We start from the raw sequence: 144,179 nt of genomic DNA, 5'->3' as shown, positions 1-144,179 counted from the left end.
ATTTCCCACTTCCTAACATTTACCTTACACCTACACCGTCTTCCACCCTCTGAGCAAACCGCTCCCTTCACTTCATCTCATCAATCAATTAATAAACTTGACGGTGAATAATGACCAAATTTGAGTGCCACCAGGACCCAGAGCCCCAGCCTGGACTCCTCGGGTACTGTTGTTAATGCGGCCCTGACAGTTGTTACAGCCTTGTCGTGTTAGATAAGTCGGAGGTACAGTCCATCATATCATGAAGCGTGTTGGTGACAGCGATAAGTTTTTTTTTTTTTTTTTTACGAACAAAAAGTGTAACGAGATATCAGAACTGAAAATAACTGATGTAGGATGATTTGAAACTATGAGATTTGACGTGGAGAGAAGCAATTTGTGGCAGAGTTCCATACAGTGATAGGCTCAGGTATAATGAAATTTGGAAGGCAAAGGTTCTGCAAAATCGATTTCCACCAGAGAAGTTAAAGGCCCTCCCAGATGCCCTCGTAGGCTGTTGGAGGGAGTATTCGGACTTTTGGGCCAGGGGCCTCGACCCCGAACTTTTGGGCAACGAGCTGTAAGTGGGGTGGACTTTTGGGACCAAAGACCAGTAATTTCCAGACTGTTAGATTAGGTTGGGTTGGTGCAAATACATTCGGTTAAATTAGGTTAGGACAGCTTAAGTTTAGTTAGACTAGGTTAGGTTAGGCTGGGACAACTTAGGTTAGAACGAGTTAAATTAGGTTATGTAATAAACTGATATTTCACTTATATGATTACCATGTTGTTATTTATATTCCATTAACCCGTGGCCCAAATGTCCTACGTCGGTTGGAGGGTGCGTGGTAGTGGCATTACTGAGTGGTGCTCTTCACAACACTGACTGTGAAAGTATCTATAAAAAGAAGGAAAAGTGGGGAGGTTCCCCTTTCTTATTTTATTTATGGTTTTAATATAGTTTTTGAGAAGAGCAATTACTATCTTTCAAAGGCATAATGATGAACTCGTTATCTTGTAATACGTTGATGATATGATGTATTATTGTGCTTTAACAACTGAACTTTTTCAACGTCAAAGTTTAATTGAACCAAGTCAACCCACTTCAAGTCGAAAATTCGTCCTTCGCTGTGCATGACGTCATACGGTGGGCGGCCCGGGGAGGCAGGGGCGGGAGAGAGGGGCATCAGCAACTGGCCATCGTGGTGTGAAGGTCTGTGACAATGCCTAATAAATGTGCTGTACCTGGATGCATATCAAATTAGATACTACATGATAAAAGTTTGATATTTCATCGACTTCCAAAAAAAGAAAAACAGAGTAAAAAGTGGATTTTATTGTGCATACAGCAAATAGGGTGTAACAGAAGGGCAATACTTGAGAGCCGTTGGCAGGTTTAAACTTAAATTCCCCAAAGTCTAACATTTGGCCAGCAAACCAGATGTGGAGAGACAAGTACCTAGTTGTTCCTTGAAACTGCTGTATAGCCTCGTCATCTGTAATATATCTAGTGGCCATATTGGTAAACTTAAAACCTCTACACATATATACTTGTATTCACTGATTTACTGTAATAGCTTGGGGGGGGAGAGGATGATGACAATTATAATCATTAAATTGTTTTATTATTTTCTTTAACTATTATTTAATTCTTGTATTCCTTTTGCCCTCCCCAGTAAATAGCGAGCCCATATGCCTATGAATACTTAATTGCTTTGACACTGATATTGGCAGCAAATCAAAAAAGTATAAATAATAATAGAGAGAGAAAGAAGAGGATCATTAATAATAATTATAATACTTTTTTTAATAATAAGAATATGAGTATCACAAAAATAATGATTACATGAGAAGTTTAAGTGGCTAACTGAAAGACAGTGTGCCAGGGGATAAGAAAGTTCTCCCTTACTACCGTTTTCTTCGACTACGGCCGTATGACATCACATAATTAGCTCCGCCTCCTGTGCATTGGTTGACTTGGTTTAATCTCATCCGCCTCTACCGCCGTGGACCTCCCCGTGTGTTGATGTTGTCGTCCACACCTTCCCTGGTCGTAAATCCTCCCAACTGAGGTATATGCTCAAACTTGACTGCCTTGAGCAGATTAATGATGTCGCTTCCTCTCTAAAGACCTCCCACCCTCCTATCCTCGTCTACTGTGATGGGTCTGTTACCACGCTGGGCAGCGCTGGGGCAGCTGTGTGGATTCCTGAGCGCCAGGCCTGCAGGAAAATCAGGGTCCACGACTGGGCCTCCTCCACTGATGCTGAAAGCATAGCCATCCTCGCGGGCATTCATGAGGGGGCGACCTATGCTCGCACTGAACGCCGGAACCTCCTTATAATCAGTGACAGCACTTCTGCGCTAGCGAGGCTCAAATTACCCTCCCCCTCCTCCCCTGCCGCCCAACACACCCTAGCCGCCGTTGCCGGGCTAGAACAAACTGATGACATCCGTGTCAAGTTTCTTTGGATCCCGTCACATATAGGAATAACTGCCTGTGACACTGTGGATCGGCTTGCCAAAGAAGCTACACAAGAAGAAGATACTGAAGCCACTCTCGCCCTCTCCCTGAATCATCTCAAATCTCGCATACACGCCACACAACGAGAGGCATTCAACGAAAATTGGACACACCTGAAACAACGGGGTAGCGTCACACTATGCCACTATGACGCTGTAACCGGTGACGACAACCGCCACTACAAAGAATATCAATCCCTGACTCGATCTCAACAGCTTATATACATGAGACTGCGCCTAGGGTACAGGTACCTATGGGAGTACATTGGCAACCCTGAGCCTCACCGCACTGTTTGTAAACTTTGTGGCCAACCCGACTCTCACACCCTCTCTCACTACATCCTCACTTGCCCTATGACCTCCTCCTATAGGTCCCCAGCCGTTACCAACACCTCTTCCCTCCCAGACCAGATATCCCTCCTCCTAGTCACAGGCCTGGCATTTGACATTATTAGGGACCTGCCACTCTTTGCCATACACAGATAAAATGTACCGGGAACTTTCCCCCCACACACTCATCATTCTCTCACTTTATGTAACTTGACAGAACCTATGACCCTTCAGGCTTTTACGCCCTTAATGTACGAGTCATAAAGGCAAGTATGAACTTTTCATACTTCCCTGTTGGGCGCTGTAAACGCTTCTGCGCTTCACCTTGCACAGGATGTAAGGGGGTGCCCAATAAACTAGCCCCCTCGGGAGCAAATCTGAAATCTGACTTGGTTTAATTAGACTTTGTTAAACATGATGTCTATTTCTCTTTAAACTGGACAAAGTTTATATTATAGAAGGATTAGTCAGGATGTTGCATTCTCCACACAATCATTCTCTACACCTCTACACAATCGCTCTCTACACAATCGTTCTCCACAATCATTCTCCACACAAACGTACTCCATGCACTCGTTCATCACACATTCGTTCTCTACACAATTGTTCTATACACAACCTTTATTCTTGCAATCGTTCTTCACACAATTGTTTTCTACAGAATTGTTCTATACATAATCGTTCTCCACACAATCAAACTCCACAAAATCATTCTCCACACAATCATTCTCTATGCAAGCGTTCTCCACACAATCATTCTCTATGCAATGGTTCTTCACACAATTGTTCTCTACAGAATTGTTCTATACATAATCGTTCTCCACACAATCGTTCTTCACACAATCGTTCCCCACACAATCGTTCTCCACACAATCGTTCTCCACACAATCGTTCTTCACACAATCGTTCCCCACACAATCATTCTCTACATAATCGTTCTTCACACAATTGTTCTCCATACAATCGTTCTCTACACAGTCGTTCTCCATACAATTGTTCCCACACAATCATTCTCTACACAATCGTTCTCCACGCAATCGTTCTCTTCACTTAACAAATGTTCTATATACAATCTTTCTTTGCACAATCATTCTTCACACAATCGTTCTCTACACAACTGTTCTATACACAAGCATTCTTCACACAATCGTTCTCCACACAATCGGTCTCCACACAATCGTTCTCCACACAATCGGTCTTCACACAATCGTTCTCCACACAATCGTTCTCCACACAATCGGTCTTCACACAATCGTTTTCCACTCAATCGTACTCCACGTAATCGTTCTCTAAACAATCGTTCTCAAACACAATCCTAATCCACAAAATCGGTCTTCACATAATCGTTCTCCACACAATCATTCCCACACAATCGTTCTCTACGTAAACTTCTCCACTCATTCATTCTCTAAGTTCTAAGCAATCGTTCTCTATGCAATTGCTCTTCACACAATCGTTCTCCAGACAATCGTTTTCCACACAATCGTTCTTCACACAATCGTTCTTCACACAAAATCGTTCTCCACACAATCGTTCTCCAGAGTTACCAGACAACCCGAGATGGCGCTCTTATTTACCTCTCTGCCGTGTGTGTGTGTGTGTGTGTGTGTGTCGCACAGGGTGGTGTAATGCGTCAAGTTGGCAGCATTATGTTAGTGTTAAAGTGAAAACACTGCTTGTTTCCTCTCGCTTTCAGCTACTGACGCTGGTTAGCCCTTGTGGTGAGCAGGGAAGCAACTTGCATAAGTCTTCCCCTGCCAGTACACAGCCTCTTCACCAACAAGACTACTGCTATGCCTCCTCGTGGCAACACACGGTAACTGGGTGCCTCATGGGCCCATGCTAGACCAGCAGGCAATCTCGGAGTAGCAGTGGGCCCCAGAGGGACGATGCATAGGCTCACTGGCGTGTGGATACGTCCTGACGCCTACCAGCCATTGCCCCTTGGTAGGTATAAGGCTACGGCAGTAAACCACGAACGAAAAATCTGCAGTGTGGTCCGGCTTCAGGCAGACATGCCTATAAAGCTCCAACAAGACCCAAACGGTGGTATAGGTGGAAGAGGTGCCCAATATGGGAACCCAACGACAACACCGGTGGACGAAAGTAAAATATGATGGACAGGTTACTAAGGCGAAACCCAACAAACTGGGCTATTGGCAGTCCATTGCAAATCTCCCTCTCCCCAATCGTTGCAACTACCTGCACCACTGGGTCAGGAAAAGGGAGATCCAAGATGTGTGGTTGCAGTCTGCGTTCCTGCCTCTCCACACAAATCAACTTACGCACAGCCATTATCCAGCTCATCATAATCAAACCCTTATACCCCAAAAGCCCTATGGCGACGGGGACAGGCAGAGATAAATGCTGGGAGTCTATAGTCACAACTCTGCACATGGGCGACACAGCTAAGATGGTTGTGTATGCACTGGGATCTAGGCAGCAGTGCAATCCGGTCCTGTCTGTGCGACTGAGCAGCCCTTACGAGGAGCCACTTTGCTCACCCCACATGGGGAGGGGGCTAGAAGAGGAGCCCAAAACATTGTCTGCCTAAAAAAAAACAACGAAATTGGGCAACCGCAGTCAGTAAGGTCATCCTTATGCAGTCGAAAACACAATTATAATCTCAGATCGAACAAAAACAATCGATATAACCTCTAATGGTCGCTGCATGAAATGCCAGGACCCTTCTGGATACTGGCATAAACAAGCATCCTGAAAGAAGAATCGCACTTATGGCAAAAGAGCTGGCTAGGTATAACATGGATATAGCAGCCATTAGTGAGTCTCGGCTCCCAGACAAGGGTCGACTCATGGAACAGGGGTCTGGCTATACCTTCTTCTGGAAGGTTAAGTCTGCTGCGGAGAGAAACCGCATTTATGGAGGTGGCTTTGCCATCTGCCAATGCATCCTACACAAGCTAACTGAAATGACTGTAGGGAACAAGGAGTGCTTCATGACGCTTAGAGTCCCACTAAATCACTCACGTCATGCCTTTTTCATCAGTGCATACGCCCCAACACTGGATGCAGAGGATGACATCAAGGAGGCCTTTTATGCCGACCTTGACAGAATGCTACCCTCTATCCCGGTGAAGATAAGGTTGTGCTCCTTGGTGACTTCAATGCCAGAGTTGACAGAGATGCTGACATTTTGCAGGGAACCATAGGGAGGAATGGACTAGGCAAATGTAATCCCAACAACCTACTCCTCCTTAGCAAGTGTGCTGCAAACAACCTCACTACCACCAATACCTTGTTTAGGCAGGCAGACATGTTCAAGGGTTCGTGGCAACACCCACAATCTAAACACTGGCATCTCATTGACTACATCATTGTCAGAGAAAGAGATCGCCGAGATTTCCTCATCACCTGGGCAATGCGTGGCTAAGACCACTGGGACACAGATCATTAGCTCGTCAGAGCTAAGCTCTCTCTTCACGTCACCCCAAAACGGCAAAGGTAGCAAGCCTCTAGTAGAGGTATTAACACGAAACGTCTGGAGGATCTAGCAGTGGCACATGCTTACAGAGAGCAGCTCGAACATGGACTGATAAACAACCCGACAACAAACAACCCAAATCCCAGTGCAGAATGGGATATTCTCGACACTGTCATGACAAAAACCTGCAGAGACCCTCGGCCAGATCGAAAGAATACACCAGGACTGGTTTGATGAAAATGAGCAGGAAATCAATGTACTCGTCAATGATAAACGTGCTGCTTTAACTGACTGGTAGAACAACCCTCAGTCTTGGACCAATGCTGATATCTTCAGCAAGAAGAAAGTGGCGGCCCAGTGCAACGTCGCAATCTAAAGAATGACCGGCTTAACAATAAAGCATGTGAAACACAAAAACTTGCAGATCAACACAATGGTAACTCTCTAATTAAAGATGAAGAAGGCATCCTTCAGTGCTAGAAAGAGCACTACCATTCACTGCTCAACCGAAACACCGATGTGAATGTCCTGACTACCCAGCAGGTCCCTTAGTATCCAGAGATGACCCACCTCAGCTATCCTACATCCCTGGATGAGGTAGTTACTGCCATCAAACAGATGAAAAATAACAAAGCAGGAGGACCTCTGCTTACCAGGTGTATCCATTCTCTCCTGGAGAATATATGGGAAAAGGAGGAATTCCCCCAAGCTCCTAAAAACGCCTCCATCATCAATATTTATAAGAACATGAGAGACCGGTCAGACTGTGGTAACTACTGTGGGATATTGCTGCTGTCCATAGCTAGCAATATTATCACCCGAGTCCTCCTAAACAGACTTCCACCTGAGGTGGAAAATTTCCTCCCAGAATCCCAATGTGGTTTTAAACCATCATGTGGCACCAATGACATGATCGTAGCTGCCCGCCAGATACAGGAAAAGTGCAGAGAACAGCGTTGTAACTTGTACATGGCTTTTATCGACCTAACCAAGGCTTTCGACTCGGTCAACAGAGAAGCCCAATGGCGTATCCTCAGCCATTTTGGGTGCCCACCAAAATTCCTCGCCATTGTGAGGCGACTCCAATATGGCATGAACGGCAGTGTCCTGCACAACGGCACCCAGTCTGAGTTCTCCCCCAACCAAACAGGGGTAAAACAAGGATGTGTACTGGCACCAACACTCTTTTCCATTTTATTGGCTGCCTTGCTCACTCGTGCCAGTGCCAATTTAGCCAGCGGGGTGGACATAGAGTACCGGATGAAGGATCTTTTCAACATAAGACGACTCCAGGCAGGAACAAAGGGGTCAGCAGCTTCCATTACTGAACTTCCGTACACAGACGACCTTACCCTTGTCACTCACAATGAATGCGACCTGCAAGAGATCCTGAACACCTATGCAGTTAAGTATGCGCACCTCGGCCTTGAGGTTAATGTATGTAAGGTTCAGATTCTCTTCCAGCCTGTCCCTGGTTTAGCATCATCTCCACCATCCATCCAGCTTAACGGTACTACCCTCTCTAATGTTACCCACCTTCGGTAACTCGGCTCCCACCTGTCCACCACTGTGGACATCGGATCAGATGTGCATCTCAAGCCTTTGACAGACTCTGTACACGTGGCTTCAGCTGTAGGGAGCTAAAATTATCTACAAAGTTGCACTTATATCAAGCAGTGGTCCTCCCCACCCTGCTATATGGCAGCGAGACATGGGTCACATACAGGGGGCACCTCATGGCACTTGAAAACTTTCACCAACGTAATCTACGTTCCATTCTCCGAGTTCGCTGGGAAGACAAGAGAATAAATGCCAGTATTCCCGCTGACACCAACTGTAGGAGCATTGCGGCTTCCATTATCCATGAAACTATGCTGGACTGGCCATGTTACCCACATGGACAACAGTAGACTGCCAAAGAAGCTACTTGATAGTCACCTAATGAATAGTAAAGGTAATGCTGGTGGGCAACTGAAAAGGTATAAGGATAGTCTTACAACAAACTTGAAAAGTGCCAAATCGACCCCTTAACCTGGGAGAAGATTACTCCACACCGTAACGCTTGGAGGAGCACCACACAAGAAGATGTCAATACTTTCGAGTTAGCCCGACTGCATATCGAGGTAAACAAGCGTCAAAGTTGGAAAGATGCTGCCGCCCCCAGCACTAGATGTAGCCCTCTACACGTGAAACATCTGTGGACGACCCTGACGGTCTTGTATCGGCCTATTTATTCACCTCAGAGTTCACCAACGAAGGTGAAATTCTTACTAACTCAGATCATTGTATCATAGCTGGATGATCGTCATACTCGATTCCAAATGACAGCAAAGGGACAGTAAGGGATCTCACAGCAAATATGTTGAAGGAAACCTGCCGGGACGTCATGGTAGAACCGACCCTCCTTCCACTGGATGGCGAGATCCTCCAACACAGGACTTCAAACACATCTAACGAAGCCCGTGTGGACGTCAGTGCTCGAGGATTCTGGACGCGGGGACAGCGAGCCTTCTTCGACATCAGGATTTTTGATCCCATGGCCGTTTGTCACCGTAACCTAGCTCTCGATGCTGCACATAGGAGGAACGAGAACGACAAGAGAAGGGCATATGGGGAGAGAATTCAAAATGTCGATCAAGGCAGCTTCACTCCGCTAGTGTTCACAACCTCTGGTGGGATGGGCCCAAGCGCAAGATGTTTCTACGCCAGACTCGCGGAGCTGATCTCCGAACAGAAGCAGCAGCCCAGAAGTTATGTCACAGCCTGGATGAGATGTCGACTGTCCTTCTCTCTCCTTCGGTCGGCTTTGCTCTGCCTCAGGGGAACGAGAGCTTCTGCCCCTACTCCGTCAACTGCTGCAGATATCGACTATGAGGCTACAGTCACCGAATGCCGCATCGATCTGCGGCTCAACTAATTTAACACAGATAGGATAGTTGCTTATGTATTAGGATATTTAATATTAAGGTAAATAAATGGTGGCGAAGGTGTGGCTATTGGGGGAGGCTGGAGGCCACGTCGTAGTAGTAGTAGTAGTAGTAGTAGTAGTAGTAGTAGTAGTAGTAGTAGTAGTAGTAGTAGTGGTCAAAGGAGATTGCTGACTCTGAACATCAAAATTCACTTAAGCTCACGGCAGCCCTCACTGACCACATAATAGCCCAGAATGCAACAGAAGTGGACACCAGCGAAGTTAATAAGATCCGTAGTTCCATTACAACAGATCGGCAGCACTGCCAAAATGACATGTTGCAGCAACTATTGCTGCAGGTTCCAGAAAATTTGACAAAAAAGTAGCTATAGCGCAGGAGGTGGGCGCCTCGAACTGGTTAACTACGTTACCGATAAGGGCAAATGGTTTCAGCCTTAACAAACAAGAATTTACAGATGCCATTGCTCTAAGGTACGGTTGGCCAGTAGATGGTTTGCCCTCCCAATGCGTGTGTGGCTCTTCCTATGATGGCGATCACGCCATGGTCTGCAAGAAGGGGGGCTTCATATGCATGAGGCATGACGAGGTAAGGGATCTCACAGCAAATATGTTGAAGGAAATCTGCCGGGACGTCATGGTAGAACCGACCCTCCTTCCACTGGATGGCGAGATCTTCCAACACAGGACTTCAAACACATCTAACGAAGCCCGTGTGGACGTCAGTGCTCGAGGATTCTGGACGCGGGGACAGCGAGCTTTCTTCGACATCAGGATTTTTGATCCCATGGCCGTTTGTCACCGTAACCTAGCTCTCGATGCTGCGCATAGGAGGAACGAGAACGACAAGAGAAGGGCATATGGGGAGAGAATTCAAAATGTAGATCAAGGCAGCTTCACTCCTCTAGTGTTCACAACCTCTGGTGGGATGGGCCCAAGTGCAAGATGTTTCTATGCCAGACTCGCGGAGCTGATCTCCGAACAGAAGCAGCAGCCCAGAAGTTATGTTACAGCCTGGATGAGATGTCGACTGTCCTTCTCTCTCCTTCGGTCGGCTTTGCTCTGCCTCAGGGGAACGAGAGCTTCTGCCCCTACTCCGACAACTGCTGCAGATATTGACTATGAGGCTACAGTCACTGAATGCCGCATAGATCTGCGGCTCAACTAATTTAACACAGATAGGATAGCTTCTTATGTATTAGGATATTTAATATTAAGGTAAATAAATGGTGGCGAAGGTGTGGCTATTGGGGGAGGCTGGAGGCCATATTAAAAAAAAGTAGTAGTAGTAGTAGAAGAATTTACAGATGCCATTGCTCTAAGGTACGGTTGGCCAGTAGATGGTTTGCCCTCCCAATGCGTGTGTGGCTCTTCCTATGATGGCGATCACGCCATGGTCTGCAAGAAGGGGGGCTTCATATGCATGAGGCATGACGAGGTAAGGGATCTCACAGCAAATATGTTGAAGGAAATCTGCCGGGACGTCATGGTAGAACCGACCCTCCTTCCACTGGATGGCGAGATCTTACAACACAGGACTTCAAACACATAACGAAGCCCGTGTGGACGTCAGTGCTCGAGGATTCTGGACGCGGGGACAGCGAGCTTTCTTCGACATCAGGATTTTTGATCCCATGGCCGTTTGTCACCGTAACCTAGCTCTCGATGCTGCACATAGGAGGAACGAGAACGACAAGAGAAGGGCATATGGGAGAGAATTCAAAATGTTGATCAAGGCAGCTTCACTCCTCTAGTGTTCACAACCTCTGGTGGGATGGGCCCAAGTGCAAGATGTTTCTACGCCAGACTCGCGGAGCTGATCTCCGAACAGAAGCAGCAGCCCAGAAGTTATGTTACAGCCTGGATGAGATGTCGACTGTCCTTCTCTCTCCTTCGGTCGGCTTTGCTCTGCCTCAGGGGAACGAGAGCTTCTGCCCCTACTCCGACAACTGCTGCAGATATTGACTATGAGGCTACAGTCACGGAATGCCGCATGGATCTGCGGCTCAACTAATTTAACACAGATAGGATAGCTTCTTATGTATTAGGATATTTAATATTAAGGTAAATAAATGGTGGCGAAGGTGTGGCTATTGGGGGAGGCTGGAGGCCACGTTTAAAAAAAAAAAAAAAAAAAAAGTAGTAGTAGTGTAGGTGTAGGTGTTTGGTGGAAGTGAGGTTAAAATTTCAGAGTATGGCCAAAGACACCTAAGCACAGTAATCGGCACGAGGGACTTCAAGACCGAGTACGTAACAGGAAAGGTAAATGAGTGGGTTAAGGAAATCCAAGCTCTGTCTGATATTGCTAACACAGAGCCACATGCAGCTTTTGCGGCATTAACCCATGGAGTCAAGCATTACTGGAACTACTTGATGCGCACTATCCCTGATATCGGACCCCTCCTCCACCCTCTGGAAGAAGGTATCAGTATCAATTTCATTCCCAAATTAGTGAAACATCTTCACTTAACCCCAGCAGAAAGATCACTCCTTGCTCTACCGCCGAGACTCCGAGACTGGGTGGAATGGGATTGACCAATCCAGAGGAGATTGCTGCCACCGAACATCAAAACTCAGTTAAGCTCACAGCAGCCCTCACTGACCACATAATAGCTCAGAACGCAACAGGTGAGGTGGATACCAGTGAAGTAAACAAGATTCGACGGTCCGTTACAACAGAACGACAGTACGGCCAAAGTGATAAGTTGCAGCATCTGATCCTGCAAGTACCAGAGAATTTGAAGAAAAAAAAAAGTAGTTATATCGCAGGAGGTGGGTGCCTTGAGCTGGTTAACAACATTACCGATAAGGGCAAATGGTTTCAGTCTCAATAAACAAGAATTTACAGATGCCAATGCTCTGAGGTACGGTAAGCCAGTAGAAGGTTTGCTCTCCCAATGCGTGTGTAGCTCTTCCTATGACGTCGATCACGCCATGGTGTGCAAGAAAGGGGACTTCGTATGCATGAGGCACGACGAAGTAAGGAATCTCACAGCAAATTTGTTGAAGGAAATCTGTCATGATGTCAGGGTAGAACCGACCCTCCTTCCATTGGACGGTGAGAATTTCCAACATAGGACTTCAAACACATCCAACGAGCCCGTGTTAACGTCAGTGCTCGAGGATTCTGGACGCTGGGACAGCGAGCTTTCTTCGACATAAGGATTTTTTATCCCATGGCCGCATGTCACCGTAACCTAGCTCTCGATGCTGCACACAGGAGGAACGAGAACGACAATATATGGGCATACGGGGAGGGAATTCAGAACGTTGATCAAGGCAGCTTCACTCCTCTGGTGGGATGGGACCAAGTTCAAGATGCTTCTACACCAGACTCTCGGAGGTGCTATCCGAACGGAAGTAGCATCCCAGAAGTTATGTTACAGCCTGGATGAGATGTCGACTGTCCTTCTCTCTCCTTAGGTCTGCTTTGCTCTGCCTCTGGGGAACGAGAGCATCGGCCCTAAAGCCGACAACAGTTGCAGATATTGACTATGAGGCAACGGTCACTGAATGCTGCATAGATCTGCGGCTCAACTAACTCAACACAGCTAGGATAGCTACTTATGTTTTAGGATATTTAATTTTAAGGTAATAAAATGGCAGCGAAGGTGTGGCTATTGGGGGAGGCTGGAGGCCATTTAATAATAATAACAAAATAAGTAGTAGTATTAGTAGAAGTAGTAGTAGTAGGAGGAGGAGGAGGAGGAAGAATGGGATTGACCAATCCAGAAGAGCTTACTGCCACCGAACGTCAGAACTATGTCAAGCTCAAGGCAGCCGTCACTGGGCACATAATAGCTCAGAATGCCGCAAGTTGGGTGGACACCAACGAATTAAACAAGATTCGACGGTCCATTACGACAGAATGGCAGTACACCCAAAGTGATAAACTTCAACAACTGATGGTGCAATTGTCAGAGAATTTGAAAAGTAGCTACAGTGCAGGAGGTGGGCGCTTCGAACTGGCTAATCACGTTACCGATAAGAGCAAAAGGCTTCAGCCTTAATAAACAAGAATTTACAGATGTCATTGCTCTAAGGTATATTGTTGGCCAGTAGAAGGTTTGCCCTCCCAATGCGTGTGTGGCTCATCCTATGACATCAACCAATTCATGGTGTGCAAGAAAGGGGGCTTTGTATGCATAAAGCATGACGAAGTAAGGGATCTCATAGCAAATATGTTGAAGGAAATCTACCATGATGTTACAGTAGAACTGATCCTCCTTCCACTGAACGGTGAGAATCGCCATCACGGGACTTCAAACACATCAAACGAAGTCTGTGTGGACGTCAGTGCTCAAGGATTCTGGACGAGGGGACAGCGAGTCTTTTTTGACATAAGGATTTTCGACCCCATGGCTGCAAGTCACCATAACCTAACTCTTGATGCTGCACACAAAAGGAATGAGAATGACAAAAACAGCTGATAAGGGGAGAGAATTCAAAATGTTGATCAAAGCAGTTTCACTCCTCTGCTGTTCACAATCTCTGGTGGGATGGGACCAAGTGCAAGATGTTTCTATGCAAGACTGGCTGGGGTGTTATCCGAACAGAAGCAGCAGCCCAGAAGTTACATTGCAGCTTGGTTGAGATGTCGACGGTCCTTTTCTCTGCTCAGGTCTGCATTGCTTTGCCTCAAGGGAACGAGATCTTCGGCCCCAAAGCCGACAACGGTCGCAGATGTTGAATATGAGGCAACAGTCACTGAATGCCACATAGATCTGCGGCTTAACTAGCTCAACACAGCTAGGGTAGCTACTTATGTATTAGGATATTTAATTTTAAGGCAATAAAATGGCGGCGAAGGTGTGGCTATTGGGGGAGGTTGGAGGCCACATTTAAACAAAAATAGTAGTAGTAGTATTGTGTGCTCCAAAAGGCTTTAACCACCTCGGATATATTGTATAAGTAACCACAGTTTTAGTCGCTACAAGTACTGCCCTTTATTCATGCATCTGTTATATGAATGAGAAGAGATTATAGGGACCAGTACTAATGTACGCAGTACACAAGGGCTAAGGAGAGTACTATGAATTTACCCACCTCGGAAATAACCATTAAATCAGTGAGTAAATAATTACAAGGTTAAACCATAGGACTCACTCGCCATAAAACCTATATGTATTTAGTCCTTCGCCTGTAGTCACAGAAAAACGTAAAAGATAAGAAATATAACACAATAAACACTGTAAAATATGTTCTCCCTACTCCTCCATTATCTTCATCTTCTTTATCAAATACTTCGTTTATTACTTTCTCCTCCTCTTGTCACCTCCCTCTCACTCCTTTTCCTCTCTTCCTCTCTAACATTCCTTCTTCCTTCCTTCTCTTCCGCTCTACCACCCCCCCCCCTCCTATCCTCCCCACCTTACTAATACCCCCTCCTTTCTTCCTTTCCCTGTTTCCTTCCCCACCTCCCTCCCTTCGTTGCCCTCCTCCCTCGGACCTTCCTTCCCCTCCTCTCTAACGCTCCTCCTTCCTCTCTTCTCTATCACTCCTTCCCCCTTTCTACTCCCCTCCTCCTCCCTCTTCTCTCCTCCTTCCCCTTTCTACTCCCCTCCCTCCTCCTCTCTTTCTCTATCACTCCTTCCCCCTTTCTACTCCCCCTCCCTCCTCCCTCTCTTCTCTATCTACCTTCCCCCCCTCCCCTCCCCCTCCTCCTCTCTTCTCTATCACTCCTTCCCCCTTCTACTCCCCCTCCCTCCTCCTCTCTTCTCTATCCTCCTTCCCCCTTTCTACTCCCCCTCCCTCCTCCTCTCTTCTCTATCTCCTTCCCCTTTCTACTCCCTCCTCCCTCTCTTCTCTATCCTCCTTCCCCTTTCTCTCCCCCCCCCCTCCTCCTCTCTTCTCTATCACTCCTTCCCCCTTTCTACTCCCCTCCCTCCTCCCTCTCTTCTCTATCCTCTTCCCCTTTCTACTCCCCCTCCTCCTCCTCTCTTCTATCCTCCTTCCCCCTTTCTCTCCCCTCCTTCCTCCTCTCTTCTCTATCCTCCTTCCCCCTTTCTACTCCCCCTCCCTCCTCCTCTCTTCTCTATCACTCCTTCCCCCTTTCTACTCCCCCTCCCTCCTCCTCCCTTCTTCCACTTAATCAACCATGGCTGTGACCAGAATTTCAGCATTAATCCCTCTTCCATTTCATTGACCTCCAACCCACACTAAAACAATTACCAAATGAGTTTATAATTAATTGTACTAATTTAACCACACGACATATTAACTCCCCCCCCCCCTCTCCCTTACAAGGTCACCATCGACTACACCATTAAGGGACAATTATCAAATTATCGTCTGAGTGTTAGATTAGGTCAAGTTAGGTTAAGTTTGGATAGGTTAGGTTAGGTCAGAGTTAGTTTTGGTTATGGTGAGATTTGATCAAGGTTAGGTTATGTTAAAATTTAAGTTAGGTCATTGTTAGTTAGGTTAAGTTATTGGATTATGGTTAGGTTAAGTTACTTTATCAGGTCAAGGTGCTTCCCTCCTGGCGATGTACTTCATTACTTCTGTGACGTATCTTAAATGTCAATGCAATAACGATTTGTTGTGACCGCGTAGCTCTCTCTCTCTCTCTCTCTCTCTCCATGTTGTCTATCTATTTACCAATTTGTTAACATATTATATTTATATTTGGACAAACGTTATTTATCTAATTTCTGTTTATATCAATCAATCGCTTGTTTTCCTGTCAGTGTAGCTTATTCTTAGCATTCGCCTATAACATCACATTTTAAAGGCATCTCACCTCTTTCTGGTATCTGCTGAGTGTTTACGCTTCGGATACATACATCAGTCCTTGCCATATAAAGCCTTTCAGCAGCCTTTTTCTCATATTGAAATTAATATTTCTTTTCATTAAGCCTTTTAGATTACTAAATGCTGTTTTGATTTCTTCCATCACAGCTTACGTTTCTTCCCCAAAACACAAAATTTTCTGCTTGTTTAAGTTCCTGTTGCCTACCATAATTTTTATTTTTAGATTTATTTCTAATTTGGAAACAACCATTACTTAAGTCCTTACAGCATGAACTCATAAAGCATATTTTTCACCTTTTTCCACTGATCGGTTAAAGATGTTTGTAATGCCTCTTCACTATCTGTGATAAGAGCAGCAGCATCTGCATAGCAGTTATTTGATATTACTTTACCATTAACTTTAGTCCTTCATTATCACGTATACCTTCTCCCATTAAGAATTCTGAATATATATTATACAATGTTGGAGATAGAACACAGCCTTGTCTTACTCCCTGTCTAACTGTGAACCAATTAGTAAGTTCATTATTTACCAACACTGCAGCCTCCTGCTGTCAATAAAGATTCTTTAAAACTTTAATATCTCTTTAATTAATGCCTTATTTTCCAAGACCTCTGTAAGTTCAGTGTACTTTACCATATCAAAAGCTTTCTTCAAAATCAATAAAGCAGATATACAAATTTATTTAGACTTCTAAATCCCTTTCACTCAAAATTCTCAAATCAAATATACTGTAGCTTCTTTAGTTCCTTCTCCATTCTTAAATCCATTTTGGTCTTCAGATAACTCAATTTCGATTCTAAACTTTATTCTACTTAAAATTATGTTTAATAGTTTTTCATGCATGACTTATTAAGCCTATTGTCCTAAACTGGGTGCACTCTAAAGCTCCTGGCTATTTAGATAATAATACAAATACAGATTTTTTATCCCATTCTTGCCCATTTGTTTTATAAATTCTGCTGGAAGCTGATCAACCCCACAAGCTTTATCATTTTTCAATTTGCTCGCTCTATCCTTAACATTGTATCGTTCTTCTACGTACTCTGCCCATCTCAAGAAGGCATGACGTGAGTGATTCAGTAGGACTCTGAGCGTCATGAGGCGCTCGTTGATCCCAATAGGCATTTCAGTTAGCTTGTGTAGTATGGATTGGCGAATGGCAAAGCCAATTCCGTAAATGCAGTTCCTCTTCACAGCAGGCTTACCCTTCCAGAAGAATGTATACCCGGATCCCCGTTCTGTGAGTCGACCCTCGTCTGGGAGTCGGGACTCACTAATGGCCACAAGGGTGGTTTTTCTTTCAGGACGCCTATTTGTGCCAGTATCCAGAAGGGTCCTGACATTCCATAAGAGGTTGTTTAGTATGTTTTTGCTTTGGTCTGTGATTATTATTATGTTTTTGACCGCATTAAGATGACCTTACTGGGTGCAGTTGCCCAGCCAGGTTAGTTCTTTAGGCAGGCTATGTTTAGGGCACCTTTTCTAACCCCCTCCCCATGTGGGGTGAGCAGAGTGGCTCCTCGAAAGGACTGCTCAGTCGCACAGACAGGACCGGATTGCACTACTGACTAGATCCCAGTGCATAAACGACCATCTTATCTATGCTGCCCATGTGCAGAGTTGTGACTAGAGACTCCCGGTAGTCATCTCTGCCTGTCCCCGTCGCCACTCGTCCGTCACCATAGGGCTTTTGAGGGTATAGGAGCTTTGATGACGATGATGATGATAAGTATGATGCGCTGGATGATGGCTGCACATGGTGAGGCGGGAGTGCAGGATGCAACCACACATCTTGGTTCTCTGATCTAGTGGTGCAGGTAGTTGCAATGACTGGGGAGAGGGAGAGTTGCAACGGACTGCCGATATCCCAGTTTGTTGGGTTTCACCTTAGTAGCCTGTCCATCTTGCACTGCCTTCATCCGCCCGTGTAGTCGTTGGATTCCCATGTTGGTCACCTCTTCCGCCTATTCTGCTGTTGGGGTCTTGTTGGAGCTCTGTAATCATGTCTGCCTGAAGCGAGGCTCCACCGCAGATTTTTCGATCGGGGCTTATTCCTGTAGCCTTATACCTACCAAAGTTAATCCAAAAGGCAGCGGGACAGTGGTTGGTAGGCGCCAGGGCGTGTCCACATGTCAGTGGGACTATGCACCGTCCTTCTGGGGCCCACTGTTGTTCCGAGGTCCCCTGCTGGTCTAGCCTGTGGCCGCGAGACCCCCAGTTACAGTGTTTTGCTACGAGGAGGCATAGCCAGATTCTTGATGGTGAAGAGGCTGTGTACTGGCAGGGGAAGACTTACACAAGGTTGCTTCCCTGTTCACCACGAGGGCTAGCCAGCGGCGGTAGCTGAAAGCGAGAGAAGCAAGCAGTGCTTGCATCTTAACACTAACATAATGCTGCCACACTAGAGGCACACACCCTGTGTGTGGACACACACACTTTGAGTTACCACAGCGAATATTTCTTAGATTATTATGACACATACTTGAATAAATGAGACCAGACACTTGCACGGTAGACATTGCAACACATGTGACTGTATACAACATGTCAACATAATTATGTGACTATGCACCATGGCAACTTATGACTACTATAGCAACACACGACTATGCGACATGGCAATACACTCGTATATGGATGTATACAACGTGACAACGCATAATTGCAACATTTAATCATATAATACTGGATTCAACATTATAATATATGAGTATTTGCAACTTTTTGTCGATTGAATATTTAAATTTTCTGTCAGACAATACCTAGTTAGGGGCGGATCCAAGGGGGGGTCCTGGGGGTCCGGACCCCCCCTTTTCATCAGGAAATACCAATGCTTTTTCTTTAAAGTAGTATTGTACTCAGGCATATTTGTATAGTAAAGAGTAATTACTATCGACATCAGATTATCTCCTAATATCAAGCGTACATGACTTCAAAATGGCCTCAAAATGCCCATGATATTGGTCAGATGTAAAAAAAAAATTCTGAGGGGAGGGGCTTACAGCACCCACCCACCCCACCCCCCCCACCCCCAACCCCCAAGTTGGGTGGGCTCGCTGTGCTCGTCATGTTCCCCCACCCACACCTTATTGGACCTCCCTTTTTGATATTCCTGGATTCGCCCTTGCTAATTTGTGTGTGTGGGGGGGGAGGGGGGAGGCTCTGTATACGTATATTTTTCTCTTGTGTGTGTGTGTGTGTGTGTGTGTGTGTGTGTGTGTGCGTGTGGTTCGTGATTATAAACATTATTCTCCTCTGTACGCCCTCAACCTTTATATACTATTCACAAAATCACACATGGTCGGGGATATATCACACATATCCCTAGCCCTCAACCTTCAATAAACCTTTAATCCCTCTAAAATGTGAATGATTACACCCCACCACTCACCCCTCAACAACCTACGGTATATGAGTCCTCTAAAATATAAATGGTTTAACCCATCAACGCCCCCATTGTACCCCTCCCCCCGAGTTACAGGAAGTCAAGGTCCATTTTCTCTTTCCAAGAACCGAGTCCTGCCTGTAGCCTCGTCACTCTGACACCACGCAATGGAAGACAACACTCGCCTTCCGCTCGTGTACCAGGGTAAAATTCTGCTGGAAATTTTAAACTGGAGAAAAAAATCCTACAAAACAATTTCCCATTAAACAAAATCCTTCCAAAAAAAAAGTATGGGCAGTAATCCACCAGTTCAAAGTTTTTGAAATCTTAAACAAATTGTAAACGCTTACTCCTACCATCTGAACAAACTATAAATGCAGGGAACTTTACAAAACAAATGCATTTATTTCAAGAAACCGTAAAATACTAACAAATACAAATAAGTGTGAATAACTTAATAATAACCAACGTAACTGCACTCTAACCGACTCGCAATAGACGCTATAAACAAATAATCACGTTTACTAAATGAAGACAAACTAAAAATAACTGACATTGACGCTAAAATGTCATTACTACAGTTTAACAGCTAGGATCTTTAAGCAATGTTATTGATTACGCTAGTTCATAAACAATCTAAAAATTATTTTAACACACGGAAGAGAAGTAAAGCTAGTGTCAAATACAGTCCAGAGAACGTGCCATATGACATCACGTTCCGAATTTTTTAAGCCATTCTTAGATCGCGCTATATTAGTCATGAGCAGGAAATGGGGTGTGTGGGCGTGAGTCATAAAGTTTGTGTGTGTGGGAGGGTGCCAAGAGACTGCCTAGCCTATACTGTGATAATGTTTTTTTTTTTTACTGGGATTAGGCCACCCGGGCACAGGTCACTGACCCACATCGGGGCCTGGGGGGCGATAATGTATTACAGTAATAATAATAATAATTAATAATAAATAAAAAAATAATAATAATAATAATTATAATAATAAAAATAATAATAATAATAATAATAATAATAATAATAATAATAATAATAATAATAATAATAATAATAATAATAATAATAATAATAATAATAAAGACATACAGTACAACACTGAAAAAAATTAAACAAGATCAAGAGTGAGAAACAATATATGTATGTTGTGTTGTCAAAATAAGAGAAACAATTGAGACCCTGCAATTGTGTGTAAATGAGGCAGAAATTCAGATCAGCAACCTGGGACTTGGTCACAATTTTTGTGATGCCATATGGCAGCAGGGTCTACCATTAGACAATACATTATGCTTCCAATATCTTCCCAGGCGGTAGTACCTCCCTGTTTGGTAGCTGCCTACTACCTACTACCTGCGAGATAGGTACCTGTATGAGAGAGGTAGTGTGTGTGTGTGTGTGTGTGTGTATGTGTGTGTGTGTGTGTGTGTGTGTGCGTGTGTGTGCGTGTGAGATGTACTGTATATTAGTTTTGTTTTATATATAATTTGAAATATTAAATTTATAATACAATAATTCATTCTAGACATTAGGTTGACTGAAAAATATCCTAAGATTAATCAACTGATAATATACTATAATATAAAACAAACTAATACTTAATAAAACTCTCTCTCTCTCTCTCACACACACACACTCCTGCAGAGCTGCCCCCAGCCAATGTCGGCCCATTCCCCAAATCCGTCTCCTCGACCCATCCTCATCACCGGGATATCAACATAATCCCACCAAAAGTGACAAATTCGTTCAGAAAGAAGTGGATCAGTGTTGAACAATGGTGAGCAGTGTTTATGCCAGTGTATTCAGCACTAGACAGTACCAGTGAGAGCCGTGACCCACCACTGAGATAAGCACCCCTGGGAACCGATCACCATCTTCTGACCAGGAGGTGTTAACCAGTCCACTCTGGGAACAACCTTGGGTCGGCTTTACACCTGACTACGAGATAACACAACACCACTGAGGGGGAACCAGCCACTGTCGCTATCACCTGAGGAGTTTCGCCCCCTGCCGGTCAACTCAAGTACTGCAGGTATACCCTCTGTGGTGGAAACCAGCATCCCTCAAAACCGAGTGACAGGCGCGCCTCCCACTCCATCTGGGAATCACCCTCAACAGCACCGGTCATCCTAACTCTGTTGGTTATAGCACTGCTGAGTACAATACCCCCCCCCCCACCACTATTATAATTCTTAGATCTTCCTTTTTCACACCTCAGTGACCCTGAGTTTTTACTGTTCCTTAATCAGTATCAATGTTCCACAATGATGATGCTAGTGTCATTCCCTTAGATGTGCTAGCTCGTATGTGTTACAACCCCTTTACCCATGGTGTCGACACAATACTCCCTCATATCGATCCTGATGCCTTTCTACAAAATTCATTGGGTTACACCAACCCAAACTGTAACTATTACTTTCCTGACTCTCCCGAGTTTAGTTCTAGTCTCCTACTACCCCATTCCTTCTCCTTGATTAGCCATAACATCAGCAGTATTCCCCTTCATCTATATGCCTTTTTAGATCAGTGTTTATCTTCTATTGCCCACAAATTTGATGTACTTGGGTTCTGTGAGACCAACCTCACTAACGATACTGACCATTTGTATAACATTCCTAATTATAATAGACACTGCGTCAACACGTCACGACACAGTGGTGGTGTCGCCTTAAATGTTGATATCAAGTATAACACTTCAGCAAGAGATGATTTAAAGGTTCAGGAGGAGTACATGGAGAGTGTTTTCATTGAATTACGTAATGACACACGAAATATCCTAGTAGGAGTAATCTACAGAAGACCCCACACTAATGTAAGGAACTTTCTTGATAAATTTTCGGGGCTTATCTCTATCATAAGTTCAGAGAGGAAAGACTGCTACATTACAGGAGATTTCAACCTTAATCTATTCATATCAGAAACTGACACCTCAGTATTAGACCTTCTTGCTACCTGTCATTCTAAACTCTTCTTCAACACTATAACCAAACCCACTAGAGTAACTGCCACCTCTGCCACTGTGATAGATCAGATCTGGACTAACAACACTCCTAACAATCTTGCAAGTGGAATTATTTATAACAATATCTCAGATCACTTCCAAGTTTTTGCCATGTATAAAACAACCACAAAACCTGAGAGGTCTAGTAGAGTCTCAATCCAATACAGAGACTACTGCACCGACAACATGCCCCTTTTTGAAAACAACCTAATGAATGCTAACTGGGATCTTGTCTATGCCTCCGACAACCCTAACGTGAAAAGCTGCAACTTCTCTTGCATCTTCAATGCTTGCTTTGATAAATGCTTCCCGCTCAAGACTAAGTCAGTGAAAACTGTGTCCATTTCCAAACTGTATATCACAAGCGAAATTAAGATAATGATAAAAGAAAAACACAAACTCCAAAGGGAATTTGCAAAAAGACCCATAACTTTCGGTGATGCTTACGGAAGTATCAGAAATAGAGTAACTCAAGCAGTTAGAAACGCCAGACGTAACTATTATACAAATAAGCTCCAGTCAGCATCAGGCGACAGTAAGAAAACCTGGAATGTCATAAATTCTATTCAGAATAGGAACACTCAGCCTTCGGCCCCCCACTCAGCTTTTATGATAAACGATTCAGTTGTAACGGAACCCTCCCCCATTGCCAACCACTTCAATGAATATTTTATTAATGTAGGCAAAAATCTTGCAGAGAGCATCCCAGATCACCATGAGGAATTTAGAGCCTACCTGCAAAACAGACAGCAAAATGAGCCGTTCTTATCCCCTGTCACAGCAGATGAATTACTGCCCATCATAAAAATGTCCAAAGATACAGCAGCAAGCGAAGACAATATTACTACCTGCTCTACACATTTGTAACTCCTCCTTCACTAGTGGTGTCTTTCCTGATAACCTGATAATTGCTAAAGTTCACCCAGCATATAAAAAATCTGGGGACAAAGGTCTCTTCAAGAATTACCGCCCCATATCAGTCCTCCCAGCCTTGAGTAAGATACTGGAAAAGCTAGCATGTAATAGACTAAATTCATTCTGCAATGCCAATAACATCTTTACAGACTCCCAGTTTGGATTTAGATCTAGAAGGTTGACTGAGAGTGCTCTGCTATCCTTTACTAATGACATCTTAAATTCCTTTGATGACAGTCAGTTCACAGTCGGTATATTCTTGGACCTCTCTAAAGCCTTCGATACTGTCGACCATACCATCCTCCTTTCAAGGCTTGAACATTACGGCATTAGGGGCCGGTGCCACAATTGGTTTACCTCATATCTGTCCAGCAGGATGCAGTATGTCTGCTATAATAATCACCAATCTGACTCCTCGACAATCTTGTATGGAGTCCCCCAAGGTTCCATTCTCGGTCCAGTACTGTTTTTGTTGTACATAAACGACATATCCACGCCAGCTCACTCATAAAATACAACTTATTTGCAGACGATAGTAATCTCTATGCCAGCAACTCAAACCTCCATTCCTTGATGAGAACTATGAACACTGAATTAACTAAAGTCAGGAGCTGGGTAATACATAATAAACTGACCTTAAACCTTGAGAAAACCCACTACACGATCTTTCACAGAAGGAAAAACTTACCCCCAGACTTGGACCCCCTGTACCTTGGTAATATAGTCCTCAAACGCGAACAAAATACTAAATTCCTCGGAAATATTGTTGATGAGAAACTTAACTGGAGAAACCACATACAAGCCATTCACAGTAAAGTCAATAAACAGTGCGGTATCATGTATCACACTCGACAGTCACTCACTCTCACAGCAATGAAAGAAATCTATCATGATCTTATCTACCAACACCTGAAACACTGTCACACACTATGGGGCCTCAGGCTCTTCAAAAACACAATCTCTGGTTACTGCACAAAAGAGAGTTGAACGGACAATGACCTACTTGAAAAAAACAGATCACACAAACGAGAAATTTGCTATATTGAAAATTTTAAAATTCGAAGAAATTAACACTTGCGTGACAATAATTATTTCCAGTTCCGGAATAATATGAGATACAACTTAAGGCACCCAGAGCTACTAAGACCACCCCCCATGCGCTCCTCTCAGTCCCAGACCTCCATAAAATATCAAGGTGTGAAGGTGTGGAACAACTTACCCCCACCCATAGGTGTGAAGGTGTGGAACAACTTACACCCACCCATCCGAGCAAAGACTACACTCCCTTCCTTTAAATCATCTCTTAAAAAATATCTATAGTCTAAGTATCAATATTTCTTGTAACACCTATTATATTTGCAGTACCTGTTTTTTTTTTTTGTACCATCAAAACCGTTTTATCGGAAATTATCGTGTAAATAGATAAATAATTACCATTGCAATAAACATATTTGCCGACTAGTCATAATCCTGAAGCTCTGTCCTCTTGTAACCTTATTACTATACAACCCATGTTGTACTGCTCCCCCATTATACTTATGTTTTTCAATTCCACTGTAATTTATGCATAAAAAAATAAAATATATATATATATATATATATATATATATATATATATATATATATATATATATATATATATATATATATATATATATATATATATATATATATATATATAAATATTGAAGTGATAACCGTGGTAACATTATGAGATGTTCTTATTACCACCATGCTATTGTACTATTCCAGATGATACTAAATGTTACATAATACTTCCTTGAGTTAAAGGTATAGTATATATCAGGTACCTAAAAGAGAGCTCAGGTTCTCAACTGGCTCAGCCATGTTAATATTGTTATTATTATCCTCTCTGTATCTGTGTTTTTCTGGCTAAATAAACTGTTTCAATTCAATTCAAAAAATTCAAAACCTAGCAGAGAGTGAGGTACTGTGACACCATCCCATACCACACAGTGTCTCCATGACCATGTGAATTCCTTCATATCACCTACGGACGCATTATTGCACCTCGTGAACACCACATCACCTGGTGTCTCCATGACCATGTGAGGTCCTTCATGTCAACACCATGGACGAGTTACTGCACCTCGTGAACACTGCACCACCCCATGTCTCCATGACCGTGTGAGGTCCTTCATGTCAGCATCTACGGACGAGTTACTGCACCGTGTGGCCTACGTGACCTTACATAGTAGGGCAAGAGATCAGCCCGGGCCATCAACTGTAAACTATAATTTGTATGTTCAACTGATGTTCCTTCTCCTTTCAGTAATGAAAGCTTTTGTTAAACGACACACCCACCCCATGTCTTTGTATGTAATAAGTCAGGCTGAGGCACTCTCTTTTTCCTTACTTAATGATCTGGAACAAATAATTAAACACCTTACACGCGTTCTTAATCGACACGATCAACTTACTAACATTTTTGATCTTTGTTTTACCTCTAACCCCTCACACTATTCATACTCAATTTCTGCCCCCTTAGGGTCTTCTGATCACAATCTTATTTCTATTAAATCAAACTGGGCACGACCACCTCCCCCACCCTCCTCTAAACGTCAACTATGGAGGGCAAACTGGCAATGCTTGCGAGAATTTTTCTCCGACTTTCCTTGTGATGAATGTTGCTTTTCCACTCTGGACGCCTCGGTATGTGCTGACAGCATTGCTGGGGTTATACAGGGTGGTATGAGTGCATTTATCCCATCTTCTACCAAAATTTTCACTTTACAATTATGGTTTGATCGCTCCTGTTCTCTTGCATATAGAGAGAGAGAGAGAGAGATGGGGCATATCAAGTTATGAAACTATCTCCTCCTCCTGTTACTCACTCCTCTTTCATTACTTATAGGAATCGTTGTAACGCTATTCTTCATAGGGCCAAGCGGAATTTTATCAAAAGAAAGACCGCTGTCTTGACTAATTCTTCTTCTAGTTATACCTTCTGGTCCTTAACCAAAAACATCTCTAATAACTTCTGCACTCCCTCTTTTCCTCCTCTCTTCCGACTGATAACTCTCCCCCTGACAAAGCCAATCTCTCCGGTACCTTATTCTCCTCTAACTCCATCTTAGACGATTCCAACTCTATCCCTCCTACTCCTGCTACTCCTACTGAACCTATGCAGTTTCCTATAATCTCCACTCGTAAAGTTGCTGGTGTTATCCAGGTTGGATGTGAGTAAGGCGCATGGACCGGACGGAATAACCCCTTGTGTTCTGAGGTAGTGTGCTGAGGTTCTGGCCCCTGTGCTTGCCTCTTCACCACTGATCGGCTCGTTAGCCGCTTGGGCGATCGGTCACGTCTCTGTTACTTTTCCTTTTCTTTTATCCTCTTCACCGAATGATCGACTCGTTAGGTAAACTACTTATTCTTAAGACTTAATTCGTTACTGTAATAAAATTTGCGTTTAAATTTTGCGGCCACACTTCCTAGTTCAATCTCAAACTTCAACAAGATAATTACCAGAAGATGTAATATCCACACGCATCAAGAATGCCGAGGTCATACAACTGTACCCTATTGAGCAACTCTGGCGGCGCAACTTTGATAATACTGAGTCATATGACGTGATGCACTCCGATAACATTTCATCATTGAACCGTCGCTGCCCTCACCCACTCCCCTCCATCCATTGCCGCATTGGTTTGACCTCCTTTCTTTTTTGTCTACATGGCGACACTCAACACAAACATACATAAACACACATATGCACACACCACTTGCGAGTAGCCCGATATTGAAATTTTTGGGGCTACTAATCCTCAAGTGACCGCACGATGAATATTCTCGGTATAACTGATGATGAGAGAATTCATCTTATGGTTGAAACGCTTAAAAATGGCATCAAAATTATCCTGAAACTGTACCTTAACTAGATACATTCAATTAGTACCCAGTTAAGGAACAATTAACGTAGCGAATCTTTGAAAAATATTTTTTCGGATATTTTGTCTGATGCTAAATGAAAGTACCTAGATTAGAAACACGTATCATCATTGGGTATGACTTTGCTTGGGAGATTGGTGTCCCCGCATCCCCTGAGCAACGCTCTTGTGCATTATGCAGAAGACCCGACAGCAGCACCCTTATCCACTACCTCCTAAGATGTCCCCACACACAAAGCTTCCGTGACGCCTGCTGGACCACCACTCCACGACCCCCTGACGGAGACACGATGATCCTCCCCATACTGGCCAGATATTTTGTAAATAACATTGATTATGTGTTAAAGGAATATCCTTCCTTCCCTAGGCTTTAGTAAGCCCCTTTATAATATTTATACTGTATATACTTGTCACACTTGCCAGATGCTTCTGGTGTCATTGTACAGGGGTACCTAGTGACAGCACTAGGATCCCGCTTCCTCTATCAAGGAATAAACAAATGAAATTGAAATTGAATTGATTAGAAACATCGACTCACTAAAAGAGTTTTTCCTGTCCAATAGAGTGTTTTCAGATGCTGCCAGGCGTACGACGTATCCTGAACTTTTAAAGCTATGACCGATTCTGTAAATACAGTACCCTTGTCTGATTACGTATTTAGTGTAGCATTGGCATAATCTTAATTTCCACACAAGGCAACAGACAGCTGAACATCGAGAAAAATTATTCTTTCTATGGGTTTGTTTGATCATTGTTAGTTTTTTTAGTTTAGCAATTTTATTGACAAAGCTTGGAGTACAGTTTGCCTATTGTGAGTAATTCAGTCAGGTCTTGACACTGAGGGTGGTATCACTTCTCACTGCCACGCAGGACAGAGGTTCATACACAAAGAAATACATCATATTCATTAACAGTATATATATATATATATATATATATATATATATATATATATATATATATATATATATATATATATATATATATATATATATATATATATATTTATGTAGATCCACAATGAAAACGTGGATAAGATAAATCTTGATAAAATCACACGGGAAAAAGGGGAAACAACGGAGCACCTGTTGCCTCTGAAGATGTCTTGAATACAGACGAAAGCTAAGGTGCTCCGTTGTTTCCCCTTTTTCCCGTGTGATTTTATCAAGATATATATATATATATATATATATATATATATATATATATATATATATATATATATATATATATATATATTCTTTAAAATTAAAGACACCATACCCACACACCTGCAATCCTCAGTTGTTTATCAATTTACGTATGCTAGCTGTAGGGCAGCATATATAGGTAAAACTAAAAGACAAATGACAACTCGCATCCATGAACACTTGGGCCGTTCCGTTCGTATAGGCCAGTTAATAGCACAACCACCACATTCAGCTATTCGTAACCACGCCCACCAATATGACCACCCGTTTTCGCCGTCTGATTTCTCAGTTCTTGGCAGGAGCGACTGTGATACAGACCTCCTCATTATAGAGGCATTACACCAGTATAAAACAAAGCCATCCCTTTGTAATATGGCCTCTAGTGAATTGTTGTGTTTTTCTCACTAAGGCTCGTCTGAATTAAGGTAATACCCCCCTGTACATTTTATTTCATACTTTTTATTCCTGATTTTAGCTTTGTATGTAGGTCTCTCGTCATTTTTGTCGGTTTTGAATTGGAGTGTTCTTTTTTAATTTTTTAAAGTTTATCGAAGGTAAATTTTCGTATAATATTATGTTTTTATTGTATATCACCTGTATTTTTTTTAACTTTTTCAAAACTTTTGTGTTTTCAGGCTCTGATGATGGAAAACGATTATTTCCGAAACGTTAGCGATTAAAAGAAGCCCACATGGTCAAGATGTTTGTGTTTACCTTGGTTCTCCTCTTCGTTTTATGTATATACATATATATATATATATATATATATATATATATATATATATATATATATATATATATATATATATATATATATATATATATATATATATATATATATATATACGCACATGATGACCAGGATAAAGCTGAGGCATTGAACAGCTTCTTTTCCTCGGTGTTCACAAGAGAGGATGCGATTAACCTTCCTGCGTTTGAGGACAGACGGTTCGACACAGCACTGACCCACATTGTGTTCACAGAAGAGGGTATTAGAAATAAACTGTCCAGGCTAAAGGTCCATAAGAGTCCCGGCCCTGACATGGTGCATCCTAGAGTGCTAAGAGAGTTGAGCAACGAGCTTGCCGAGCCCCTGAAGATCCTGTTTTGTAAATGCCAGAAGGAACGAAAGGTCCCCAGTGAATGGAAAGTGGCTTATGTGAGTCCTATCTTCAAGAAGGGCGATCGTCACTCCACGAACAACTATAGACTGGTGAGCCTGACCAGCATAATATGTAAAGTACTTGAGAGTATTATCAGAGAAGCACCGATGGAACATCCACTACGAAAATACCTTGCAAAGGATTGCCAACACGGTTTTATGCCGGGCGCTCCTGCTTAACACAATTGCTCCAGGTATTGGATATTTGGACCCATATTCTGGAACGGGGTGGTAATATCAACAATATTTACCTAGATTTTGGCAAGGTTTTCGACAGTGTACCCTACGAAAGGCTGAAAATCAAACTGGAAGGGTACGGAATTCGGGGAAATGTCCTAGCGTGGATAGAAGACTCTCTACATGACCGCAAGCAGTGTGTTGTGATTAATGGCACGAAATAATCATCCGTACCTGTCACAAGCGAGGTACCACAGGGCAGTGTATTGGGCCAGCTGTTGTTTGTTTGTTTCATAAATGACATGCCTGACGTTGTACACTCCTCCATACAATTGTTTGCCGATGACGCCAAGTTATTTCGGGAAATCGAGAACCAAGCGGACTGTGAAGAGCTGCTAAAGGACCTCTGAGGGCTCCAGGAATGGTCGAAGAAATGGCTGCTGAGATTCAATGTCACGAAGTGTAAGAGGATGCACCTGGGGCGTACCAACGGTAAGGAGGCGTATCATACGTCCCAACGGGATGAAGAAACTGCACTAGTTGAGACTGAATGTGAGAAGGACCTTGGTGTGTATGTTGACAATGAGCTGAAGTTCTCGGGACATTGCGAGAAGAAAGTAAATCAGGCAAATAAATTATTGGATCTTATAAGAAGGTCGTTCACATATCTAGACGGTCCGTCCCTCGTAACGATCTTCAAGAGTGAAGTGCTTCCCCATCTGGAGTACTGTCACCCCGTCTGGTCCGCGAGATATGCTAGGGTCTGTCAGGGGGTTGAAAATGTTCAAAGGTGGGCCACCAGACTGATGCCTGCCCTTCGGCACCTCAGCTACCCTGAGAGATTGGAGCGCCTGAACTTACCTAGCTTATACTACAGACGGGCAAGGGGTGACCTAATAGAGGTGTATAAGCATCTCAAGGGGCACTACTCAGTCGAGTGTCCTTACTTGGAGCTGGCGGACGCTCGCCCCACAAGGGATCACAGCTCAAGATTGAAGAAGCCGCAAGTCCAGAAAACTGTGAGGGCAAACCTTTTCGGAGTGAGAGTTGTGAACTCTTGGAACAATCTACCAGAAAGTGTTGTGACGGCACCGAGTGTGAGCTCTTTCAAGACAAGACTTGACCAACACTGGAGCGGCTTCAGGTACATTCAGGAGCCGGTGCATGCCCAGTACTTGCCAACAGTACGTAACAGAGACGTGACCGATCGCCCAAGCGGCTAACGAGCCGATCAGTAGTGAAGAGGATAAAAGTAAAGTATGTGGGTAATGTCACTGTTCACTGCCATGCAGGACAGAGGTTCGTACACAAAGAAATGCCTCATATTCATTAGCAGTATATATAGGTCAGAGTCATGTGGGTGACGTCACTGTTTGCTGCCATGCAAGACAGTGGTTCATATACATTGGAAGTCATATTCTAATTGGAGACTAATCATTGTGGGCTAACAAATTTGGGATAAACAGCAAGAATGTCCCCAAGCGCCCCCGATTCAATGTAGTAATTACAAAGTTCATGATACAATAAGCCAGGTGGCCTGAAGTCTTTGACAGTGTCACATTCAATAATATAGTGTTCAAGTGTATGCTTTAAAGGTTTGTCACAAAGTTTACATGCTGAGTGTTCCGGTATGGGTACAGCGTTACTAACTTGCCAGATGTGTCTGTATCCTAGCCTAATTCTGGCCACGACTACATCACATTGTCTGGTTCTGTCCTTATGCTGGCCATACCGGTACCTCTTGTTACAAAATTTTTCATATTCACTAATGCTACAACTGCCAGGTCTCTCTGCATTTCTCAGTTCTTCTAGATCAGAGTTCATGATTCTGACTTGAATGTTTTTAAGTACATAATTGAACAGGCCAACGTCACGGTCAACATTTTCTTTCTTACATGCCTCATTGGTCAGTCTATCAGCACGGTCATGATACCTGATTCCAACATGGGACGGAATCCACACAAATTCGATACGAGAGTTGTTCTCATTGGCAGTTCTCACATTCCTTTTAATATCACATATAACTTTAGACATAGAACCTGATGGACTGTTCATTGATTTCAAAGCACTTTGAGAGTCACAGAATATTACACCACCTCCATTTTCTTTAAGGTAGTCTGTGGCTAAGTAGAGTCCAGTTAGTTCAGTTTGTGTTGTACTGGTCCAGTTGTTCAGCCTTTGCTTATTTGACACTATCATCTCTTTTTCTTTATATATTGCAATTGCACAGCCTGTTCTACCTGTGTTTGTCTGCACAGAACCACCAGTAAAAGCATAACATTCACTTGATTTATTACTCTCTATGTATCTGTTAATAGTTTCTAGTGTGACACATCTCATCACATCGGTGTTTAACATTTGCTTACTACCAACAGGAGTGTAATTAATGGAAACTGACATATCCAGCCAAGGAGGAATGGCATTAATAGGTTCGTCTGGGGTGATTGGGACATTCAGTTTCAAGAGATCTGCAACACTTTTATGAAGGCACACCCCAAAGAGAGTCTTTTGTGGAAGGTTAGCGAGATAGTCGGGATTACTTAGATAGAACATCATCTCAGTTTGAGCTGTAGATAGCCAGGGTCTTTAAATAACGTTCAATAACTCTTTATTGTCTATACTAGACAAACATTGACTTAATTTTCATAATGTTATTTCTGTCTGACTGTGAAAGCTACTGTTGTTTACATACAGAGTTCAAGGTCGTGTTGGTGTGATGTTCCATTGCTGATGAAGAGATAACCTACATGCCATGTATTAGTTATCTCATTCATATATTTTCGTATTATTACAGTATACACATAAACAAAAGCAGTCTTGTAAACATACCCTCAGGCTTATTAATAAACATAAACTCGTAATTCACACACACACATATCTGTATATATATTTGATTTTGGACCTTCAGTTGTGATCTTGTTCTATGACATAATTTTTTTTTCTATTGTATTTCGTCTAATACCAATGGTATAGATTCAATATATCAGTACCTCTACAAGAGTTATGCTCCGGACAAAGAAATGTTTACGCTCGTTTATCCAAATAAACAAATAAAATCTTACAGCACTATTCCTGTTCTAGGGGTCACTGGATCTCACTAGCAGTTGTTCCCAATACTTTTTACGTCATTCCGCCCCTTGAGGAACCTCTAAAATCCCTGTGAACACCTTTATTTTTTCCTCAAAATCATTAAAAATAATGATGAAAAATAAACGAAGGCCAAAAGAATAGCAATCAATAACTGTGTAACTATAATACTATAACTGTGTAACGTAACCATAAATATGCTTGAAGTCATCTAGCGGGTGATTTCAAAGTCAATGTGAGAAGAAAGGAGGCAAATTATCCCCGTAAAGTCGGAATTAATAATAAAACCTTATTGATTTCAGATTCCCCATTTTTTTTCTTTTTTAATTTTCCAGCTTTTCAAAGCCCGCCGTGGACCTCATGAAATATTGTTTTTTACCCCAATTTGGAAACCAATGCACCCTTAGTTCACCCAACTGTGAATTGGTACCTGACTTTAAGGTTGGAGAAATAAAGGCGGCCGAGTTGTCAATACGTACCGTCAGGCCTATATTGTCCATGTCATCGGGCGTTTATAAATAGCAGGATCAGTATACTGTAATCAGACAAAAACCATTTGATATTTATGTCAATATTAGTTTGATGATCCACTTCTCCAGAGACTTTATATTCCAGGTAATTTATACCTCATATTATCACAAATATAAAAACGGACCCAAATATCTGTTTACTTTTACTTTTATCCTCTTCGAAAAAAATTAAGAAGAAAACCCAGAAATTCAAGACGTGGGTTGGGTCAAACGATGAGCAAGACAGGAGGATGTATGCAAGAGCCAGAAACCAAGCAAAGATAGAGTGTAGAAGGGCGGAAAAGGAGTTCCAGAGGCTGGTTGCAAGCGAGGTCAAGTCAAACCCAAAGGCGTTTTACCGCTATGCAAAGTCGAAATTCAAAACGCCAGTAGGAGTATCAGACCTGAGGCTGGTGGAAGGTAGTTACGCAGATTCTGACCAGGATAAAGCTGAGGCATTGAACAGCTTCTTTCCTTGGTGTTCACAAGAGAGGATGCAACTAACCTTCCTGCGTTTGAGGACAGACGGTTCGACACAGCACTGACCCACATTGTGTTCAGAGAAGAGGGTATTAGAAATAAACTGTCCAGGCTAAAGGTCCATAAGAGTCCCGGCCCTGACATGGTGCATCCTAGAGTGCTAAGAGAGTTGTGAAACGAGCTTGCAGAGCCCCTGAAGATCCTGTTTCGTAAATGCCTGGATGAACAAATGCCCAGTGAATGGAAAGTGGCTTATGTGAGTCCTTTCGTCAAGAAGGGTGATTGTCACTCCACGAACAACTATAGACCGGTGAGCCTGACCAGTATAATATGTAAAGTACTTGAGAGTATTATCAGAGATGCTGCAATGGAACATCTAATACGAAACAACCTTGTAAAACATTGCCAACACGGTTTTATGCCGGGGCGCTCCTGCTTAACATAATTGCTCAAGGCATTGGATATTTGTACCCATATTCTGGAACGGGGTAGTAATATCGACAATATTTACCTAGATTGTGCCAAGGCTTTCGACTGTGTACCCCACGAAACGCTGAAAATCAAACTGGAACGGTACGGAATTCGGGGAAATGTCCTAACGTGGATAGAAGACTTTCTACATGACCGCAAGCAGTGTGTGGTGATTAATGGCAAGAAATCGTCATCTGTACCTGTCACAAGTGGGGTACCACAGAGCAGTGTATTGGGCCCGCTGTTGTTTGTTTGTTTCATAAATGACATGCCTGACGTTGTACACTCCTCCATACAAATGTTTGCCGATGACGCCAAGTTATTTCGGGAAATTAAGAACCAAGCGAACTGTGAAGAGCTGCAGAAGGACCTCTGTGGGCTCCAGGAATGGTCGAAGAAATGGCTTCTGAGATTCAATGTCACGAAGTGTAAGAGGATGCACCTGGGGCGTACCACCGGTAAGGAGGCGTATCATATGTCCCAACGGGATGAAGAAACTGCACTAGTTGAGACTGTGTGTGAGAAGGACCTAGGTGTGTATGTTGACAATGAGCTGAAGTTCTCGGGCCATTGCGAGAAGAAGGTAAATCAGGTAAATAAATTATTGGTTCTTATAAGAAGGTCGTTCAGATATCTAGACGGTCCGCCCTTAGTAACGATCTTCAAGAGTCAAGTGCTTCCCCATCTGGAGTACTGCCACCCCGTCTGATCCCCGAGATATGCTAGGGAATGTCAGTTGGTTGAAAATGTTCAAAGGAGGGCCGCCAGACTGATGCCTGCACTTCGGCACCTCAGCTACCCTGAGAGATTGGAGCGCCTGAACTTGCCTAGCTTATACTACAGACGGGCAAGGGGGAACCAAGTTGAGGTGTATAAGCATCTCAGGGGGCACTACTCAGCTGAGTGTCCTTACTTGGAGCTGGCGGACGCTCGCCCCACAAGGGGTCACAGCTCAAGATTGAAGAAACCGCAAGTCCAGAAAACTGTAAGGGCAAACTTTTTCGGAGTGAGGGCTGTAAACTCTTGGAACAATATACCAGAGAGTTTTGTGACGGCACCGAGTGTGAGCTCTTTCAAGACAAGACTTGACCAACACTGGAGCGGGTTCAGGTACATTCAGGAGCCGGTGCATGCCCAGTATATTCCAACAGTGCGTGACAGAGACGTGACCGATCGCCCGGGCGGCTAGCGAGCCGATGTTTTGGTGAAGAAGATAAATGAAAAGGAAAAGTAATGAGAGACGTGACCGATCGCCCAAGCGGCTAACAAGCCGATCAGTGGCGAAGAGGATAGAAGTAAAAGTAAAAGTAATGATAGGCTTGTTAGCCTCTTGGGCGGTCGGTCACGTCTCCGTTACGCACTGTTGGCAAGTACTGGGCATGCACCGGCTCCTGAATGTACCTGAACCTGTCCAGTGTTGGTCAAGTCTGGACTTGAAAGAGCATACGCTCGGTGCCGTCACAACACTTTCTGGTAGATTGTTCCAAGAGTTCACAACTCTCACTCTGAAAAAGTTTGCCCTCACAGTTTTCTGGACTTTATATATATATATATATATATATATATATATATATATATATATATATATATATATATATATATATATATATATATATATATATATATATATATATATATATATATATATAAACGCCTTGGTTAAGGACGTTCAGGTGACGGGCAAGTCGAAGGGAATGATTGAAACCCGCCTTTTGACGCATTCAATATTTAGTGATGTGGTCAAAACCTGCAGAGAACAAGGCGTTCATTAGTATTACATGGTGATCTATCTGATACATAATTAGTTAGTCTCACACGATTTCATCTTAATTACAATCGATTATTTAGCATAGTGACATGATGACATGATACAAAGTTCATAACTCTATTAATCTTAGTTACACTTCATTCTGCATTGTCTTATTGCTCCAGATAAGGCTTGGGGGTTTAGGGGAAAGTTTCGTCGCGGCCCTCGACATCTCCAAAGCATTTGACAGGGCATGGTACAATTCTTTGCTTTTTGAACTTCTCTCTTATGGTTTCTCTCCTCCACTTTACTCTCTAATTTCTAGCTTCCTTGAGAACCGATCCATGGCAGTTGTTGTCGAGGGATCGATCTCTAGCTCTTTCTCTACCAATAGTGGTGTCCCTCGGGGTTTTGTTCTTTCACCTACTCTCTTTCTTCTTTTAATCCGTGATTTACTTCACACTATGATCAGTTCTACCCATCTTACGCTGACGATTCTACTCTTCACTGTTCTTCACGTTTTTCCTTTTCCCCTTAATTCTCAAACTAGATTTGTTTTTAAAGCTGATATCATTTCATCTATCAATGCGGATCTGTGTGCAGCATCTCCGAATGGGCAGGTAAAAACTTGGTTTAATTCAATAGTAATAAAACACAGTATTTACCATTTACACTTTCCAAAATAGATCTCCCACCAGTCACATTTCAAGACGCAATCATTCTGCCAAATTCTAAAATAGATAGTAAGCTAGGCCTCACCATTTCTTCTAATATGTCACGGGAGCCACTCATCCACAACACTGCTAAAGCTGCCTCCCGAAAGCTGGGAAATGCTGTACAGATGCCGTAGCTACTTCACTCCTGAACAGTTGCTTCAAGTTTCCTAACTTGGAGTACTGCTCTTCTATCTGGGTGACTCTTCTGTCCAACTGTTAGATACGGTGGAATGAAAGGCATTTCGTCTTATTAACTTTCCTTTTTCAGTTGATAATCTCTTCTCTTTCTCTTCGCCGCAATGTTACTTCACTCTCTCTCTTTTACAGGTACTTTAACGGGCAACGTTCGGTGGATTTGGCATCCTGCGTACCGCCGGCAAGGCCGTGGGCTTGTAACACTCGTCTTGCCCGTGGTGCCCATCATCTGTGTGTGGATGTCGGTGGAATGCTTTGCCTTCTGTGTTTGCATACCCTTACAATCTGTCTCACTTCAAAAAGATGGTTTTCCGGCATCTTCGTGATGTAGCTTAATATTGTTTTTGTTTCTGTTCTTTTTAATTTATTTTTACTCTTATTTTTTCGCTCCTAGGCCCAGCTGTGGGTCGATGACCTGTGCCCGGGTGGGCTATTCCCCGTAAAAAAATAAAAATGTAAATGAATCAATAACCTCTGCAAACAACAAGTGTGTAAAGTACATAAATTAAAGTTTGAGGATGTAGCCTTTTGGCCGAAAAAGAAAGGAAGGACAATCATAACAATCACTATAGAGTCCCTCTCTTTCCGCCAAGTATCACTTTGAAGCATAAAAAGGAATGATTGGTGAATAGATAGATGGATTTTCAGTAAAAATCTATATGCTCTTTGGTTCAGCATATACAAAGAATACTGTATATACACAACTTTGTAAACAGTAAGTCGATTTGTTCTGCCCCCTGCTCTTCCGCTATGGCTATTAGTTAAGACAGTGCTGGAGTGGCTGCCAAGTGCGGGGAGGGAATCAATACAGACACAGTGACCTGTTGCGCTCCGTTTGCCGCCTCCTTACAACAGGTAATCACACCCCGGAGCGTGCCATGTTACTTATTTAAACACCAATATGTATCGCTCGCTGATGCAAATTTCGGTTATATAAAAATGGTGTTTTGATAAAATGTACCTTTAATGAATACGAAGATTTTTTTTAACTAGATTAGCTTCGTTGAGGAACGAAAACAGGTGTCTTTAATCTGCCGTTATATTCCGTAAACTCAATCGTTTCGTTGCCCCTGGTAACTGAACTGTCAGACACGGATACACATTGCTCCATGTTGTTGTTTTTTTATTATATAATCTGTATCGTTGATTGTTCAGTTTCTACGACAAACAACATTATTTCCCTTCAATACTGAAAGGATTTAAAATGATATTATCAGTAAGTTTACTGCATCGCTTTACAAAGTTTCCAACAGTTTCTACCTTCTTCGGTAGGTTTAGTTTGATGCAATAGAACTTAGGTAGGAACGCTAGGAATGTGAGGTTAGTGAACGGTACCACACGCTTATACATTATGTAAAATCAATATCCGTCATCGACCTGCCATCAGCAACAAAAATAAAAATCTAAACTCACCTCAACTGTGGAGAACGAAGTGTTATCAGATGAGTGCACTGGACTGGTGAAGGTTTATCTAGCTAAGATAAACATTGTTGACAGGTCACACAGCCAATATTGGTAGTATTTAAGATTGGGGTTGAGGTTGATAAGCGTGGATGTTAGTGGGTGGGAAAGGCGATTGGACTGTCGACAGCACAGTAATCCTTGCATGCAACAGGGCTGTGCTAGTCTTGCTGCCACTCATAAACCTCCACTACTTCACCAAGATTTTGACACATTGTTGTCCCTACTTTATTCTTCTTTCTCGAAAATACAACGTCTAACTCATCGAATTAAATTGGAAATTTACAAAAGTTAGCAAGAAAATATTGGAAGTGAGAGCGAAAACCTTTGGTTGATTCTAAGGGAGGTTTAGGTCGGTGGATGTCGATAGGTTGAGTCAGTTTGGGGCGAGTCCCGGGGAAGATGGCGACGTCTGTGTTGACTCCCGTCAAGACCGAGGACCAGATCCTCTATAACTCCATGCTGGAAGATGACCCCAACGACAACTCCGCCACAAATGAAGAGGAGAAGACTAAACCTCGGTGGGGGCCATACCATAAGGGCGCCAAGGAGCTTGCTGGATTATACAGTAGAGGTGAGAGGAAGGAAGTTTACCAGGCTGGTTTACGGTATTGTTTGTGGGTGTAGCCGTCACTAGTCCTTCACAAACACCAACATTAACCTAACCACAATTCTTAGTTATTCTGTAAACTAAGGCATCGGGAACACATTTATTATTATTTATTAAAACAAACATAGAGACTCGCAAGGGAGCCGATCGGGGAACTACAGTGACACGCTTAGTTTTAATCGTAAATATCATTGTAAGTAGAATAATGCAGCATATAATGACGACGTGGATTTAATACTCGGTGAATACTTTGTGTATCGGAAGTGTTGTAGAAACATTACTTCATGCAGAAACAAGTGAATGGTGTCTGCCCTTGACAGACATAACTTGTACTTTCTCCTAAAAGTCAAAGGGTAAAATATGAATTCTTCCTTGATCAGTATTTGAATCCATGCCATGAGTAATATGTGAAAAGTAGAGGAGGCGGGGGTTATTTACGAAATAAATAACCCATTGCAGTTGAATGTATAGTGTACTGTATTCTTAAAGTTGGCAAATAGTGCAGTCAGACATGGAAATTACTTTTAAAGATTCAATTCTGATACACTATATCAAGACTTGTATTTTCCTGATACACTGTACCTCTATTTAATGCCCAAATTCTGTTCAGAGAGTGTTTGAAGTTGGTGTAATTTTGTACTTTGGGGGTAAAGTTCAGGCTTAGCTGTGCACATATATTATAAATATTTTGATTGACTCATACTGTAGAGAAGTGGAGTGCCTTATTATGAAGAATTGATAACATATCTATATGTTGAGTTTTATTTTTGTGAGTTGAAATCATTAGTGAAGCAGCAAGTACACCACTGCCTCAGTTGCTATGTGACTCAGGTGAATGAAAAAATCATCACTTCATGTTGATGAAAAACAAAACAAAAACATATTGATTATTCGGTAAATATGTAGTAGTTGCCAACACCTAATTGACTTTTGAACTTGGATTTTTATAGTGTAAATCATGTTAAATACAAATATGACCTTCATTGCCGTCGGAAATGAACCATTGTTGAGATATTGAAAAAAAAAGTGGCAGTTCAAAAATGCAAAAACCTAACCTAATCCCAAGTGTGTAAGAAACTTACCTTAAGAGATATATACAGGAGGATAGAGTGATGCGACTTGAATGAGGAAGTGGTCTTCGTCAGTGTCCGTCTCTTACCACAGTACCATGCATGGTGATCTACATGGTGTTGACACTGAATTACATCATGGACACTTTACAGATGAAACAAAAACACCATGAGCCCTAAAAATGTCAATGTCTGTTGCTTCATTGCCCAAAATGAGCACAATACGCGCCAGTCTTTTACTTACTTTTATGCTCTTCACCAAATGATCGGCTCGTTAGCCGCTTGGGCGGTCAGTCACGTCTCTGTTACGCACTGTTGGCAAGTACTGGACTTGCACCGGCTCCTGAATGTACCTGAACCTGCTCCAGTGTTGGTCAAGTCTTGTCTTGAAAGAGCTCACACTCGGTGCCAATGTACATCCTTCTCACACAGACTCCATCTTCCAACTCCCAGCGAATCGAGACTTGCACTGATTGGCACACAGGTATTACGTCACATCGGCACTCCCGCTGATTGGCGCGCACGACTATGATTTTACAGCAACACTCGCGCCGATTGGCCGAATATTATAAAATAAAAGTTAAAATAACTTAAAAACTATAAATTTCTGACAAACTTTTAGACTAAATTAATTTAATTTTTTCCCTTTCTCCCCATATATGATTCAATATTCAGTTGGGTATTGGCAACTACTAAATGTTAACTGATTAGTTAGTCCATACAGTAGTACTTTTCTGGTAAAATTAGAAACATATATGAACCGGCTGGTTAATTCCAAGTTAACCAGGTTGGTACATTTATATTATATTGGGCTTTAGTAACAAAACCCAATTGAAGTTTCTTCTTTTATTGAAAAGTATTATTTGTATAATTCCTGAGTGTAGATCAACCGTAACTTCCACTATTAATGAGCGTGAAGAGAAAGGATGGCGGCTATGTAAATAGGCCGGATAATCAACGTCCGTTCGATGTAAGTTTGTGAGTGAGACTAGCAGTGAACGCTGGCTTATGCGCGTTGACATACAGTCAAATGAGCCGCGCCCCTTAAGGAAGCTACCGCTCACGTGATCTGGTCATGACAACTCATAGCCAGTGGAAAGTTACAGGGGGTGAATTTGAATATAAATCAAATGTAAAGAACCCATTTATATAATACTTCTGTTGATGAGACAGGGGCCATTACACCTACTGTAGTAGTCCAGTGTTGGCATGCTTTTATTTGGAGTAAATGCTTCACAGTACAGCTAGTCCTCGACTTACGACATACTCGACCTTCGACCACCCAGACACACGACCGCCTCAGTCGTACCAAAATTTTGTAAAATTACGTATTTTCGAGTCCCAACGTTAGTGATTGCGCTGTGTACTGACAAAAATCTTTTTTGTAATTCTCTTTAAAATGGTTGGCAAGCTTAAAAGTGAAAGTTTTGTGGTGCTGAGAAGAAAAAGAGACACCCATTTTAGATTTTCTATGTATTATTCAAGCATTTTCGACTTACGACCTGGATTTGAGTCCCTAACCCCGTCGTAAGTCGAGTCGAGGAGCAGCTGTATTGTATTGCAGACAAAGCTCCGTGATCATGCTAACAAGGCTTTAGATTCCTGAAGCCTCCAGCAGATATCCATAATGCTTGTGCTGTATAGCATACAACGTGAATCAGTCAAACCCGATCATGCTAAATACTAAAATTGGCCAAAAAGGACAATACGTGAACAAAAGGTAATTAATATTTGCTTAGAAAAAATATTGCAAGTTAGATTGGACTTTGATAATGATCTGAAAAATATATGATCTGTCATTTAAATAAAAGTTAGTTTAGGTAGAGTCCTTTAGGGGTAATTGTCTAGGACTTCACAGCTGCTTATTTTTCATTGAAAACTAATTTTTAAATGCCACAATTTCATTGTGCTTTGTAGTGGCTCTGTTATAGTTATGAAAAATGTGTTAAAAAGTGCTTATTTCTAAATTAAACCTAACCTAACCTTCGTTAAAAAAACAAGCAGCAGAAGTATTGTTAGAAGACCTCACCAACCCAACCAAAGAAACCTTCCTAGCTTTACCTCACTTCCTAGCTTTGAGGCTCAACCCTCCGGACCCCCTGGCATATTAAACAGAAAGAACTTACAGAACTATGATACGGCGTAGTTTTACCTTTTTTCCTTTTTTCTCTTTTTTTTTTTTTTTTTGTATGTGAGAGCAGCCTGTGTGGCTCATAGACATACACTGGTGACTGGTGTCGATCGGAGATGATTGGCTGCGTACCATTGCATCACACAGAGAAAGACAAAGTAGTGCGTGCCTCTTCTAATTATCTACCAATGAAAAGATTTCCATAAAAATTATCATCAGAACTCACTGATGAAATTATAGTGAAAATATATACATTATTATTTATTTGTTTGTTTGATAAATGACATGACAGAAGCTATACACTCCTCCATACAAAGTTTTGCAGATAATGCCAAGAAATTCAGGGAAATTAAGAACCAGGTGGACTGTGAAGGGCTATAGAAGTGAACACTGCTTCAGGGGTGGTCGAAAAAATTACTGTTAAGGCTCAATGTCGCAAAGGGCAAGAGGATGCACCTAGGTCCTACCAACAGTAAGGAGGCATATCACATGACCAAACGGGTCGCAGAAACAGCATTAACAGAGACTGAATGTGAAAAGGACCTGGGTGTACTGTATCATTTGTATGTTGACAATGGACTGAACTTCTCATGTGAACAAGCAAAAATCACTTCAGTCACAGAAACAGAGTACAGGTGCTCCTCTACTGAGACCATTCGACAAACAAACTTTCAGAGATACAAACATCATCATTGAGGGGGTTACCTTCCAGAGCAGGTGTTAAATTCCAGATAGAACAAACATTACCTAAGAGGAGAAGAGTAAGCCAGGATTTAAGGCTGTATTATAGGGCATAGCTGTACGGTACTAAACATCCATTTTCTTTTAAATTTTTACAATATGTTTGGTATCTACAGGAGTAAAGTTGGACTTGCAAACAATTTGACTTACGAACAAGCCTCAGGAACGAAACTCGTTCGTAAGTAGAGGAGCACCTGACCAGTGCACTGAATGATATTCTGTGTTTCAGTGATTTTGGCTGAACAATGACCTTCATTCTAACATTTTTTTTTTATCGTAGAAAGGGGGTTGGTCTTAATACATCATCGGTAAAGTGAAATATCGTAATTCCGGGAATACCTATAAACCTTATTCTCTCCTGGAGGGTTTAGGATATAATAACAGATATGAAAGTAAAAGAGATAAGAAGTTATAAACTTCCTGACCACAGGATGACAATGGGTGCTTTTTTCGCTTTAAGGGTGTACATCTTTCCAATCCTGGAGATTTTGTAGTACTACCTCATGTTTTTGCTGGCTTAGTACTGCATGCCCTTCAAATTTGCTTGGGTTAGGTTCTCAAAATGGCCGCGAATAACATTTGCTGACCGGGGAGAGGGCAGGGTACATATTTACATGTGTAAAAAGAAATGTATACTGTACAGCAACTCCCCGACTTACGACCTACTTGACCTACGACCACCCGCACTTACGACCTGCCTCAGTCCGTAACGACCATCCGCATATACGACCGCCGCAGTCAGTTCCAAAAAATTTTTCAAATGACGTGCTCATTTTCTATACCAAAACGTTTCCGTCCCGTACGAGAGCATCGCGTGGCTACAGCACCCACGCCATAGAGCGCTTAGTTGGTGTTTGGCTGTCGTTGTATCCACAACTGATCGCGCTGTGTACTGACATTATTTTCGTATCTAATTCACTTTAGAATGACTGGAAAGCGTACAAGTGAGAGTGATGGTGGTGCTCAGAAGAAAAGGAGACAGTCAATTACTTTTGAGACGAAAATGAAGATAATAGTGCAGCATGAAAATGGAAAAACAGTAGCAACCATTTCACGCGATCTAGGCTTCTCGCACTCGACCATATCTACTACTGTATTTTGAAGGACAAGGAACATATTCATGAGGTAGTGAAAGGATCAGCACCTATAGAGGGAACTACAGTATAATAATGAAGAAAAGACAATGTTCCATTCATGAGATGGAAAACCAGATAAAAAAGCATGTACACTTAAGCCTTCTAACCCTACAGGCTAAGGCAAGAAGCCTTTTCGAAAGCCTGAAGGAGCAGACAGGAGATGAGTACTGCCAAACCTTCACAGCAAGTCATGGGTGGTTAAACAGATTAAAGAACCGCTATAGTTTACATAATGTAAAGGTGAGTGGAGCGGCAGCTACTACTGATGTTGGTGCTGCCGAAGCATTTAAGGAGCTAGATCATGTCATCGTGGAGGGAAATTATTTGCCTGAGCAAATATTCAATGTGGATGAAACTGAATTATTATGGTAGCACATGCCTGAACGGACATACATCCACAAAGAGGTGAAAACAATGCCAGGATTCAAGGCATTCAAGGACCGAATTACACTTCTGTTGGGGGGGAATGTAGCTGATTTCAAGATAAAGCCCTGCATGATCTATCATTCAGAGAACCCAAGGGCTTTTAAACATGTCAGCAAGCACACACTGCCAGTGTTTTATCGAAGTAACAAGAAAGCTTGGATGACCCTAGTACTGTTTGAGGATTGGTTCATGACTTGTTTCATTCCTCGAGCCAAGGAGTATTGTCTGCAACAAGGGATTGCATTCAAGATTTTGCTAATTTTGGATAATGCTCTGCGACACCCACCACACCTGGACGACATGCACCCTGATGTTAAGGTTGTGTACATTCCACCTAACACTACCTCTGTCATCCAACCCATGGATCAAGCTGCTATTGCAGCTTTTAAAGCTAATTATTTACGTGCGACCTTCGCTCAGGCTGTTGCTGCTAATGAATGTGAGAAAACGCTCAGAGTTTTGGAAGGACTACTACTATTTGAAATGTATAAAGAACATAGCTGCAGCATGGGATGAGGTTACAGGTCAGTGCATGAATGGAATATGGAAGAAAGTCCTGAAAAGGTATGTGAACAGTTTTAAAGGATTTAATGAACATGAAGTAATTTCTGAGATTAGTAACAAGATAGTGGAGTTGGGTAAACAGCTGGAGTTAGAAATTGATAATGAAGATGTTGAACAGTTGGTTGAAAGTGTAGCAGAAGAGCTAAGTAACGAGGATCTTATCAAACTGGAAGCACAGAAAATGCAGAGGAAGAAGAGAGTCTAAATGTAGAAGAAGAACCTGCACCCCCAAAAAAATTTTCAGTGAAGCATTTGCTACAATTATTAAGGGGATGCAAATGTTTGACGGAATGGATCAAAATGTTGAGCGTTTTGCCAAAGTTGACAATGGTCCAAGAGCACTTGTTTGCTACAGAGAGATTTATAATGAAAAGAAAAAGCAAACTGTGCAGTCTAAATTGGACATCTATTTTAAGAAGTCCCCTATTGCTGTCTCCTCACACCCCACCAGTGCTGCTTCTTCACTCCCTAAAGATGATCCAATACCTTCAACCAGCAAGTTTCCCCTGTACATAAACCTGTCTGAAGAAAGCGACACTGATGACCCACCCAGCCCTGTCTCCTCTGCTTTAATTTTAGATGTGCGTGACTAATTCTGGTACTGTATACTCAGTATACGTCGACATTACCGGGAGAAAGTTCCACAAGCTGCTGTTATTATCAAGTGGAAGGGAAGGGAGTGCCCAACCACTGTGGATGCCCACCCACTCCTCCCCCCACTGTATGCAGAAGCCTATTGTTCTGGGCCTGCATTTTGTGTTTTCTGTTCTAATTGGGGTCACACCTTTACTGCCTGCTGCCGACGTGATCGTCCCAGATGTCGCTTCTGTTCACGTAACCATAACTCCGCCGCCTGTGCCCAGAAAATCAAAGACCACCTTAATAGGGGTGGTGAGGGCTATGTATTTGATTCCAGATGTTGTAACTGGTGGCCGGCATAATGCTGACTCACGGCAATGCCTCAATCGCCCGTCTGTCCCAGGGGAAAAGCCTCCCTGAAGCGTCACAACCCCCCAGTCTTCTGGGCCACACCCCTCTGTCTCCAGCAATGCCTTCTTCAACAATATCTGCCCCTGCCTGGCCTCTTCTGGCTGCAACACAGCAGTCCCGGCCGTCTCCTAACTCAACTACTACTAGGCCTCCTCCCGTCTGTACTCAGAAGACACACACATCCTTGACCACCGAAGGGTCAAGACGTACCTGGCGCTCCTCTCGGAGCAGCCAGGTCAACTGTTAAGTTGGCCCATACCAACCCCCTCCCCTGAACCCTCCTCCCCACCGGAATATCAACAAGTTCTCGCCAGAAGTTACAATTTCATTTAGGAAAGGAACAGAACCAGTGTTAAACCGAGGTGAACAGTGGTGAACAGTGCTTAAGCCATTGAGAACAACTCAACAGTAACAGTCACACCCAAGTTAACCTTCACACAGTGAGGTCCCAGGTACCCAGTGATAACGGCCCGTGAGACCCAACAACAACCACCGATGTGTTAATCCTTCTACGATAGGAAGGCCTGGGACCAAACCTCACTCATATAACACCATCTGTGAGGGAATTACTACACCACATGTCCCTCATAACACCATATGTGAGGGAATTACTACACCACGTCAAGTCCCTCATCACACCATCTGTGAGGGAATTACTACACCACGTGAGGTCCCTCATAACACCATCTGTGAGGGAATTACTACACCACGTCAGGCCCCTCATAACACCATCTGTGAGGGAATTACTACACCACGTGAGGCCCCTCATAACACCATCTGTGAGGGAATTACTACACCACGTGAGGTCCCTCATAACACCATCTGTGAGGGAATTACTACACCACGTGAGGCCCCTCATAACACCATCAGCGAGGGAATTACTACACCATGCCAGGTCCCTCATAACAACATCTGAGGGAACTACTACACCACGTGAGTTCCTCCTAACACCATCTGGGAGGGAGTTACTACACTACGAGTTTGCTGTTCAACACCTACATTTCTCTGTATGTTCCTTTGCCTTTCTCTAATGAAGGCTTTTGTTAAACCACCAATGTATGTAATAAGTCATTTATGTCCAATGTATATTTTCAGCCTTCAGGCTGCAGAATTTTTTCAATAAACCGTTAATTATTATTATTATTATTAAGCTGCCAGGCCTTGTGCTCTCACCGGTGCTCCCCCCACAACCCCCCTCTAGTGACATGACGCAGATCATATCCCTCTTCCAGGAATTTACCAACCGTATTGAAAAACTCTTCGCTGCACTCTGTACCACCATCTCCGACCTACTGCTGCCCTCTGTTGCCACCCAGTCACTCCTCTCTTCTGGTTTGACACAAGCTGGTAGTCCCCCTGTGAGCACCCCCTGCTCGCGGCCTTCACTACTGGTGTAGCACCTACCTGGCCTGCCCTTGTGTGTCCTGCTGCCCCCAAGCGAAGTTCTGCCTCATCTTTATGACAAGTGGTGCCTCAACCTGCCCACCCACCGACCGCAAGCCGCGCCCGCTACTGTGTCTGTGCTGTCTCCACCAGGGCTACCTATTGGACCTGAGGACACCACCCCTAGCTACCCGTACCCTACCGGCATGTCAACGCACACACCATCACTATCACACTAAAAGGTGTGTCCCTCAATATTGTCAATGCCTATGTGCCTCCCTCCACCCCTACTGTACCTGTCCCACCACACCATATCACCTCCACCCCCACTGTACTTCGCCACGCCTAGTACATTGGCAACCCTGAGCCTGGCCGCACTGTCTGTAAACTTTATGGTCAACCGACTCTCACACCCCCTCTCGCTACATCCTCACTTGCCCTATGACCTCCTCCTACAGGTCCCCAGCTGTTACCAACACCTCTTCCATCCCTGACCAGATATCCCTCCTCCTAGTGACAGGCCTGGCACTTGACATTATTTGGGACCTGCCACGCTTTGCCATAAACAGATAAATTGTACCAGGAATTTTCCCCCCACACACTCATCAGTCTGTCACTTTATGTAACTTGCTGACAAAACCCATGACCCTTCAGGCTTTTACGCCCTTAATGCATGAGTCATAAAGGCAAGCATGAACTCCGCAAGTTTTCCCGATGGGCACTGTAAACGCTTCTGTGCTTCACCTTGCACAAGATGTAAGGGGGTGCCCAATTAACTGGCCCCCTCGTGGGCAATCCAATCTGCTTCATCCAATTAATATAGTCTCCATGAATACCTGTAAATAGAAAATTATGGGGGCCCCGTGTGCATTCAGCTGACTACATTAAAGGTAAGTGCACAGTAACACTGTATTCATTCTTCATGTTTGATTACTTTTACTGTACTGTATTTCATTTTAGATTTTTTGCGTTTCCGACTTATGACCATTCCTACTTACAACCTGGATTTGGGTCCCTAACCCTGTAGTAAGTCGGGGAGTAGCTGTATAAATAAATAAATAAAAATATATATATATATATATATATATATATATATATATATATATATATATATATATATATATATATATATATATATATATAGTAAAAGTCCAAAAATCCGGATGCCAAAAATCCGGACCACCCGAGAATCCGGACTTTTGGAAAACTAATTATTATTATTATTTTTTTTTTTTTAGCGGGCTTTTGTGTGTATGTGCGCATGCGTGAGCGCCACAGCTGCACAGCGACAACAAGCGACCACGTGGTCTCCACTTTAAAACGAGCAATCAAACTGTGACAACATACCGTAATACCGTATATACTCATCTATAAACCCCCCCTCGTTTATCTGTCGCCCTGATTTTTTGACCAAGAAATCGTTAATTTATGATATTCCTCGTTTATAGTTCGACCCACGTTTCTGAGGGTAAGCCAACAACAAAACCTTCAGTAAAAACGCTCTACGTCCTATAAACTGAAACACGAGTGCCGAAGGCAAATTGTTTACCATATATTATTACGACACTTTACACTGAAACGCGGGTAGTTTCAACAAAAATATTGTATATTTCCATTCAAGTATTTATTCAAGTCAATTAGGAGGGAATATTATTGCAATACAACAGTTTTTAACTAAACCATTCGAAAAGTGATTAGGGTAACATCTTTTGAACGAAAGAAAGCGAAAGTCATTGTTTTCGTCACGATTTTATCCCACTTTCCACTGTAATACGTACGTCATTTCAGCAAAAATATTACATTTCCGTGAATGTATTATATCAAGCACAGTATGAATAGAATATCATTGTAATATAACAGAATTTTAACCGAAAACTATTAAAAAAACGAGTAACATCTCAAGAACATCGGAAGCTTAGGTAAAGTCTTTTGTTTTCGACATGTATTTTATCCTATTTTACATTGAAATACATCACGTTTCAGCAAAATTACTATTTATTTCCGAGAATATATTCATTCAGGCGCAGTTTAGGTAAAATATACGTGTGATGTAATAGTTTTTTAACTGAAAACGATTCGAAAAACACGTACCCTCTAGCCCTGTTCAAGGAGAGGACTGGGAGAAGCTGTTTGGTGCTGCAGATGATGACAAAGAAAATGATTTTGATGGATTTTAATGAAAATATTCAGAAATATGGTATCGTAGTATTTATTCAAGTCAATTAGGATAGAATATTATTGTAATACATACAACAGTTTTTTAACTAAACCATTCGAAAAGTGATTACGGTAACATCTTTTGAACGAAAGAAAGCGAAAGTCATTGTTTTCGTCACGATTTGATCCCACTTTCCACTGTAATACGTACGTCATTTTAGCAAAAATATTACATTTCCGTGAATGCATTATATCAAGCACAGTATGAATAGTAATATAACAATATTTTGAGTCCTACTCTTTCCATTTACAGATTACTGTACAAGCCCATAATAATGGCTCCTAAAGTAGATAAACTTCGTTGTGTGAAGAGAAAGAAGAACACGTTGAAATTGAGTGACAAACTTGAAATAATTAAGAAACTAGTACGTGGTGTGAGCAATACTGTTCTAATGGAAAATACAACATTGGAAAGTCTACAATTTATGATATCAAAAAGGCAAAGAATAAAATTCTAGAATTCACAGCTTTTTCATTAAAACTGCTCGTTTTGATAAATGAAGCATGCTATATTTGCTAATGAATAAACTATCAAAATGTACCTGTTCATCTCTTCTTTATTCCTCCTTAAATTTTAATTTTAAAAGTACTGCCTGAGAATCCGGAAAATCCGAAAATCCGGACCGACCCAATCCCCAAGCAGTCCGGATTTTTTACTTCTGTATATATATATATATATATATATATATATATATATATATATATATATATATATATATATATATATATATATATATATATATATATATATATATATATATATATATATATATATATATATATATATATATATACACACACACACAGTATTACCCTACTTAACGCGTTTCACTCTAACGCGTTATCATATACGCCAGCCTGCCAGAGCTGAACTTTCACTTAACACGGATTTTTCCACATATACGCGGTGAGTGTCCTGCTCGAGACGCTATTTTAGATTCCAATTCCCACCAAGCCTGACTGCCTGTTTTAGCTCATAAAATTCATACAAATTACCCGCCAGAATATAATATACATTGCTGGAATTTTATACAGGTAGTTCTGCTATAACGATAATTGTGTTCTTGTAAAATATCGTTATAGAAAAATCCATAATAGAAATAACAGGGCTTATGGAGAAAATAGGGTTAGGTGCAGATTACCCAAATCGAAAAAATTTAGTAGTTAGCCTAACACAAAAGATAGCACAGTCTAAATAAATGTTACATTAATATCTAATAATGAATCATACAGAAATGTAACACTTTCTTGAATAAATATGAATGTAACTTGATGGGGAGAAGGGTGATTTTGAGGTTGATAACATCGAGCTTTCTTCAAGTGTTATATCCTTTTTACGATAATCACCGAATTCTATCATCAGAACGCTTTTGGAGATATTTTCTTTACCGTAATCACAGTTAATACCACAAAATTGGAGAAATAGTAAGCAAAATCAAGAGAAGAAACAGGCGTTCGATGTTATACAAATATTGTTCGAATTCATAAATCGCTAAGTAGAGCAAATTACAAGACAACACGTTATAGCAGAACTCACTGTAATTCAGGATAAACATCATTTCAATATAGATACAAATTTTAGAATATGATTTTTGTGCAAAATATATGACATTTATATTCAAAATATTCCTGGTCTTACAGGAATCCAGCATGTCAATTATATTATCCTAACTTTAGTTTGAGGTATTATTTATTACAAAAAAGTATAAGTATTCTGGTTTCCCACACATCTCCTTGGGACGTTGGTGGGGGGTGGGGGAGGGAGGACCCACCGACCATCTGTTACCTCGGAAGAATATTTATATTTTTTATTATTAACTGAAGATATTTGTTTTAGCTCATAAAATTCATACAAATTACCGGTCAGAATATAATTTACATTGCTGGAATTCTTATAATTTGATGATCATTTTGAATATAAATATTATATATTTTGCATTAGACATAAAAATTTTTAGATAAAATGTTTAATCTGAGTAAGTATGTTATCTTTTGTGCAAAATATATGACATTTATATTCAAAAATATTCCTGGTCTTACAGGAATCCAGCAATGTCAATTATATTATCCTAACTTTAATCTGAGGTATTATTTAATACAAGATGTTAAAATTTATTTTTTCACCCACTTTCTCTTGGTGGGGGTGGGTTGGGACTGACTGCCAACGGTTGGAAGAGGGGAGCAAGGTGGGGTACTTTGATTGACAGATAGTGTCGTGAAGAATATTTTTTTTATTAACTGAAGATATTTGTTTTAGCTCATAAAATTCATACAAATTACCGCCAGAATATAATTTACATTGCTGGAATTCTTATAATTTAGATCATTTTGAATATAAACATCATATATTTTGCATTAGACATACAAATTTTAGATAAAATTTTCTGAGTAACTATGTTATCTTTTGTGCAAAATATATGACATTTATATTCAAAATATTCCTGGTCTTACAAGAATCTAGCAATGTAATTATATTATCCTAACTTTAGTTTGAGGTATTATTTATTACAAAAAGTTAAGTATTCTGGTTTTCCACACATCTCCTTGGGACGGTTGTGGGGGTGGGGGGAGGGAGGGACCGACCGACCATCTGTTACCCCGTGAAGAATTTTTTTTTTTTATTAACTGAAGAAATTTGTTTTAGCTCATAAAATTCATACAAATTACCGGTCAGAATTTACATTGCTGGAATTCTTATAATTTGATGATCATTTTGAATATAAACATCATATATTTTGCATTAGACATACAAATTTTAGATAAAAATTTCTGAGTAACTATGTTATCTTTTTGCAAAATATATGACATTTATATTCAAAATATTCCTGGTCTTACAAGAAATCCAGCAATGTCAATTGTATTATCCTAACTTTAGTTTGAGGTATTATTTATTAAAATTTAGTGGTTTTCCCCAAAAATTTCTCAGAGAGGGAAGAGCCAGCAGTGTAGTGTGAGAGGGGAGGGAGTTGAGTCCATTATTTGAATGGACATTAACTTAGGACTGTATTTCTCTATTTCTTAAGTATTAATTGTGCATGTACCATCATAAAATTAAGATGTTATTTTACTACAACATAGTTGTGTCTTCAAAAGTGGAGTTTGGGGGTCGGGCTGGTTTTATTGAATTAATCCCATATGTTCTGTTGTTCACTTAGGATTTCACTTAACAGGACCCTCTGGGTTCTATTGACCGCTAAGTAAGGGACAACTGTATATATATATATATATATATATATATATATATATATATATATATATATAATAATATTATATATATATATATATATATATATATATATATATATATATATATATATATATATATATATATATATATATATATATATATATATATATATACATACACACACACACACATACACACACACACATGTATATATATTATATATATATACATATATATATATATATATACATATATATATATTATATATATATATATATATATATATATATATATATATATATATATATATATATATATATATATATGCTAAATCACTGCAGGTGCTATCTGGTTGATAAACTCAATAACTTACACATTAATTATGATTTTAAACTGGTCAGCTTTGATGTAACATCACTTACAAAGGTCCCAGTTGATGATTTAGTAGAGTCTCATAGATTCCTGGATGATATTTCACTGCCCATCTCGAAAGACGACTTCATCGAACTCATCAAACTATGTATTAAGGATTGCAAATTCGAATCAATGGAGAATATTATGCTCAAAAATTTGGTATGGCAATGGGTAATCCACTCTCACCTGTATTAAGCAACCTATATATGGAATACTTTGAAAAGAAACTATTAAGTAATATTTTACCACCCTCAGCAGTCTGGTTTAGATATGTTGATGATGTATTATGTCTCTGGCCATGTAATGAGGACCTAAAAGCTTTCCTGCCACAACTTAACAACTTAGCCCCCTCGATCAAATTCACTGTGGAATTAGAGCAAGACTCTAAATTGCCATTCCTAGACTGTCTGATACACAGAATAGGTAACACTTTTAAGTTCAGCATTTATAGAAAACCAACTAATGTGTGTTCATACATTCATTATTATTCTGCCCACAATAATAAAGTCAAACAGTCAGTATTTTCAACAATGTTTTTACGTGCCTTGAGAATTTGCAGTCCGGAATTCATTGATGAGGAATACAAATATATATATAATATTGGCTCAAACCTTAAATACCCTAGATCTTTCAAAGACAAATGCCTAAACATTACTAAGAATACTTTTTATAGAACTGATCCCAAGCCCACCCATGACCATAAGAATATCTTAATATTACCATTTCACAAAAATTTCTCACACATTCCTTCACAACTAAAAACCTGGAACGTCAATGTGGTATTTAAAAACTCATGCACTGTTAAACAAATGTTAATCAAGAACTCCCCCAACAACACAATTGGTTGCATTTATAAAGTTCCTTGCAAGGAATGTAATATGTTTTACTTAGGCCAGACAGGTAAAGATCTTGCAACTAGAATTAAACAACACAAATACAGTGTTAGGACAGGCCAGGAATCCAATGCTCTGTTTGTTCATTTGAGGAATAACAAGCATTGCATTGACTGGGATAATGCCTCCTCAATATTACCATGTAATTCAATTGATAGTAGGAACATCATAGAATCTAGTCTTATTAAACATACCGAAGCATTCAACATGAATTTGAATAACGGCATGTACAAGCTGGACAATTTTGTAATTAAGAAGATTTATGACCAGGTGAGAAGGCCGGGTCACCTGACCATCTGACCTGACCACCATTGTGGACCTGGTCTCCCCCTTCTCTGTATATATACACCTTGATTTGTATTTCTCTCTCTAGTCTGTACTCACCCCTGAAGATGTGAATTACACGAAAGCGCTTGGGAACTTCGTGTTTTCTTCTTTCCTTGTGGTTATCAGCATATATATATATATATATATATATATATATATATATATATATATATATATATATAATTGTGTTCTTGTAAAATATCGTGTTATAGAAAATCGCGTAATAGAAATAACAGGGCTTATGGAGAAAATAGGTGCAGATTACTATCGAAAAAATTTAGTAGTTAGCCTAACACAAAGGATAGCACAGTCTAAATAAATGTTACATTCATATCTAATAATGAAATCATACACACTTTACCTTGAAAAAATATGAATGTAACTTGATGGGGGAAAAGGGTGATTTTGAGGTTGATAACATCAGCTTCTCTTCAAGTGTGATATCCTTTCTTTTACGATAATCACCGGGAATTCTATCATCAGAATGCTTTTTGGAGATATTCTTCTTTACCATATTCACAGTTAATACCACAAAATTGGAGAAATATAAGCAAAAATCGCGTTATAGCAAACAAGCGATCGCGTTATACAAATATTGTTCCGAATTCATAAATCGCGTTAGAGCAAATTCGCGTTATCAAAACACGCGTTATAGCAGAACTCACTGTATATATATATATATATATATATATATATATATATATATATATATATATATATATATATATATATATATATACACACACACACACACACACACACACACACACACTATAACCTCGTGTATTCCAATGTGGTAAATGACTGTATCCCAAAAAAATGTGTCACTATGGCATCCTGTACAATACTATACTGAAACAGATGGACAAATGGATTGCTCTGTTGACCTGATCTAATATTACTGGCATTGTCAAACTGCCAAGCCTAGGGTCACCAGAGTCTTAATTTCAGACTTCACATACTGCATGCTTGTCTGACCTCAGAAAAAGAACCACATTCATCTCCTGACCCAACCAGACACTGTTTTCCCTTGGCTCAAACTAACTGAAGGGGGGGGGTTAAGATGCCTATGTACACTCGCACCAAAAAGTATCGGTGCAGGGTGAGATCAACGACTTCCGAAACGATACGTATACACTGTGATATGTCGGAAAGGTTGGTAAGTGTATCCTCATAACCCCCCCCCCTCACTAGCTGTTGCCATATGGCTGACAATCAGTGTGTTTGTTTCCTCTTTTTGGATTGTTGTTTTGTGTCGACTGAATGACGAGCGAGGGTTCGGTCTCGGTGAACGTGGGTATAAAACAGAGGCAATATGAAGCAGTAAAGATCTACACATGCCAGACGACATGGAAACCTCAGAGGGAACGCGAGGAGCTATTATTGCCCTTCATAACGAAGGGTTCGGCGTCACAGATATTAGTCGTCGGGTTGGTGTCCACAGGAACACCGCTGCACGATGGATTCGGCGATACCTCGAAACTGGTGCTACAGACGACAGGTCTCGGAGCGGCCGTCCACACTGCACCACCCCTCAGGACGATCAGGTTGAGTGGTTTATTTGGTAGCATAGTTAATGTGGCAATATTCACAAGTATCATAAACAATTTTGTTAACAGGGAGCTCCTCATATTTCATACTGTCTATTTATCAGTTCCCGACCTTATTTATAGCGGTTCGTTTCACTTGACCAGAGCTGCCAACATGTGGCTGGAACAACTCGCCTTTCCCAATACCTATCGTCACTGGTCTCAAATTGTTTACACTACAGTATGCACCGATACTTTTTGTTGCGAGTGTACATGGTATTAATCAATGTAAACATACCGTAGTCTTAAATGAAAAGTTTAAGCTAACGAAAATTGGGTTTGGGTTAGAACTTTAAATTTACTCGCCTGCCTGGATGAGTGAATGAAATAGCCTGTGTATAATTTTGTTATGTTTGGTATTATCAGGGAGAAAATTAACCAGTAATACAAAAGTGAAATACGATAGCTTTTTCTTACGACAAGTGTTATCATAATGAGTAATATTTCTCAATTTCGTGTTTCAAGAATTGCCTTATAAGCCTTTGTACTGCTACTTCATGCCAGGGAATGTTGGAACATCAATTATTGTCAAGTTACCTTTACTTTTTCATGAATCTACTGAATTTAATAATTTTCCTCCTGCAAATTTCTGACAGTTTAATATTCTTCCATTATGTAGGAGATTTGTTCTGCAGAATGTGTTAGGTAGCATTATTACTTCCAAAATTTACTTGGAATTGGCTTTAGGGTAGGCCATTGGGTGTGGTGGACTCGGGACTATTGTGGTGTGTCATGCAGTCCAGTTGCTTGATACAATTTTGTTACTGACTGGCCAGTAGGAGTCAGTGAGGGTTTTTGGTTCGTTCGTGTAAACAGATGGAATTCATAAATATTTGGATTCATTCTGCCTCCCCTTTATGTATTTATTTATTTATTTTTATTTTTTATATAACTACCTTATCGCCACAAGGGGATACGGTAATTACAGCAAAGGGGTACAGTAATTATCATCAAATAGGTACTGTACAGTATCCAATATTGTACAGTACAACCTGTAGACGTATTTGGAATGTGGAAACATATTGTGGGCAGAGAAATGTATGGGTTAAGCATTGAATCTGTTAACTCATTTTAAGGCCAGTGGATCACAATAATAGAATATAGACATGCTTAAATTTGCAAATAGACTGAACAAAAATAATAAGGATCAGAAAGAGACTTCCCTATACAGTATAGTACAGTACCTGGAGGTGTATGTAAACAAACTAGGACACCGTAGAGTTAAGTGAGCCTTTGTTTACATTTGCTGACTGGTTAGAAAAATAATGATGTAAGCTGTAGAATTGGTAAAACAGAAAAAAACTAAAATTCACTGAACAGTTTTGTATTTGCAGTTAGGGGTAGCAAAAAGAACAAACAAAATAACTACTACAGTATGTTTGGTTGCATGTGAGGGTAGTGTGTTGTAGCATGCTCACTGGTAATTTCCTGCCTCCCTTAGAGCCAAGCTTCAAAATCTAATTAACAAGAGTTGTCTCTGTCTTAGCTGTGTTCAGGTGTGGCCATAACCTGGACATTATTTTGCCTTTTCTATGAAGCTACTGTATACAGTATCTGTGGTGGTGTAGATGTAGACCATGGTATTCAGGCATCACTTTGTGCAAGGAGAAGTGAATTTTCTTTGGATCAATAACTTTATTGCTTCAGAGATTGAACCTGTAAAACATTGCCTTTCTGACATATTTCAGTTGTAAGTAAACTTTGATAGCAGACTTTTGTAAGATTTGGAATCAGTACAGTATTAAGATATATTTTCAGTAAAGTATTTTAGAGAATTACAAATGCAAATGATTCATTTAAACTTGGAGAAGAGGTTTTCCTGGCTAATGACTTCTGCTAGAGAATTATGGTACTGTACAATACAATGAATCTTCAGTCTAATGGACCTCAATCTGACAGACTACAGTACCTTCTCCCATATAATCTGTTAGATGGACGTTTCACATCTCACATACCATAAAGTCCTTTAGACAAATATTTCACATCTAATGGACTTCCTTTTCTCTCATTTACTATAATCAGCTAAATGGAGGTTTCACTGGAATTTCATTTGTAGTTAAGTAATGGGGCATTGTGTTCACTTGTCCTTGCTAGTTTTGAGATGGTTTACTTAACTAGATTAAGGAATAATTTGTAATATGTACAGACTTCACAGTTCATGTCTTTTATCTTCCAGGGAAGCGTATGCAGGAAATAGTGTGTGTATGCATCTGTATAACGTTGTTGGTAGTCAACTTATACTTTATGGCAGTTCATTTTAAGTTTGAGAAAGTGACTACGATTTTCCTTGTGGCACTAGCGGGGATCTTTACAGCAGACTTTGCCTCAGGATTCGTCCACTGGGGAGCAGACACTTGGGGATCAGTAGAACTCCCTCTCTTAGGCAAGGTGGGTAATGCCTTCTGGGAGGTGAACTTCTCCTTGTTTTTTGTGTTATTTTCCAGTTTGTGTGAAAATTTACAAATAAGCACTGTACAGTATGTAGTTATTATTATTTTTATTTTTGTTTTATTTTATTTTATTTTTTTTACATGATTACTGTTGTTGAGGAATGCCCTTTTCAGGATATGCACTCCACTGTGTGCCTCATAAAAAGTGCAGTGCAGTAATATCTCTGTTAGCCGGAATCTCTCTTAACCAGAACTCTCCGATAGCTGGAATTGAAATTTTCTCGGAAAATCATTCCCATTCAAATTTTCCGGAAATTTCCAGTTTTGGGAACGATTTACCTAGGGGCACATTTTCTGGAAAATTCCAAGAAAATTTTTCCAGTACCCAGAAAATTCCAGGGATGGGGAAGTTATTTTCTTGGTTTGAGAGATGAAAATCAGGCACATTTTCTGGAAATTCCAAGACAAATTCTCAAGTACATACCTGGACAATTCCGGGGATGGGGGATATTTTTCCGGGTTCGAGAGATGATGTAATGCACAATTTCTGGAAGTTCCGAGAACATTTTTCCGTTACCCGGAAAATTCCTGGGATAAGGGATTTTTTCTGGCTTTGAGAGTCGCCTTGTTACCCAGAAATATCTCATTCCCGGAACTGCTCTGCACCAGTTATTCTGGCTAACGGAGATATCAATGTATTTAGGTCACATTGAATTTAATACTCCCACTGCAGATACAGGAGTTACAGTGCATTGATTTGAACCTGTTCATCTTTATTACCATAGAAGTACAGTACTTCCCAACCATTATTGTATTACAGGAGTTGGAATATTCCTGAAACTGTATTTCCAGCATAAGGAAATTAAGTTTTTAAGGTTTTTTATATGCACCCTTACAATATTTTGTATTAAGTTATCTATTTACCTAATTATTGTTGCTTTGCTACAACATTGCTGACAAATGTAATACAGATTATAATAAATGTTCTACTATACAATGATTTCCTTGCAATAATACACACAATATTTCTGGTTCTATATCAGTATTGTTAGGTAATTCGATTTAATCTAATATCCATTGATTCAATTCAACACGGTTTTGAATATAGAAAGATAACAAAGTTGCATAAACACCTTTGGCCAGTGTTCTTATTAATAAACAACACCTGTACTGTACTGTATTGAATACCATTTACCCAAACATCTATATCAACATCAATTACATGCAGTGTTGGTTACAATTTTCACTTGAACTTCCATGCACAGATGCATGTAATAGTTTCAGATGTATCTCACCTCTAGGGAGCAAAAGGTCTTTTTTAGTTTTGGAGTCACTGGGTCAAAGGTCAGTGTTATTACTCCTGACTTGAGTTTATGGCTTCTGAACTACTGTACAGTATAACCTTAATGTGTGTTCCCAGATGAACATTATATTGTCGTGGGCATCTGCAGGACTTTTATTTATTTTTTCCTGGGGGGTGTAGCAAGATAAGACCTGACATCAGTTTATTCCAAACAGGTATATACAAGTATAATTGAGTTACCGGGTACTTTCAAGTAATGGATGATCAGCACTATCACATATCAGTGTTGTCACCAAATTATTAATCACAAAGATTCACGAAAATATTTCATTTCACAACATTAATCCTGAAAATCTAGGGATGGCCAATACGAGCTGTCTGCCACGATGGTGACTTGCTCAGAACATTAGCAGGGTAATTTCAATGCTTAAATAAATACTGCAGGCAGCACTTATCAGCTCCAAAACAATCAAGCACGTCTTCAGTGAAAGCATTCATTCTTTCTAACACCTTTTGGCGGTGCACGCTGAGCGTGCACAATCCAAACAAGCATTCAGTTGACAATGTTGATTAAAGTTATTTCTTGACATGTCTCACCATGCTAAATGACCACTCTACATCACAAGTGGAGGCCAAAAACGTCAAGGAGATCGATATAGCTTTTCGAATAGCAGGAAACACATCACACTGTTTCAGAAGATCCGTCAAAAAAAAAGATTGCACTAGAATCAGATGCAGTTTTCTTCTGGAAATGCTGATGCTGTATTTACATTTCAAACCAAGACTGTTACTCTACAGCAAAATTAATTACAGTTGTACCCCACTTAACGCGGTCAATAGAACCCAGAGGGTCCCGTGTTAAGTGAAATCCGCGTTAAGTGAACAACAGAACATATGGGATTAATTCCAATAGAAACCGGCCCGACCCCCAAACTCCACTTTATGAAGGCACATACCTATGTTGTAGTAAAAATAACATCTTAATTTTATGATGGTACATGCACACAATTAATACTTAAGAGAAATAGAGAAATACAGTCGCCAAGTTAATGTCCATTCAAATAATGGACTCAACTCCCTCCCCCTCTCACACTACACTGCCGGCTCTTCCCTCAGAGAAAATTTTGGGGGAAAACCACTAAATTTTAATAAATAATACCTCAAACTAAAGTTAGGATAATACAATTGATATTGCTGGATTCCTTGTAAGACCAGGAATATTTTGAATATAAATGTCATATATATGCACAAAAGATAACATAGTTACCTAGAGAAAAATTTTTATCTAAAATTTGTATGTTTAATGCAAAATATATGATGTTTATATTCAAAATGATCACCAAATTATAAGAATTCCAGCAATGTAAATTATATTCTGACCGGGTAATTTGTATGAATTTTATGAGCTAAAACAAATATCTTCAGTTAATAAAAAAAAAAATAATCTTCACGACACTATCTGTCAATCAAAGTACCCCACCTTGCCTCCCCCCCTCTTCCAACCGCGCGGTCAGTCCCAACCCTCCCCCCCACCCCCCACCAATCCTCCCTTCCAGAGTTTTTAACATTTAGTATTAAATAATACCTCAGATTAAAGTTAGGATAATATAATTGACATTGCTGGATTCCTTGTAAGACCAGGAATATTTTGAATATAAATGTCATATATTTTGCACAAAAGATAACATAGTTAATTTGAGAAAAATTTTTATCTAAAATTTGTATGTCTAATGCAAAATATATGATGTTTATATTCAAAATGATCATCAAATTATAAGAATTCCAGCAATGTAAATTATATTCAGACCGGGTAATTTGTATGAATTTTATGAGCTAAAACAAATATCTTCAGTTAATAAAAAAAAATAATAATTCTTCATGGGGTAACAGATGGTCGGTCAGTCCCTCCCTCCCCCCCACCCCCCACCAACCGTCCCAAGGAGATGTGTGGGATAACCACTAAATTTTAATAAATAATACCTCAAACTAAAGTTAGGATAATATAATTGACATTGCTGGATTCCTTGTAAGACCAGGAATATTTTGAATATAAATGTCATATATTTTGCACAAAAGATAACATAGTTACTCTGAGAAAAATTTTTATCTAAAATTTGTATGTCTAATGCAAAATATATGATGTTTATATTCAAAATGATCACCAAATTATAAGAATTCCAGCAATGTAAAATATATTCTGGCCGGGTAATTTGTATGAATTTTATGAGCTAAAACAGGCAGGGTGGCGGGTGGGGCAAATCTAAAAATAGCGTCTCGAGCCGGACACTCACCGCGTATATGTGGAAAAAATCCGTGTTAAGTGAAAGTTCAGCTCTGGCGAGGCACCGCGTATATGATAAAACGCGTTAAGTGAAACCGCGTTAGGCGGGGTAATACTGTATGTTGTAAATATAATTTAATTGCCATTTTTTCCTACATTCGACAACCACTGATTCTTTCTCATATTTCTCAACCGCTTGGTTTTGCAAACTACATGCTTGGTATACTTGAACTCATTGTAGCAGAGTTTTGAAGCACACTTAGGCGTAAATAAATTTGAAAAAATCATCCCCAACAGTAACATGCTCCGAGCTTTCCACTATATTTCTTTTGCTCTTATTTATATTTATGAATAATAATACAGTGGTCCCTCGGTTAACGAACACGGTTCGTTCCAGAAGGTCGTTCGTTAACCGAAAATTTTGTTTACCGAATCCATTGTTTCAATGGGATATTGGGTAATTGGTTCCAGCTCACCGAAAAGTACATACATACAAAGTAAAAAAAAAAATGCAGTAAAGTACACTTACTTTTAAGTGTGTATGTAGAAGGTTCCTGGTTGATGATGAAAGGAATTAGAAGTGGGGGTGGAGGAGAAGGGAGACGAGAAGGAAGTGGGGGTGGAAGAGAAATCACCTTTCAGGGGACCCCATGCTTGATGCCGTCATTTCACCAATAAAATTTTAAGTTCACTAGGTGTAATTCAAGATTATTTTCTTTAAATCAACACTGCACTGTGCTATATATTATCAATATGTTAACTAGATTTCAGAATGACCAATAATTTTAATGTAAAAATGCAAAAATATTCAAGAGCACAACTTTCTTGATATTTACTCCACTGGAAGCGAATGTAAACATAGAACAGATTACCGAATTGGCAGACTAGCCCATCAGCTGATGCTCACAACAAAACGTGATGTTCTTAAGGATTTTGCTAATCTAATTTTTGTTCATTAACCGAATTGGAGATTCTTATGGAAGGTAATTCGTTAACCGAACCGTTCGTTAACTGAGGGACCACTGTACAAAGATAGTGAAAAAAATAGATTAAGCGAGATAGTAAACAAATAGACAAACTAAAGCCTAGTCGCCAAGTCCCAATGAGATATTTGCCAGAATATTAAAGGAATGTAAGGGGGGATTTAGTATGCCCTTAGCGTCCGGGTTAAGGTGTACTGTAGGTGTTGGAAAAGTTCATTTTGAGATACGAGCTGATAAAGTTTCTCAACCCTTCTCCCCTGTATAAGTGTTCATTCTGAGCTGATTTTACATGTTATATCTTGTTTGTTTTTGTATTTTTGTGTGTTTATTTTTACATTTTCAACTGAACTCCAGTTATATTCTTTATGTGAGATTGAGGGGAGGGGTGGAAGGCTGGGGCTGGGCGCCTTGGGCGTCCTGAGATGGCTGTTGCTTTCGTTAGTTTTAGCGACATTTTCTTATACAGTGATCCCTCGGTTAACGAGCGCCTCGGTTAACGAGTTACCTTCCATAAGATTCTTAACTTCGGTTAACGAGCAATCCCTCGATTAACGAGTTTTTTATGAGCTGACCTCAACATGTTTTTGCTTGCATTTGGCGGTCCACCAGCTGTAGTATTAGTCCGCCAATACATACAGTAATCGGTTCTAGGGCTTAAATTCCTTACCATTTTAGTAAATATCAAGAAGTTTCTACTATTCAATAATTTTAAAAGTTTTATATTAAATTTTTTAGTCATTTTAACAATTATTGAACATAATTGATGTATAGGAAGCTTTTTTGCGCGCTCCATACAGGCGTCAGTCTCTGTGTCTTTTCAGTGGATGTAACATCTTGCTTCAGACTCTCTTCAACTAAATGCATTTTTTCTGTTTCCAAGCAAATTATTAGTCAATTTGAAATTTATTTTACACATTGACAATATATAATGCAGTGCAGTGTTGATTTAAAGAAAATAATCTTGAATTACACCAAGAGAACTAAAATTTTATGGGTGAAATGGCGCCATGGGGCGACTTCTCTTCCACCCCAATTCCTTCTCTTCTCCCTTCTCCTCCACCCCTATTCTAATTTCCATCATCATCATCATCCAGGAGCCTTCTACATACACACCTCAAAGTAAGTGTACTTTACTACCTTTTTTGTTGATTTTAGGCAATTTTCGGTGAGCTGGAACCAATTACCCAAAACCCCATTGAAACAATGGTTTCGGTTAACGAGCAACCTTCTAGAACGAATTGCACTCGTTAACCAGGAAATCAACAGTGGCTGCAGAAGTGCTCTCAAATGATTTCAAGCTCCAGATGGCAACATGTTCATGCTGGAATAGCCAATTGACGATGATGAGGTCAGTACTTCGAGTTTCACCTGAAGTGTGGGACAAACTTGACACTCCCTACAAACTGAAGCAGTATGAGCTGAACACCATCAAGGAGCTCTGTGATATACTCCAGCCATTTGAGTATGTGACTAATAAGATTCAGGAACATCTAGTCTGGTAGTTAGCTGTGTTGGTGGTCTTCGGGCTGCTTTAGCTAGTCTTCATGAAGTGTATAAAAGCAAGCTTGTTTCTGTACTTCAGTCCTCAACAGAGACTCGTTTGAATCTATGGAGGCTTTTCAGCTAGCTGCCACCTTAGACTCATGTTACAAGCTGGACTGGTGTCATGACTATAACAATGAAGTGCAAGACATTCGTGACCTTCTGACTGTGAAATACAATATGGCACACAGTGTTGATCCTACAACAACAGACATTTCCCCTGCTGAACCACCATCGATGAAGAGGAACAAGTTCTTTGCCCTGGCCAACCGGTCTTCTACACCAAGACCAACTCCTTCAGAAACTGAGGTCTCACTCTACCTCAACCAGCCATGTCTACAGGAAGATGGTGATCCCCTTGGCTACTGGAAGGCCAAATAACCCGAGTTTCCTGTTCTCTCCAGACTTGCAGCAAAGTACCTCGCCATTCCTGCTACATCTGCTCTTGTGAAACGACTGTTCTCCATTGCTGGCAAGCACTTCAGGTCAGAGAGGTGCAATTTAAGAGATAAAAGAATTGAGCAACTTATGATGATCAGATGCAATCCTCAGTAACTTGGACTCATTCATATTTTGTTTACTGGTACAAAGAATTAAACCATTTGAACTTTTTGTTGGTAAAGAATGTGATTGGTTTGTGTGGTAGAGCATTTTTGATAAAAAAAATAAAAAGTTAATTTGAAACCTCGAATTTAAATTTCTTTCCATTAGATTAATGGTATATTAGAATTGATTTTGAATTGAAAAGCATTTGAATTGAATTGGAATTGATTAATTCAAATTTTATTCTGAATTGAAATTGTTTAATTCAAATTTTATTCTGAATTGAGATTAATTAATTCAAATTTTATTCTGAATTGGAATTGAATTGACCTCATCTCTGAGTCAGCAGTACAATTGAGGTATGGTGGGCTGTGCAGCAAAGCACATACCTCTCCTTGACAAGGCCTGGGATCTATTGACTAATCTGTCTTGCTTCCCTCTACTCACCAAAGAGGAAGAGAGTTACCTGAAATGAATTTCTAAAGTCTTTTGTTCTAATTTTTCCATATTTTGGGGGAAATACCACGATCATTCATATGTCTACCCAAGGGGACGTGGGAAGGTTGTGGGGGGGTAGTGAAACCATACATAACTGCATAAATATTACAAATCTCACGATAAAACTCTGTCCATTTACAGTCATAGGCAACACCTTTGCTCAGGATTTTTTTTTCTTCATCAATCTAAGCCGAACACTCTCCTTAACGTGTCATTAAAAATGGGTGTAGTACCAGAATCCTGGAGGATAGCGAATGTGATACCAATTTTCAAGAAGGGAAATAGATCACTATCTTCTAACTACGGTCCAATCAGTTTATCATCAATTGTAGGGAAATTGCTGGAAGCAATAGTTTCGAACAATTCAAAATCACCTCAAAAAGCACAAGTTGATCAATGATTTCCAACATAGCTTCGCAAGTGGGCACTTATGTCTGACTAATCTATTAACATCATTCTCTTCAACTTTTTTCGAATCGGTGGATGACTGACACAATTATGGTGTGCTTTACCTCGACTTTAGCAAAGCCTTTGACAGAGCCCCCCCCCCCCTCCCCCCACGAAAGATTAACGCGGAAAATGGAGGCTCATGAAATTGGAGAAAACATTCTAAAATGGATTAGGGCGTGGTTACAGGACAGGAAACAGCGAGTAACCATTAACGGCACTAAATCAGATTGGGGTAACGTCACTAATGGAGTACCCCAAGGCTCGGTACTTGGACCATTACTATTTATTATATACATACAGTAAACAACATATAGGCATAGACAGCAACATAATGTAAATTTGCTGACCTTAAAATAGGGCGTGTAATTAAATCTGATGAGGACTCGGAAAAACTACAGGAAGACCTAGACAAATTTTTCGTACGGTCTGAAAAATGGCAAATGAAATTTAATGTGGACACATGTAAGGTACTTAGTCTAGGAGATGTAAACAGAGTAAGCAGATATCAGATGAACAACGATGCCTGTGATTAGGTTGTTATCCAATGTGATCCTACTAGGGATGTACCAATACGCACTCATTTTCAAACCAATACCAACACTCCGATACTTTGTCAATACCAATTTAAAAATAATAAGCAGGCTTAATAACGGGTAACTACACCCACCTCTCGTTTTACTTAGGGGTTACGTTCTTGAAAACCACCGTTTAATTCAATGGTACAGGTTAGAGGAACCATCATATACCATACAGGGTACGAACAATAGGGTGTGACCGTTGCCCTCCAAAAATAAAAAAATGGTCCTACAATGCTGTTCAAAGTTTTAGTGTTGTGTATTTATCTAGGAAACACCCCTGTAAATTTTCTTGGAGATCGGTGCACGTTTGAGCTAGTACCGTCGGCTTTACAAAATAACAAGGAATATTATTATCTAATGATCAAATTTAGTGGAATTTCTTTTATTAGACTTATAAGATATACTAACACCAAGCAAATGATCGATCATATCAATCTTAATACCCCTAAAACAATATTATAGATTAGTACGAAATACAATAATCCCAATAATTGCATTTCTAGGTTCAAGACCCATTTCTCTCAACTGGCGTACAATGAAAAAAAGAAATACTACTACCCCGCAATGCCTGGGTGTTTGAGGAGCGCAGCAGGAGATGGCTGACTTCGTCTGTGAATCTCTAGCCCAACCATTTACACGTGGCGACTACAAGGAGCTGGTAAAGCTATGTCTGCTGCTTGTAACTAAAGGATCCGAGCCAGTGAACTTCACGATGGTCTACCCCGGCGCACTTCACAAAGCAAGGTGGATGGCTAAACTGCTCTATACCCTCAAGATTGTTCTTTTGTCAGGCCAGATCAAAGAGCAGTTTCCCAAAGCCGAGGTTGTGACTAAAAGTCAAATCAGCAAGTTAGAACGGTTTGCTGTGTTCACAGTCGCTGTTTATGTCCCATGGTGGATTGTTTGCCCCGTTCCAGCAAGTGCGCCACTGAATGACTTGAATTTGGTCGAAACTTTGGCTGAATTTGACCCATATGACGCCACAATAGTTGACAAAGCACGTGTGGCACTCGGTAGACACACTTGGTACCTAACTGAGGAGTTGGCCCCACTGGCTTTGTTCTCGTGTCAAGTACAAGAAAGGACAAAAGAGGAGATAAGGAAGGCCCTTCTTTGCCATGAAGGCACTGAAGTTACTAAGAAAGTGGGGCTCAATCATGGGGGCTATGGAAAGCCATATCTTCCCCCTGTCCCAGAAAGTGGCACTGTCCTGGTGGACCTAATTGGGCATGACTCATGCCGGTTCTTCACCATTTTAGGCATGCCCTATCAGTTTCTCCACAGTCCAGCCTGTGAATGGGCGGATCATGACGACTACCTGAACATGAAACAAGCTGTGGACAAGCTTCAGTTCGTCAATGAGGCTGCAGAGCGTGGTATAAAACTTTACCATGACTTTCTTAAAAATGTTGCCAGGGATGAGGAGCACTTTCAAGAAGTCCTTCAAGTAGTTGAAAATGAGACTCTACGTTCCTAATCAGCGCAAACGATTATCTGTTTCCGAACAGAAATCATTGTTTCTTGCTCTAGAGAAATAATACCTTGTGAATATATGATAAAACCCCTTAATGTACCATGAGAGAATAAGAATGACTAACTTTTTTGTGTTAGTGATAACAGCTTTTAATTAAGACAGGCAAATGATTTGTGTTAATATCCCTTATGATGGTTGTGTAATCTCATATACAAGTATAGGCGCGTATGCCGTATAAGCAAAATCGCTATTTTTCAAATTGCTGGTGTTTACTCAAATATGCATGAATCTTCAAAAAATTGCACGTGGGTATTTTTTATGTCAATATGCAACACCAAAATTTTGAACAGCATTGTAGGACAAAGTTGGGGCAACTGTCACACCCTAACGAACAGTACTCTCACTTAATCCAAGCATGCGGCCAACCTCCGACACACGCTCTCCTCTCTGAAGGCGGGTGATCACATTTAATTTCATGCCCTTTGCGAGTGGTTTTTTTGTGCCTTTTTCGCTTTAGGCTCCCCAGAGGAGGTAGATGGACATTTCCCAGACATGCTCAATGGGGAAAACAGCGTTTAACACTAAAAAGGTACGTGATAAACACAATGCAAATGAGAGCACAGAGAAAAAGTAGTGCTGGTGTGAACTGAGAAAGCGATACGCTGGAACCTTGCTGGACGTCGTCACAGATGTTGTACAGAATACTTCATTATCATCATTATATTCATCATTATTAGTAATAATCTTTATTATTACATTATTATAAGAATTATTATTACAGGTACTCCTTGACTTACGACATACTCGGCTTACGACAACCCGGACATACGACCGCCGTGGTCGTATAAAATATTTTTCATAATGCGTATTTTCGAGTCCTGACGTTAGTGATCGCGTTGTGTACTGACAAAATTTTTTTTTGTAATTCCCTTTAAAATGGCTGGCAAGCATAAAAGTGAGAATTCTCGTAGTGCTGAGAAGAAAAGGAGACACCCATTTTAGAATTTCTATTTATTATTTTCGCCTTTTCGACTTACGACCTGGTTGTCGGGACGGAACCCCGTCGTAAGTTGAGGAGATACTGTATTAATAATACTGTAATATTAAAATCGTTGATGTTGATATGACAGCGACTTTATAGTAATATCTTACACACACCTCACCAGGCATCACACGCGACTCCACTGCCAGGTGACCAGGTGATTATGCGTGGCAAATTTAACTGTCTCGAGCACGTTATTTAAAAAATAGGTGCGCGTAAATTAGCTTTTGGTATTAATTGAAAATCGCGTTATTCCAAAAACGCTTAAATCAAATGCGAGTAAAATGCGATTTACCTGTACAGTATATGTATGAAATAAGATCTGTGATTCAACAAAAACCTTAATTTTATTTGGAATGCAACGTATACATCTTCTCCTAACTCAGGGTGTGCAGTAAAACACTTGGATCGCCTTTGTAGAAAGTGAAAATCATTTGAAAATGTTTTATTTCCTTAGCAAATTCGATTTGATATTGAAAAAATGTGCAGGTGCAGATGCATGCTACACGGGTATAAATAATACACAAATGGCAAAATTCTAACCATTTTTTAATGAAAAAACCCAACTATTTTTGTTCCAAAACTTATACAGTACATGATCAATTATGAAGTTCTGCTTCCGATATAGGTTGTACCTCTCTAGTCCGGCATTCTGTGGTCCGGAAACTCCCGTGGTCCGGAACGATTTTAGTTTGTCCAATAGGTAGATAGGCAGCTTTTTTTTTTTTTTTACTTATCTGAATTATTATTATTATTATTATTATTATTATTATTATTATTATTATTATTATTATTTTTACAGGAGTATTAAATTTTTGCCCCTAAGGCCCCAATGTGGGTCAGTGACCTATGCCCGGGTGGGCTAATCCCCATAAAAAAAAACAACAACAAAGCCGCAGGAAATTAAGGTTTGTTTACATCCGGCAGTTCGGCTGCTCTCTCTCTCTCTCTCTCTCTCTTGTCTATACAGAGTACAACATTTAACCCTTCAATATATATGAGCAGTAAATAAGTGTTGCTTTCATATTCTTATGTAGAGTAATAACGATATGTTTTCACATGTGCTCACTTACATACGCGCAGTCTCACTTTTTTTTTACCATTAAGGGTAAGCTACTTACAGTATATTGTTCCATTTATTAACATTAAATAACATTACAGGTACTTCTTCAAACAACCATATTAATTTTTTTACATTTATTTTACTACAGCTACAATCAGGGTCTTATTTTCTTCAGTTTTATATGTAGAACCAGTCAGTCACTGGTTTTGTAAGCTTTAACATAAACAATGCCGGCAGCCGTCTCGTCTCATCGTGTGTTTTCATATTCCACGTATTATTAATAGATTGTATTGTTAATTTTGCACACACAAACATTAATTCAATAAAAACAAATTCAGAAACATTAATTAAAATATATATGAACAGTAAATAAGTGTTGCTTTCATATTCTTATGTAAAGTAATGATATGTTTTCACGTGTGCGCATGCGCACTTACATATGCGATCTCTCTTTTTTCTTTACCATTATCGTTAGCTACTTCTATTGTTCCATTTATTTACATTAAATAACATTACTTAAAACAACCATATTAATTTTACTACAGCTACAACCAAGGTCTTATTTTCTTCAGTTTTATATGTAGAACCAGTCAGTCACTGGTTTTGTAATCAACGAAAACAATGCCGTGTCATTTCCTCGTGTGTTTTAATATTCTACGTATTATTAATGAATTGTATTGCTCATTTTGCACACATAAACATTAATTCAATAAAAAAGACATTCAGTAATAAACAATAATGAATCTTTTGTACAAAAGAGAAATGACGCTGTTTACACGATTATGCACGTCGTCTGCACGTTGGCGGGCCGTTCAAACCCGTCGAAATTCAAGTTACCGCCGTCAAAATTTTTATTGATTTTTTTTTGTGTGTTCCAATAAAATAAGTTGAATTAAAAACTCGCGAAATTTGAGAAGCTACTATACGACATTTAACCCTTCAATATGTCTTCAAAGAGACCATGATGCATAGAAAGTGGTGCTAGTGCTTCCAAGCATAAGCACAAGTCACTATCTATCCAGGAAAAGGGTGAATTTCCATGGTCCGGCACTGGTCAGGTCCCGAGGTTGCCGGACTAGAGAGGTACAACCTCTATAACTAATTATGTAACTATGAATACTGTATTCCAATTTTTCAGGACATTTAAATAAAAACTGCTATAGTCAAATTAGGCAAACTTATAGCTCTGAGCTTTGAAGTTAATATAAATCTAAAGGCATAAGCAGTTTTTAGTTTTTAAAACCATAATTGTAGGACCAAGAAACAAAGACACACTGAAACAGTAACCTTACTAACTCACATAAGGATGCACCGTACGTACTGTAGTTTGAAAAAATAACAAATATTTTTTAATCGTATTCCATTTTAGCAAATTATGGAAAACAATATAGTAGACTAGTGGTATTTGAACTGGAAAGGCATACTGTGTAATAAAAACTTCATGTTAGCTAATTATTGAAGAATACAATAAAGTACACTACCAGTACAACTACTCCTCGACTTACGACCGCCAGGACATACGACCGCCCCAGTTGTACCAAAAAATTTTCAAATTACATATTTTCAAGTCCCGACGTTAGTGATTGCGCTGTGTACTGACAATTTTCATTTTTAATTCCCTTTAAAATGGCTGCCAAGCTTAAAAGTGAGAGTTTTGTGGTGCTGAGAAGAAAAAGAGACACCCATTTTAGATTTTCTATGTACAGTACAGTATTATCTTTACATTTTCGACTTCTGACCAATTCGACTTACGACCTGGAATCGGGTCCCTAACCCCGTCGTATGTCGAGGAGTGGCTGTATTTGAAGAAGAAAAGCTTATAATAAAATATTCAGGTACATTTAGTAGGGGTAAATATTTAGAAGTTGCCATCACCTCCAAAAATATTGAGTCTTATAGAGGGAGAAGAGAAAAAATCTAAAAATAATATATTCTTATAACATTTTTGTCGGATATGTACGGTATATTTTTTTTAGTATTTTAACCAATTAAATTACCCACAATATTAGTTGCTCAAAGTGGGTAGGACTATGAAGTAGAGGGAAATTTCCATGTGGGATAAAAAAAAATTTAAAATAAAACTTGACCTAACACTTCCCTACCTTTAAAATTCCTGAAACTATAAAAAGTTTACCTTATTCATTGTTTTGGTGTTTAGTATGTGATATTCTGGGTGTTCAGATGGTGAAGGATCCATAAACTTAAAAGTGATTCTAAACATTTTTACAAGTTAGGAAAGGTTAGGTCAGGTTTTAAAAGGTTTGTTTGGTGTTCTTTTTAAGTGTTTTACCCCACATTTTCCCTCTACTTCAAAGCCCTGCCCAGTTTGAACAACTAATATTGTGGGTAATTTAATCAGTTAAAAGACTACAAAAATATTCATTTCCGACAAAAATGTTATAGAATAAACTAATTTTAGTTTTTTCTCTTTCTCCCTATATAAGACTCAATATATAAGCAGGTGTTGGCAACTTTTAAATATTAACCTTAGTAAGACCTTTCAACACAAAAGTTTAGGTTGGAATTAAATGTTTCAAACAAACAGTTACAAGAACTTGAGTTACATAATTGTCAAATTTGAAAATTCTCAAATTGGAGTTTAAAAACATGAGTGTTTCACCAGTGTCAGCATTAAGATGACTGATGCTGAATAATCTTTTACTTTCCACTGATAATGGTGAAGAACAAAGATGCTTGTTTGCTTGGAGACTTAATGATGGATGTATGTTCTTACTGGTTTTCCACTTATCTAAAGGATTTCCATCACGTGCTTGCAATTTTGATGTCTGGTATCTGTCCATTTCAGCTCTGACAGTTAAGGTTATTACACGATGTTTTTTATTCTTTTAAGAACTCCTTGGAATTGTCTTTGGTTTTATAGACTGAATGACCACTATCACCCCCTGTCACTAACTGGTCGAAGCATTTTCTGTATCATAATCAAAGTCATCAATTTGCACAAGATTCTCTAGGTTCTGAACTTCAGTTTCACTGAAATGTGCAATGGTATGCTCACTCTTCCTGTTCTCATATAGCTTTCTTCCTCCTCTCAAGACAGCTGACATTTTAGACGTTTCATCACCTTCAGTTCGATACAGGGTATAAACGCCTTGGGAATAAGGACGTTCAGGTGACGGGCAAGTCAAACGGAATGATTGAAACCCGCCTGTTGACGCATTCAATATTTATTGATGTGGTCAAAACCTGCAGAGAACAAGGCGTTCATTAGTATTATATGGTGATCTATCTGATACATAATTAGTTAGTCTCACACAATTTGTTATAATTGATTATTGAGTATAGTGACATAACACAAAGTTCATAACTCTATTAATCTTAGCTTCGCTTCATTCTGCATTGTCTTATTACTCCAAGTTAGGCAGAAACAGTAGACGTAATTAGTCAACAATATTTCAGTACCGAGGGGTATTTCTTCACTTATGCTGTACTTACAAGTGCGGGTCAATGCAGATCAGTATGGTGTTCCAAGAGACAACAGTACTGTGTAAATTGTCTCAGCACAAATTCTTGGACAGGATTGTGTGGTGTTAGCAGTGCGAGCAGAAGGCTGCTCCTTACAGCATAACTCGAGGGCTGGTCCTCACAGCATCACTGGATGAGCGATCTCCTCAAGTCCAGGCGGCCACGCCACCGTTTTAAACCTTCGTTTAGCAGAATCAGGACCTCTTCTCTGTAAACACCGCCCACCACCCAATCTTTGTTCGGGTAGGGCAGCAAACGCCAGCACTCACACGCCAATACTCACTTGCCAGTACTGACGCAAGCGGTGATAACACTCCCCGGGTGCCAGCACTGACACTGGCGCTAAACGCCTCCGTGCCGCATCTGGCGAGGTCACAGGTCGCGTGGAAGGGAGCATCACTCGAGAGGGCGATCTGTGTCATGAGAGCCACGTCACCCTTTACATTCAGCAGAATCGGGAACTTTTATCCGTAAACACCGCCCCCCCTCCCCCAGCCACCACATCTCACGAGGCAACAGGCCGCGTGGTGGGGGGGGGGGGTGCTGAGAGATCCAATGTTTGTTCGATCAAGGCAGCGATTGTCAACAACTGACACCAGCATTTATAAGCCAGCGGCGATAACACAGGGTATCCTTGTATCTTGGAAGAAGATATGTTGCCAGTATTGGATTGTTGTCTTCAAAATATCTATGAAATTTGTTCCCCATTGATGCTTTGGTGGCAGAGAGAATACTGCCTAACCCATAAAGCAAAGCATCTGGTGATGTTATAGCTATGAAGATTTGAAGAAGCTTGATTTGAGGGATTATCTCTGAAACAGTGCATGATCTATCACTCAACCGAACAGTGGTCTTGTGGAAAATTTTCAATATAGAAGAGAGCTTCCCAATGAGGTTCCATTTGTTTGCATCAAACACAGGAGCTTGGGGGCTTCAAGGCAGTACTGTAGTTTGCAATTATAGATTTTGTTCAAATATACGTGCTAATGTTGAATTCGTGCTCTTCCAACAAGTGGAGACATCTTGTATTAATATTGTACATTGAACAAAGATAGAATGTATTTATTGAACCATAGTACAGTAGTTTTTAATATATGTTTGAGAACATGGTAAGATCTGCCATATGTGTGATAATGGAATTAGATAGTTTTGGCTGCCAGAGACAAAAATTTAATAAATAAAATTATGAAAGTATCAGCTGAAAATTGGCCGATACAGATACACTAAAAATAGACTGATAACGGTTCATCGGTACATCCACTACACCCTTCCAAACATGGCAAGTTTTCTCAGAGTTTACTCTGGTTCCCTCCTATACTGTACTGATGCTGGACAACAATGTAACAAAGAACAAATTAACTGGCCAAATGGCTAGTAAGCTGTTAAGTGATGAATTTATAGATAAAAGAACAAAAATTTGAATAGAAATAAAAGATGAATTGGAAGTTAGAATTAATTTTTCAGGGCTCTTTGTTAAAAGTATAAATGGAAAGTTTGGAAGCAGATATGGTATGGAGAATCACTTACAATTGGGGTCACTCAAGACAGTGATGCCACAATGCAGGTTTTGATACGGTTTTCTAACATTTTTCATCACACTTTTTGTAGCCCAAAGATTAAAACTGGTGTTATTTGGTTTGTCACTGGAAAAGTCTTGAGTTATCAAGCAGTGGGATTCCTCGGTCTGTTTACCTATTGTTGCAAAATTTAAAACTTCAAAGGAACTTTTCTCTTTCAGAACTTTATTCGTCCTTTCCGAGAGCACCACATTGACCCAACTTCCATCACCCGACATGACTTCATAGAAATTAATGGAGATAACTTTATGCTCACCATCCCAGGCCTGATGTACATGACTTGGAATTTCTGTTCCAAGACCAACGAACAGATTCAGGCCAGTTACTACTGGTTTGCTTATCTCTACCTTCTGGCCTTATTTGTGGCATTAACTAACCAGGTGAACATCGCTTTTATCACTTTTTTCTTTTCTGATTGCTGTACTAATGTTTGTAATTCTTAGATTCTGAAATTCAATCATTTGCATTCTCTTTTTTGTCATCTTGAAATAATAATTCAATTACAGTAGTTGATATTAGGTTAAACATTAATGTACCAAGTGAATATGTAATGATCTGTAATTTTGTTCATGCAATTTTTTTAATAGGTGAGAAATTTAATAAAAAGCGGAGAAACTTCAACTTTCATATGAATTGAGTATTGACTCAAAATTTCTAATGGTTTAATTTTTTCCACAGATCCATAAGTGGTCTCACACATACTTTGGCCTCCCACGCTGGGTTACTATATTGCAGGTCAGTATACAGTAGTTATTGAATCCTTGTGTCAATCTCTTAACAATGCTGACTTAACCTTCAGGGTACAATATCCATTGTACAAAAGTGAATAAGTTATTGTATTCAGAGTGTTAAGGCATCTAGTCAAGTTGAATCATTGTACTCAAGGAGTTAAGTTGTTATTCTCAAACTTTAAGATATATTACTCAGTATTAATCCATGACATTCAGGGTTAGAATAATACTCATTATATCTTATCTGTTGGCTAATTCTTGGTGCTCCAAGGGTTGCCATCGTACTCAAGGTAGGAAGTTGTCTTACTGTGAACTAATTCACCATATGCTGGGGGTAAGCATTGTAATTAAATGATGGATTCCATCCACTCTGCAATTTAGTGAGGAAAATGCTTAAATAGGTGACTAAGAACACTAACTTACTGGTGCTTATATCAATTTATAATGGCACAATACCACATTTTGTCCTGACTTTTCTTCATCTTTGCTTTATTTTGGAGTTAAGTGTGTGTTATTCATGTACACTGTACAATCACTGCCTGCTTGATGTACATAACACATTCTTGATAACCCATATGTTAAGTGGGCATCAGAGCAGGCCCTATGCTTTTAGGGGTCCTATGACAGAGATGATCTTGTGCCCCCCTACACACACACACACACACATCTCACACACACATCTCACACACACATCTCACACACATTGCACACGCACACACACACACACACGCACACACGCACACACACACACACACACACACACACACAAGGAAAACAAATCAGTCCTCACAATTTGTTGTTGTTGCTATTTATTATTACTTCAGCAGTTAGCATTCATTCATGAGATTTTTTAATCCACTGCTTAGATTTCACCATTCATATTTATTCATTATGACATTACATCCATTTTATGTTAGTTATGAAATAGATGAATCAATTATCAATAAAATTAAATATACTGTTCAGTAGTATCTAGATATATCGCGAGATAGGGTCCAACGATGCTCACTATGTACTAAATCGCGATATATAATTACAGTTGGGTCTCACTTTACCCGATTAATGTAACCCACAGGGTACCGCGGAAAGTGAGAAACGCATAAAGTGAATAACATAACATATGGGATTAAATGAAATAGAGACCGGCTGACCCCCCAAACTCCACTTTTTCCGACACAATACCTATGTTCTAGTAAAAATAACATCTTAATTTTATGATGGTACATGCACACAATTAATACTTAAGAGAAATAGAGAAATACAGTCGCCAAGTTAATGTCCATTCAAATAATGGACTCAACTCCCTCCCCCTCTTCTCACACTACACTCGCTGGCTCTTCCCACTCTGAGAAATTTTGGGGGGGAAAACCACTAGATTTTAAGGTATAGTAATAAATAATACCTCAAACTAAAGTTAGGATAATATAATTGACATTGCTGGATTCCTTGAAAGACCAGGAATATTTTGAATATAAATGTCATATATTTTGCACAAAAGATAACATATTTACTCAGAGTAAACATTAGATCTAAAATTTGTATGTCTAATGCAAAATCTATGATGTTTATATTCAAAATGATCATCAAATTGTAAGAATTCCAGCAATGTAAATTATATTCTGGCCGGGTAATTTGTATGAATTTTATGAGCTAAAACAAATATCTTCAGTTAATAAAAAAAAAAATATTTTTCACACCATGCCAGATGGTCGGTCGGTCCCTCCCTCCCTACCAGATAAATGTGTGGGAAAACCAGAATGTTTACCTTTTTAGTAATAAATAATACCTCAGACTAAAGTTAGGATAATATAATTGACATTGCTGGATTCCTTGTAAGACCAGGAATATTTTGAATATAAATGTCATATATTTTGCACAAAAGATAACATATTTACTCAGAGTAAACATTAGATCTAAAATTTTTATGTCTAATGCAAAATCTATGATGTTTATATTCAAAATGATCATCAAATTGTAAGAATTCCAGCAATGTAAATTATATTCTGGCCGGATAATTTGTATGAATTTTATGAGCTAAATAAAAAAATTATACTTCACCGTGTAAAGGGGTACACGCACCGCGGAATGTGAGCATCCTGGGTTCCGGCAGGGCACCGCGTAACGCGGAATGTGGGACCGCATAAAGTGAGGGTTGACTGTACATGTAATCAATGGGAAAAATAGGGTTAGGTTCTGGAGGCCAATAAAAGTGACTAAACTTGACTTGAGTTTATTTTCTTACTAACTAAAGCACCAATGAACACTAGACTCGGGAACAACAGGCTGTATCAATATCAAGGAACACCAGACTCGGCAGCTGACGCACCATCCCGGGAACACCAGACTCGGCAGCTGACGCACCATCCCGGGAACACCAGACTCGGCAGCAGATTCCACACTGCCACCCTCACTTGACAATCCTACATTTGTTACAGTATTACAGTATATCTTTTCCATTAAGCTTTCCATTCTCTTCACTGCACTTTTCACGTCACTAGCAACTCTACACTTGCTTTAGAAGTTGTAATCTGCTGCAGAGTCGACTGCTTACTCGTCACTCACTCGGAAAGACTGAGCGGGCTAGCGCGAATGCATGGGTGAGCAGCCACGGTGGCGCCTCTGGTGAGCAAATAACGCATTTGTTTGCCATGGCGGTACATTTAAAATATTTCCTGCCCGATTTCCCTCGCGAAATAAATAAATTTATGGCTATATATTGGAAAATGTCGATAATTTTGGTAGCCACGATATTAAAAAATCTTTATAAAAAGTCGCGATATATCCCGACCCTACTGTAGTAGGTGTTTTAAACAAATTCAGTAACATGTCATTAGTATTTCTAAAATCTAGAATTTTTGTTGCCTGCCTTTCTTTGTTGTAAAGTTGTCAATGATGTCATCGCATGACTCGATGCCCAACAGCTTGATTTATGGTGATGACAGCAAGCCCAGTGAGCATATCCTTGGCTCTCTGCTGTAGCCACAATCAGAGAGAGTGACTGCTATCCTCAGGGCTATCCACATGTACCCTCACCTCTCAAATTCGTGCTAATTGGTATCCCGCCATGGCCAAATTTCCAAAAGTCATGGATTAGCAGAATAACCATTAAAAATATATGAGAATTTACTAAAAAGCTAAATCTTAATGTACAACAAATCTTTATTGTTTCATACTTACAATTATGCATTTCCTTGTTCACCTAAAGAAACTGAAATACTTGGGTAATACCCTGTATTCTGAAGTTCAAATGATGACTAGATGAGGTTGGGAGATTTTCTGATTTTCTATGGGATCTCCTGAGGGTGATGTTGAATGGTCATCCTTAGATTTGGAAGACATTTTCCCCCAGCACTCTAGAATTGTTGACTGCCTTATTTCAGTGCTACAGGCTTTTCAATATCTTGCTGTAGCTGTGTGATACTCCACAACTGTGCTGTTGTAGTAGAATCATGTTATTGAAGCCACTACATAAGTTTTGAGACCACATCAGATGCTTCCTTGTTTGTCACCATGGGGATAGTAAGCTCCTCCTCCAGTTCAACTTCAGACTGGGAGGAGTCTTCTTCTGTTGTTCTTGCTACAATAGTCAGTATAGGGTAGCCACAGTCATCACTATCAATCATAAGCCAGTCATCAAAATCATCTTCCTCAACATTTGCTGATTGCTGCCTTAGTTGATAGATTTAGTCTCTGGTGGCACATGGCAGACAGCATGTTGTTCTTCACTGCTGCCCAAACCCTTGTTGGTTTTGTATTGAGGCCAAATATTAACCAAAACTGTGACTGAAGTTGTTAACTGAATTTGATTCCCAGCTGCTGCTTAATCATATATTGCATCATACAGAGTAAATTTCTTATAAAGATCATTCTTTTTAGTGCTTCCATTGTCTTTTCTGCTTAAATGACTAAATTGGACATTGGTCCATTCGCTGGATTAATGCTGTAGTGTTTTTTGGCAAGTTCAAAGTAAACATTTTACCATCCAGGGCCACTAATTCATGTTCAGGAGGATCAAATGGAGCATTTACAGCTCCATGCAAGATATGTCATTTAGATTCAGGATAATTTTTCTGTAAAGAGTGGAGAATTCCACTGTCTTTGCTGTAATATACAGCTCCTTTCATGCCTGTATCACATTGATTTTTTTTCTTTTTATAAATATTATTAAACCAAATAGATAAACTATTCAGGATTATTTGTGTAAAAAAAATGGTGTGTAACTTTATTAGAACAGATTTTATAGACTGGTCTCATCATTTCTTTCGTATTTTTGTTTTGTTTATTATATACAGGGCATATAAAAGAATGGAGTTCCCATCATAATATTGTGCCAAAATATTTTGTTAAAGGATATCCTGTTGGAAACATCTCGTAGATAATTTATTCAGGATCATTAGGGTATCAAATTCATCTCTAACACAATTAGAACAGATGTTGTGAATAAAAGTTTATACATTACACTTTTTGCTAGGGTAAGGGAGGTGGTGGTGTGACTCAGTGGAGAGGGAGGGAGAAACTGACCATGTGGAACCCACCGCCACCCACAAAGGATCACCTGTTACCCAGTGCTTGTCACTGACTCCTGCCTCTCAATCATTTTCTCATTCATGATATTGTTTATTTGTTATTCATTATTTAGTAAGATATTGTACTGTAATAATCCATGCTTATTAATACCCGTACCCTTCATATACTGTACAATACCGTATATTAGGGGGCAGGGAAAAAACACTTTTATTTGAGTTGAAGGCTGCACTTTTCAGGCATCATTTGTATGGCTGTAACAAACACCTGTGCAAAATTTCATGCCATTTCATGCATACTTACCCTGCCGCATCGCGAACGACTTTTTGTCAACTTTTAGTGTATACCAAAAATTAGGTGTCATTTAATGTTTTCCAGGATAATGATAAATTTTACATGGGTGACATCGATTTAATTCACATGTTATTTTACAGGTACACCGTATAGAAAATCATTACAAGTTCATATTGAAATTCTTTTTTGTGCGGAACCTTGGCATCATTTTCCTAGACAATAATCTTTGCCTAATATATCCATCTCTCGATTCGTATCCCGTCACTTCAGTGCAAGCTTCAGTCATCACTTTTATGCCTCTCTCGACCGCCTGAGTGCTGTTTGGCCACTTGGGCACCACTAATGGTGTCTCAAGAATGTCATTAACCTGTAGATTTGACAGAGAAGCAATGTAAGGAGGCTCAGTCTTGAGTTCATTCCTCCAGTTAATCATGGAATGATAGTTTTTTGCTTGCCACTTTAGTTTCGGAGTCACCACCTTTCTCATGTTGACTACAGGAGGCACATCCTCATTCCCATCTCCATCTTTACCCTCCTCATCAGTATAGTTTAACAAATTCTCGTCAACAGCAGCATCAGAATCTTCCTCCTCCTCTTCAGATCTGCCAGTGCATTCTTCCTTTTGCTGATTCTCCTCTCTAATTTTTCTTATCATTGAGACAGCTTTTTCTCTAACAGTCATGTCCTCATCTGCACACATACCAAGAAGAAGTTGATCTGTGTGGGCAAAGTATGCATTTCTCTGGACAGCCTTCTTCACTATCGTCTCCTCCTCACTATTCAGGTGTTTCATATATAGCAGGGACTGGAATACGTTCCTTGAGCCGTGTGTTACGTAAGGGTGTATCTTGATGTAAAACCACATTGGAGCACTGAACTTTATTATTGTAATGACAATTCTTTTCAACTCATGGCTGGGTCTTGATGTTGCTACATACAGCCTGAGGATTCTACTCCATAAGGTGTTCCACCTTGACACACAGGGAGGACCTGGCTCAATAGCAGCCAAGTCATCTTCAACAACACCTGTGATAACTCCTTTACAAATCCTATACAGGTATTTCTGATCCCAGGACAGATCTTTCTCCACTTCATCATTAAACACAGGGAAATCAGGGAAACTGACTGGCTGGAAGGCGACAACTGGAAGCTCAGACAAAGACTCCTTGATCTGCTTTCCAATGGGACCACGCCAATGCTCAGGACCACTTGGTTTACCATCATAGTGATAAAAAACTGCGCGGAAAGGCAGCTCATTTCCGTGAAGCTGACATATGAAATAATGGAGCGGGTGACCAAGTAACATTTCAAGATGATGAATGACTCCATTTTCTGATCCTACATTTACATTGGTTCCATCACAACCAACACACACAATGGGCTGCTGGGTTAGATTTTTCTCCACCAGAAACTCGTGAATAGTTTTGGCAATCTGCTTTCCGTGTCCAGTCTTGGGAGTCACATGTGTGAGATATTCATTGCCAGGCTCAACCATGATGACATAATGATCTTTCACCATCATCCTCGAACTCCATTTCTCGGTCTTCTCATTCTTTATCATCACACGAGTGGTGGTCTTCTTACCATCAAAATAGAGTGATGTCAAATTATCTAAACTAGCCATCTCAATTTCTTGCCTCTTAAATCGGTATTTTTGTCTCGCATCCCGCAGCTTATGTGGTCCAATAACCTGACTCTTGTCATCCTTTGTGATAATGCCATAGTCAGTTAAGGTGGCAGTAGCAATGGCAGCTCCAACATAATCACTAATCAAGTATCGGTCACAAGCGGCAGCCAGTGTAGGGAGTCTTGTCCGGTTCTGTGAACTGGTGTCTGTCAGAGCCTGCGGTGTGAACTGCTTAACGATAACTATTTGAATAATTTCAAGTGCGCCAACTTACCCAGGTCTCCCCTACATTACAGTACAGTAACACAACATTGAGAAATGAAATGAGAAAAGGCTGATAATCAATATAGACATAGCACCATACTCATCTGCAACAAGACAACTTAAATGAAATAAGAGATATGAAAAAAAAGTTGATAAACACTGAACAGAACATTGCACCGCCACAGCGGCTGTTTGGCTAGTACTGTAGGTAAATTTAAAAATTTCAGTAGAAAATGCGGCAGACTAAACCTCGACATATCAGCTTCAAATTTGGCATGGAGGCTTAGATATGTATAAGGAACAATGCCTGAAGAGTGCAGCTTTGAGCAAAATTTCACTGCCCCCTACTGTATATATCTCATAGGTAAGAAATACTGTCATCAGGAATGCATCTCCATATATGCAGTGGTACCAAATTAATTTCTCTAACACAAATAGAGCAGTTGTTGTGAATACAAGTTTATACACATTTTTCTAGCAGCTTCGTGCCTCAAAAATACTTTAGCATTCATCTTTATTCAAGACATCTTCAGGTCATGATACCCACTAATCCCCCAACTAACATTGGGTGACCTGACATTGCATCAGATTTTCAGTAATATGAGACCACTAATCTCCTACCCTACCTCCATCTGACATTGCATCAGGTCAGGTCAGTAACATTAGACCCACTAATCCCCCACAGCTTCATTGGAGTGGAAAATACCAGTCTTCACTGTAACACACAACTTCATTCAGGAGATGCCTCACATGTCTGTATCATACAGGTAGTTCTGCTATAACGCGATAATTGTGTTCTTGTAAAATATCGTGTTATAGAAAATCGCGTAATAGAAATAACAGGGCTTATGGAGAAAATAGGGTTAGGTGCAGATTACTCCAAATCGAAAAAAAATTTCATAGTTAGCCTAACACAAAGGATAGCACAGTCTAAATAAATGTTACATTCATATCTAATAATGAAATCATACAGTAAATGTTACACTTTACCTTGAAAAAATATGAATTTAACTTGATGGGGGAGAAGGTTAATGTTGAGGTTGAGGAGTCATGCAGACAGGATTTGACAATTGTCACCGTCATCATCATCATCAGTATCATCATCATCAGGTGCAGTTTTGGTTGCATGGGAGGGAAGAAAAAAACGTCTAATTCCAGAAGTGGATGGCTGTGGTTCAGTGTCTTCAGTCTGCTTCTTGGGGGTTGACTTAAAAAAGACGTCTAATGTTTGCTGTTTTGCCGTCTTTCTTCTTTCACAAAGAAGCTGTTCATAAGGTGCCAAAAAAGATTTAACACCACGAACTGCAATCCTGCTCCTTTCTGCATTGTAGTCATTGTCTTCCAAGCGCTGCAACTGCGTATCAACTTCCCTCAGGATAGAAGATAAAACAGAAGTGGGAAGCTCTCGTGGTTTTGCATCCTGGACTTCTTCATCTTCGGCATCTTCTATTTTCCCAGCAGCAACAAGTTGTTGTAGATCTTCTGTAGAGAGGTCTTCACAGTGGGACTCGAGCAGTTCTTCAACATCAGCGCTTTCCACTTCAGCAAAGCCAACTTGCTTTGCAAGAGAAACACAATTTTCTGTAATTTTTGGGAGCTCCTCTGATGCATCAAAGCCTGTAAAATCATGAATTAAATCTGGGAGAAGCTTCCGCCAAACTCCACTCAAGCAGTCCTTACTTAATCACCCCAGGCCTCCACAATGATGTCAATTGCATGCTTGATGTTGAATTTTTTCCAAAACTGAAGAACACTGGCCTTATCATTTCCTTCCTCAGTAGCTTCAATAAGTTTCTTAAATGTACGCCTCAAATAATAGGCTTTGAAGGCTGCTATTACTCCTTGGTCCATTGGTTGAAGGAGAGATGTTGTATTTGGAGGTAGAAAGAGCACTTTGATATTGTCAGAAAGCTCAGCAACAGTGGGAGGGTGGCTTGGCGCATTATCTAAAATGAGGAGAATCTTAAAATCTATATTCTTCTTCTTGCAATATTTTTTAAACACATTTTCAAAAACATCCACAAGAAGGTCAGAAAAAATTTGTCCCGTCATCCAACCTTTTTTGCTTGACCTAAAGTGAATACCTAGAGTAGACTTTATGTAACCCTTTAAAGCTCGCGGGTTGACAGAGTGATACACCAGCACAGGCTTAAGCTTTAAGTCTCCACTAGCATTTGCACCCAACAACACTGTCACATGGTCCTTCGCAGCCTTAAAGCCTGGAGCATGTGCTTCATTCTTGGAAATGTAAGTTCTTGTTGGCATGCGCTTCCAGTATAAACCTGTTTCAGCCAAATTAAAAATTTGGTCTAAGGTGTAGCCTTCTTCCTGAATCAATTTCTTTACAGTGGGAGGAAATGCCCGGGCACTTGCTTCGTCGGCACTTGCGGCTTCACCACATAACTTTACATTATGAAAAGCATAGCGGTTCTTAAAACCAGAAAACCATCCACTACTAGCACTAAAGGCAACCACATCATCAGGATCTTCAGCTTTTTTCTTTAGGTCCTCATATATTGACAAGGCTTTCTCTTTAATGGTGAGGAAGCTGGTCCCAGATCGCTTTTTCGTTTGATCTTCTATCCAAACACTTAGAAGCCATTCCATCTCCTCAAGTTCCTTTGGCCGTGATCTTACACTTTTGCCAGCTCTCTTGGTTTTTCCAGCAACACAGCTTGCTTTAATCTTTGCTGCATTGGCTCTAATGGTGCGCAAAGTAGACTCCTTTATTCCCGTTGCACGCACAATATCACATGTTCTTTCCTTATTTTCAAAACGCTTGACAACATCAAGCTTGCCTTCAAGTGTTATAGCCTTTCTTTTACGATCACCACCAGAAATGCAATCACCAGAATGCTTCCCGGAGATATTCTTCTTTTCCATAGTCACAAAATTGGAGAAACAGTAAATCAGAAAGCACTGAGGACGCTTAAAAATTTCTCACGTCTTCCAAAGTGAACGTGTGGAGTAAAGAGAGCGCAGGTCTAAAACGCTACGTATTTTGTTTTTCTCTTAGTTAAAATTTTACATTTTACATATACTGTACAGGTATACTGTATACATAAATATTACAAATTATTTCTGCAATTGTTCACAAACAAAACACATAAATCAATTGAACATGTGATGTCAAACGTGAACTGTAAACACTGCATAACCCCGCGCCAAGCCACAGCACTGTACATACTGTACAGTACACTTTAAATGCTACGTATTTAGTTTTTCTTTTATTTAAATTTTTACAATTTACATATATATATATACCTGTATAAGTAAATTGTAATTTACATATTATTCATATTATGCTAGAGCGCCCACAAAACATAAGAAACGTTTGAGTCCCCCAGTAGAGCTGTCCGTTCTCTATCCACTTCAGGATGTCTTAGTCCTCCGTTTTCTTTTTGTGTACTCGCTCAGGGACTCAAGTATTTCTGTATATGACACAGGATGATAAGGGAATTTGAATTTATTTGTTTATTTATTTATATATATAATATACTGTAATATATTAAATATACTGCAAGTATTTTCTTTAATTTATATACGTGTTTCGCGACAAAGGGAGGCTACATTTATGGTGATCGTTAAGGACCAAACTCCGAATCCATGACGTGACTTCTGTTCATTATTTTTATCCTAAATTTACCACTGTAGGTAGTTTCAAGAATTAATGCAGTCATTTACTGAATATTCTTTGCAAAAAAATAAATTTTAAATGAATTATTTATAGGAGATAAATATATTGATCAGTAAATATACAGATATGCATTACTGACCACCTCCAAACACAAGGACGGCTAAAAATAGCCACAGGCGGTCACAGTCAAGGTCACTGGCAAATGGGGGTGGGGGGGGTGGATGATAATAGCAGCTGTGTTTATTACGGTATGTTAGACTGGTTTATAATACATTTTTATTATTTTAATATACCGGTAATCTTCATTTTAATCCAGCTTCCCAAACGTAAGTTTCAGTATAAAATAATTAGTGGTACTGTAGGACCTTGTGAGTGGTTTACTGTATACATAAATATTACATAAATTATTTCTGCAATTCTTCACAAACAAAACACATAAATCAATTGAATATGTGATGTCGAACGTAAACTGTAAACACTGTGTATGATGTAAAGAGAGCGCGGGTGTAAAACGCTATGTAATTTGATTTTCTCTTTTATGTAAAATTTTACAATTTACTTATAATATATAGGTATACTGTATACATAAATATTACATACATTATTTCTGCAATTGTTCACAAACAAAACACATAACTCAATTGAACATGTGATGTCGAACGTGAACTGAAGTCACAACAACCGTTCGAGTGGAATCGCGTTAGAGCAAACGAGTTCGCGTTATACAAATATTGTTCCGAATTCATAAATCGCGTTCGATCAAATTCGCGTTATCAAAACACGCGTTATAGCAGAACTCACTGTATAGATTTTTAGATTTTTAAATAAATATTTTTTTTTTTAACCCTTAGGCCCCGGGTGACGTTCCAGAACGTCCGCCTATTTCCCTCCCTCCTCCCCCCCCCCCTTTTTGTTTTCTCGATTTAACTCCGTGTGGGGGGTACTGCCAGCAACACACTAACCCCCGGGGCTTAAGGGCTAACCAAACTTTTAGATAAACACTGGCTGAGTACAAAAAGGGCTAAAGTAAAAAAAATTCATTTTTTCAGGAGAGGCAAAGGAAGATTTAAATTTTTATTATAAAATCAGCCTTTAGATATATGTTTACAAAACAAATGCAGATGGAAGCCCTGCTAGTGGAGAACTTTGTGTACCAATAGGAGGTCCCTTGTGCAGACGGGAAGTGCCGTAAGAGTATCATTCAAATGACTGTAGCCCTTTTTGCATTAAGGTGAGATGCAGTTTTGAGAACAACAGTACATTGGCCATTTTTGCAACTAATACTCTGCAACAATGATTATGTTCTTGAAGGTTGTAAGTATTCATAATGTAAGAAATTTACACCAATTTGATGCAGTATTTTCATTATGCTGTATATACAGTGGTCCCTCGGTTAACGAGCACAATCCGTTCCAGCAGGTTGCTCGTTAACCGAAAAACTCGTTAACCGAAACCATTGTTTCAATGGGTTTTTGGGTAATTGGTTCCAGCTCACCGAAAATTGCCTAAATTCAACAAAAAAGTTAGAAAAGTACACTTACTTTGAGGTGTGTATGTAAAAGGCTCCTGGATGATGATGATGATGATGATGGGAATTAGAATGGGGGTGGAGGAGAAGGAAGAAGAGAAGGCATTGGGGTGGAAGAGAAGTCACCCCATGGTGCCATTTCACCCATAAAATTTTAGCTCTCTTTGTGTAATTCAAGATTATTTTCTTTAAATCAACACTGCACTGCATTATATATTGTCAATATGTAAAATATATTTCAAAATGACCAATAATTTGCTTGGAAACACAGAAAAAAAGCATTTAGTTGAAGAGAGTCTCAAGCAAGATGTTACCTCCACTGAAAACAGAGAGAGACTAACACCTGTCTGGTGTGTTAACAGGCTGGATGGCACGCCAGAAACTAGTTTCTTTACCTTCAATTATTTTCAATAATTGTTAAAATGACTATAAAAGTTAATATTAAACTTTTAAAATTATTGAATAGTTTAAACTTCTTGATATTTACTAAAATAGTAAGGCATTTAAGCCCTAAAACCGATTACTGTATTGGCGGACTGATACTACAGCTGGTGGACCGCCAAATGTAAGCGAAAACATGTTGAAGTCGGCTCGTAAAAAACTCGTTAATCGAGGGATTGCTCGTTAACCGAAGTTAAGAATCTTATGGAAGGTAACTCGTTAACCGAAATCTCGTTAACCGAGGCGCTCGTTAACCGAGGGACCACTGTACAGCCACTCCTCGACTTACGACCACCCGGACATACGACCGCCCCAGCCATACCAAATTTTTTCAAATTACATATTTTCGAGTCCCGACGTCAGTGATTGCTCTGTGTATTGACAACATTTTCGTTTGTAATTCCCTTTAAAATGGCTGGCATGCTTAAAAGTGAGAGTTTTGTGGATCTGAGAAGAAAAAGAGACAACCATTTTAGATTTTCTATGTATTATCTTCGCATTTTCGACTTAGGACCTGGATTTGGGTCCTTAACCCCATCGTAAGTCGAGGAGTGGCTGTAAATATATATATATTTTTATTTTTATTTTTTAAATCCGTTAGAACATGATAAAATATTCAATAACCTGTGATATTTCAGCACTACCGAGCTTTCATTAAATACTAGTCATTGTCTTGAATTTCTGTCTCCTGTGGTTCATCATAATTATCTGAGTCATCCCTCTTTAAAGTTTTGTAGAAGAGTTGGCTGCCTTTTGATCTTTAAGGAAGGAGATCCACGAGTTCCTTCCATTTTTAGCTTGTATATTTTGTTCAGATTGTACCTTGTGAACCTGTGAAATCTGCCTTGCCCTTCCTTTGTTAAGACTGACCCTTCTGGTTCTCACAAAAGTAGAGCTTTGGTATGACATTCTCCCAAGGCACCTTCACTACTCTCAGAACCAATGGAGATAGAGACTGGCTCTTATGGCACTAAAAAGTACTTCACTTAAGGTAATGTTACATGGGCCAAAGTCAAAATTGGGTACAGTGACCCCTCCGTTAACGAACTCAATCCGTTCCAGAAGGTCGTTCGTAAACCGAAAAGTTCGTTAACCGAAACCATTGTTTCAATGGGTTTTTGGGTAATTGGTTCCAGCTCACCGAAAATTTCCTAAATTCAACAAAAAAGTTAGAAAAGTTCACTTACTTTGAGGTGTGTATGTAGAAGGCTCCTGGATGATGATGATGGGATTTAGAATGGGGGTGGAGGAGAAGGAAGAAGAGAAGGCATTGGGGTGGAAGAGAAGTCACTCCATGGTGCCATTTCACCCATAAAATTTTAGCTCTGGTGTAATTCAAGATTATTTTCTTAAAATCAACACTGCACTGCATTATATATTGTCAATATGTAAAATATATTTCAAAATGACCAATAATTTGCTTGGAAACACAGAAAAAAGCGTTTAGTTGAAGAGAGTCTCAAGCAAGATGTTACCTCCAGTGAAAACAGAGAGAGACTAACTCCTGTTTGCTGTGTTAAGAGGCTGGATGCCGCGCATTAAACTAGTCACTTTACCTTCAATTATGTTCAATAATTGTTAAAATGACTAAAAAATTGAATATTAAACTTTTAAAATTATTGAATAGTATAAACTTCTTGATATTTACTAAAATAGTAAGGAATTTAAGCCCTAGAACCGATTATTGTATTGGCGGACTGATACTAAAGCTGGTTGCCCGGTCAGTGCAAGTGAAAACATGTTGAGGTCGGTTCGTAAGAACTTCATTAACCGAATTTTTTTTCGTTAACCGAATTGAAGATCCTTATGGAAGGCAGTTCGTTAATCGAAATTACGTTAACCGAGGTGTTCGTTAAACGAGGGGTCACTGTATTTTAAACATTGGTCCTTTTTGCACTCAGCCAGAGAGCTATTCAGGATTATTCTAGTAATGAAATTGAGTTTCTAACTTAATTAGAACTGCATTTACAGACTCTGATATCAACATTTCTTACATTTTTTTTTCATAAAAGAATGGAGTCCCCATCATTATATCGTGCCAAAATATTTTATTTAAGGATCTCTTAATGGAAACGTCTTGTAGAGAATTTATTCATGCTCATTATGGTACCAAATTCATCTTTAACACAATTAGAACAAATGTTGTGGATAAAAGTTTATACAGTTTTTTGCTAGCAATAAATATTTTCGCTTGTGCCCGCGGTCTAGATGTAATGGGAGATGCATAGTTTAGCATTGAGGTGAGGTGCTTAGTTTAGACTCTCAGAATCTTTCTCCAGCACCCAGAAATATGCTGGGGATGTGAGCTAGTGTCTGTCTGTGCAAGATGTGTAGTTTAGACTTTCAGAAACTTTTCCCAATACAGTACCCGGAAAAATTCTGTGGATGAGGGATTTTTCCGTGTTTGAGAGAGTCCTCTCATTATCCGTAAATCTTTCATCCCTGGAAGAGCTCTGCACCAATTATTCCAGATAATGAGGATATCACTGTAAATATTTTTCAAAAAGAGATAATTAAAAAATTTGATATTCTCTTGTTTGCACTTTCAGAACATACATATCATCCTGCCCAAACGCCACCATCGCATTCACCATGTGGCACCCCATGAGACATACTTCTGCATAACTACTGGCTGGCTGAATTACCCCCTGGAGAAGCTCAAGTTTTGGACCTCCTTAGAATACTTGATTCAGCTGGTGACAGGCTGCAAACCCCGTGCTGATGACTTCAAGTGGGCACAGAAGAGGGAATGAAAACAAAGCAACAATGCTGCATGAGCAGTACATAATTTTTCTGAATCAAAAATTAGAAAAGTGGGATATGATGACTAGAAACATTGTCTATGGGAGAATTCAAATGTATTATGAATGCACAAGATGTTTACCAGTGGATGATGCATGATGAGTTACCTGCCCATTTTGAAGTAGGACTATAGTATTAAAACTTAAGAGAGAAAAGGAAACGGGTTTTTAACATCGGCTATATTACTACCTTAGGTACAGTCCAAGTGTAGAACTTAAGGTGATTCATATGTACTGTATATGTATTCAGGTGTAGATTGAGGAGATTTATTCATTAAAGATAAAGAGTAATCAAATGCTTCTTTTTGTTAAAATTATTGCATTTTTATGGGACTAGAATGTTGTGTGCAAAGATATTGATGTAATAATGAATAAATCAGATTATTTTTTTTTAATGAAGGAGAAAGATAAGATGATTCTCACATGGTCTTCATTTAAAGATGTATTAATCTTTTGTATTATGGCTGATGCTGTGAGGTAAGTATTTAATTAAAAGTGCTTTGAAAAGATGAAAATTTACTTTAATGCAGATTTTTTAGAGGGATGAGTGAAATAACCAACATCTTACCTGCCATGCCAGTCATTGAAATTTTGTTCTTTCTTGTCTTTGTCGGTGGAAGCATTATTTTGCATAGGGATGCCAACAATTTATATTAATAAAAGAGATGGCAAAATTATTACAGTAGTGAATACTTCTTTGTGATAGTGGATGTCACTGAACAAGTTGTAATCTATTCAGTGATTGAGTTTGAGCAGCAGAGGTATGAGCCTTGCTTCCTCCTTTTGCACTGTGAGTTTAAAAATATCCATCTAGATTATTTTTTGGCTCCAGGAAGTATGTCCACACTACTCTCATTTAGTCCCAGTTACTAAAGGTACAGTGGCTGGCTCACCTATTTGCATTGGCATTGTTTATCATAAATTTTTAAATTTTGGTTTGATGTGCTCTTGGTTGTGTATACTGTAATGTTTACAGTTACTATAACTCTTAAATGTAAGATGGCTTTGAAACTTGAACAGATTGCTAAGCCTGGAAAATATATTTTTTACAGAGACCCCCTTGAAGTCATTGGCAGATAACATATCTTGGCATCCCTATAATAAATAATATTGCCACTCAAGTTGGTGGCAGCCAAGCACTTCAGTTCCACTTGATCTTAAAAATAGCCTCTGCCCACCTTTGGCATCCTTAGCAAGAGTTATGAATCATAGAAGTTGATTGGTTGAAAAAAAATCAGTATTTAATATGAACAAAAATTCATATGAAACTGAAACACTGTGATTACATTTTAAATCTGAGATTTTTCTACTAATCACTGGACTTCCAACCATTTTGTTGCCATATTGGTCACTTCATAAAACCAATGCAGCCATGGTGTAAAAAAAAACTGGGAGGGGGAGAGAACCATCCTACACTTATGGAGATTTGAGTATGCAAAGGTAGGAGTAATTAAGCATTAATGGGGAATGTTAAAGGCCAACCAAAAAATAATGTACAGTATACAGGAAAACCACTCACCCATAAATCGGTTTGGGGCAAAACTATAGCAATAAACTGCGCACTAAGCTTAACAGAAAGGAGGGAGATACTGTTTGTCCACTAAGAAGTGGTGTCTGGACCCATAAGGCCAGGTTCGGGCAAACATAGTATCTGAAGAGTGTGTAGATGACCACCACCTCATCCCAATTATGATGTGACCACACCTTAGCTCATACTTTAATACCAGTAAGCTATAAAAATCACTCTTGGAGTCTTGGTGAAGAATATAAATCTGGAATGAACTCGGCCATTTAGCAGGTTTATAGGGGTAAATATTTACATTCTGGAGCAATACTAAGTTCTCCAGTGCTTTCACATGGGGGTTTTGTCCACCGCAGCACCATGGGCCCTGCTACTTGAACCCCTCTCTGGTTCAGACTTTTTAGATATTTGTTATCTTCAAGCCTGTACAGTATAGTGGGAAGTTGAGAAAAGGCAGTGACATGACCAGTGTGGCAATGTTAGTAAGCAACCAACAACTTGTACGAATTGTAATGGTCACTAAGGACACTTAATAGTGAATACACATACTGTACTGGTTAGATTAACTGTAAGATGAGACACGATTGATGGTTTTTCACTTAGCTGTACTGTATATAGGAAGAATGACTACTTTTCTATGTTTTTGTCTTGCTCTAGAGGAAACATGATGTCAGTAATGCACCATTGATTATGTAATGAAACATATCCAGAATGAACTACAGTCAGGGGTTGTGATATAACTGACAGAGCTAGTGTTTAACATGGCTGATGGTTTTCAAAAGGCTGCAACCTTGATACATACGTGTTTATAAATGCTTCAGACAGGATTCCTTGTGCTCTTTCTTTGATCAAGCAATAGAAAGATAATGAAATAAGTTGAACTAGTCTTGAAAATTTGGAATCTGTTTTTTGGTGCATCATACTGTAACATTTGTCTGGCTTTGTTCCATAAGACAAGTGTGGGACTGCATCTTGGGATTTTTGGTAGTGCCAATGTTTATGCTGGCTCTTCAAATCCCATAAACGTGATAAACTTTGATGGCTTGTATTTTATGCCATTGGCATTTAGGTATGTGTAAAGATTTGTTTGTCACCATGTACTATATCTGCTGAACATTAGCAGTGTTACTGTGTGAAGATGTGCTATGTAAAGATTTTTTTTTCTCCATAATGTCAAATGATAATGAATAAGCTTTAATTCCTCTCTGGATTTACATAAGCTGGCTGGCTTACAATGAAGCATTGCTCTTACTGTGTTTGAGTTAGATTAGTTTTATTAATGAAAATCTGGTTTGTAGTTCCTTTCTAAAGCAAATTTTTGTGTCAAATATGAAATACATTGTAAATGTACTCTTTAAGGTTCATGAACTACATGTTACATTAACCCCTTCACCAAATTTTTTGTTCAACAAGGGAGGAAATGCTTGCTATCGCCTGTCCAGTCTGGTTCATATATAGTTTAATGGTATGTGAGTATTTGTGTATGTATGTATGTACTTGAATGTGTGTACACAATGATTCTCACAGAGAAGGAGTGTCTTGGTTAATGTTAGAGTGTAGTAGACTCCTTGATGGAGAGTAAGAATGAATGTGACCAAATTTCTGTGGAGGAAATTCCCTTCTTAATTGTAATGATCCCTCTCCAAGTTGCCTAGTGATTCTCAAGGTGTTCAGAAAAGTGGATATTAGTTAAGGAGAAGTAGAGAATAAGGCACAGTGCTGTGTCCATACTTGATGACTTAAAGATTTAAAGTAACAGTGGTCTCATAGTTAGGTCAGTTGATAGTATGTATTGTAGTGATCTATTTTCGTCATAATATCCAGTACAGTTGTCTTGAAAGGGAGGGGGTTAATAATATTAACATGTCTTTTTGTGTGTCATTCATTTTTTTTTTTCAGTATTGTATGTAATTATGAATTTTATAGGAACATAGGTGCCATAATGAAATATATGAAATATAAATACATACATACAGGCATATATATGCAAGATAATGTCCATCTCCAGTCAGAATGTATTTCAGATGTTAGTAGTTGTTGTTATCCATGGTTTAAGCTCAGTTAGTGATGCTTTTATGGGATTAGCAAAAATATTTGTAAGTGACTACTTTTGTGTCTTAGTAATGAATGTGTGTGTAGGATGAGCACCATTTTGCTTGAAACTGAAGTTAAGTGATCATCACCTTTGAGGAGTTCCATTGCAAAGGTGTTTTCATATCCACACAATGATACAAAAAACATTAGGACCATGATGTTCCTAATTGTCTTAGTCACAGTATTTGATGATTTAACTTATCATGTCAGCTAGGGGTATTTTGGGGAACCCTAGTCAGTAGCACTGCTCCTTTTTATAGCATTTTGATACTCATGGGCTGGGGACAGTGAGGAGGTTGTTTGTCTTAGCTCTTCACATTGCAGCTTTTATATATATATATATATATATATATATATATATATATATATATATATATATATATATATATATATATATATATATATATATATATATATATATATATATATATATATATATATATATAACACACACACACACACGAATGAGGTTTATAAATGTATTAGATATGATTCTCAGGAGTCCTACTTGTACTGAAAGATGTCACTTGCATTGGAGAGGCAGTTATTATTTGGGCTTTTGGCATGAAGGTTGTTGTAAAAAGAATATGTGATAAATATTGATGTAAGGTATAGTGTAAGAAAAAAGGAACATGTCACTATTAAAACTAACAAGGAAGAAACATATGTTCTTCATATGTTTTAAATTTCATCTACTCCAAGTAAAAGTGATTTTCCTGTGGCTGCCCTTATTTTATACAGACATTGTTAGTGTGGGTCCATCAACAGGCCTGTCGCCTTATTCCTTCCTCAGCCCATTGGTGCGCTGCCCTCCTGCCTCTGACCCATCCCAGGTGCTGTGTTTATCAACATTCTTGTCGAACATTTGCATAATTCTCATGTGGCTCAAACTACCAATGTTCTCTCTCAACATGCTAGCTTATTCATCATCATCTTCACTTGAAGCAATATCATCATATCTATTTTATGCACATTTGTAATTTTTGAAATGCTTTGCAAAGATGCTTGGATATTTTTTATTTTGTAAATATAAAATTCATATATAAATAAATATATAGTAAATTTGATATGTTTGGAAAAGCTTAACATTGAAATGTCATATTTTAAGTAGAGCAATGCTAATTAACTGTGATAGTTTTAACAGTAGCTGAACTAAATGAGAATGAATACCATTCACATCTTGGACTCCCAATGATAGCGGGAAGAGTTTCTCGTGGGTGTTGTGCAGCCTCAGAGTAGATGTGTGTGGATAGGTCCTCCTTCACCTTGGCTTTTGTGCGGGCTCCTGTGTCTGGGTTTCTACACTCACATGGCTGCTTCCACATTTGTAAATGTAGCTTAAACTCTGTGACTGTAGATGGTAGGTAGTTATCTTGGTAATGAATGGTCATTCTATGTCCTTGAAATGAGTGCAAGATTATGTGGTAACAGCCTGAACAGAGTCCTGTGTGTATTAACCTTTTAATACTGAAACTTCAATGGATTTCTAAATATTATTTTCTCTTTCGAACCTGGATAGCTTTTGCTGTACCTGGCACAAAGAATTTGTAGTGTTTGCACTGAGTATAATGTAGAATGCATCTCAGCTTTTTATTTATAGCTTTGTTTATTTTGTCAAAGGAAATGGTGGGAAAAAATGGAATCCATTGTAGTCTTATAACCTTGAACATCATGTTCTTGGTGCTTAGAAGAAGAATTTGTAATGATATTTTTGCACAATTGAAGTAGAATACAACATGGATTGACATGGTATTCGGTGTATACTTTGGTAATCACTGTAGTTATTGCCGTTACTTTTGTTAAGGTAACAAAATACATGTAGATTAAAATAGTCTCTTAGTAGTTTGAATGTTTCAAACCAGATTTCATGAAGGTGCCAGGTGATTGTGAACAACAGAATGTATTATATCTTTTTTACAACTCAAACATTAGATTTCCAGTCAAAGATGACTTTTACAAATGGGGTAAAATAAATGTTCAAGGATATAAAGATGTGGTAACTACCCCAAGTCTTTGTGACACCTATATGTATTCCCCAGATTTTGTTTTTATTTTCTAGTCACCACAGACAGATTATTATGATTTAGTCTTAGATAAACATATCCATATCACTCACTCACTCAGTTGGATGGGTGTGAAGCATTTTCTATACAAAAACATAGATACATACATGTATAAAGTAGTACACAGTTTCGTTTTGGTGCAACTACCTATACACACACTGGCACTTTCTTCCAAATTCACTTATATTTTTGTAGGCTCTTCATGAAAATGTCTCTTTGAGAATACTGTACACAATAAATGTGCTGTCAATGTACATACTTATTTGTGCAGTATATATGCACACGTTGTATGGCAGTTGGATTGATAGTGACCAGGACATTATAATCAAAAATATGACAAAAAAAAATCATAACTAAAGGATCACATTTTTTTATACTTTAATTGATACATCTTGTTGTAGCATAACATCATTTAACAAAATATCTGGTCCCAGGTAATTTCTGTGGTGTACATACTAGTGACTTTAATGTTTGAAGAGCTTTTGTGTCAAGATTTTTTTCATCAAAGAGTCATAGTTCAGTGAGTGCATCTTGGTGGGCATCTTGGACTGTATTTCTCACAGTAATAAGTTTTATGCAGTATCTTCATAGTATTTTTAATGAAATAAGGGAATGTCGAGACAAGGAAATGTCTCCTCTAGTAAGAATGAGAGGGAACTACAAATGGAGAGCTTAAGCCGTAAGTCTTGGGGATATTCTCTAAGACTTCCTCTCCTCTGTGGTACTGTATGTCTTATGGACTGTTATTGTACTGTATTGTGATGCAGTATTCTGTTGTAAACATTGCTGTCTTTAGTGTCTTTCCACAATGGGATTCAGGATTCATAGTTGTTTAGATATTGGAGTTGCAAGTTAAACTGGTCATTTACATCACCCACAATAGAAGTTTGCTCAAATAGTTTGATGCTTTGGATTAAAATAAATTTCATGTCTGAAGTGAAACTGTTCTCGGGTGTAGCCGGATTACAGTATAAGTTAATATTTTCCTGAATACAGGCTGTATTTTGGCAGATTACAGTATGTGAACACATTAACCCGTAAGTGTTGTAATAGACCAATAAAAACAGTGGCTCGATAAGTGAAGGGTAATTGGACATGGCTTTTGGTTTGATTGTGTAGTTAGCATCAAGGCAATTTTACATTTTTATGTACAAAAATAATAAAGAATATCTTGGTCAATCACAAATCATTATACAGGGTGTCCATGAAGTTTCTATCTATTTTATTGAAATTAAAGTAAAATAGCTTTGCAAAGGTCGAATCTGTCATCAGCATTGCAAAACACATTTTGCAGTACAGTATATCTGGAGTTGTTTATGTAACTGTCACCACTATACGATTTTGTAAATCTTGCAGATATTTAACCCTTATTCGATACCTTCTGATTTGATAAAGTCCTATGAAAAAAATCCAAGGGCATTAAATCTCGGGTTCAAGCTGCCCAGATCCTGTTGCTGCCACATCCAATCCAGTGATTTGAAAAACGTTCATCAAGGTATTCCCAAATGATGTTCATGTAATGAAAGACAACAGTGTTCATAATGCTGTCTGAAAGAAGCTGTGGTTCTAGGAATTGTTGAAGCATGTCCAGATAAATAGGCCTGGTAACTGTAGCTTCAGCAAAGAGAAAGGGGCCATAAATCCTGAATGTTGTTATACCCAGCAGACATTAACTTTAGGAAAATCTCTCTCCCATTTATGAAAGGTTGGTTCATCATTGAAAAGATTGTGATCCATTAAATTTTCATACTTGAATTGTACAACGAGCTCTGCACACTATTGGACAGTTGATGTGGGTATGCTGAGTCTATGTGATGCAGTGCAAATTGATATTTGTGGATTCTCAATAACATCTTGTACCACATTGACAAATCTTGAACTCATCATGAACAGGTCCTGTTCTTTTAAATTTATTAACCAAATCACAAATTAATTTGTTTGCAGGACCAGGGTTTTTTTTTTTTTTTCTTTCAAACATTTCTCTAATTTCTTTGAACTTCTTTCCTTGGATTTTAAGTGTTACTACCATCACACGTTATTGTACATGTACAGTTAAAGACAGACATGTCCTTGTTCTGTCAAATGATCGCATACATCTAACGAACCTTATTGAAAGTCGTGCCAAACCGTTCACCATACACAGTATGTTTTCACCAGCTTTTGATGACAACTTTTGTGTTTGTTCAAAGGGTTCTGCACACACACACACACACACACACACACATATATATATATATATATATATATATATATATATAGAGTTCTGCTATAACGCGTGTTTTGATAACGCGAATTTGCTCTAACGCGATTTATGAATTCGGAACAATATTTGTATAACGCGAACGCTTGTTTGCTATAACGCGATTTTTGCTTACTATTTCTCCAATTTTGTGGTATTAACTGTGAATATGGTAAAGAAGAATATCTCCAAAAAGCGTTCTGATGATAGAATTCCCGGTGATTATCGTAAAAGAAAGGATATAACACTTGAAGAGAAGCTCGATGTTATCAACCTCAAAATCACCCTTCTCCCCCATCAAGTTACATTCATATTTTTTCAAGGTAAAGTGTTAAATTTACTGTATGATTTCATTATTAGATATGAATGTAACATTTATTTAGACTGTGCTATCCTTTGTGTTAGGCTAACTACTAAATTTTTTCGATTTCGAGTAATCTGCACCTAACCCTATTTTCTCCATAAGCCCTGTTATTTCTATTACGTGATTTTCTATAACACGATATTTTACAAGAACACAATTATCGCGTTATAGCAGAACTATATATATATATATATATATATATATATATATATATATATATATATATATATATATATATATATATATATATATATATATATATATATATATATATATATATATATATATATATATACTGTATTTATTTATTTATTTAATGAAATAGAAAGGGACTTTACAAACACCCTAGGAGGCATTTTATAGGCTTAATTAAGTTCATTGTAGATTTAACCCTATCTCTTAATACTTGAATATTTGAAAAATTGGTTTTGCATAATTTGGTCGTTGATATTCATAATGATTAAATCAAATGTCACCTTATGTTGAGTGAATATTGTTGTACTTCAGATTTTATTGTTAGCAAAACATCAATGTTGAAATATTAGCATGTTAAACTTTTGCTTAACATTGTGCTGTTAGTTACAGTACAGTATTAAGATTGTTCCTATGTCACCCAGGGAACTACAGTACCTCCTTATCAGAAGTGCAGGTCTGTTGAAAGAAAAAATAATTCCTTTATGGCCACTTTCTCTAATTAACACAGCAGTGTTTGTGGCCATGTCCACATTGCAACCTAATTGATGATCGGGGGAAGGCTTTTATATTTTCCATTTCTTGATCTTGTCATGTGCCTTTGATCCTCTCCCTTACGACCTTCATCCTTGTCCCTTCACATGCTTTGGAGTATTGTTGTATTGTGCATTGAAAACAACCATTCATTTTGGAAAATTTCTCCAAGCGTATATTTTGAATATTTCTTATGGTTGATGTGGTTTATGGCTATGACAGTGTTTGGGCTACCTGCCAGGTTATCCTGTTCACACTCACAGTTGAACTGTACATATATTTTTTCACAAGACTGAAGTAGAAAATGTCTAAAGGTTTCACTGACTGCAAAGACGGTTTGTCTTAAAAAAAGAAATGTGGTAAAGGATTCTCTATAAATAATGATTGCATACCATAATAAACTGCTATTCTTATCTGGAGAATATTTAAAAAAGGTCCAGATCAACCTTATCATTGCAAGTTAAGTTTTCAAAGATTATGATGGAAAAGTTATATTGTTAACTTGTACTAGGGGGGTTGCAGGTTGTTCTTAATGTAGGGGTAATCTATAGAAACACTCCTCTGAAACAGTTGTCAACTTCATGCTCTTCCTCATGTAACTGAGCATTGTAAGGATTTTTTATTGGTAACTTCCAAGTGGTTGTCCCTTAAATATGTACTCTTGGCACTGATTATCGTTTGGTTGAATTTTCATTTAGTCAGGCTTTGGCAATTACAGGAAATGTGAGACAATATTTTCCTGGTTAAACCTTTGGCTTTGTGCTGCGTGTTATTACAGATAATTCTTAAGCAGTACAGTATTCCGAAACAGACTTATAATGCCAAGTGCTGATGATATTTAGGGACAGACACAACAGCTTCATGGTCATTGTGTTCTTCATACCTGTAAAATATAGCCGTGCTTATTTATTTACTTTTCATGCATAAGTGTTGTCTGTATTATTTGAATTGTGGGCCATTACAATGAATCTTACTACAATGCAAATTTTTTTTTGCACTCATGTTTTCATTGTTTATTTATGTATATTTTATTACTTTTATTACATTGTATGGTAATGGTGGCTTGTCATGTAATGGAAAAAATATATATTTCCCTTTGTTGTGGATGTGAAATTAACAATCAGAGTTGTTTTGAACTATTTTCTCCCAGGTTTGATGTGGTGAGATAATTTAAACCTGTCATGAGATTCTTACATCCTAATATAGCAATTCAAATTTCATAATTCAAGAAGTATGTGCCAGGTATATAAATCATATATAAATCCCTGTAACTTGCATTTGCCATAGTTAATCTTTATTTACAGTAAAAATGCATATCAACTTGTCCTCTATGGATAGTTGAATCATTTTCAAGGATGATGTACATTTCAAGCTTTTTATTATGAAAAAATAAAACCTGCAACAAATTCTTTTTACACTTTAAATGAGACCAGAATAGTCATGTGGAACCAGGTGTTCTGGAGATAATGATTCTTATTTAAGTATTAATGTGGGATCTCATAGCTTGTTGTGTCCTATACAGGGATTTCAAAAATTTCTATATATATATATATATATATATATATATATATATATATATATATATATATATATATATATATATATATATATATATATATATATATATATATATATATATATATATATATATATATATATATATATATATATACAGTATATATATATATATATATATATATATATATATATATATATATATATATATATATATATACGTATATATATATATACATATATATATATATATATATATATATATATATATGTGTGTGTGTGTGTGTGTGTGTGTGTGTGTGTGTGTGTGTGTGTGTGTGTGTATATATATATATACATATATATATATATATATATATATATATATATATATATATATATATATATATATATATATATATATATATATATATATATATATATATATACACACACACTTAGCAAGCGTAGTTTCATAACGAAGAGGAGAACCAGGTTAAACACAAACATCTTGACGAAGTTGGGTTTCTTAAATTGTAGGGTTACGTGAGGTTATGTTGTCTAGCACTCAGGATGGGATGGATGGAAACTCTAGGTGGTGGTTTTCTTATATAAAATATATTATATACAAGACAGTCTGGTTGCTGGAGAGGCCGTGTGGTGAGAAGCTTGCTCAGAAGACACGTTCGGTGAGTAGCGTGCTTGAGGAGGTATCTGTGCAGGAGCTTCGTTAGAGGAGATGTTGCGTGTTGCTGTACTCCAGGGTGAATGAGGGCTGGACAGCGAAGCGCTTGCTCGGAGGTGTTGCGTGTTCAGGTACGTAGAGTAGAATGCATCTCAATGGAGAGACTGAGAGCTTATATACACAGCAGTCAGAAGTAAACCCGTGGGAACTCGCCTGTTGCTGGACTCCGTTGCTAGGGCAAGCATCGCAGGTGGTGACCCCCGTGAGAAGCTTACCGGTTGCTAGGATACTGTCGCATTGGAATGCGGCTACGCTGTTGTAGGGGAGAGATCCACTACAATACTCCCCCTTCCCTCCGGGCGGTGCAGGAGACTTGTTGTCGGCAGGGTTGTATGCCACATGTGAGACATAACGGGCGGGGGTGTGGATGAGCCGGCCGCTGTGGGAGACGACTCTGTCTAGAGACACGAGATCTGTGGGAGAAGTAGAGGGAGGAGTAGGTTTGTGGATAAGAGAAGGTTTTACAGGCGAGGAATGTGGTGCTTCTCTCGCAGCGGGTACGCAGTCCTCAGTGGCGCCGGGTGGGGTGTCTGGGTCCGCGTCAGGAGCAGGGGCCACGTTGGGAGGAGGTGCCATGACAGCAGGAGGGTGCAAGGCAGGTGCAGTGGGTACCTGAGGATGAAAAGAGGGTATGCAGAAATGTTGTGGGCAAGGTGGTGCTCTTAAGTGGCAATGGTGGGTAGACTGGCGGAGGAGGTGCGAGATGAATGTGTTCAGGGCGGTGGCCTTGAATGCAGAAACCGCCTTACGTGTTTGTAGTAGGTCGTGATGGGCAACAGGAGTGAAGTGGTCAAGGTCAGAAGCAAGGCGTGTGATGTGCTGCTTGATAGTGGCAGAGGTTATGGCGCCTGCCCATCTCCGTCGATGTCGCTTCGCCGTGTGGTTGCAGGGAGCCTCACAGAGTCTAGCGTAGGCACCAAAACGTTGTTGGTACCAACAGGGGGTAGATACACTGCTGGGGGCGGCGTCTGAGGCAGAACGGGTGTGTTGGGGTCGGTAGGACATTGTGCGTGAGTTAGGAACAGGTCCAGCAGCAGGCATGGAGGAGCAGAACTGTTCAATGGTGCCCATCCTGCGGTTCAAAGTTTGCAACAGGTCCCTGATGTCTTGTGAGGTATTGCTCGGCTGAGGGGTGTTGACCCAGCTTACAAGTTCGGAGGTAAGTACTGGTGTGGTCGTTGGGTTGTCCGCGGTAGCCAGGCACGCAGCCACGCACTCGTTGAATATTCTGTCTGCCGCGGTTGCATAGAGTTCAGGTGTCGTCGAGTAATCTACTGCGGACAGGATGATACGTACTTGTGTGGGGAGCTTTTGTGCGTGAAGCTGGCGCAGGATAGGGGCAGGAAGTCTGTCTGTGTGCCGGGAGTTCAGCCTACACATCTCCTCCCAGAGAAGTCCCGGAGTTGAGTTTCCAAGGGAAATAGAAGATAAGTTCTGCAGGCACTAGCGTAGCTAGGGGGGGGCGGTCCGCCCCGGGCGGCACTTTTGGGTCTGCTCATCACCCATATCTGCAGCTACTGGAGACGTTACTCCACCCCTTTGTATCGGCGGCAAGTTAATCCTTGTCGTGTCTGACCTAACACCTGACCCACATCATCACGGCCACGTCATGAGCTACACCCTTGCTATGAGGCCCCCCGCCACACACACAACCTGTAACCTGTTGAGGATTAAGGAAACAACTTCAAACAAGTACGCCAGTGAGCTCATGTGGTGTGGGTCAGGTGTTAGGTCAGATACGACGAGGATTAACTTGCCGCCGATACAAAGGGAAGGATTAACGTCTCCAGTAGCTGCAAAACCATGCAGTCTCGGTCAACATAAGAACATAAGAATGGAGGGAACTGCAGCGGGCCTATTGGCCCATACTGGGCAGTCCCGTTTAGACCCAACCCCTATTGCTCATATAAGCATCCAACCTATGTTTGAAGCTATTCAGCGTATTCGAGTTAATGATGATATTTGGTAACTTGTTCCATTCATCCACTACTCTGTTTCCAAACTAGTGTTTACCTATTTCACGCCTAAATCTACATTTGTCTAATTTAAAACCATTACGAGTTAGGCTCCTGGTTGGATAGTTTAGCAGGTACCTTTGTGAGTGTCCTTTGTTTAGCCCTGCCTTTCCACTTATACACCTCTATCAGGTCTTACGCTCTCGTCTCTCAAGGGAATTACAGAATTAAGATACTTTAACCTGTCTCTATACTCAAGGTTCCTAATGCCCGGGATTAGTCTTGTCATTCTCCTCTGAATTCTTTCCAAGGATTCTATATCCATTCTGTGTCGGTGACCAGAACCTTGAACTTCGTAATCAGGTGTGGTCTCACAAGAGCAAAATACCAGTTTTAGGATGACCTCCTTCAGTCTTGCCAACCTAACACTCCTTTGTATGAGATCCAAATTACTTTATTAGCCTTGTTCACGAGCAAAACACATTGTTTACTTGGCTTAAGGTTCCTACTTATCATTACTCCTAAATCTCTCTCGCAGTCGGATTTCTCTATAGCATCGTTGTTCATCTGGTATCTGGTTTCCCTGTTTACATCTCCTATACTGAGTACTTTACATTTGTCGACGTTGAATTTCATCTGCCATTTTTCAGACCATTAGGAAAATTTGTTTAGATCTTCCTGTAGTTTTGCCGAGTCCTCGTCAGATTTGATAACACGTCCTATTTTAGTGTCATCAGCAAATTTACTTATGTTGCTGTCAATGCAGATATCTATGTCGTTTATGTATATAATAAATAATAATGGTCCAAGTACTTTGAGCCTTGGGAACTCCACTTGTTATAATGGGACTTAGTGCCGTGTGCTCACTACGCTTGTTTCCTGTCCTGTAACCGCTAATCCATTTAAGGATGTCACCTTTGATGCCATGAGCTTCTACCTTTCTAATTAGTCTTTCGTGGGGGACTCTGTCGAAGGCTTTGCTAAAGTCGAGATATACCACATCATAATTGTGCCCCTCGTCCACCGATTCGAAAACTGTTGAAAAGAATGTTAATAGATTAGTTAGGCAAGAACGTCCGCTTGTGAAGCCATGCTGGGAATCATTGATCAATCGGTGCTTCTCCAGGTGATTTCGAATAGAGTTTGAAATGATTGCTTCCAGTAATTTGCCTACTATGCATGTTAGACTGATTGGGCGGTAGTTAGAGGATAGTGATCTATCCCCCTTCTTGAAAATCGGTATTACATTCGCGATCCTCCAGGATTCTGGTACTACACCGGTTTTTAATGACATGTTAAACAACTTTGCTAAGGGCATACTATGCTCTTCCTTACATTCCTTTAATACTCTGGCAAATATCTCATTGGGACCAGGTGACTTATTAGGCTTTAGTTTGTCTATTTGCTTACTAACATCGTTACTAGTCACTACTATCTCACTTAATTTGTTTTCTTCACTATCTCTGAATAGAGTCGGATCATATCAGTTCATGTACAGCCGACCAATCCACCAGTTACAAGCAATTCACTTCAGTTCTGCACAAGTCTCCATCGTGACAAGACGAGGGGAGGCTAGACGACTTTTATGTTCTCTTGTGTTTTCGATCCAGTTATTTACTTCGTTGGAAGACATAATACTATAAGGTAAGAAATATTAAAGTATTGGTTAAAAAATATTGATGTGACTTTTGCTGCGGTACTGAGATTAAATATTAAGATTTTTGTTTCACAGCATTGCGATTTTATACTAAGACACTATCCTCACTGGGGTACAGACAAAAGCCCCCCCCGACAAAAGCCACCCAGACAAAAGCCCCCCAGACGAAAGCCACCCAGACAAAAGCCCCCTACTTTGATCGGGGTCACCCCGACGGGGTGGCTTTTGTCTGACAACAGTAAGGGCTTTCAAAAGTTACGGACATAATTAAATAGTTGAGGGTAAAATATACTGTTCTTCTCTGTGGTTAATTATTGGTTAGGTTAGGGCAATGATCTGGGGATAGTCATGGAGCGTCAGCGTCGACCCAAAAAGAAGAAACAAATGTTTGGTGAAGGATCACGAGATGCTGAATTGCCATACGACATTGAAATGAGGAGAGAAATGTTTTCTTCGCTGGACAGAGTGATCCAAGAAATAACTTGGAGATTTCAACAGCTTCATGAACTTGCTGAGAAATATGCCTTCCTTACCCCATTGAATCTTTTGGATGAAAATATGAGTGTCAAATAGATCACGATCACGACGACATTGATAAAGAGGAGTTCCTCGTTGAGAGAAAAAGACTTCAGCATTTTGTTGCTGTTGCTGCTATAACTATTAAAGACAGAATACAGACGTGGAAAGAAGGCCCCCTTGAACTTTTGCAGTTTATTCAAAAGTATAACCTTGGGAACTCGGTTCCAAATATAGTAATAATGCTGAGGATTTTCCTCACAATTGCTGTTAGTGTTGCTACCTGTGAGAGGAGTTTTTCGAAACTAAAACTGATCAAGAATTACTTAAGATCTACTATGAGCACCTTGCGGTTGAGAAATCTTGCCATACTGTCTATAGAGCGACAATTGACAGATGAGATAGTTTTTGACAATGTCATTGAAGAATTTGCCAACAAAAAAAACAAGAAAAGTTACTTTGTAGAAAGTTGTAGTTTTCATTTCAGAAATAAAGATGGTGCTAATTTTTTTACACTTTTTTTACTTTTTTCCCTATCCTATATGTTGTTTTTGCTTTTTGTTTAACTGTTACTTATAAAGTTTAAGTATGTTTGGTGTGTATTTAAAGCATACTATATTTGAGTATGTGAAAGTACAGTAATATTATAAAGGTACACAAACTATTTAATATATATATATATATATATATATATATATATATATATATATATATATATATATATATATATATATATATATATATATATAGAATGAGTCACTGTGCAATATGTATTTTTTGTGGGGCAACTCAAGGGCCCCGGGCGGCACACACACTAGCTACGCCACTGTCTGCAGGAGACTGGGACGGGTCCGTTGGTAATGCGTTTTTAAGGCGTCTCGCAGGGTGGCGAATTTGTTGTTCTCGGGAGGTTTGGAAATAGTCTGTGATACTTGCGTGGCGACTTCCGTGGGCAAGGAACAGAGCAGGGCGCCGTACTTTTGTTCGTCAGTAGCTTGTGTGCCGATGAGGACTGCCTCCGTGTGGATAAGCCAGTCTTCAATGTTGTGATTGAAGACTGGGAGAGTGATCCGTTTCTCCTCCATCCTGTGTAAGTGCGTTTTTCTGGGGTCACCATTTGTAGGGTTACGTGAGGTTATGTTGTCTAGCACTCAGGATGGGATGGATGGAAACTCTAGGTGGTGGTTTTCTTATATAAAATATATTATATACAAGACAGTCTGGTGCTGGAAATGCCGTGTGGTGAGAAGACACGTTCGGTGAGTAACGTGTTTTAGGAGGTATCTGTGCAGGAACTTCGTTAGAGGAGATGTTGCATGTTGCTGTCCTCCAGGTTGAATGAGAGCTGGACAGCGAGGCGCTTGCTCGAAGGTGGTGTTGCATGTTCAGGAACGTAGGGTACAATGCATCTCGATGGAGAGACTGAGAGCTTATATCCAGAGCAGCCGGAAGTAAACCCGTGGGAACTCGCCGGTTGCTGGACTCCGTTGCTAGGGCAAGCGTCGCAGGTGGCGACCCTGTGAGAAGCTTACCGGTTGCTAGGATACTGTCGCATTGGAATGCGGCTACGCTGTTGTAGGGGAGAGATCCACTACAAAATCACTAACGTTTCGGAAAAATATTTTTCCATCATCATAGCCTAGAAAATAAAAAGTTTTAAAAATCCAAGTAATATACAATAAAAATGTAACATTATACCAAAATTTACCTTCCACAAAATGTTAAGAAAGATCACTCCAATACAAAAATGACAGCCCTACGTTCAAAGCTATAATCAGGAAAAATTTTGAAATAAATATATACGGGGCTATTACCTTAATTTTGAAGAGCCTTAGTGGGAAAAAAACAACAATTTACGGGAAACCATATCACAAACGGGTGGTTTTACTTGATACTGATGCAATGCTTCCATAATGAGGAGGTCCGTCTCTCAGTTGCTCCTGCCAAGAACTGAGAAATCAGACGGCAAAAACCAACATTCACTGGTTGAGTTCAAATTTTTCATCTTTTATTCCTCTTAATTACTAACGTAATCTAGTACGTACTCTTACCAACAGAGCCTTTAATATATGTTCAAGTTATTTCCACTTGGACATTGAACTAAAATATATTAAGGAACTACTCTTTAACAATGGTTTCCCGAAGAGATTTAGAGATACTTTTTAGGCAAAACCCTTAATACGTTCTTTAGTCCCACGCAGCCTCAAATCCACACTGTCCCTAAATATTCTATCTATTTCACCATCCCGTACACAGGCCCACTCAGTTTCACCCTTGGAAACAAACTTAAGAAGCTTTTCAATGAATTCTATCCACAAATTTCTCTTAGACTGATCTTCAAAACCCAGAGTTCAATTAAAAAATTCTTTAAAATTAAAGACACCATACTCAGGTGGCCATTTCCAAAAAGGAGGAAATTTTTAAATTTTTACGACATTTATTTTTAACCTAAATTAAACATGTTTAATGATGAGTTGAAATATAAAAAGTTGTATAAAATATACAAAATATACTTAGAAGTGTTGATTTGTCAAATATCACTATAATGTAATGAAGGCTATTTTGTGATTTTTCTAAAATTTCCTTTTTTTTAAACGCACTGTATATGTTACACGATACATGCATTCATACAGTTTAAATAAAGAATGAAAGAATTGAATATTAATTTTTAGTCCTGCTGGAACAACATACTGTATGCTAACCGAATTAACTTACTTCACAAACTAAAGGAAGTAGCCTACTTGCCAATGTGGCCTTCAGTTCCCACTGTTTTAGTATACGTAAGGTAATTTATATAATTCTTTTTAGACAGGCCCAAAAGAGAAGGACAAATTAACGTCCTGCTTGAGGTGGCGCAGGACGGAGGACAGAGTGCTCAAAAGCAGGACTGTCCTGCCTAAAGCAGGACGTCTGGCCAGCCTACTCACACACCTGCAATCCTCAGTTGTTTATCAATTTACGTGTGCTAGCTGTAGGGCAGCATCTATAGGTAAAACAAAAAGACATTTGATAAATCGCATCCATGAACACTTGGGCCGTTCCGTCCGAACAGGCCAGTTAATCACACAACCACCACATTCAGCTATTCGTAACCACACCCACCAACATGACCACCCGTGTTCACCGTCTGATTTCTCAGTTCTTGACTGGAGCAACTGTGAGACGGACCTCCTCGTTATGGAAGCCTTGCTAGGGTTGCCATACTTACTTATTTTCCCGGACATGTTGTGGGGTACGTGATATTTTGTTCACATTCAAGAAGGGTTGGAGAAAGGAAACTCACAATGTGCTCTCTGTATACCTGTTGTATTGGATGTACAATGCAGCTTGGTGTTGGGAAGGCAGCATGGTTACAAGCGTTGAGTAGAGAGAGCTGGTTGGTGAGGGTGCTCAGAGGAGGACCAGCTTGTGGGTCGCCATGCTCGCCGGCGGGAGTGAGGGCCGCCAGGCAGGAGTGGAGGAGGTGGTGTTGCTTGCTGGTTGGTGTAGGTAGAAAGAGAGAGGTAGGTCACCACGAGGTCAGGTCTTATATAGCGGAGGTAGGCGTGGATTAACAGTTGACCTCCGTCATGTAAGGCGGCGCTGGTTGACCTAGACCACGAGGCATACACTGGGGAATTCGCGGGGTCGGCTACTCAGCGACAAACAACGTTTGTAGGGAAGGTATCCACTACAATGTCCTCCATTTAGGTCTCGAAATCTTCATCCGGAAGTAATTTTTAAAATTCTTCAAAAATCCGAATTTCAGCTTCCATCATTTTCTCCACGGAAAAAAAAGCATGAAACTGTAATGACGAGAGAGAGAGAGAGAGAGAGAGGGAAGGTGGAAACCGTAGAGATCTCGTTCAGTTTTCGTCAGCTGATAAGTCACGTGTATGTGTGTACTGTGTTGTCAACTTACCTGTCAAATATTTGATTGATAAAGGGGTAGAAGTTGATGATGTGAAGTGTTTTGACCAAGTTGGTAACCTGAAGCAGTTTCTGGAAAATTACAAGAGTGATGAAGAATTTAGTAATCTGCCAACACATAAAAAGTGGACCAGATACTTTGAAAAATCAAAGAACATTGAATGCCACTCAGAACTGCTAAGAATTGCACAATTCTTCTTTGCTATATCATCTCACAATGCAAATGTAGAAAGAGTTTTTTCACTGATGCAAAGTCAATGAACAAAGGAAAGGAACAAATTCAGTGTTGAAACAATGAAAGGCATTCTGACTGTACAGTACAACTTCCGACAAACATCTTGCAGTGACTTCTATACCTTTCTAAAGAGCAATCAGCCAATACTGAAAAAGATCCGATCTACAGAAAAGTACGCATGGGCGCATCAAGTCACACACACAGTGGGGGAAGAAGACTGCAACTAAGGGAATGAAGATAATCAGCCTTAAGCAAAGGTAATTTTTTTGTTTTAAAGATTTCTATACCATGTATGTTGTATATTAGCCTACATTAAAAACACAATGCAATACAGTACACCGATACTGGTATATATATATATATATATATATATATATATATATATATATATATATATATATATATATATATATATATTTATTTATTTATTTATTTATTTATTTATTTATTTATTTATTTATTTATTTATGCTATGCAAATATGCAAAATTAATTGTCAAGGCTGTTTCAAGGTTACATAGAGCCAAACGTGTGCCGGGCGGGGCAGGATGTTTTCGGGAACGTCCTCTTTTTTTTTTTTTTGATGTTCAGATATGGCAACCCTAAACCTTGCATCAGTTTAAACTAAAGCCATCCATTTGTGATATGGCTTCCTGTGAATTGTTGTGTTTTTCTCACTAAAGCTCGTTTAAATTAAGGTAATTACCCATGTATGTTTTTATTTCACATTTTGTTTCCTGATTTTAGCTTTGTACGTAGGTCTCTCGTCATTTTTGTCGGTTTTAAATTGGAGTGTTCTTACTTTAAATTTTGTGGAAGGTAAATTTTGGTATAATGTTACGTTTTTATTGCATAACACCTGTATTTTTTAAACCTTTTTAAAACTTTTTATTTTCTAGGCTCTGATGATAGAAAATTATTTTTTCCGAAACGTTAGTGATTAAAGAAACCCAACTTATCCAATATATATATATATATATATATATATATATATATATATATATATATATATATATATATATATATATATATATATATATATTTCATTAGCCCAATAAAGCACGCGGATTTCTACATACAAGCAACACCTCAACCCGCCAGAAATATAACGAAGTCTAGGACTGCTTCTAGTATCCTGGTGGTCCAGAGGTTGCGTTCCCCGGTCACAGTCATGGGCTCGTGGGACGTGGGTTCGAATCCTGGCGGGTTGAGGTGTTGATTGTACATATATATATATGTATATATATATGCTGATAACCACAAGGAAAAAAGAAAACACGAAGTTCCCAAGCGCTTTCGTGTAATTCACATCTTCAGGGGTGAGTACAGACTAAGGAGAAGTACAACACAAGTTATATATATACAGAGGAGGGTGAGATCAAGTCCACAGTGGTCAGGTATAGATAATGACCCTCCTATCTTCACAAAAGCACCGCAGTGGTTGGTAGTCAGGTCAGAGGGTAAGCTGACCCAACCTTCTCCCCTGGTTACAAATCGTCTTAATTACGAAATTATCCAATTTGTACACACCATTACTCACATTCATGTTGACGGATTCAGTATGTTTAATGAGCTAGATTCTATAATGTTCCTACTGTCAATTGAATTACAAGGTAATATTGAGGAGGCATTATCCCAGTCAATGCAATGCTTATTATCCCTCAAGCGCTTGGGAACTTCGTGTTTTCTTTTTTCCTTATGGTTATCAACATATACCTGAAGCACGCGCACCTACAGTGATTTATTTGCATATATATATATATATATATATATATATATATATATAGAGAGAGAGAGAGAGAGAGCCGTCCCTAGAGGGGTGCGAGGCCCAGGGCAATTCAGGGAAACACATAATTTTCACTAGATACCTTAAAAGGTCTCTTTTCTACCAAAATATCAATTGTAGTAGTGTCCAGTAGTGTCTTCTTTCTCAGCTTGAATATGAACCACACTATCACCATCACAGTCGCTCAGGTCCTTTTTTGCTCTAGTTTCTGGTGTTTTTGAAAAAAACTAATTTTTCTAGGGAACCTTGTAGGGTTTCGTGATGTTATGTTGTCTAGCACTCAAGATGGATGGATGGAAACTCTAGGTGGTGGTTTTCTTATATAAAATATATTATATACAAGACAATCTGGTGCTGGAGAGGCCATGTGGTGAGAAGCTTGCTCAAGAGACACGTTCGGTGAGTAGCGTGCTTGAGGAGGTATCTGTGCAGGAGCTTCATTAGAGGAGATGTTGCGTGTTGCTGTCCTCCAGGGTGAATGAGAGCTGGACAGCAAGGAGCTTGCTTGGAGGATGTGTTGCGTGTTCAGGAACGTAGGGCAGAAAAAATCTCAATGGAGAGACTGAGAGCTTGTATACACAGCAGCCGGAAGTAAACCCGTGGGAACTCGCCGGTTGCTTGACTCCGTTGCTAGGGTAAATGTCGCAGGTGGCGACCCCCCCCCCCCTTGAGCAGTTCGCTGGTTGCTAGGATACTGTCGCATTGGAATGCGGCTATGCAGTTGTAGGGGAGAGATCCACTACAATACTCCCCCTCCCCTCCGGGCGCTGCAGGAGACTTGTTGTCGGCAGGGTTGTATCTCACATGTGAGACATAACGGGCAGGGGTGTGGACGATCGGCCGCTACGGGTGACGACTCTGTCTGGAGGCACGAGATCTGTGGGAGAAGCAGAGGGAGAAGGAGGGTTGTGGGTAAGAGAAGGTTGTACTGGCGAGGAATGTGGTGCTTCTCTCGCGGCAGGTGCAGGGGTGCCGGGTGGGGTTGAATCCGTCGGTTAATCCCTAATTAACCGGGTTGTTCACATAAATAAATATTGAGGTTTTAGTAACGAGACCCAATTGAAGTTCCTTTGTTTTATTATAAAAGGATTATGTGTATAATTCCTCAGTGTAGATCAACCGTAAGTTCCACTGTATATGAGTGAACGAGAAAGAGGACGGCGTTTATGTAAATATAAACGTAGATCACGTCTGTTCGATATTAGTTGATCTGAGTGACTGAGCAAGGAGCGTCGGTGGTGCGCGCTTACAAACATGCTGACATATGGGCTTGTCCCTCTTGGGAAAGCTACCGTTCACGTGTACAACTCATGTCTTACTCATAAACAGTGGAAAGTTACAGGGTGGTGAATCTGAATATAATATCAGATGTATTGACCCATTTATATAATATGTTCTGTTGATGAGACAGGGGCCTATTACAGGGTATCTGGGTCATTAGGGCCGGCTGTGGGGTCGTCAGGAGCAGTAGGTACCTGAGGATAGAAAGAGAGTATGCAGAAATGTTGAGGGCGAGGTGGTGCTCTACGTGGCAATGGTGGGCAGACTGGCGGAGGAGGTGCAGGATGAATGTGTTCAGGGCAATGGGAAGGCTGGCGTGGGGCAGTAGCCTTGAATGCAGAAACCGCCTGACGTAGTGTTTGTAGTAGGTCGTGACGGGCAGCAGGAGTGAAGTGGTCAAGGTCAGAAGTAAGGCGTGTGATGTGCTGCTTGATAGTGGCGGAGGTTATGGCGCCTACCAGTCTCCGTCGATGTTGCTTCGCCATGTAGTTGCAGGGAGCCTCACAGCGTCTAGCTTTAGCGCCAAAACGTTGATGGTACCAACAGAAGGTAGGTACATTGTGCTGGGGGCTGGCGGCGGGGTCTGGGGCAGGACGGGGGTGTTGGGGTTGGTAGGACACAGTGCGTGGGACAGGAACAGGAGAAGAAGCAGGCATGGAGGAGCAGAGCTCCGCCAGACATTTGTCACGACCGGTGACCTGCTTGGGGAGCATCGTGATACAACGAAGTGTATCAGGTACGACAATTTGTGTAACAATACCCTGAGTTGTCTGCTTGGAGTGAAGGAGTATGTCTCTTCGTAGTTCAAATTGATTGAACGGAAGAGGTAACTTTGGAAGATTAGCCTCCTCCCCCGTCTCTAGAGAGAAAATGACAGTAGACCACAATGTATCGAGTCGTTGTTCATCCCTTACTTGCAAGTGGGAGAACGATGATAGAGGCATCACTGGTGCTGTGTTTCTGGACAAAGCGTCTTCGATCACATTCGCTCTTCCCGGTAAATACTTGAACTCGGGTTCAAACTCTTGAATGGTCAGATACCAGCGTGCTAGTCTACCTGAAAAATTTTTGCCGTGGAACAGTTCTGTCACTGCCACGTGATCTGTATAGACGGTTATTTTATAACCAAAGATTATGTCTTTAAACTTCTTCAATGCCCAAACAACAGCTAAAGTTTCTAGATGCATTACTGAATAACGTGTTTCGGCATCATTAAGTTTATGACTTGCAAATGCAATCACTATATTTTCCCCGTGTGTCCAGCTGCATAAGTACAGCGCCAATTCCCTGCATTGAGGCGTCGGTACACAGAGTAAATTCTTGAGAGTAGTCAGGAAATGCTAAAACTGGGGCATTGGTAAGTGCTGTCTTCAATGCAGTAAAACTATCTTCTTGCTCAGCATTCCATACAAATGTTGCATCCTTCCTAAGTAGCTTAATCAAGGGTGAAGCTAATGTCGCATAACCTTTAATAAAAGAACGATAATATCCAGATAAACCAAGAAAACTACGTACTTTATCAACAGTTGTAGGACAAGGGAACTGGGCAACAACCTTAACTTTGTCACCAACTTGTATGAATGCCGTCACCGTCAACTACATGACCAAGGAATTGGATTCTGGATTTAAAAAATTCACATCTAGAAAGTTTTACTTTGAGTCCTACTGTAGAAAGTTTTTGGAAAACTTCACGAGTTTAGCAATATGCGTATCTACATCCTTACTGACTACGATGAGATCATCTAAGTAGGCACATACTGTGGTCCCTATCAACCCTGCAAACAATGTGTTGATCATCCTTTGAAAAGTCAGTGGGGTATTTCCGAGACCAAAAGGCATCCTCAGAAATTCAAAATTACCCAAAGGAGTACTAAAAGCAGTAATCTCTCGAGATTTTTCATCCAGAGGTATTTGTCAATAACCGCTAAGCAAATCAAGGTTGCTAAATACAGCATTATCCTTGCCTAAGGATTGTAAAATATCACTGAAGACAGGCATTGGGTACCTATCTGGGATAGTATTTTCATTGACGTGCCTAAAATCAATTACTGGGCGCCAACTTCCATCCTTCTTAGGGACTAAAAATAGTGGACTATTGAAAGGGGATTTTGAATGTGTGATAACCTCTTGATCCAACATATCCTCAACCATATCCTGGACTACAGCGCGCTGGCTATGAGGTAGTCGGTAAGCTGGTATGTAAATTGGGTTTGTGCTCTGTTTTAGAGATATGTGATGTGAGTTTAAATTTGTGTGACCGAGCTGTTCCCTTGGTAAAGCTACAATGTTTCGATAGTCGGCAAGCAACTCTAGGAGCCTAGTCTTGCTTTAAGGGTGATCAATCACCTTGACATGTGGTGTTATTTGATCTATCCTCTCCTGTCTGGTTTGTTTAATTGAAGGTGAAACACTACCATTTGGGAATTGTGTAGGCTGTTGGGCAACATGGTTGTGATAAACTAGAAAATCACACAAATAACATCTTTCTTTCAATATTCGTAACGCGCCTGTTCTGTTGAGAACTAGAACATCTGCTCAACCACCAGGACGAATCGTGTTCAAAGTAGCTTCACACGATAAGCCTTTAACCTTGCATGTTTCCGTAAGACAGACTACATCCGTCCCCGTGTACACGTCAGGTAAAACAACAGTGGTTCTGGTTATTTCCTCATTCTGAAAATGGTGAGTACCCATTAAAACTGCTATAATCACGCTGGGGCAGTGAGTCTGTGAGGTCTTGAACTCGCTTTGACTCATAATCCATCGTCCTCGTAGTAGGAGCGTTGGACAACACATTCACCCTTGCGAAGAGCAATGGTACAGATTTGTGCTTGGCACTGAAGGAAATACCATTAACAGTGATAGTTATGTTTGCTTGGCTGAACATCTATCAAATTAGTTTTAAGAGTTGAAAGACCTATTAAACCGTCAGCTGGTAAATTAAAGTCTTGGACCACATAAAAATCTGCAGAAAAGAATTTACCACTTCTAGAAAAACGTAGTGGTAATGTTACCAGTCCTGTTTTGTCCAGCTGAGTACCGGAAACTCCTGAGAGATCGGTGTCAGTAGGTCGAATAAAAAATTCTCGGTAAGGGGATCTACGTTGTAACTCTTGATAGGATGCCAAAGAAAGTACGTTTGCACAAGCACCCGTATCAATGTCTAACGCTAACTTGACTGACCTAACCCTCGCCGGAATTGATAACACTTCCGCTTTGGTTAGCGCCGCTATTAACGAGGCTGTAACAGAAGCGTTGTCGCGTGTTGGTAGTGGTGTAGCTACCCTATGTCGGTCTGGGACTGACGCTGGTCTTCCCCCGACTTCTTGTAAAAACGACGGTTCGGCTTACCGTGGTGGGATACCTGGGGTAACTCCATCCCTATTTGTCTACATCGTCGGACTGCTGAACAATCCTCAGTAGTATGGGTGGGAGAATCATGGTATAAACACCACACATCAGCTGTCTCGTCTGAAGCAGACCTGGTTGGAGCAGCTGTTGCATAAGTCTTAGGTGGGCCTAGTCACTGTGGTGGTTCGTTTTTAAACTTAGCACCACTTCTTTGGAGTTGGTAACAAAAATCAACAGTATGACCATTTTTCTTGCAATGAGTGCATACTAAATGTTGCTTCTTTGTTGCTGAGTTCTTAGGAACTCGTTGTTGAATTGACGCTACAGGTGTTTCTGTCCTTGCTAGGGGAGTACGTGATAAATTAATAGCGATCTTGGCTGCATAATCCAAAATATCCTCATCGGGCTTTATAATCATGTGTCTTTGCATGAATATATGCCGGGTCACGGATTGTTAGGATGAAACCAAGGGACTCCATTAATTGTGCAAAATTGTCTAGAGACATATTATTGTGCTCGTCCACCCAGGGTGAACCACCAAAATTGGTTAAGATATCTTGACTGACCTCGCCAGCAAGAGAAACACTTCTCATCGTTTCTTCTGCACGTATCGTCTGTGGCAGACGATCAGCCCACCTAAACATCCAGTTCAGGTGACTGCTGTGCGCCTAATTCAAATAAACCAATTAAAGTCTTCCCAAACTTCGCATACTGACAATGTATACAGCCTTAACAACATCAACCTAGAGAAGTCGACTTGTGAAAGAGACCTAGGGGTACTTGTAAGCCCGGACCTACGGCCTAGAAAACAGTACGTTAATATTCGAAATAAGGCAAACAGAGTATTAGGTTTTATATCTAGATGTGTAAGTAATACGAGTGCAGAGGTCTTATTGCAACTATATCTTGCACTAGTCAGGCCGCACCTTGATTATGCGGTTCAGTTCTGGTGCCCTACTTATCATTACTCCTAAATCTCTCTCGCAGTCGGATTTCTCTATGGCATCGTTGTTCATCTGGTATCTGGTTTCCCTGTTTACATCTCCTATACTGAGTACTTTACATTTGTCTACGTTGAATTTCATCTGCCATTTTTCAGACCATTCGAAAAATTTGTTTAGATCTTCCTGTAGTTTTGCGAGTCCTCGTCAGATTTGATAACACGTCCTATTTTAGTGTCATCAGCAAATTTACTTATGTTGCTGTCTATGCCGATATCTATGTCGTTTATGTATATAATAAATAATAATGGTCCAAGTACTGAGCCTTGGGGAACTCCACTTGTGACGTTGCTCCAATGGGACTTAGTGCCGTTAATGCTCACTCTCTGTTTCCTGTCCTGTAACCACGCCCTAATCCATTTAAGGATGTCACCTTTGATGCCATGAGCTTCTACCTTTCTAATTAGTCTTTCGTGGGGGACTCTGTCGAAGGCTTTGCTAAAGTCGAGATATACCACATCATAATTGTGCCCCTCGTCCACCGATTCGAAAACTGATGAAAAGAATGTTAATAGATTAGTTAGGCAAGAACGTCCGCTTGTGAAGCCATGCTGGGAATCATTGATCAATCGGTGCTTCTCCAGGTGATTTCGAATAGAGTTTGAAATGATTGCTTCCAGTAATTTGCCTACTATTGATGTTAGACTGATTGGGCGGTAGTTAGAGGATAGTGATCTATCCCCCTTCTTGAAAATCGGTATTACATTCGCTATCCTCCAGGATTCTGGTACTACACCTGTTTTAAGGACATGTTAAACAACTTTGCTAAGGGCATACTAAGCTCTTCCTTACATTCCTTTAATACTCTGGCAAATATCTCATCGACCAGGTGACTTATTAGGCTTTAGTTTGTCTATTTGCTTACTAACATCGTACTAGTCACTACTATCTCACTTAATTTGTTTTCTTTCACTATCTCTGAATAGAGTCGGTGCCTCGGGTATCATGTTTAAATTTTCGGTGGTGAAAACTGTTGAAAAATATTCAAATTATTGCTCATTTCTCCGTCGTTATCAGTGAGCTCACCGGAGTCTGACTGTATTGGTCCAATCTTTTCTCGTGTTTTAGTTTGATACATTTGGTAGAATCCTTTGGGGTTTGTCTTCACCTCCCTTGCTATCCTTACCTCATTATTCCTCTTTGCTTTCCTTATCTCGGTTTTAACCCTACTCGCCAATACCCTATAATAGTCCCGGAGGTGAATTTCGCCACGATTTATCCTTCTACCCTACATCTAACTCCAATGCTTTCAAAGCATTTTTATCTTTGGGCCACTGACAAATAAATTTGTGTACTTATACTTTTATCCTCTTCACCACTGATCAGCTCGTTAGCCGCTTGGGCGATCAGTCACATCTCTGATTACTTTTCTTTTTCATTTATCCTCTTCACCAAAAGATCGGCTCGTTAGCCGCTTGGGCGATTGGTCACGTCTCTGTTACGTACTGTTGGCCAGTACTGGTTATGCACCGGCTCCTGAATGTAACTGAACCCGCTCCTGTGTTGGTCAAGTCTTGTCTTGAAAGAGCTCACACTCGGTGCCGTCACAACACTTTCTGGTAGATTGTTCCAAGAGTTCACAACTCTCACCCCGAAAAAGTTTGCCCTCACAGTTTTCTGGACTTGCGGCTTCTTCAATCTTGAGCTGTGACCCCTTGTGGGGCAAGCGTCCGCCAGCTCCAAGTAAGGACACTCAACTGAGTAGTGCCCCTTGAGATGCTTATACACCTCTATTAGGTCACCCCTTGCCCGTCTGTAGTATAAGCTAGGCAAGTTCAGGCGCTCCAATCTCTCAGGGTAGCTGAGGTGCCAAAGGGCAGGCATCATCAGTCTGGTGGCCCACCTTTGAACATTTTCAACCAACTGGCAGTCCCTAGCATATCTCGGAAACCAGATGAGGTGACAGTACTCCAAATGGGGAAGCACTTCACTCTTGAAGATTGTTACGAGGGACGGACCGTCTAGATATCTGAACGACCTTCTTATAAGACCCAATAATTTATTTGACTGATTTACCTTCTTCTCGAAATGGCCCGAGAACTTTAGCTCATTGTCAACATACACACCTAAGTCCTTCTCACATTCAGTCTCAAATAGTGCAGTTTCTTCATCCCGCTGGGACATATGATACGCCTCCTTCCCGTTGGTACGCCCCAGGTGCATCCTCTTACACTTCGTGACATTGAATCTCAGCAGCCATTTCTTCGACCATTCTTGGAGCCCACAGAGGTCCTTCTGCAGCTTTTCACAGTCCGCTTGGTTCTTGATTTCCCGGAATAACTTGGCGTCATCGGCAAACACTTGTATGGAGGCGTGTACAACGTCAGGCAAGTCATTTATGAAACAAACAAACAACAGTGGACCCAATACACTGCCCTGTGGTACCCCGCTTGTGACAGGTGCGGATGATGATTTTGTGCCATTAATCACCACGCACTGCTTGCGGTCATGTAAAAAGTCTTTTATCCACGCTAGGACATTTCCTCGAATTCCGTACCCTTCCAGTTTGATTTTCAACCTTTCGTGAGGTACACTGTCGAAAGCCTTGGCAAAATCTAGGTAAATATTGTCGATATTACCACCCCGTTCCAGAATATGGGTCCAAATATCCAATACCTTGAGCATTTGTGTTAAGCAGGAGCGCCCCGGCATAAAACCGTGTTGGCAATCCTTTACAAGGTTGTTTCGTAGTAGATGTTCCATCTCGGCATCTCTGAATACTCTCAAGTACTTTACATATTATGCTGGTTAGGCTCACCGGTCTATAGTTGTTCGTGGAGTGACGATCGCCCTTCTTGAAGATAGGACTCACATAAGCCACTTTCCATTCACTGGGGACCTTTCGTTCATCCAGGCATTTACAAAACAGGATCTTTAGGGGCTCGGCAAGCTCGTTGCTTAACTCTCTTAGCACTCTAGGATGCACCATGTCAGGGCCGGGACTCTTATGGACCTTTAGCTTTGATAGTTTATTTCTAATACCCTCTTCTGTGAACACAATGTGGGTCATTGCTGTATCGAACCGTCTGTCCTCAAACGCAGGAAGGTTAATCGCATCCTCTCTTGTGAACACTGAGGAAAAAAAGCTGTTCAATGCCTCAGCTTTATCCTGGTCAGAATCGCGTTTTCAATTTCGACTTTGCATAGCGGTAAAATGCCTTTGGGTTTGACTTGACCTCGCTTGCAACCAGCCTCTGGAACTCCTTTTCAGCCCTTCTACATTCTATTTTTGCTTGGTTTCTGGCTCTTGCATACATCCTCCTGTCCTGCTCATCATTTGACCCATCCCACGTCTTGAATTTCTGGGGTTTTTTCTTAACTTTGTCGACCGCCGCATGGTTCATGTGTAGGGATCCCCTCGTATTCCTAGAGGCACTGGGTTTGGTCTTGGGTATGTATTTATTGATCAAATGGGTCGCTTTACTAGTTATGATATTCAGCGTATTGTCTGCGTTCTTGTACCTTAATGAGTCAGGCCAGTGGATACCCCTCATCTCTTCCCTCATCCCGTTGTAATTTCCCCTGTAATATTTGCACCTTGTCCTCGCCTTATCTTGAACTACGTAACAGTTAAATCTGAATGACAGCACTATATGGTGACTGGTGCCAACTGGGACAAGGTGTTCCAGTTTGGCCACTATACCCTCCTCGTTTGTTATGATGAGGTCTAGTGGCTTGGGTGTTTGCTCCCCTCTGTAATGTGTCGGGTATCTAACATGTTGGAACAGAAAATTATCTCTCAGAGTTTCTACAAAAAGAGTAGCAGGGTTATTCAAGTTACTTGGGGTGTACTCGTTTTTCCAGTCGAAGTCGCCATAGTTAAAGTCCCCCATGATAAGGAGGTGGCTAGGGTTGAGCATCGCCGCATTGTCTATTAAGGCACTTAAGTTCCTTTGATTTAGTGGCCCACAGTTTGGGGATCTGTAGATACACCCGACAATAAGTAAGTCCCTTCCATTTTGTTTAATTTTACACCATTTGTACTTTTCAAAAACATCCTCTCCCTGTACCCTCGCCTGGCTGGCTCCAATGTCTTTCCTTGCATAGATAACCACACCCCTCTTGCAAGTTTCTTGAGAAAAGATCGTAAATGAGTCCTATCCAGCAATACTGAACTCACATTCCTCTGGGTCGATTCTCCTGTTCTTGTACAACAGTTCGACGACTCCTACAATATGGTTGGTGTACCTTCAGTAATGTTTCAAACTCCTCTCTCTTATCAAGAAACGTGTCAGTATTAGTGTACATGACATTCAAGCCAGAATTTGTTCTCGGTAACGCCTCTGCTCTTAGTAGTAACCTCGCCCCCCCCCCCACCCATTCTCAGAAGCTGCAGCATTTGCTAAGTACACTGTATTTTGCAGGGTGTGGTTAGAAATGTCATTGCTTACAAGACGCTCGTCTCCTCCCGGCTGATAGGCGGAGCTGGTGCCACCTCCCGGGCGGGGAGTAGAGCAAGTGGAGGGTGCGCTGCTGTCCCCCGGCCCTGTGTCGGCACACTTGCTTCCACCACTCTTTCCCTGAATACAACCCATGTACATCCGTCTCCGCTCCTCCTCGACTCCTCCCTCTTCTGCTTTAAGCCCTGCAGGAGCTTCCTGTGCTGTTCCCTCTGCATTACCATGCGATCTGGGTGAATGAATACACTCCGAAATGCCTCGCTCCTTGGTAAGTTTTTTGCCTGCCGAATAACCTCCCATTTCTCCTCCTCACTCACTAGTGTGATCCTGAGTGGGCGAGGCTTGTCCCCCTGCTTTTGTCCCAGCCTCCTCACATACTGAGGGGTTGATGGTGAAATGACCAAGGTCGGACCTGTTAGTTAACATAAAATTAGACGTTTCATATTACGCTCAATAGCCCACAAAACATGTAGCTATGCCTTCTTTATTGAGTCTCCCCTCTGAGGCGTCCGTTTTCTCATCGTTTCAAGACGCCTGTGTCCCCCGTTTCCCATTTTCTCTGACTTCCTGAAACCAACCTCTCTATAAAGTAAATCTGAATGTGAGAGAGAACACCATTGTTTTGAGTCAACTTAGATATGTCTGATTACAGTTAAAGCATTCAAGATCCTTTGTGAGTGATGATGAAAACTTTAACTGTCTTTATTGTTCGTAACACTTGTTAAGTAAGTGAGTGTCGAGTCTGCCGGTACGAATGGCATCCGACGATACTGTCCCTAGTTATAGCCACGAATTTCTGAGTACTACTGAAATTAGATCATTTTGATGCCCAAACATAAGAGAATCTGATGTTTGTAGTTTAGTTAGTGTCAGTTGTCTATTCAAAAAAGTCATTAATCTCCTGAAAGAACATGTCAAACTTCTTATCTCCAAGATCTCAACCTATACCCATAGAGGGTCCTTGTCTAGAAATTCGCTTATGTTGGGAGAACTAGTGTTAACAGCGTGTGTAATTCCACTTTTTCTTGGCAAGCTCAATCTCTGATTAGATTATATGAATAGACGTAGGAAATTCGCGTGACTGGTGGCAATTGGTTGTCACAATTAAATGTACAGTGATTGAGTTGATTGTAATTTCTGTCATTGCCTGACTGGCCTTTCTGGCATGTGATCCACACAGGCCTGAGTTGCCAGTTAGCCGTATATGAGCTCGTGCATGGAGGAGAGCGTGACTGCTCTGAAGTTTCTCCATCATTGTCTCAGGTGTGAGTACGATTATCCGCCCGCCATATTAAGTCAGTTTAACTCAGTGAATTTTGTGAAAATCAGTGTTCATGTTTTCACTGTGAAATTGTCATTTACCCAGTGAAAGAATTAATATAATTTAAATGTCGTCTGTCGTTGCTAGACAAAAGATTGTTTGTGATTGAGTTATTAGACTGCTCTGACGTTTCTCCACCATTGTCTCAGGCACAATGTGTGTGTCAGCGGAATACCCAGCAAGCCCCCCGGGGACCGATAGCTGCATACCAGCTGGCTGCATTGGAAGATGGCGTTAATTTGGCAGGATTAAACTGTGTGAGTTTGCACCTTGGGCATTAAGTCCGAAGTCCCTCGCAGTGTATCGGACTCCAACCGACCTTAACAGCGTTTTTCATTTGTTATGGTGAAACCAGTGACACCCTGGGGAACTCCTTTCAGTTGTATGGCCCAAAGTATTGTTGTAATACATTATATGATTGGGGATATTTAGCAGAGTATGGTAATGCCTGGGTGAGTAGTGATCCCATAAATATTGATAGTATCAGTAAATATGTTGTGTGAGTTGAGTACCTCAATTGAGGGAGAAATACCATGTTATTCATTCCGAAATAGCATGTTGTTATAAATAATATTTTAATTAGGGATATTGTCAAGTGTGTCATACAGCCATCTGCAGTGACAATGACATAATATAATGATTGCTTAATGATGTAATAAGTAATTGAAGTTGTTTAATGATGTAATAAATAATTGAAGTTGTTTAATGATATAATAAGTAACTGAAGCCCTATTTTATGAATGGTAGAGTGGGACCTGAGTGGTCCAGTCAGGTCTGAGTGTACTTGATTAACATCTTGTTCACTCCTTGTGTTAATAAATGTTGAATTGGTAGACTACGAGTATCACCACTCTATCCTTTCACACACTGGTTCTCAGAAAATAACTACCTCACGTGCCTAGAAGCTCGCTACCTAACAGTTAACTAAGATATGTTATATTCTAATAAAATCCTGGGTGGTGGCAGGCTACCGTTGTAAGTATAATAAGTGTGGTAATAAGAAAGACATGGTTCTCCAGATTAATTCATGGTTTAGAATATAACTAGAACAAAATATATTGAAGAGGATATAATATATATGAAAGAAAATGAAAAGGAAGAACATGACTTAGAAAATATAAGTAGAGAAATATAAGAGTTACTTATATAAGAATATAAGCAAGAATATACTGTATAAGAATACGTATATATATCAGGTATTGAAGAATAAAAGGACTAAGTCTGAAATAATATGAAATAAGAAGTTAAGGAAAATGTCCCATTACAAATAGTGGCAGCTAAGGTGGGATATAAAATGAAAGAACTCGGCCCATTACAAGTTGACCTTCGTCTGGGAGCCGGGTCTCACTAATAGGCTGCTATGTCGATGCAGTACTGACTGCCAAGGCAGACAAACAACTACGACAAGAACTTGAATTACAAATAGACAGATCAGTGTTCTGGACAGACAGTACGACAGTCCTTCAGTACATACGAAACACTGAAAGACGCTTCCATTCCTTCGTGGCCAATCAAGTGGCAACGATTTACGAGGACTCCAATGCAGAACAATGGAGCCACGTGAAGTCGTCACTGAACCCAGCCGATGATACTAGTCGTGGACTACATGGAGCAGAGCTCAACGAGGAGGGCAGGTGGATTCAGAGACCTGCTTTCCTCTTGTTGGAAGAAGACAGTTGGCCAAAGAGTCCAATGAGGATTCCAGACCTCACAGACGGCGACCCAGAGGTGAAGAAGGAAACCACGGTGCTGACGACGAACGCTGACCAGGGAGAGGGTATCGTCAATAAGCTTTGGGCCAGGTACTCCTCGTGGCATTGACTTCTGAATTGCGTAGTGTGGATTAGAAGGTTTATAGAATGGCGGCTGGGGAAGCGAAAGAACAAACATCACCGAAAACATCGACTCAAGGTCAGCGAATTGGAAGATTCGAAGTTAGTCATCTTAAGATTTATGTAAAGGAAAGGATTCCCTCGAGAACTTGGAATATTACAACAGGGACAACCCGTGAGAGGTAGCGACGTGAGTCGACTGGAACCTCATCTACATGATCAGAGTAGGCGAGGCGGCCGACTGAAACATGCCGCTCTCCACCCAGACCAGAAGAATCCCATACTGTTGCCGAGGGACAACAGGATCACGGGGCTCATTGTGAGAGAGGTACACTCGAATAGAGCTGGACACTCGGGACGAGAACACACACTTGCCATAATACGTGGGACATACTGGATAGTGGATACCTAAGTGCCGCAAATTACTCGACCGCACAATACGGATGTGTGTGACTTGTCGGAGAAGCAACTGGAGGCCTACCCATCAATGCCAAGCCGACCTGCCAGAAGATGGAAGCATGCCCAATTCATCGCAGACCAATTTTGGAAGAGGTGGGTTAAGGAATATCTCCCGACACTACGTCAGTGACAAAGATTCTTCAAAACTCGCCGTAATCTCCAAGCTGGGGACATCGAGATCATCTCTGGACAACCCTTCCCCAGGAGTCAGTGGATGCTAGAGAGAGTACTGGAGGCACTACCGAGCGCAGATGGCCTGGTGCGAAGTGTTAAAGTGAAGACAAAGGACTCAGTGTTAATACGCCCAGCGACGAGACTCTGCCTGTTGGAAGGGGTCCGAGAGTGAATCTAATGGTAGGCCGTAATTTCATGAGAAGCCCGACAGGAGGAGTGTTATCGCCACATGCAATTGTGCACGCCGGCCACATGTTAAGTGAAGAAACTGTTTACAGCTCAGAATATCTTACTAAGCAAGATGGAGCTGGTAGCAGCTGTGTGACTGCCTGAGGGACAGTCGATCGCCTTCTACTGTAAAGGCAACATCTTGATTCTCGTCAGCCAATATATTTCTGCAGGACATTAGATTTGTTCTCGTTGGTCTAACCCTAGACCCCAAAACGTGAGTGTGATGTGAACAGTTGAATCCTCTGAGAACTCTAAATAACTTTAATAAGTGTATTTATGTTCTGTATATTGATCGTAATATTCAAACTGTGTCCTGATGTACCAGCAGTTGTTATATGTGAATTGTATTCAACAGGTTTTGACCGAATTATACTCATCGCGTCAACGACAAGGGTCTTATTGTCCTGCACAAACCAAAATCGCTCCTATGAGCGATTACATTGTCCGTACAACTCTATTTTTGTGCAGTAACCAGAGATTGTGTTTTTGAATAGCCAGAGGCCCCCCATAGTGTGTGACAGGGTATCAGGTGTTGGTAAACAAGATCATGATAGATTTCTTTCATTGCCGTGAGAGTGAGTGACTGTCGAGTGTGACACATGATGCCGCACTGTTTATTGACTTAACTGTGAATGGCTTGTATGTGGTTTCTCCAGTTATGTTTATCATCAACAATAACTCCGAGGAATTTAGTATTTTGTTCACGTTTGAGGACTGTATTACCAAGGTACAGGGGGTCCAAGTCCGGGGTTAAGTTTTTCCTTCTGTGAAGATCTTGCAGTGGTTTTTCTCATGGTTTAAGGTCAGTTTATTACGTATCACCCAGGTCCTGACTTTAGTCAATTCAGTGTTCATAGTTCTCATCAAGGAATGGAGGTCTGAGTTGCTGGCATAGAGATTACAATAGTCTGCAAATAAGTTGCATTTTATGAGTGTGCTGGCATGGACTATGTCGTTTATGTACAACAAAAGCAGTACTGGACCGAGAATGGAACCTTGGGGGACGCCATACAAGATTGGCGAGGAGTCAGATTGGTGATTATTATAGCAGACATACTGCATCCTGTTGGACAGATATGAGGTAAACCAATTGTGGGACAGGCCTCTAACGCCGTAATGTTCAAGCTTTGAAAGGGGGATGGTATGGTCGACAGTATCGAAGGCTTTAGAGAGGTCCAAGAATATACCGACTGTGAACTGACTGTCATCAAAGGAATTTAAGATGTCATTAGTAAAGGGTAGCAGAGCACTCTTAGTCGACCTTCTAGCTCTAAATCCAAACTGGGAGTCTGTAAAGATGTTATTGGCAATGCAGAAGGAATTTAGTCTATTACATGCTAGCTTTTCCAGCATCTTACTCAAGGCTGGGAGGACTGATATGGGGCGGTAATTCTTGAAGAGACCTTTGTCCCCAGATTTTTTATATGCTGGGTGAACTTTAGCCACTTTCAGTTTACCAAGAAAGACACCACTAGTGAAGGAGGAGTTACAAATGTGGAGGAGAACAGGTAGTAATAAGTGGGCTACTTTCTTAATGATGCTCATTGGTATATTGTCTTCGCCTGCTGCTGCATCTTTGGACATTTTTATGATGGCCAGTAATTCATCTGTTGTGACAGGGGATAAGAACAGCTCATTTTGCTGTCTGTTTTGCAGGTAGGCTCTAAATTCTTCATGGTGATCAGGGATGCTCTGTAAGATTTTTGCCAACATTAATAAAATATTCATTGAAGTGGTTGGCAATGGGGGAGGGTTCCGTTATAACTGAATCGTTTATCATAAAAGCTGAGTGGGGGTCTGAAGGCTGAGTGTTCCTGTTCTGAATAGAATTTATGACATTCCAGGATTTCTTACTGTCGCCTGATGCTGACTGGAGCTTATTTGTATAATAGTTACGTTTGGCTTTTCTAACTGCTTGATTTACTCTATTTCTGATACTTCGGTAAGCATCACCGAAAGTTATGGGTCTTTCTGCAAATTTTTTTTTATCATTATCTTAATTTCGCTAGTGATATAGGGTTTGGAAATGGATACAGTTTCACTGACTTAGTCTTGAGCGGGAAGCATTTATCAAAGCAAGCATTGAAGATGCAAGAGAAGTTGCTTCTGTTCACGTTAGGGTTGTCGGAGGCATAGACAAGATCCCAGTTTGCATTCATTAGGTTGTTTTCAAAAAGGAGCATGTTGTCGGTGCAGTAGTCTCTGTATTGGATTGAGACTCTACTAGACCTCTCAGGTCTTGTAGCTGTTTTATACATGGCAAAAACTGGGAAGTGATCTGAGATATTGTTATAAATAATTCCACTTGCTAGATTGTTAGGAGTGTTGTTAGTCCAGATATGATCTATCACAGTGGCAGAGGTGGCAGTTACTCTAGTGGGTTTGGTTATAGTGTTGAAGAAGAGTTTAGAATGACAGGTAGCAAGAAGGTCTAATACTGAGGATGAAATCTCCTGTAATGTAGTAGTCTTTCCTCTCTGAACGTATGATAGTGATAAGCTCCGAAATTTTATCAAAAAAATTTCTTACATTAGTGTGGGGTCTTCTGTAGATTACTCCTACTAGGATATTTCGTGTGTCATTACGTAATTCAATGAAAACACTCTCCATGTACTCCTCCTGAACCTTTAAATCATCTCTTGCAGAAGTGTTATACTTGATATCAACATTTAAGGCGACACCACCACTGTGTCGTGACGTGTTGACTCAGTGTCTATTATAATTAGGAATGTTATACAAATGGTCAGTATCGTTAGTGAGGTTGGTCTCACAGAACCCAAGTACATCAAATTTGTGGGCAATAGAAGATAAACACTGATCTAAAAAGGCATATAGATGAAGGGGAATACTGCTGATGTTATGGCTAATCAAGGAGAAGGAATGGGGTAGTAGGAGACTAGAACTAAACTCGGGAGAGTCAGGAAAGTAATAGTTACAGTTTGGGTTGGTGTAACCCAGTGAGTTTTGTAGAAAGACATCAAGATCGATATGAGGGAGTATTGTGTCGACACCATGGGTAAAGGGGTTGTAACACATACGAGCTAGCACATCTAAGGGAATGACACTAGCATCATCATTGTGGAACATTGATACTGATTAAGGAACAGTAAAAACTCAGGGTCACTGAGGTGTGAAAAAGGAAGATCTAAGAATTATAATAGTGGTGGGGGGGGGGGTATTGTACTCATCAGTGCTATAACCAACAGAATTAGGATGACCGGTACTGTTGAGGGTGATTCCCAGATGGAGTGGGAGGCGCGCCTGTCACTCGGTTTTGAGGGATGCTGGTTTCCACCACAGAGGGTAGACCTGCAGTACTTGAGTTGACCGGCAAGGGGGGAAACTCCTCAGGTGATAGCGACAGTGGCTGGTTCCCCCTCAGTGGGGAGGGGGTTCTCGAGGGGCTTGGGGGGATTGGTACAGCGGGTGGGTGAGTGGGCGGGTGTCCACTTGTCCGATCCCTCACAACAAGGGTTTTATGACTGAACGTCACGTGTTTCCCTTGTTTCCTGGCTTCTTTAAACTGGTCCATTTGTTGTAGATGGGCTTTAGTCGTACCTGGGCAGAGATCTTTGTTGACGAAGATAGTGGTGCCTTTCAGTTTACTGCGTTGATAAAACACTTTGTCGCGGTCAGAGGGGGATGAGAATTTTGTTATGATGTCGCGGGGACGGGAAGAGTTGGGTTTCCCGACGCGTTGAACACGGTCAAACTTTACTTCAGCAAGTTTAAAATGTTCATCCAGCAGGCGTGGAATTTTGCGTTGGGATGGTTCCCAGTTCTCGTGGATGTCTTCAGGGATACCGGCAATCCTGAAGTTGTTTCGCCCTATGTCATCCACATAATCCACCCGGTCTGCTGTTGTCAGTTCCGTGTAAGAATTCTTCGAAACCCGAGGTTGATAGCTTTGTTGATGATTAAATTGTGGTCGACTAGGTCAAATGCTTTGGTGAAGTCAATGAAGGCGGCAGCCACAGACGTTTTTCGTTTTTTACAGATGGCGGTATATGTAGTTGAGAAAGCTGACAAGACAGTGAGTGGTGGAGGAAGTTTTCATATTGCCAAATTGCTGAGGATCTATGGTGTCTGCAATATCAACATAGGCCCAGTTAAAAACGAAACTCACAGATTAAGCTGGGTATTGGGGTGTGTGTGTGTGTGTGTGTGTGTGTGTTTTCAATACCTTTCATAAAGTTGAGTGTCAGTCGCCTTCACAAAGTTTGGTGACCGCAAGGATAAGATGCCATCTTTGGGTGTTGAGATAGAAACATTTTATCCACTGGGGCGGACTTGTGTGAATAACTTACTTTAGATTACGTTAAGTTTGGTTACATTAGATTATGTTAGGTTAGATTTGATTAGCTAAGGTTAAGTTATGTTAGGTTAGATTAGGTTAACTTAGGTTATGTTAGGTTAGATTAGGTTAACTTAGGTTATGTTATGTTAGGTTAGGTTTCATTGGGTTAGGTTAAGTTAGGTTACATTAGGTTTGGTTAAGTGAATGTCTTTAACTGGTATGGGATTGACTCTGTAAAGAGAACTTATTGTGCCTATCTACTCCTGTCCTGTCTGTCTGTTTTGTTATGGGGGAGAGGAGAGGTAGGTGGTTACATACTGTAGCTTCCTACACTGATGCATGCAAGCACACGCACACACGCAACACACACACACATACAGTACACCTATATATTTACTGTAGTATAATGGAAAGGTGTGGTATTAAGAGAAACGCATTATGAAATACTAGCTGGTGTGTGGCACTGTTTCACGCACCTAATTACACCCGTCCTACATATTATGGCTTTAGGCGAGATTGTCAGCTGGTTGCTCACAGATCGAACAGGAGAGTCAGCTGTTTCTGAAATAGTGTAATGGAAGACAAGCTGAGCAGAAGTGGTCAATACGGTTATACACTAAATCTCACGGTTCTGGCGTCCCCTCGGCCAACCATATGGCATCCGTGAGAGTTTGGGTGCGCGCGCCTGTCTGTGACGTCACATTGTTGCCGAGGTATGATGATTACCAAACCATACCTTTGCATACATAGGGGTGACATGTTTCCTTGAGGGAAAATACAATTTATATTACCAGGAAGAGTCAATCTTGTTAGTAAACAGTTGGGGTACAGGTGTGTTTGGACATGTTTCATCACTGAGGGAGGAATGTGCTTCCTCTCAGCTAGTGTTTACTTAACAAAGAACATGGAGTTCATCAATTTGTTAGATATATCGTTATGGATTCTTTCCTTTACAACTATCACTTTCGCATATCGTATTACCATAAAATTTCAGTAAGGAAATGTAGTAAGCATTTTTAGCAGCAAATTTAGATTTCTTTTGATAGTTAACAGTTGTATGAAATTTGTCTTTGTTTTCTTCATGCGACATATTCAATTAATGATGTATATTTCCTTATAATTCAAAGTTTAATAAAGATGCGAGTAGGAAGGGTATATCTTATTTGTATGTACAGTAATGTACTTACATTTAATAAAGTTTGATTTCATTTAAAAAAAATGTCTCGCATTACACAAGTTGTTGCCATAAAAATTACGATGGACAAGAAATTAACAGTGAACTGATTGTCACACATGGTATATTTACAAGTCCCTCAATTAACAGTAAATGACCTATATTTATCACCATAGAGGCAGGCATATAAATTATGTCTACTGGCCCACCTTGGCAGCCACTGGAAACCCGCGCATGAGAGTTTATTGGTGAATCTCTTAGAAATAATTATTATGATATCAAATGTGTTATATTACCAAAGTGTTTTATACATATCCAACAAAAGATATTTTGTGTGGTAATTTTGAACCTCTGGAGTCGAGACGAAACTACAGTGGTTGAGCTCTGGCAACATTGACGCGACTGTGATTGGTCTACAAGTCATGACGTCAGAGGACATTGACGTGGTCTCCATTGTTCACCGTTCATGAACTGAGTCTCTTCTAGGTTCTCTTGGTGGAAGGAGATGTGTTGCGGTGTGTTGTGTTTATGAATTTAATGGTATTTAAAAGAATCACAAATGAAGCCTGGCGGATAATTTTACAATATCTTTAGAAAATTGGTATAGTTAAACGCACAAGTGGAGCCTGGAGGCCGAGTTAGTGCGGTGTGTTAGTGTTTTAGTGGAGTGCGTGGAGTGGCGGTCGCTGTGAGCATGGCCCTCGACTGTCTGGAGGAGATGGCGGCTTCAGCGCTATGATATGTGCGGCCACAGATAGGGAGGCGGCCTGCAGGAGTGTGGGAGGTCCCGGCGGTGGATTGGGAGGAGGAGGTGGAGTAGGAGGGTTGCTGGGAGCTGGTGGAGTGTTTGCGGCCATGCCCCTCTCCCGTACCCGATCTTTACTGGCCAACATCAACGGTGCGGGCTCCCCTGGCGACACCACCAACACCACCACCCTCTCCAACACCACCACCAACGCCACCACCGGCACCAGCGCCTATCTGGAGGGAGGGAGCAGTACCCACTTGCCGCCCCTTAAGCCTCTCGCCATGAAGACCACAGGCGCACAGTCCATCACTCAGCTCTACGAGTTCGATGACACGAATTCGAACTCGGAGCAGAACGGCCAACCAAATTCAGTGTCGAGTCAAGTAAATACGGATTCCTCAAGTCTGCCGGTGGTCCGGCCGCCCTCTGCAGACTCTAGCAGCCTCAAGAACGGCTCAACCAGACAACCAAAGACCTATGTAGCCACACCTGAACAGGTCATGAAATATTACATGAACAAACTTACCCCTTACGAACATAAAGAAATCTTTAACTATCCACAAATCTACTTCATAGGCGCCAATGCGAAGAAGAGGCCTGGTATCATAGGGTCAGGGAACCAGGCTATCTCGTCTAATTATGGGTATGACGACCATCAAGGGTCGTACGCCCACATTCCTCACGACCACATTCAGTACAGGTACGAGGTGCTCAAAATCATAGGCAAGGGGAGCTTCGGCCAGGTGGTGAAGGCCTACGATCACAAGAGCCATCTGCACGTTGCCCTCAAGATTGTCCGTAACGAGAAGAGGTTCCACAGGCAAGCACAGGAGGAGATCCGTATCCTCGAACACCTCAGGAAACAGGACAAGGATAATACCATGAACATTATCCATATGTATGATCACTTCACCTTCCGCTCCCACACCTGTATCACCTTCGAGCTCCTCTCAATAAACCTCTACGAGCTTATTAAGAAAAACAAATTCATGGGGTTCAGCCTGCAGCTGGTGAGGAAGTTTGCCCACAGTCTGCTGCTGTGTCTGGACGCCCTTTATAAGAACAAAATCATCCATTGTGATATGAAGCCAGAAAATGTTCTCCTCAAGCAGCAAGGACGCAGTGGCATTAAGGTAAGAACCCCTTCTGGTTTGGTTGACGTCAGCGTAGGTGTTGTTTGTCATTGGAATGTGTAAACGTTGTCTTATGTCAACAAATGGATGTGAAATGTTTTGATTACGTCAGCAAACATTATGTAAACACTGATTTATCAGCAAAAGTTCATAAGCTGTTTTGTTTGTCACAACACTTAATGAACTGTGTTTATGTCAACTAATGTCTTAACGCTTGTGCTGTGTACTTCATCAATTATGATAAACGATTCACATGCTTCATGTTGAAAAGTCATCAACGAATTATCGTTTTGTGCTTTAGAAACAAGCTACCGGATGTGTGTGTGTGTGTGTATATACGCACGCTCGCGCACGTGCTATCATTGCTTATCTCTGTAGGAGACGAAGGAGTGTGACCATTGATAACATTATCTCCTTGTGCTGGGAATATCTTGTTGGGTCAATTTACACTGCATAACATCACACTCAGTACATGAACATTTATCCGAGATATGTGTGTGTCCTTCAGTTTTTGAGATCTTGAAGAGATAACTATAGTGGGATGTGTTTGGATTGTAACCCTTTGAGGGCGATGGTTGAAGTAACTGAGGATGATGATCTAATAACCCTTTGAGTATGAAATTTAAACTCCATTACTCGAGGAATTAAAGCATCATCCTTAAGGGGTTAAGATAGTTCTAACTTGGTTCTCTACAACTGAACAAACTACAATATTTCATATATAAAAATAGACACGAGATGGACCTTGCATGTTCAAGTTTTCAGGGACAAAATGAGACGAATATGAAAATGTAGACATTACGCTGATGGTTGTGGGGGTCTTGCTCAGATAAACAAGCCAATTCATGCATGTACAGTATACAACAAGCATTGAGATGTGTTTTGTTTTTATTAGTTTTTCTTAGAGATGTATACATTTTGTGGTAGCTTTATCTGAGATGTATACATTTTGTGGTAGCTTTATCTGAGATGTATACATTTTGTGGTAGCTTTATCTGAGATGTATACATTTTGTGGTAGCTTTATCTGAGATGTATACATTTTGTGTTCGCTTTATCTGAGATGTATACATTTTGTGTTAGCTTTATCTTAGAGATGTATACATTTTGTTGTAGCTTTATCTTAGAGATGTTTTAGCTCAGATGTACACTGATTTTGTTTTGCATCCAAAGTGGTCAAAATTTCCTCTGGTGTACACCTTCAAGTTTACCTGTGGTGTACACTCAAATTAACCTGTGCTGTGCAATTTTAAGTTAACCTGAGGTTTACACTTTAAAGTTAATCTATATTGTACACTTTCAAATCTCCTTAGAAAAAGATTGCTCAGTTTTGTACATAATTATGTAAACATATTCTGGCGGTTTTGATTCATTTTGGTACAATTTATCAAGGCATTCGTGTACAAACATAAACTTGGAATGTTCATAATTAATATATTTGAAGCTTTGTAAGATAGTTTGTCTGCCTTAAATAGTACATATACTAATGAAATCGGGAACAAAAAGTACATAAATTGAATCCACACACACACACACACTACATAAAACTACACCTGTCACATTTACATATGCAGTAGCCTACCTGTATACTTGAAGGTAAAGTTGACATCCACTAGAAACCGAGGAAGACATTTGCACATCGTTTGGTATGATTTTTTTTTGTTTCGCAGCTGTTTTTGTTATTTTCAGTTTGACAGAACTACAGGTATTCACTCGTACATATCGATTGACGGTGCTAACTTATTAAATGTTTGTTTTAGAATAAAAAGTGATGACGAATATTTACTATGATTATTGATGTGTGTTGGTTTATATAAAGATGATATAAGAAATATTTGAAATGGCGTAAGATTGGTCATACACCAACCGTAATCTGAAATGTACAGTTTTGACTTGAAGATGTGGAGAATATTCAAGTATCATTTTGTTCACACTTTGGGTCAACATTGTTTATCTTTGTTTTGTACAACTGAACAAGTCATATCACTTAATTAACCTGAGTTGTACATTTCAAAACTGTTTTACACTTTGAAGATATAGAGAATAGTGAAGTATTATTGTGTTCAAATTTGAGATGGGTTAAGTGTTTATTTGTTCGTCGTTCATATAAGACATTGCACGTGAGATGTACAATTTCAAGTTGCTTTACATCTTTAAAGGATATATTGTACAGCTTTTAAGTATTGTTTTGTGTAGGACTGAGTTGGTTCAGCAGAACCGAGACATCATATCGTCGACCTGAGGCATCGTCTTCCAGCTGACCTCACAACCAGCTATGTTTGTTGACAGTAGACCAACGTTCTGTACATATACAGGAAGTGTTGAGTTGCTGGGATTTTATACATACGTTGAGATATTTAGGAAAATTACTTTTATGATTATAAATTTCTTGATCTGATGATACTCTTATGGTATTACCTACGTTTTTATAGTATTTATCATGCACCTCCAAGAGAGCTGCAACACTCGAAAGTTCTCAGCCATTGCAATATTTTTTTTTCATTTTGTATGTGTATTATTTTGGCTCAATACAGTAAACCATAGATAACAAACCCAGAGCTTGAATGGGTATACAATATGGTGATCAGAAATACATCGTGTGTGGCAATTTTAATGAATAAAATACCTATTAATGTTTGATAGAACACGCCAATAATAAAACCACAGGTCCTGACCCACAGAGCTCAGGTGTTAAGGGAAGGCCATAACCACTGTAGCATGCGTGGCTAGAAGTCGTTTGCAACAGACCTGACATCAAACAAGTGCACATCAACAAGTATATAGCTACACCTAACAAAGACTTTCGTGAAAAAAAGCTCAGTTCGGAGTCGTTGTAAAATTATTTATCATGAAACGCATTGAAATAAAATCGTGGCACAGTTTGCTAATTTCAACTTAAGATTAACCACCCAAAAGCTAACTTAACCTAACCCATCCAGGTAACATTAAGTCAGCTGGGGAAACACTAATCTCAAGGTGACTCAAAATGCGAAATTCAGTATATACTGTATATCATTCAGTATTTACATTCCTTTATATTCAGAGTTTGATTTATGTTTAACTACATGTAATAGCAGAGAGAAACGTTGGTCCACAAGTGCGGTTCTCTTTTCCCTCTTTTTGGAGAGGAAGGAATATCTGCCTAAAGGTGCACTGGGGAGTAGATAAGATGGTTGTAGGACCTGTGTGTTGTGTTGTCTCGTCATCTCTCGTGACAAAATCTTTCTCTGGCCTATTGTTTCTTATCTCTCCTGACAACACAAATCTTGATGGTTGTTTATTTGCTATTCCAAGTAACACCATCTGTACCATGGCCTAAACACAATGTATATATAGAGTCATAACAATGTAGGGATCACCTGAAGAACCCTCCAGCTTATTTTACCTGCAGATTAATCACTCTACCTGGGGGATTAGGGTAAAATAAGCTGGGTCGAGGAATCTTCTGGTAAAATATGCTGGGTGGGGGAATCTTCTGGTAAAATAAGCTGGATGGGAGAATCTTCTGGTAAAATAAGCTGGGTGGAGGAATCTTCTGGTAAAATAGCTGGGTGGGGGAATTTTCTGGTAAAATAAGCTGGGTGGGGGAATTTTCTGGTAAAATTAGCTGGGTGGAGGAATCTTCTGGTAAAATAAGCTGGGTGGGGGAATTTTCTGGTAAAATTAGCTGGGTGGAAGAATCTTCTGGTGATGCCCATGATAAAGAGAAAGGGATGGTACTTACTGTGTTGACGAGTTAGACTTACTGTACCTGTACATATAGAGCTGTATTGTTGATGTACTGTATATATTAAACACAGTCGTAGTGGGTGTTGATGGAGTGTGTGTGAGTGTACTAGACTTGAGATACAGGTGGATTAATGGTATCTGTGTGTGAGTAAGTGTCCACAAGTCTATGTGATTAAAGATAAAACGATAGTGACTTGAGCTGTGATTTAATTTCATGGGATGGATCTAACTCGAGCAACAAACCTAGATTAATTTAATCTGGCTGAATCACCTGAAGAATCGTCACCCCAGAGCGCATTGGGGTGACAATATTTCAGTTAGGGTTAGGTTAGTGTTGTGGAGTTTGCAATATTGTCTTTTTTAGTTTTACTTAACCTAACCTCTTAGTAAAGATGTATGAAACACAAGATTTGATATTTTGCATTTTTACTTTACCTTAACTATGAGGGGTGGAGATTCTTCAGGTGTAGCGTGCTGGAGTGACGGTAATCCACCTGGCTTGAGCAAACCTAACCTAATCACAAATTATTCGAGGACTCCGCAAAACTATAAAAAGATCTAAAAAAAATCGAATGGTCTGAAAATGGCAGATGAAATTCAATGTGGACAAATGTAAAGTACTTAGTATAGGAGATGTAAACAGGGAAACCAGATACCAGATGAACAACGATGTTATTGAGAAATCTGAATGTGAGAAAGATTTAGGAGTAATGATAAGTAGGAATCTTAAGCCAAGTAAACAATGTGTATTTGCTCGAAACAAGACTAAAAAAGTACTTGGGTTCATGCAAAGGAGTGTTAGTTACAAGACTAGCGAGGTCATCCTAAAACTATATCTTGCGCTTGTGAGACCACACTTGGATTACGCAGTTCAGTTCTGGTCACCGTATTACAGAATGGATATAGAATCCTTGGAAAGAATTCAGAGGAGAATGACAAGACTAATCCCGGGCATTAGGAACCTTGAGTATAGAGACAGGTTAAAGCATCTTAATTTGCACTCCCTCGAGAGACGTAGAGCGAGGGGCGACCTGATAGAGGTGTATAAATGGAAGTCAGGGCTAAACAAAGGGGACATTACAAAGGTACTCAAACTATCCAACCAGGACCGAACTCGTAACAATGGTTTTAAATTAGACAAATTTAGATTTGGCGCGAAATAGGTAAACATTGGTATGGAAATAGAGTAGTGGATGAATGGAACAAGTTAACAAGTTACCAAACTTCATTATTAACTCGAACGCGCTGGATGGCTTCAAACATAGATTGGATGGATATATGAGCAATAGGGGTTGGGTGTAAATGGGACTGCCCAGTATGGGCCAATAGGCCCGCTGCAGTTTCCTCCATTCTTATTGTAAGGATGTGTAATTAATTGTGGATAAGATTGAATATATTTATCTGCTGTTATTAAAATTTTCGTCACGTCTGGCCCCAACAACATACAATAACAATAATGATAAGAACAACAACAACATCCGACACACCGAGTTGTTCCTCTCACCTGTGTCAAGAACCAGTTCCAGGTAGCGTCTAGGTAGGTCAGGTACACTTGTAGAACTTAGCCTGGGTTCTGTACATCTCAGATCAATTATGTGATTTTTTTTCAGCGGTGCTAAACAAGAGTAAACAATGCTGAACCAAATCTTGAACAGAAAGATATTTAAATATGTTCTACAGTCAAGGTCAAACTGTACATATCAGATCAAAGTTGTTGTATGATTTTCTCTGTGAACCTGTTCTCATTTTCAAACATTTTGAATTTGTTCACCTGGGCCAGTTCCAGGTAGGTTACAAGAGGATGAGGTTCGTGTTGATAGTATATTTAAAGTCTTTCTTTAATAGTTCTTGTGGTTTGGTTACATTGTTGATATTTCTTATTTATATAAGTGATTTTCGTCACCATGGAACCCCCCTCCCATAAAAAAGGTTAGTACGGTACACGGTCCTTTTGGGTCGATCTATTGTAATTGTTTGTTTACATGTGGTACACTGTAGAAGCTCCCAGTTCATTGTTAACAGTGTCATTTTAAATACAGTTTTTCTCTTATTTTATTGTTTGTATCTGACACTCTAGAACTCTCAGATGCCATAGTTGTGTGTATGTGTGTGTGAGAGAGAGAGAGAGAGTCAAGGGCAATGTGTTATGGTGTTTATATGCAGGAGACGGATTTAGTCCCTGTTCACCCACGCTGCTTGGTCAGTAGCCAAGCGTTTCGGTATGCCCTCCCTCCCTCCCTCCCTCTCTACTCACCACCACCCGCCTGTTGCTACACACACATCTAGTAGCTCACACACACACACACACACACACACACACACACACACACACACACACACTCACTGTAAATGACTCCTTGTTGAGTGATACAAGGAAGCTAATCTTCCATACACTCTTACATTGATGATTGTTACCAGTACATTATGTTACAGCAGTCTGTAACTCGAGGCAGTACGTAAGTACAGTATATATATATATATATATATATATATATACGTTCAGGTTTAGTACAGTAAGTAGTAATATCAGTAAATGTATTTACTGCAATGTACACTGAAACATCTCAATAACGGACCCCGGTTTACGGCAATCCGTTAGACAGAGGTTTGAGTGTCTCACAGTACAGTACACTCATGGAGGTATACTTCCTCCATGAGTACAGTAGCCAACACAGTAACTTCCGTGTGGCACGCTAATCACCCACTGAACCAGTAACCTGATACATATTTATGGGGGTCACAGTCTCATTGTCGGCCACCTGACCACACTACCGTAAAGACATGACAGGCGAACCCTCGTCTGGCGTATGGTCGTGTAAAATATTAGGATGAAAAAGGACTTAGTGTGTGACATGAAAATACCATATTTTGTTAAAAGAAGAACTGTTATTGATTCAAAACTCTTGTGTGTGTGTGTGAGAATCAGGTGTGTGTAAACTTGACAGGACTGTGGAAGGTTTACCATGTACAGTCAGCCAAAGATGCACTGACCCCACCTGGGTCTCGTGCTCGCAATTTTACCTGACAATACTTGGTGAAGGAAGGCTGTATGTAAAGGTGATTGTGATTGGTGGATCTGTTTTCGGCTGTATCACTATCAGGATAATTATTAAACAAACCAAGGGTAAAATTTTTATAATAATAAACGATTCATTGTTATTTAAAGTCATGAGAAATATCCAAATTTTCGTATATTTGCTTAGATAATGAAGAAAATTATATTAATGAATTGGCAACTCGACTACAACCACAGCTGCCACAAGATCCTCACATCAAATTTTCCTCATTATTTAAACAAATATACGAACATTTGGAAACTTGTTGGTTATTATTGTAATTTATATTATTATTTTGAAGAGAATTGAGTGTTTAAGAGAAGATTAATAATAAGGTTGTGTTACACACACAGTCATGGGCTCGTGGGCCGTGGGTTCGAATCCTGGCGGGTTGAGGTGATGATTGTATGTAGAAGTCCGCGTGTTTATTGGGCTAATGAAATATATATATATATATATATATATATATATTGTGTGTGTGTAATACAACCTTATTATTAATCTTCTCTTAAACACTCAATTCTCTTCTCCAAAGTAATAATATAAATTACAATAACCAACAAGTATAATACACTTTCAAAAACCATCTTCAGATGTTATTTAAATTAGGTTGTTATGTTATAATGGGTTAGATTAGGTTAAGTTACATTAGCTTAGGTTGATGAGTTATTGCTAAGATACTTTAGGATAATTTGCATTGGGGTAGGTTAGGTTACATAAGGTAAGGTCAAATTTGATTAGATTTGGTTAGTTTAGTAGTCATAGTACTGGTATTCACCTATAGTTTATATTATATATACCCGAATGCTTCTACATTCCCATTAATTAAAAATTTCGAGAAAAGAATGGTAAAAATATCTGTATGGTACTAATATACCGTTCCTAAAACTCCATGACATCGCCTCACGTATTTAAGTCCTAAAAAATGGAGTGACATCAGAAGGAATTTGTGTGTGTGTATAGACTTCATGAGAAAGATGTCACCAGACTTAACATCTTTCCGTATAAATTAACGTCAGAAGTGGACATGTTGCCACTCCCAACGTCTCATACCTTATATAATGTATGAACGTCAGACATAAGACATATTATTCCCAACTACTTTTTTTCATGAATTTATATACGACTGAATCTTGCAGAAGAACAGACAGGCCCCTGGTTGTTAAAAGTATAGAGGCGTGAAGCTGAGGGCCAGGAATTCTTGGAAAATCTCCTCTGATGAATATTCGTCGTTAGTGAACATGTAAGAATGCACCTAACTGGTTGGCTTAAAGACAAAACACAGGCACAAAATCTCTTACAAAAAATAGTATTAGAGGAAAAAAGATTAAAAAAAGTATATACAAGTATACTTAAAAAAATATCATTTGAATGAAAATTACTAAAATAACTCCAGAATTAAAATAAAATGGCGTTAAAAGAAAAGTGACTAGTAAAAATTAACACCATAATTACACACAAGACTTGTCCCCTTATTGTAAATAGGGGACAGAATAATTGTACAAAATCATATCAAAAGATTCACACTGGTAAGTATACAATATCTAGTGCTAATTGAGTCTATTCTATTTATATACGCTATTATTTTTTTTCCTTAATATGCTAACCTAAAGTATCTATTTAATACTCAAGTTACTTTCGTTATATATATGTTCAGCACTAACCGAACGTATCTAGTTACTGTTACGCTAAATTTGCCCCGTAGCTTAAAAGTTACCCAACTACTTTTATGCTTCCTACATCTTGAGCTACAAGGAACATTCATCGTGCGAGGGGTTCTTAAGTCTCTGGATATGAGCGGGAAGCAGACGGCAGTTGACCCCTCTGGCGGAACATGTTGAGCTAGGTAATGTGGCCGTTCCGCGCTGCTTCCTCTTGCCTAACTGATGGGAACGTCAGGTGAGGGCTGCGGGGCTCAATACCTGGGGCCTGTAGGTGACTGACTGATACTTGTTCAACCCCCTCCCACAACCCTCTCGTGATTTACATGGGTACTTGTCATCCTTCGTGGTTTATATTGACGTTTGTCTCTTCGTGATTTACATTGATGCTTGTCTCCTTTTGTAATTTATCTTGGTACTTGCCCTTCGTGATTTACATTGGCGCTTTCCCTTCGTGATTTATACTGTAGTTTGTCCCCTCCGTAATTTACATTGGAGTTTTGTCCTCCTTCGTGATTTATATCGGTTCTTATCCCAAGTATTTACATTGTTATTCGTCTCTGTTTACATTGCTACTTCCCCCCTTCCCCAGGTGATTTATATTGGTACAGTGTTTCCCTCTCTCGACCTGCTGAGGGAGGCGCTGTAGGAGTCAACACTGGCGTTTGGACTCAACCTTATACGAATTATGACAATGATAGATTAATAGATAAATGCCATGATTTTTTTAATGATAATAATATAAACACCATTTAAATGTTATGTCAGGCAAATTATGTCAACTTTAAATTAGTGTGTGACATTCATCTCCCCGGGGTCCATCCAGAAGGCTCGGATTTTTCTTTGCATTGTAAGAAGATTTTTTCCCTCGTGTTATTCTGCCGTGATTTATAATGAAAAGTGGGTGGGTGAGGGTGGATGGATAGGGTGGGTGAGGGTGAAGGGATAGGATGGGTGAGGGTGGAGGGATAGGGTGGGTGAGGGTGGAGGGATAGGGTGGGTGAGGTGGATGGATGGGGTGGGTGGTGGAGGGATAGGGTGGGTGAGGTAGGAAAGGTGGGTTGGTGAGGTGGGGTGGGGGGGTGGGGTGTGGGCAGGTGGGGCTCAGGGGTGGGTGAGGTGGGGTGTGGGCAGGTAGGTGGGGGTGGGGTGTGGGCAGGTAGGTGAGGTGGGGTGAGGGAGAGAGATGATTACATTACTTCTTAGGTTTCTGCTCCTTCAAGTTGTTTTGGCCTTGAGTCTTTATTTCTTGGGCTTCCTTTTCTAACCTTTTTTTGTCTTTGGTTATATATTATCGTATATGTTTATATATTTTTCGACTCGTTTTTTTGTAGTTTGGTGATTATTTAGTTTATTTTTGTTGTATATTTCGTTTCGTTTTTTTGTAGTTTGGTGATTATTTAGTTTATTTTTGTTGTATATTTCGACTCGTTTTTTTTGTAGTTTGGTGATTATTTAGTTTATTTTTGTTGTATATTTCGTTTCGTTTTTTTGTAGTTTGGTGATTATTTAGTTTATTTTTGTTGTATATTTCGTCTCGTTTTTTTTGTAGTTTAGTGATTATTTAGTTTATTTTTGTTGTATATTTCGTCTCGTTTTTTAGTGTTTGTGCAGTGTCTTTTTCTCTTATTTTTTCTTAATATGTTCAGTGATTTTTTTTTGTGCATTATTTTTTTCTATTTATTTTCTATTGTTTTTACTATTAGCCATTTACTCATTTTTATATTTTGTTGACAAGTTTTGAGCGTTTGTTTCATGTTTACTTTTTGTTTACAAGTTGTTGGCTCCTGTTGTCTTTATTTAATAGTTGTTGGCTCCTGTTGTCTTTTGTTTACAAGTTGTTGGCTCCTCTTGTCTTTTGTTTACAAGTTGTGGGCTCCTGTTGTCTTTATTTAATAGTTGTTGGCTCCTGTTGTCTTTTGAATACAAGT

The 144,179-nt window shown here is 40.0% G+C and overlaps 2 protein-coding genes across 2 annotated transcripts; both read left to right on the top strand.

The window, feature by feature from the left end:
- The first annotated feature begins 38,370 nt into the window (after positions 1-38,370).
- On the top strand, positions 38,371-97,955 carry LOC121877625 (plasmanylethanolamine desaturase-like). Its single transcript, XM_042383436.1, has 5 exons — positions 38,371-38,939; positions 58,220-58,431; positions 75,412-75,630; positions 75,929-75,985; positions 90,846-97,955. Exons 1-5 carry the CDS (start codon positions 38,768-38,770, stop codon positions 91,047-91,049), a joined length of 864 nt encoding a protein of 287 aa, XP_042239370.1. The 5' UTR covers positions 38,371-38,767; the 3' UTR covers positions 91,050-97,955.
- A 34,434-nt stretch (positions 97,956-132,389) lies between these two features.
- LOC121877620 (dual specificity tyrosine-phosphorylation-regulated kinase 2-like) lies at positions 132,390-133,866 on the top strand. Its single transcript, XM_042383424.1, has one exon. It carries the CDS (start codon positions 132,658-132,660, stop codon positions 133,864-133,866), a length of 1,209 nt encoding a protein of 402 aa, XP_042239358.1. The 5' UTR covers positions 132,390-132,657.
- Positions 133,867-144,179: the final 10,313 nt, after the last annotated feature.

Source organism: Homarus americanus, unplaced genomic scaffold (genome assembly GCF_018991925.1).
Source record: "Homarus americanus isolate GMGI-L3 unplaced genomic scaffold, GMGI_Hamer_2.0 scaffold19918, whole genome shotgun sequence".
NCBI lineage: Eukaryota > Metazoa > Arthropoda > Malacostraca > Decapoda > Nephropidae > Homarus > Homarus americanus.
Note: the sequence above shows the minus strand (reverse complement) of the source record. Positions and strands in the feature narration are given on the sequence as shown.

Coding starts and splice junctions, on each gene's coding strand:
- LOC121877625 (XM_042383436.1), top strand. CDS start 38,768: ATGGCGACGTCTGTGTTGACTCCCGTCAAGACCGAGGACCAGATCCTC. Junction 58,432..75,411: donor AACTCCCTCTCTTAGGCAAG/GTGGGTAATGCC, acceptor TTTCTCTTTCAG/AACTTTATTCGTCCTTTCCG. Junction 75,986..90,845: donor GCTGGGTTACTATATTGCAG/GTCAGTATACAG, acceptor TTGCACTTTCAG/AACATACATATCATCCTGCC.
- LOC121877620 (XM_042383424.1), top strand. CDS start 132,658: ATGATATGTGCGGCCACAGATAGGGAGGCGGCCTGCAGGAGTGTGGGA.